This window comes from Melozone crissalis, unplaced genomic scaffold, assembly GCF_028551555.1.
Source record: "Melozone crissalis strain CALT ecotype California unplaced genomic scaffold, PUWL_Pcris_2 ptg000023l_1, whole genome shotgun sequence".
Classification (NCBI taxonomy): Eukaryota; Metazoa; Chordata; class Aves; order Passeriformes; family Passerellidae; genus Melozone; species Melozone crissalis.
The window spans coordinates 10,179,894-10,324,072 of NW_026535801.1; the positions used below are offsets into that span (position 1 = coordinate 10,179,894).

At 39.3% G+C, this 144,179-nt stretch overlaps 2 protein-coding genes across 3 annotated transcripts in view; both read right to left on the bottom strand.

Moving 5' to 3' along the window:
* Positions 1 to 19,026: 19,026 nt before the first annotated feature.
* On the bottom strand, positions 19,027 to 83,378 carry CALCRL (calcitonin receptor like receptor). The gene is made up of 13 exons (XM_054278369.1): positions 83,078 to 83,378; positions 50,258 to 50,357; positions 49,084 to 49,228; positions 47,497 to 47,607; positions 46,481 to 46,593; positions 44,326 to 44,417; positions 39,208 to 39,334; positions 37,678 to 37,831; positions 36,410 to 36,470; positions 36,232 to 36,298; positions 29,083 to 29,301; positions 28,685 to 28,726; positions 19,027 to 22,842 (listed from the first exon to the last, which is right to left on the bottom strand). Exons 2-13 carry the CDS (start codon positions 50,306 to 50,308, stop codon positions 22,621 to 22,623), a joined length of 1,404 nt encoding a protein of 467 aa, XP_054134344.1. The 5' UTR covers positions 50,309 to 50,357; positions 83,078 to 83,378; the 3' UTR covers positions 19,027 to 22,620.
* Positions 83,379 to 88,633: 5,255 nt separating this feature from the next.
* Positions 88,634 to 144,179, bottom strand: part of TFPI (tissue factor pathway inhibitor) — a 56,877-nt gene continuing 1,331 nt past the window's right edge. The window contains exons 1-9 of one of the 2 annotated variants that reach the window (XM_054278219.1): positions 122,735 to 122,804; positions 113,029 to 113,148; positions 105,495 to 105,695; positions 100,282 to 100,320; positions 96,865 to 97,053; positions 95,624 to 95,782; positions 95,055 to 95,147; positions 89,375 to 89,557; positions 88,634 to 89,020 (exon numbers count right to left, since the gene is read on the bottom strand). In XM_054278219.1, the coding sequence (XP_054134194.1) occupies positions 88,908 to 89,020; positions 89,375 to 89,557; positions 95,055 to 95,147; positions 95,624 to 95,782; positions 96,865 to 97,053; positions 100,282 to 100,320; positions 105,495 to 105,695; positions 113,029 to 113,143 (1,092 nt within the window). In that variant the 5' untranslated portion in view covers positions 113,144 to 113,148; positions 122,735 to 122,804 and the 3' untranslated portion in view covers positions 88,634 to 88,907. Of the gene's footprint in view, positions 89,021 to 89,374; positions 89,558 to 95,054; positions 95,148 to 95,623; positions 95,783 to 96,864; positions 97,054 to 100,281; positions 100,321 to 105,494; positions 105,696 to 113,028; positions 113,149 to 122,734; positions 122,805 to 144,179 lie in introns of those variants that run through there. The other variant, XM_054278218.1, reaches the window with a different exon arrangement.

Below are 144,179 nucleotides of genomic sequence, written 5' to 3' on the forward strand. Positions count from 1 at the left end.
ATAAATTTGTTGCTCAACTCAACAGAAGGTGTATAGAATGGTGAACAGTACAATCTGTAGAAATGGGGGTTGAAGCAGAACTTTCTTTACTTAGTACAGTAACTGTGACAAAAGCTGGAGCTTGCACATTATGCATTCCCAGACATGTCCCTGAGCTATCTTTAATGAATGCTCTTCTCATTAATTTAAATGCTGCCAACATGCAGCTAGCAATAAGATAATTGAAGAAGTTCTTAATTTAGAAGCAGGCTCTCTGGTTATTCCACACGAAGTAGCAGAGCTATAAATTGTTAAATTCAAGGCAGAGATATGAATTTTCAGAGATGCATTTAACAGCACTGGGGAGAGGGGGTAGGGAAAGAAAAGAGAAATGCTCACTGCTCTTTAAAGGAGGAAAGTGACAACGGGTTTGAAGGACTATAAATTTATTTTCCTAAGATCTACTGTCTTCCAGCAGAGACCTCATCTTTATGGTAATTAAAGCTTTTGGGGCAGGAGCTCTCCTTTTGTTTTGTCCTTGCACAGCAGTAAGGGGAACAAAGTTCTGGAGCAATAAATTGAGGGGCCACAGTAATTCACTAGGAAGAACATTGGGGAGACTATAACATGAATGCAGGTAATACATCATTTCAAGAACATTGTGGCAAAGGAGAAAAATTCCTTCTTTCTTCTGCTGGTTAATTCAGGAACTTTTCATATTTGTTACTAGGACACCTGCCACCCAAAACTTGGCTTTGTGCAGAGGGTTACCACTCTTCTCATTCATTTGAACAGTTTCCCTGGATTCAGTCCTGAGCTTGCTGTAAGTTACCCCTAATTTCCATTTTAGCAGATATTGAGAGTGACCCAGCATTGTAAAGCAGCTCATGTTGAAATATTTTTTTCTAAAAACTTTCAGATGGAGGGAAGTTCAGAGGCTTTAATGTGAAACCAAAAAACCAGTCTGCTTCCTTGCTGGGGATTGCTCCAAAGCATTACGAACTGAAGATTAGAACTTCTACCTCTATGGAAGGTGAATTTAGCTGGCTTTGCTTTTGTGGCATTTATGTCTATCTTGTAGAGAAATTATTGAATTTGAAATATTTTGAAATATTTTAGCAGATTATTTTATCACTAATTCTTCTTTAGAATCTTTAATTCTTTAGAAGAATAAGTATGTGAACATGTAACATCTGATAATGAATTTCTACCTCTGTACATTAAAATCAACAGGGTAGTGACCTCTTTAAAAATGTTTAAAATGAGAACAACTCTGGATTTTCTTTGGTTTTAAAACAATAGAAATCCCCATACTTCTGTAATTTGTTTTTCTAATAAACCAGGAAAAATAGTTCAATTTAAATATTGTTTGATGTAAAATAACTGAATTTCAGCAAATCTGGCTTCTAGCCTGGCTTTGTATGACCATATTTGTCTAATACAAATGATGCAAAATTTTATATTGTACTGGAACTACATTTTTAATTGTATAGTTCTTTGTGTCTAAGAAAAAATTCAAAATTAAAAAAAAAATTGAAAAAGTCATACTTAATATCATTAGTTTAATATCCAAGTGTAACAAGCCTATGGATAATAAACTGATATTTTAAGGTACTGGAATATGTAAGGAAGCTCTTACCCTGGCCATGTGTACCTAAATCTGTTTCAGAATGTTCTGGTTTTTCTTTAGGAGTCTGCTTTCTCAGCTGCTGCCTGAACACTGTGTGTGCAGGTGGGTACAGTTCTGACCATTTAAATACAGCTCAAAAGATTTTCTTACAATGTGAGGGTAAGGAATAGGAGAGAGATTTTTCTGTGCTCTTTATTGCTACTGCCATGAAACAATCTACTTCAAACACCCTTCTGGCCATCCCTCATGGTGCTGGCTGGCACTGAGAGGAGAAGTCATCCTGTGGCAGCAGGAATTCCACTCAGTGCTTGGCTGGAGGCTTGGTTGTGGAGAAAAGGAGGTGTGGAACGAGTTTTTCAATAGGTAACAGGAGGGAGAAGACAATCGGGGTGTTAAAGCTGAGTCCTTGGTGTGCTGGCTGGTTTGAAGAGGGAAGATGTGGGACACCTCTTTGAAAAACAGATGTAAAGACTATTTTGCAAACCACTGTCTGTGGTTTGAGCCAGGGTGCTGCCAGTTAAGAGCTCTCCCTCCTGCCTGCCCACTTAGCAGAAATTAGACCACAGTAGGAATCTATTTGCAGTAGTTGGATTTTGATGAAGTTGCGTATGTTCAATTTCTCCCATGTTCCATCAGCTCCTTCTCAAAGATATTTTCTCTGTTATTTAAGAAGAGATGTTTTCATTCTTTAGGATTATTCACTGAAAACTTACATTAATTTATAAGACTTGAAAATGATAAAAATAAAACCTCAGAGTTCAAGTCTGCTGTTCCAGGTTAGATTAATCTCATACATATATATATATATATATATATATACACACATCAACCTAATATGAGTAGGAATCACCTGTGAAATTTTTGCTCTCCTTCTTTTTCTTATTTTTAAAAAATTCTCTTGTTTTCAGTAGAATATAAATGCCATTAAATTTTATAATTTTGTCTTGGAGATTCTTTGAAAAGTCTCCACAACTCATGCAGAGGAGCATTGAGCTGCTGCTGTAAAAGTTAAAGAACTGGAGAAATCACAACAGCCATAGAATTCCCAGTCATTTTGATGAATGGTTCAGAGGAAATATTTGTGATTATAATTCAAGACCAGAGTGATTAATTCTCAGATTTTTTTGAGATAATATTGTTAGCAATTTTCTCATTCTGGTGCGTCAAAATGTCTGACAATGGGCAACATAAACAGGAATACAAGAAATAACCAACCCACTGTATGTTTTTTGGGTGTATTCGAGAGCACAACTCCTGACCAACTGTCCAAAATCTCTTGTTTTCCACTGGGGTTTTTCTAAACAAGATCCTTGGAGCCCCACAACAGCTTTCTTCTCTCTTCTTCCGGCATTTGATGCCACTTTCATCAGCTACTCCAACACTCAGGTTCCTCATCTGAGTCCTGTTCTCTCCAAATCTATAGTAACTATTTAAATACTAAATAACACATTTATTAATGAGTTACATGCCTTGGTGGCAGTGCATGAGATGCTGTAATTATTTGCTGTACCTTACTTCTTCTTTCCCTTACTTTTTATTAATTGGATCAACTAAGATTATAAATTATTCTTTTATTCCTCTCAGGAAAAATAAATTGATCTGTGGAAAGTGTTGCTTAATAAATACTCAGGAGAATCAGTAAAAAGATTTTTTTTCCCCTAAGAATTCTATGTTGGACAGTTTTGAGTTTCCAAAAACATAAGTATCATCTGGTTCCTGGAAAAAATCTTGCAAATTTCTTCTTCAGCAAACAGACAAAGTTTGCGCAAAATAAAAACACTTTTGACAAAGAGAAATGAGTCCCAAAGTTAAATTCCAATATTTGAGAAGTGCATATTTTTAATACAACAATTCTGCCGTGAAAGCAAGTGGTGAAATTGGAGTTTAGAAATCATGGTGTTTTTCATAGCATTCCTGACTTCCCTTTTACTTTACAGCTGGCTTCCAGTTGATTTAGTATTTCACATCAATCATATTTCTAAATGAATTCTGAAGAAGAACTTGGGAATTGTCAGATGATGGAAGATCAGTCTTGATCATAAATAAAATTACATTTTCCTCTTTAAGTAGGATAGCAAATAAAAATTCACCTTGACTTTTGTTCAGTTAGACCTATGGCTAGGGAACAATTCACCTAAAGTCCTTAAAAATCTGTGACTCAGTTGCTAAAAAGTCCATCTAAGAAACCCTACTGGCTTTTGTCAAAAAATGGGCTGAGAACTTTATATGGTGCATAAAGCCCTATTTTTCTGTGGGATAAATTGGTGAGTTTCCCATAGTCACTAAGAGCTCATGAATGTTCAGCAGGTTCCTGCCCAAGGTTACAGCAAGGGAGAGACTTTTCAAACATTGCTCAGAGCTATGTGTGCATTCTTGGTGATCCTTTGACAGAAACACTTAATGCTTATTTTGGGTCTCATTACATATTGAGCAGTACATATATTTAGAATTAAATTATTTGGAATCCCTATGTAAATTTAACAAGGTTAATGTAAGGCACTAACTCTGGCCTTTCACAGGTTGGTTGGTAAAATCCTCTGATCAGTACCTTTGATCCAAACCTTTTAAAGACACTTCCCTGAACATTCCAAAGCAATCTATTTTTGCTCTACACCAAAGAAGGTATTTTGGTGTGTTTCATGTCCTGGTGCTTATACACACTGTGATCATTTCTGCCACAAACTGTATTTCCACTAACTGTGACAGAAATGTGCAATTTATGCTGTGATACATCCTCATTCAGGGTGTTCCATCAAGAAATCCAATTGCTGATGGTTGAGCATCCTAACTGAGAAGAGCTTTTTCTCTCTCCCCAGCACTCAGTGCTGTTGCTTTGTGCTGCTGCGGGGCTCCAAGGCTCTGTGCTGGCTGGTTTTTATTTATTTCCTTTTTTTTTAAGAGAGGAGGTGTTTGGGGGAAGTTTGTTTTCTGTTCAAAGTGTAAACCCTTCAGTGTAGCAGCAGTGCCTCTCCGGATTGCTCCCGCAGTTAGTCCTGATCCGTTATGTAGTTTTGAACATTGCAGAGTAAAAAGAAATCATCATATTAAATAATCTACTTATTTAAGCACCAATTATCACTCTTAAGGTGGAGTTTTGTGTGAGAGTTCAGTCTGAGTGAAAAAAGATGGAACAATGAAAAGCACATCATCTCTTACTGCAGCCAAATATTTGTAAACTGAAGTTGCTGAGAGTGTAAGTGGTAACAGTCATCTTGCAAACAGATGGGACAGTCCTGTGTTTGTGAACTTTTGCCCCAGGAAGAAAGAGGGTAAAGGAAAGAGGAGAAAGTACAAGAAATGCTTAGTAATTATTGCTTATTGCACAGTATTACCTTGCAATGATTATTTTGCTCGGGCATATGTATATAATATTCATGGAAATAGTTTCAGAGTAATTCAGATATCACATGTAGGTGTAATTTTGAAAATTGCCACTGGAGGTTTGTATCATTTTTGGGTTAGTTCCTTTTTCTTAGTCACAGTACACAGTGTGACAGAGTGGCCACTAGACTATTAATGATGTCATAGATTAAATTGCATTCTATAAACAGAAATTCACACTCTGTACTTTCAACTAAATGGAAAAATCATTTAAAATTTGCCATAAAGAGTCTGCACTTTGTATATGTTAAAATTTACTTTGCAGTCTTAGTAAATTAAATTCATAGGGTTTGTGAAGGTGTCTTAGAGTGGTCTGAAATTTAGATGAGAAGGTAATGAATTCAAGGGTAATCATTTTTCTGTGCAGTGATGTTAAGTGCTCATCAACTTTAAAGCATGAACTGGGTTGCAGAATATTTTATCTTTTGATGGTTTAGAATTCCCTGTGCACCTTGGCTGCCATTAATGAAGGATGTTGGTTTTCATTGATAGGGTTTTTTTACGTTTTTATATTTATATCCCACTGTTTCATACACAATGAAATCATTAAGACTTCCACATGCGGTTAGGAAGGAAATTCTTTCTACAGAGGTTTGTACATGAAATCTGTTGGTGGGTTTGTTCATTCCCTTATGCTCTCTGAAATATGCTTTATTACTTTGCAGCACCCTAACAGGGTCATCCTCTCTCTAAAACTCCATTGACACCATTCCCCAACCACTGCAAGCTGCCCACAGGCTTTCACCATAACCCCTGAGACACGGCCAGCACAAGGCAGCTAGCTGGGGATGACCTGAAATTAGTGCTAGAGGCTGAGACACTTCCACATTCAAATTCTCCAGCTTCCAGCACCAAGCTGGCCAGGTCCAGGATATAGCCCATGAAGAAGCTGGGAACAGCTTTCCATCCTTCAAAGTAATCACCAAAAGTAAGTGCTATTTTAGGATAAGGCTTAACTAACTTTGGATGCTGCTGCCTCTTTCAGAGTTCAGTTTCCAATACCAAACTCAGTGCCTATGTTTGTTTCCATGCACAGTATGATACCAGGTCCACTATACCAAATAACATGAATATTTTAGGTTTTCCAAGAGCTTTATGCCTAAGATTTTTTATGTTAGTGAAACTAGCTCCTTCAAGGAATATCAGTTTTTTAGTTCTGCTTGTTTAGTGTTTAGTTCTACTAAAACACTTGTTTAGTAGGGAATAATTAGTATAAAAACTGTTGAGTCAAAATCATTTAGGGGCTTTGGTGACCAATGACCCCTAGTTGTTTTCACTGCAGCCTTATGCCATGGAGAGGCCCCTCTCATGTTTGTATTTTCATTAACAAAGCCCCACATTTACACTGTGAAGATTTCCAGCATTGCATATTGCAATGAGAATTAAATATGTTGTTACTGTACTGTCTCAAACACACACAGCCCCTCCATGGAACATTCTGCTCATGTGGATACCCTTTTCAAAAACTTCATAGCAAAGTCTGGTCATTTGTTCAACAAAGGTAAGTTTAAAGAAGTTTAATTTGTGTAATCAGGCTCAGACTTTGTGCCAAAGGGTCTCAGGTAACCAGTGAAACGTGTTCAGAAGGAAAGGGCCAAGAGGTTGGGAGGTTTGGTAAAGAACATTTGCAAAGCTTATTATTTCTACTCTAGAATTCATAAATTCCAGCAGCACAAAAGTTGTCAGTTTAAGGGTGTCCCCAATAAAGGATAGACAACTTTTAAGCATTAGATTAACTATCAGTCTTAATTGTGTAGCTAAGAACTCTAATAGGAAGAAACAGAACAATTTCTAGTCAGCAGAACTTCTGAGAAAGTTTTCAAGCTTGTTGCTCTAAATTAAATGAGTATTTTTCAAACGCAACCAAATGTTCTGAATTAAGGTCAGAACATTGAAAAAGTAGTAACTAGAAAAGTGGAACAAAGAAAGCTGCTTTCTGTGGCTTGGTTTCTTATAGAAGACAAAGCACTGATTACAAAGGGTCCTTGACATGGTGGCAGGACATGAAAGAACTGCATTGAGGACTGGAGCTACTTTCAATAACACAGCTGGAATGACTTTAATAGAACTCTCAAAAAAGCTTTTTGGGATATTTGGAACTTGCATGTTCTCTTCATTTAAGGTATATTAAAAGTTTGTGCAAATACATTCAGCACTACTTAGCCTTATAGTCTATAGATAGCATAACAGAACTCTTTAATTTCCATGGGAATATTCTTATGCTTATTTCATTGTGAGTTTCGATGAAAGTTTGTGGTTTTGGGGGTTTTCAGATATATACATGTGGTTTAAAGCATTTTTAATGAAAATACAGTGTAAAAGCTGCTCATGTGAGCACTTGATTCTGGGAAAGAAAATAAAAACAAAGGTTGAGTTAAAGATAGTGTTAAGATCTTTGACAGTGGTTTCTTGTAAATGACTTTACCTTTTGGAATGTAGAAATACGAATACTACAAGAAATTCATAATGGTTTTATTGGGCTGGTACATATTGTTCGGAAGTACATAGCATAGGTTGGCTTAGTATAATACTGCACCAGTTGTGACTGGCCATGACTGGGTTATTCAAGCTCTCTCATTCATTTCAGCCAATTAGTTTGGCTGCTTATCAGGAAGTGACTTCAGTAAGGAAGCACAGTAATTCAATTATCAAGCACTCCTTTTCTTACCCTTCCAAGAAAATGCATATGAACTCAATGTAAGAAAAACATTTATTTGCAGCTTCTTGTCTGTGATAACTCATCATGTTACATGCAGCATGATTCACCCCAGAATGCTTATCTGTCATGGAGGGTGGGAGGAGGAGAAGGAAAAATTCTACCACCACCTAAAATAAATCATTGCCTTGTAGGCAGTGAGAGCATTTCCAGGAGGAATAGCTGAGTTATCTGTTTGGAGGAAATTCCTTCAGCTCCTGGGCCTTGCACCTTTTGTTCCTGATCACCTTGAGACAAGCAATTAGAAAATCTCCACCTTGGGAACCGTTTTGCCCTCAGGGCAGCTCCTGCTCCTTGTGAAAACTCAATTTGGATTCGTGAAATTGTAACGTGTCCTCTGAATATTGTTGTTAATACATTTTAAGAAACTGAAATAATGATGAGGATTGAAGAGTGTTCAGAGCATTTCACAGTCACTGGTCAAAGTTCACACTCAGTGAGAAGGAAAAAAGTAATATAAAGACTAAATTCACAACATTGCACAACAGGCAACAGAATTATCACTCCTAAGAGAAAACCTATCTTTGTAGAAAACTTCAGATGTCTGTGAGCTGAGCCTAGAACTCCTGTGTCCACAGCTGGACATTGATCATTCTGGGCAGAAATACAGAGAAACAAGAATGGGCACTTAGCTGTAGCAGAGAACAAATTTATCCAAAGGGCTGTGTTGTATGAACAGACTCAAAATAATTAAATAAGGAAGAAAGGGAAGATTTTCCCTTCTTTAAAAACAGGATTTGAAATATGCTATGTCAGATATTTTTCCAACAGCTGGTGTTTTTCTGTACCAATTTAAAGAACCAGGCAGAATACCAACTTGTGGCCCTTTGGACTCTCTCTTGCAGCCGCCTGTGATTTGCCAACTTCTCCACTTCAGACACATTTGCCCTGTGTTCAGCACCATGAGAGTGTGGGGATTTATTCAGGAACCTGAAAGAGGAAACAGATCATCGCAGAGGCTCAGGGCAACATTGGAAAGAAACAGGAATGTCACCACATAGTGTGGGTTCTCTGCTTGCTTTTTTTACCTCTGTTGGGGTCAGGATTGAAGGCACTCGAGATAATGGTTCCTGTTCAGACTCAGGTTTTTATTGCTTCTTATCAGTGTCACAGCCTCACAGCCCTGAGTTCTAGAGTCTTTCATTAGCAAGGCACAAAAAAGCCTATCTCTTGTTACAAGGTCTTTTAAGGTTAAATTTTCCAATTAAGAAATGACACCTAAATTATTTTCCCTTTTAACCCAGTAACTGATCACTTGAAGCCTACAATGCAGACTTTTCTGTCCAATTACAAAATATCACCCAAACCCATTAAGAAGAAGGAAGAAGGTGAACAAGGCAAAGAAGAACAACCTGTCTCCACCCTAAAACCTCCATCTTGCTTCATACTTATTTCTATATTCTAAAACCCCTAACTCTAAGTTTTCCACCCTATGATATTACACACTTCTAACCAACTACACACCCAGAATCCTAGTGCTATCAATCAATTTTGGAAACCCTCTCTACAGCCCCAGGTCAAATGCAGTGCTCTCCTGTGAGTCTGCACCCCTCAGCACAGAAAGCCCGAAATTCTCAGCATCCAGGGTTCTAACATGTACCTAAAGGATAATGGAATTGGGGCTACTGAATATCAGGATCTGGGGAGCACGCAGATTTCTGAGTGTGCAGATTTGAAGATTTCTGAGTGTGCAGGTTTCTGAGCATGCAGATTTGTGAGCGTGCAGATGCCTGAGTGTGCAGATTTGTGAACATGTACATGTGTGAGCATGCAGATTTGCAGATTTCTGAGCGTGCAGATTTCTGAGTGTGGAGATTTCTAAGTGTGCAGATTTGCAGATTTCTGAGCATGTAGATTTGCAGATTTGTGAGTGTGCAAATTTGCAGATGTCTGAGCGTGCAGATTTGCGAGTGTGCAGATTTCAGATTTCTGAGCATGCATGTTTCTCAGCATGCAGATTTCTCTACATGCAGACTTGCAGATTTCTCAGCATGCAGGTTTGCAGATTCCTCAGCACACAGATCTCCCAGCACACAGATTTGTGGCGGGTCCCAGCGGTGTCGCTGCCCGGCTGCCGGCGCAGCAGTTCCCTTGGAAGGGAGCCCTGGTGGAGGTTTGTGCCCAAGGGAGCTGCATGAATCAGCAATCTGCCACTGCTGCTTTGGAGGGATGAGAGCTGGGCCGAGCTCCTGGTGAGCAGGCTGAGTGGTTTTGTTGCTGGGACAACGGGGGTAAACTTCAGCTGTGTGCAGACCTTTCCAAGGAGAGTACTGGCACAGTCCAGCTGGGAGCAGAACTGGACTCGTGCAGCTTGTGCATCACAGACACGAACAAATCTTAGTGCTGTTGTGATCGGATGGAGAAAAATATTTGTAATCTAATTAGGTTGGGCTGGGGGAAAGAAAGTCTGGAGTCATGAACAGGCCACATTGTTTGAAATTGTCTGAAAAGACAAAAAAAATTCTTTTGCAAAAATTATCTTGACAAATTCCTCTCATTTCCAAGAGCAGACAGATGAGTGTTTTAGATATAAAGCATGACTCACAAATTGAATATAAACCTGGAATGTTTTAAGGATTTCAATGTACTGACTAAAAGGACAAAGCCCAAAGCATCTCTCTGCTTTGAGTGACATCAGAAAACATGAAAAAACCCTGCAGCTTTCTTATTCTGCCCCAAATATGAATGCCATGTTAAGGATTTTTTAAAAGTCTAGGGTTATTGTTCAAGGTAAGAAGATACAAAATAACATGAAAGATATTAAGTCATTGTGCTGTTATCTCTTGAAGGGTATTTCAGCTGACAGAGGGCAAGTTTAGATTCGATATCAGAGCTGACTCAACACTGCTGTTCCAGGCTGCTCCTAAAGCTCCAAGAGGCTGCTGGAAGGGAGGGCAGGGAGCAGCTCCAGGCAGAGCCTCTGGAAGCTGAAGGAGGCAGCTGGAGTTTGTGTCAGAGCAGATCTGAGTTCTAGACAGGACTGTGTTGGTATCAGGGAGGGCCACAGTGCAAGGCAGGGATATGAAAACTGGGATCTGCACCAGTAATTGGTGGTTTAATCCACTGTGCTTGGAATGATGCTATGTGTTAACAAAAGGAAAATGTTAGGGATGAATAAACCCTATATATATAGGTCTAAATGACATATGGCATATATTGGGCTAAATGACAAAAGACAAGAGAGAAAAGATTATGATAAATTTTGGCATTTCAGAGTTTTGCTTTTCATATTCTATATTTTGGATGTAGAAAATATTTTGATTTGCTGTTCTGTATTTTATCATAGCCTTTTAAAAATAATGAACCTTTTCCTTACAAAAGAATTTCTTAATGAAAAATTTCAACTTGTTGTAAAAGTAAACCATTCTTTCCTTCACTATTTCCTTAATATTTGGAAACTATAATTCTGTAAAGAACTTTAAAAAAAGGTAGTTTATTGATTTTCCTAGAAGGGAGTTTAGTTACTGTATTTCATGGTGGAAATGGAGTTTAGTCTGTAGCATTTGTTTTATTGCCAATACCTGTGCTTTTGTGCATTTGCAAAATACACATTCACCCACTCAGATTTTGAGCAACAGTTATTGAAGGCTTATAAGCTTCCTGTAGCACCTTTTTATTTTTCATTCTTTCAAGATATCTTCAGTGTCCTTGCCTAGAAAAATTATATTTGTGACTCTTTGCTGAATGGTGGGCCATACCACATATGAAGGCATGTTGCAAGTGGACAAGAACAGTAACTTTTAACACAAAATTATTAAACAAAGACCTAATACTAGAAGATGCTGATTCAAAATATGCCCTGGCCTGCTGGAGAGCTTTGTTTGACTTCCCCTACTCATGGTTTGCTACTCATGGGACAACTGTGCTTGGACATCTGCCAAGATGTAGATATTCCAGAAAAAAAATACTTCATGGTTTAAAATATTTTCTTCCAACAGAAATAAAGCAATTTAAGTAAAAAACCCCACAAACCTATTTTTATTCTGGAGGAAGAGTGTTTTCAATGGGAGTCGCTAGTCTGGAATAGCTATTGTGCTAAACTGCCAGGGTATGAAGGGAGCACTTGCTGATGGGTACTGCTACAGATTTAAATAAACCAAAACATTAAAAATTATATTAGCTGTTGAAAAGGACATCTTGGCTCTTAGAACAGAGCCAAGATAGACTCAAAGGAGGCAAGATAGCTAAATAAACTAAATATTTCAACAATAAAAGAGCAGAATATGTTTGGCCCTGTTCAGATTCACAGGAGAGGTGAAGGTCTCAAAGAGCTTTTCTCTTGCAGATGTTCCTGTATTGCTTACAAGAAACAAGAGAATAATCCAGTGTCAGCTAAAAAAGGACCCCTGAACAAGTTTATTTCCAGGATGGCTGGGTGCTCAGAGACCTGCACTGAACTGACAGGCAAAAATGGCTCTTGCCATGAGAGCTCAGCTCCTGCTCTCTGAGCTCTGGTAGGGCACATGCAGCTCCGCAAGGCTGAGTGGCTCTGGACCTCACAGCTCCTTGGGAGTGCAGCCTTCAGAGGCACTCACATTCATCTGCAAGTGAATACACTCTGAGCTACAGAGTGCTGTGATTTTACTGACACATCCTTGGAGAGGCTAAAATATTGTCATTTCCTATTAAGAAAGGGAGCTTGCAAAAATATAGTGACAAGATTAAAGCAAATGGGGAGAAGCAGAATTCTTTTTTGCTAAATTTTCTGTCATCACTAAAATGAGAACATGTTGTTCTCACCATGCATTTGTTAGTGAGAGGATCTTCCTGTTCTCAATTTTTAAACAGTTACTTACACTTCACATGAGGAAAAGTCTGTTGGGCCTTTCTCTGCATTCAAAAGAACATATTAGGTGATATTTCATGTATCTTTAGTATGTCCTTTGAGCTTTCTTGTTTGAAAAATGGAGTATGAAAATGATGATGCAGAAATACCTGCCAGCATCCTCCTTTAAATTTAAACATCTCTTATGCAAGGAAGTGTAATTTTGGACCTGCAATTATCACACAGTGCAGATAATGCACTGGTCAAAATCACACTGGGTCTAGAAAAGGAGATTCACTGCAATACCCTGATGATGGTGGCAATGAGGCAGCAGTGATAAAAACCCTTTAATCTTACCAACAATGGAACCCAATTTTGCCAGGTACCCCTCTGTTCTCTCCTATTGTGCCCTGAAGCCAGATGTACATTTAATGATTTCAGTACATCACATCTTTCAGTTCATTGTGGGCCTGAGAACATAACACAAAAGGCCAGGAAAAGGTAATAATTTCAGTATCAGTTTTCTGAAGGCACCATTAACTTGTTTCTTTCATTGTGTATTTTAATGTACTTCAGGGCATATTTTCTCCCTTTGTTGTAATTCACATTCTCCTGTAGATGTCAATTATTTGAGACTTGAAGAAAATTTTGATTCTCTAAGTGTATCTTGCTAAACACACAGCATGTCCATCAGAGTGCACAGCTACCTTGCCCTTGATTAGAGGACACACCCCTATCAGGAGTTTTAAAACCTGATGTTTTTCCTACCTGTAGGTGATAATGCACTTTCAGAGGCTGCTTCAAATAAGTGCTGTAAAAGAAATGTGTAGGACTTCAGCAAAGATAGCACAGAGGCCATGCAGGAGAGTTAGAATGAACAGGGAGTCAGCTGGTCAAATGCAAAATGAGTTGGAAAAACCACAGATTCTAACTCATTTTACATTTGACCAGCTGACTTCACACGTGGTTGTTAAAAAGAACAGTAAATTTTTTCTTCCCAGTGGTTGTTAAGGAGTTGGTGAATGGAACATGACAGAAAGTTGTTCCATGGGCAGACTGCATGGATGCTGCTGGTTTGTGAAAATGACAACAGTGCTAGTTCAAGGAGTGGGTGGAAGCAAGCAGGGAAAACTTGCTTCTTAAGTTTTATTTATTTAATGGTGCACACCCACCTGTATTTAACCCAAAATCACACTAGTCCTCTATAAGTTAGTTAGTTGCAGTTCAGAGGGAACCACTACTAGGCTAATCATTCTATAGATTGTTGCTTTCAGATGCAACCAAGGGAGACTTTATTAAGAAAGAATTTTCAATCTTTAAAAATGTCATGGTTAGTTCAGGACTGTCAGGATGGTCTGGATGTCTTATCCAAACTGCTCCACTTAAGTCTATGGGAATTTTCCTATCTAGCCTAGACAAAAGAGATAGTATTTAATTCTACACTAAATACCTCTGACAGTGAGTATTGCTTTAACAGAAATAAGAATGCTTTGTCTTGGCACTCGTTGAAAACTGGGCTGGATGGCTAAGGAATTCATCATGTAGAATCTCTGTAGATAAGGCCAGATGATATCATGTTGTGCATAAAAGAAGGGAAATTAAAAAAAGAGAAGGCAAAAGAGATATGTGGAGTTGCTACCCCTTCCTTTCTGCTAAGTGGGTTGTGTCCACTGCTGCTAATGGAGGAAGCCCCAGGCTCCCTATTAATTTATTTTTTTTTCTCTCATCAGCATGTCTGTGTTTGGAAAACCAGTGGGGAGTGTCTGCAAATAGATGGGTGTGCAATTTTTTTTTATTCTAAATTGCAATTAGGACAGAAGACTGTTTTTGGAATTCTTCAATCAGAGACAGTACCTTTCTGTACAAGCATCTGTTTTATTCACTTTCTCTTTGGTTTATGCTTTTTTTGGTCGGTTTATTTGTTTTGTTTTTGTAACACTGCTCTACATAAGCTCTGCATACTGATGTTGTCTCTGGTCAGATCACAGAATGTTCTGAGCTGGAAGGGGACCCACAAGGACCAATGGGTCCAACTCCAAAGGGAGTGGTCTGTCCAGGGATTGAGCCCATGACCTTGGTGTTATTTGCTCTCAGTGTGCTCTGTATTTCAGTAATTCTATGCTTTATTTATTTTATGCTTCTGCTGGATTGGGAATAGGATAAATTCCTAGATTTGTCTGGCTTTTAATTTGCAGCCATCACTGCATTAGGAACTGTTGGGGATTCCTGTTCCCATCATTGTTTCAACAGCACCAAAAGGCATAAACAGGGAGTGCTTGAGGAGAAAGTCAGAGATTCCACAGCTCAGCAGGGAGAGTCCAGCCAGAAGCCAGCTCTGTGCATTCTTCCTTGCAGGAAGGAGCAATTCCAGTTATTCCCAGTGCCAGAACAGCTTTGCCTGGGAAATGAGAGGGGTTAAGGCTCTCTGGGGCTGCACTTCCTTCATCCCTGTGCCATGAAACTCAGGGAGTGCTGGTGTCTGCCCCCCTGCACTGCTCCTGCACAGCTGGCAAAGGATGCTGGGCTGGAGCAGTTTCCATCTCCAGTTTCCATCTTTGGGGATGGCTGGTGGAAAGCAAAGCATCTTGCAGAGCACAGATTACTGCTGGGGCCTGGCCTTTGGTGAATACTAAGAAATGGGAGGAAGATTTTATTGGAAATAATAAAAATCATGCTAGTGCTGGAGAAATATTGAGACCTGAGGTGATGGGACAGACAGTAAGGTGTAAAACTCAAAATATTTTTCTGGATTTTAAATAGGAAGTATATTTTACCACTTTAAATGCTTGTACTTCTAAAAAAACCCACTTTACGTGGCTTAAAAGATAAAATCTTTTTCCATTATATAATGAAAACATAATTATATAATGAAAACATAATTATAAGTAGTGCTGTTGTTGTCTGCAACAAAAACACATTTAGAGAGTTTTGCTACTAGCATGTTTCTATTTTTGCTTTCAATATTTTCATTATTTCTGTGAAAGCTTCCTGATTGAACCTTCTTCTCTCAGAATTTTTTACACATGAATTGCAGATCATTCTAATAAGCTATTTAATTACAGCTAGAGAAGCCTATTTAGAGCACTCCTGACTGTTAGAAACAAGTCCATGTGGGGAAAAATAAGAGGTAATTAGCTGTACATGAAAAATAGCTGCTGTCATTTTCCACTGACAGAGGGAAAGGAAAACAATTTCTGCACCTCATAGCAAATGCACACTTGGACTGGAAAGGAGCGTTTGGCTCAGAGTCCATACCTTGAATTTATCTGAAATTTAACTAGTTTTTACTACAGATATTTGCTATGAAAATTTTGAAAGCCTTGATATTCTAACTTTCTAAATTCTTGTAGCAAGTCCATTATCATCTGGATAAAGAGTATCCCAGTTATATTAAATGGAGATGCTTTTGTAAGAGGGTTGGGAATGAACAACAAGGCACTGTCACTGCAGTGTGGTCTAACCCATGGAATAGTATATATATAAATAATAAACTAGTAAAAATAAATAGTGAAAAAAATTAGTAAAATAATATAAATAAATAAATAAATAATAAACTTGAGGAATCTTCAGGTCATCTCAGACTGAGAACTCTTGCTGTGAATTTTCTTCTTGCAGATCCTAAAGTATCTCTGGTGGCTGAATGCCTGCAGGCTCTGGAAGCAAACCCTGGAGTAAGGAAATTCTTACTGCCCAATCATCTGCCCATAGTAAGGAAATCATCTGAGTAAGGAAATCATCTGCCCAAACTGTGCCAGAAGGAGCCAGTGCTTGAGGACAGCTGCTGGAGTGCAGTTGGCATCCCAGGATGGGAGTTCCTGGGGAGGAACAGGAGCAGGTCAGGTGTGGGCCCTGCTCTGTGGCTGCAGACCCCTCCAGGACACCAGGCCAAATGCACTTTGGAAATCTCAACTAAATGCGCAGTTTCTGGCTCCTGGCTCCTGTTCAAGGTTAGCTAAGGAAAATGCGTTTGTGTATTTGTGTTTCTAGCTCTTCTCTGACGTTTCAGGTCTACATCCAGGGGAGTGTAAGGGATAAAGTCATTATAATTTCTCTAAGTCTATAAATATGTGGTTTGAAAGGTAGCAATGCTCTGCTTTGAAAACTTTTTGTACCACATTAAAAAAAAATAGGCACAGAACAGTTTACTCTGCTTTTTGTCCCCTTTAATTCCCTCATATCTAGCAATGTTTTTTTATCATCATCATGTTTATTGTGTTAACTCTGTGATAGCTATTACTGTTTAGTGCAATTTATTTTTGTGTAGCATCTAAATATTGTTCCCTACTAATTCAGTATTTTGTTTTCTTAAATATTTATTTGCAGAGGCAGTGGAGATACAGTGGGCTGTGACAAAATAGAACAGCTGTCTGTGGACTTCACTGTGTCAGACACCACCACTTCACAGTGACCCCTGTCAAATGCATGGAGAACCTTTGGGAGGAGTTTCTCTGCTACAGGCAAACGTTTGTCACCTTTCATTTGCAAATATCAAGGTAAGGAACCAAGCAAATACATGGATACTTGTGTTCAAGCCTGTTTTCTCCTTTGATAATTTGTGCATGGCTTATGATTATGTGTTTGCTGTACAGCTCTGGGATTCCCTGCTGGACTCTGCCCCAAGCACTGGCCAAGGGCCCACTGGCTGCAAACCAGTTCTCTGCATAGAAGGGTTTGCTCCTGGCTCCTTCACAGGGAGAACTCAGTTTAGATTGCCTGAATCCACCAATAAAACTTGGATTCACCACACAGCTCCAGCACCTCTGGGCACTTTTCCCCTTGTGGCAATTTTTCATCTTGATACTGATTGTGAAATCTGAATTTCCAAGAAAGATCGTTCATCTTAAGTCAGGAATTAACAAGAGTGTGCAAGCACTTTTCAGAAAACGGGCTCTGATTTTTTTTTGTATTTGTAGTTAAGCTTCAAAGGAATTAGCAATAATCATATGATCTTTTCTCTTTGTAAGAGATTTTGTTTAGAGTGGTGAATCTTGTTGAGGGGAAGAAAACTTTGAAGTAGTCATTAGAAGTAGTGGCTGAAAATGTATTTAATATTTAGGGGGCAGTGATAAAACTCAGTTTAATTTAAAAAGAATCTTGTATTTCATTTGCCTCAAATGAAGCATGAACTCCATGTAGATAAATTGGAGTTGTTAATTCAGGGAGTATGGTTTAAAAGACGTTAAAGAGCTCCAGCTGTAGGGTGATTGATAGATAATTGTAATTATAAACAGGGGTCTGTCACTGCTGCACTTGCAGTCAGACACATTTTGGACTGGATTTCTGGTTCAAAATGAATTTTGTATTTTCTTGGCACATGGATGTTCAGAGTCAGATCATTTTCAAAAGCTAAAACTTTGGTTTAGAACTGTGACTTTAATGGTGACTGTCACAACAAGAACATGCAAGAACATACACTATTGGAGTTATTGGAATATTTTCAAATGCCCTAATCTTTGTCTCTTGCAGAGAGTGGAACGGGATTCTGTGCCAATATTGATGGAATACTGGTAAACTTGTTTCAATTACTGTGAGGCTACTTGTTTATAAGGACACATAGTCTTCTAAAATTATATAGAAAGTGTAAGGATCACAGTTTAGTCTGAGGGGGTTAGGATGCTGGGTTTCATTTTGCTTTTTAATTGCTATTGGCAACCTGCATATACTGCATTGGAAAATGCTACTGCAACTGTCATTTATGTTCCTACATTTATGTTTCTACTGCCATGTGAGTTACAATAGAATTGTTGTAAGGAGCAGCTTTTGGATTTGGGGAATTGGATTTTCTTTTTCTCTACAGTTAGTTGCATAACAGTACATAATAATTGTTAAATGGACCAGTTTTGACTCTGTACCTACAGAGAATCAGTAAGTGGGAATATTGGTAAAGAACTGAGGGAACAGACATAACTTAGAGTCTGTAACAATTTCCACTGCCTGACATTTGGTCCCAGGAACTGGAGATCAAAAAAACCTACCTGCAGTTACAGGTTGCTGTTTAGAAGTCATGAAGAGAGGCAGGATATTGTGCATTTTTTGGATGGGTATTGGCACACTTTAAATAGGGATAACAGGCAGACAGCAGTATTAACACACAGTATTTAAGATCCCCTGGTGTTGTTAAATATTCCTTGGGTTTTTTATTTGAGCTCAGGTTTGCTTATCTACTTCCTCCTCAATGGAGGGGATGAAGAAGACAGATACACCCAATTTAGTCTCTGCTGTTAGTTCCTGATGAAACAGACATGTTGGCTTAAGGTAAGTATTAACATCTTTTTATTAAAAGGTGGATTCAGAAGACAAGAAGTAGGGATATTAAACTTTCAGGTAAATAATTTTATGTCCAGTCATCTTATATTATCTGTACAAACTTCCTCCAGAAATTCAGTACTCTAGTATTCAATATAAGTATTGAAAAACACTTAAAACCAGAATTATTGTTAGTAACACTATGTAATTACTTTTTCCCTGGGTTAGTATTTAGCCAGCACAGAGTTAAGACATCTGTGAAAGCCAATTTAGATCAGCTTTGTTATATTACAGCACAAGAGAGATGAATAAATTGAGTAATATTTTATTGATCAGAAACAATACTTTTCTCAGCAATTAAAATGCATGATTCATATGAACAAAGTGAAAATGAAACAACCAAAAAAATAACTTCACATTTTTTCCATTTTCTTCTTAGTGTAAGCAATAAATACAATGCCATAGCTTCTATTAATCTTATTTACATAGTACAATAAATGAATGTTGCCTGGTTGCCAGCCCAAATGTTTCTTGACATCAAAAGAAGTACATGTTGCAGCATTTCTACAGCCAAATACTCTTGTAGATCACCACCATGAAAAACTGAATAACATAAATGCCAACATGAAAAAACCAACTGAGGGACCCTGCAATGCAGCCATTTATTAATTGAAGACAGTAGCATTAAAAATAGACATTTTCTCTCATTGAATAATAACATGCTGGTGTTACAGATAAAAAATATAAGACAACTATTGCTGTAGCCCCTGTAGATTGATACAATAAATCCTCAGTAAATAAAAAAAAAAGAAACAGCAAATAACAGGTAATAAACAAATAATAATCTGCATGTTCAAAGGAATCTCACAGCTCCACCAAAAGAGAGTTTACTTCCATCCCAGAGAAGACAGCTATGGACTACAACATTCTGTAAAGTAGAAGAGAGCCATGAGAAATCAGCATAAAAATTTGATTTTAACTTACAGTGACAGAAAAACATTTTAAGAATCAGACTCTTCTCTTAGCTATGTAGAAACTGAAAAAAGGTGAGGTAGGAAGACAAAATAAGGAATTGGTATTTTCCAATGTAAATGAGAAAACAGATTATCTAACCTCAGCAGGAGAGGGGAAATACAGCTCTGCTATACCATGCAACCCTTCACAGCCAGAAAGATTTTCTTGCACATCCAGCTGGCTGTGTTTCTTTTCCAAAGTGAAGATGGAGAGGTGTGTGCCTAGAAGGAAGCTGTGATTGTCCACCTAGAATTAGGGTAATTTCCAAATAAAAACAATTTTCCCTCCTAAATTATAATTACACATTTCTCTAATAGAAATATATATTAAATGACAAAATCTGTAGTCTGTTAAATTTGAACTGTCTCTCTGAGATTGAAGCTTAATTAAAGTCTAATACTGTATCACACTCTAAACCAACATCTATGTGTTAATTGCAGCAACAATCCACCAGGTACCATGAAATAATTGTCTAATAATGTGCCATAAATGGTTTACAGCACATTTAAATGGACAGACACCTGTCTGGGCTTTGAGTCTCAGTGGTACCTTCAGATTGTGCAAAGGGAACTCAAGACAGATTTATACCAGCTGATGATCTGGTCCCACAAATGTAAAGCTGCTACACTGGAGCAGGGATTCTCTGCACCACTGATATCTTCAGAACATGGCACAAATGTTAAGTAACACTACAATGATCAGCAAGCAGAGTTGTAAATAACCTCTAGTCATGTTGTAGTCATGTTGTAGCAGACATTGTTACTGTCAGTCTTAACAGTTAAGAGACTGTGACATCTGATTGCCAGATCTCACACTACTCTACACAATCCAACAGATTCTTCAAATCATCCCCATCAACTGACCAGACAGCCCTGCAGTAAAGGAGAAACCTTCATTTGTGCATTCTAGCTGAAATTCTATATTGTGAAACGATATCATCAATAAAACACTTCCTATGTTCAATCTCCAGACAAAAGAACTGTAAAAAAAACCTAAAGAAAGGTGCAAGTGGTAGGACCTTGCCACGTCCTCCTAATGTTTTCTTTGTAAGTACAAAGTATTAAACACTTTATGAAGTCACAAAGTAATAAACACTGACAATTACCTTGACACTACTGAAGCATAGAGAAAAGTTACTGACAAAAATGTTTAAATGTCAAAGTCAAGGTGGCTTGTATACAATAATTTTGTATGCAAAATTATTTCAAACTGGTCTCAGAAAGAACTGTCTTCCAATTTTTTGACTGGACTACATGCATCAGAAATATGCTCATTAGCAAAATAGTCTGTTACAGTTTCAGCATCTACTTTTTCTTCTGCCTAATTTTGGTTTTTCAAGTAGACTTATCTGCAAATGAAATGTATAAAATTTTTCCTTACATTTTTAATTTTCAGTGAACTCACCTCGTTTCATGCCCTCATTCTTGAGCATTTTTGTCATTTCACTTAACAAAACTACTATTCCTTTAAAGCATAAAGATTTAAGAAAAATATAAGTTTCTATAAAGATACATTTTCTCAAGACCTTCCTGACAACCTCCTAGTTTTCAGTGAGACCTTTATGCACCAGTAGAACCAAATAAACACCATATAAAGTACTGTTCTTAGCTAATTAACTGAGACAGAGTTTCAGATTCAACCAATCCAAAATAATATTGAAATTCTCAATCCATAAAGTTCTGAACCTTTGTAATACAAAACTTATACTGGATTTTCCAGATATTGAGAATAACTAACATTAGTTTGCTTGGTTAGTCTGAGTCTTATACTGGCTTTAAAGATAGTATAACCTTTGTTATGTGCACTGTGCTCAGTCTTGCACGCTCACCTCAGACAGCAGAAACAGCTACAAAATTAACCAAAACTTTGCCCCAAGAATGAAGGAATAAGTTATCAAGCATATGGCCAGGGAAATACATAAAAGTAAAATCAGAACAATGCCACAAGGAATTCTGTACATGATCTTCTCCAGTTGAGTAAATTCCTTAAGCACACAGTGAAGTTCCACCAGCTGCAGGTACTACGAGTGTCTGGAGGGACTTACAGTGACTCAGGTTACTCCTTGCTCTGGCAGTGAGGCCTCATCAGTATTGTCTTTGTTAAATCCAGAAGAAACTTCCATACAATGCAGGAGAAGGAGACACTTCTGAATATCCTGAAATAGCTTCAATAAAATTGCTCAAATCTTGGTGCAAGATAGTACATTGCAGTACAGAAGTACATGAAGGCTCACACTGGAAGTGGTGTCTCTGTGCTTGGTGTAAAACAGTGGGAAGAAAACAAACTGGCCAAACCAAAGCAAAACATCAATCTCTTTAACCAAAACAGCAGTATCTATCTTTGAATCTGTTACCTCAGACTACCTGTCAGGATTTTTGACAGCCAAATGAATACTGGACCAAAAAAAGAACCTGGAAAACTTCTTGTTATTGCACCTACTTAAACCATTTTGCTTTGTTCTATTTTAGGTTGAATTAAGACAACAGAGTACGGTATTTACACTCTAATATTCTATAGGCAAAAGAAGTGGCTTCAACACAGCACAGTCTTATACAAACTTCCAAGAAAATAAGAAATCCTTCATTGATTCCCTTTGTACAAAAATTTGCCAACTTTGTCTACACAGTAGAAACTGAAGAGGCAAAGTTTGTATCCTTGTATAAATGCACATACATACATAGATATACATGCACAGATGTCCATACTGTATAGATACACAAACACAAACAGCAGTATATATGCACGTGTGTATATACACACACACACATACACACGAGAAACGTGTCGGTTTAGGAGAAGAACATACCCCAAGGTAGCTGAGATCTTCTGGCCATGAAGTCACTGGATCAGCTGTGGATTGGCACAAGGAATGGGGCAGGGGGCAGCCCCTCAGCCATAGAGCTTCTCAGTCTTGAGAGCCACGCTGTCCATGTCGTGGTAGCCCTTGCCGTTGAGGTGCTCGCCAGTGCAGTCGTGGCTGTAGCCGTAGCCCTGCACGTCGCTGATGGTGGACACGGTGTAGGAGGCCGTGCGCATGGCGTCCGAGTGGCTGAAGCTGTGCTCAAACTGGATCTTGTACTGGTTCCAGTGCCTCCTCAGCACTGCCTGCACCTGTGCCCCCAGAGAAAGCAAAATGCACGTAAACCACGGCTCAGGGGCTTCATTGTTTGTCTCTTCATTCTGTGTCTCAGCAAATGGGGCAGCACGGCTCAGAAATCCTGGGCAAGGATACCCACCTACAGGCCATTTAGCACTTGAGACTAAAAGTTCTGAATTCTGAATTGTTCACCACTTAGCATCATTTTTCAGCAAATTTGGTGTGAAGTAATGGCACTTTACAATTGTAGTGCACTAGCTGCTCAGGAAAAGCACAGGTTACAGGAGGAACAGCAGCCACGCAATTTTCTGCATCCTCCCCTGTGAACTGCCGTCCAGTGTAGGACAGATCAGAAACAGAGGTGAAAAAGCTAATTTCTGTTCATCCTTATTTTCAAAAGGCTACATCCTCAGCATTTGTAAATCCATTCACTCTCAAAAAACCATAATTTACTGTAATCATTACATGATTTTAGCACAAGTCAGTCTTTTGGTCTTTTGGCACAAGTCATTAAATGATTTTGGCACAACTCAGTCTTTCCCAATTTCTGGCCATACCTCAAGCAAATGACAAGAAGGACAAATTCCTGAACTCCACATTTCTAGCAGAGTTAAAAATAAAGCTGATAAAATAGCTGAAGGCCCCAGTGGTTTACATGTCTGCACTGAAAGGATGTGATGTTTGTCATGGCCTTCCTCCCCTCCAATATGGTTAAACACCTGTGCAGAGTGGAGCCATGAAGTGTCACATTCATGAAATTCCCACAGAATTAGTCTTTCAGGGCAGATGCCAAGTGGGGAATGCTAACAATGGTAATAGCTCCTGTTGTTGCTTTTTCAAACATTTTTCTACTTTAACAAAAACTGCCTACAGGTCATGAATATTTAATTTCCTTTTCATCCAAACTTTGTACAGAAAGCAGTCCTATCTGCTAGCCAGTGAACAGTGACTGCCCCAGTTAATTGTTTATATTATGGGTAAATATTTTTAGGATTTTCCATATGTCTTCAGGGTTTATGTTTGCTTTCCATTTCCCTCACACAATGGTTCCTTTTGTCTAATTTTACTCTGGCTTTAATCATGAAAAATAAAAATAAATACAAGAAAAGGGATGTAGTTTTTAGACTTCCTGCAGTCTGGTATCAGAAACCTCTGTTTAAAGGAGAACTTTGTATTTCTCAAATCCTTCACAAGGAAATGTTAGAGTAAGGAAAGAAGTATCAAGCAAGTAACATAGATTAGCATTTTAGGGCAAAGGAAGTGCTTTCTTACGGTTCACAAAAACTTTCTAATCCACTCTAAACATCTAAACACAAATCTTCAAACACTGAGAAATCATCTTAATAATTTTGAGTTTCAGAACTTACTGATTTTCACATAAAAATTGTGCACTTCTTCAGAGCCTAAAGGGTGAGTCCTTGATTCAGCATAGGAAGTTTTTGATTAATCATTATATGCATTGCATGGAACCATAGAATTGAGCAAATACAGAACCTTAAGTCTTTGCACAATTTGAATCCAACTCCTGTAATCTATCATAAAGCCAAGACAAGGAGCATTTTCAAAATTCCAGCTTTTCCAAGAGGGAAGCTTGGAATTTAGTTTGGAATCAATCAATCTGTGTTCATCACTAAGCTATGTGATATTTGTTCTCCTTTCACAGTCAGTTATTTCAATAAGCTCAGAGTTTGAACGTAGACACACATGCAAAAAATTACACATTGAGCAATTTTCACTTTAGACAAGACAGGCTGGAGGTGGGGAAAATGCCAGCAACTGGAACTAAATGGCTTAACAAGGTCAAAAAAGTCTCTTGGCAGAGCTGGGAGATTAACTAGGCTTGCCAAATTACACACTCCACTCCTCTCCTCTCCCACACTTCTCCTGGTTCCTTCAGTAACAATTGTCCATCTTATTTTTGCTTGTTAATAGCATTTGTTAACCAATCCTAATGGATTCCATAGCTCCTGAGAGCCACCAGCATCCCTGCAACACAAGTGTCTTGGGGCTAGTGCCAAGGAAAAGCAGTCCAGCTGCTCCATGCCAGGGACAGAGCTATAAAAGGGTTTCCTGCATGGGCAAAGAGCATTTCCTCCCTGCCTGCCCCAGTGCCCATCACGCTCTCTCCATGACTGAGCCACTATTCCTGGCATTCTTCCCAAAGCCTCTGCATAACTGCTGAATCAGGACTGCACCCCTGTCCTGCTGTGTGTCTCTTCTTGGAGGGTTTTATATCCTTTCATCTGTTGTGAGTGGCTTTCAGTCTTCTCTAACTTTGCAATCATTTATAGAAAAAGATGGGAAAACTCAATTACACTCTGTTTAACAATGTGTGTCTGCCCACAAAGTGAAATCAGAACTTTCACCACTTTCTCCTCAGCTTTGAGCAGTGGCATGAAGCTGTAAATTCAGCTCAGGAAGGGCAGAACTTTGTAACTTTGTTACAAGAAAGTATATTAAGGAAGGCATTGAATGAAAAAATATTATGATAATATAATTTTGTTTCTCAGTCATTAACAGAGACGCTGGTCCCAGCTGGAAGACCCTTTCATTCTTTCTCACCTTATAACTTAATAATGGCTGGATTTGATGAGTTTGCAGGAAGGACTCCTTCCAGTCAGCCCTATAACACTGGTAGCTTGATGTTGGATATCAGACAAATTAAACAGCTCAGTAGCCAACCAGGAGGAAAAAAACAAAACAAACCAAACCACAAAACAGCCTCATCTATCTCATCTATTGTACAACAGATTGTATAACCTTGCAAACCTGAGACTATGATATTCATGGCAACATTTCTGTGGAGCAGCGAAATGAAGGGAAAAAAGCAAGCAAACCCCTCAAGGCTTACACAGATCAAATAGGTCCTTACAGCACCTGCTATAAAAATTTCAACAGGAATCTTCCTACTGGTTTATCAGAGATCTGGGACGAGCTTCTGCTCTGAGCACAGCCTGTATGAGCCCAAAAGCCACTCCAGGCCGTCTGAAGCTGGCAAACCTGATGTGTTGAGAGCATCTCACTCTGTGAGCAGACTGGCTGTGAGTGTCCTTGGGGAAGCCCTGCCACAGAGCATCCAAGCTGAAGGGCTTGCACATCCACCCTGGCTGGAGGAGCTCTGTGGCCAGCAGCTGCAGTGCCTGCAAGAACTGGATTTGACAGGCCACCCCTGGCTGCTCAGCTCAGCAAACTGGAGCTGTTCCTTGGCTGCAGTCAGCAGCACATACCAGCTATTTTTCTTACACTTCTTAATTCATCTTCACTGAAGTTCTATCTCAGCAGATCACTTTCTTTCACTTTTTAGCCAGAAGTGTCTTGCTCGAACAGGATTTGGCTCCCGGTATCTGGTACACACTAAAATGTACAGTAACAGGCTAAGACTTAGAAAGAAACTAGTGCTTTTAGCAATTTTTAATTGCTAATACCCCCAGCCTGCAGCCTCACTTGCTGAGGCTGGAACCTTTTAGGAGAAAAAGGAAAGACATTTTTTCTGTGCTGGGCATTTTTCCCTACCTACATTCTCCCTCTTTGCATTTCTTTACTGATACAGTTGTTTATAAAGCACTAAGTTCTTTCTTGAGCAAGGTGTACTGAAAATAATTTTAAAAAAGCAAATAGTGGTCACTGAAGCACTGAACCCAGAAGTGGTTTAAAAAGGATAAATTTCCACTCTCTAGAGAGCAAATACAGACATCTATGTTTAACTAAGTCAAGGTCTATGGTCTAAAAATTGAACTCCTAAATTAATAAATGTTAAAATACCTACATCCTCCTTTAAATATTATTCTGCCAGTAGATATTCAAGCAGTGATTCACTTATTAGCAGGAGTTGTGGAAGAGCTCATCTTTTACCACTGATGAGCCCATGGTGAATTAAGGCCATGACTCAGGTTTGGTTTTTCTTACACAGCAGAAAAGGATATGTTAAAAAATATGAGTTTGCAACAATGAAATATTAACAGCTACAGGAATAGATTCCAAAAACAATCATAATTTAAAATTAAAAACAGCCCTGGAAGAGGCACAAGGATGAAGACAGAACTGAGCAGTGGACAATATTTTTTCATAAAAACTGCAGAAATTTCAAAGTTTTCCACCCCTCCTCCTTAATTTTCTGCTGGAGCAGAAAAAATTGATTTTTTTTCAAAATACCTGTTTTTAGAAGGCATTCTGAGCTATACTATGGCATTGTGAAGGCATCCTGAGCTTTCTGCTCTGTAGAAGGGAAAAAGTGTGTGAAATGACATTGCAGAGTGAGGGTAAGTGATCAGATCCAATCCAGAACACTTAATGATGTTCTTGTTTGGAAATAAATGCAGGAGTAGACACTTGAACCTGCATCAATTCTATGGTAAAATCAGATCAAGGCCCCTCCCCCAGACAAAGCTTATCTTCATCTTTTCTGGCCTCTTGGCAAAAAAAAAAAACCAGTTAGACTCATGGTTAGACTCATGCATTTGGGTGGGGAGACACACAACAAAGACACACAAATAAACCTTCAAAGCCCATGGTAGTTTCATTGCAATTCTGTCAGCTTTGGACTTGGGAAGAGAAGGAGGGCCAATCTACACTAGTCAATTCTAGTATTAATGAAATATTTACCTTTGAGTAAAAATTACTGCCCAATAACACTACAGAAACACACTGACACAGTTTTAGATAAAAAAACCCTAAGGGTTCAGTCTGAGGAAAACATCTGGTTACTCCCAACTTTCTGCTTACAGCCTACACTGTAACCACACTAAATGTAGAACAAATGAGCAAACAGATGTGTAGGAATAACTATAGCATTGTAATTGTTCCTCTGCCAAAAGCGCTGGCAAATTACCAGTTAGTTTTTTGGTGGGGGTAGTTCTGTTCCTTTGTTTTGGGGTTGCTGGGATTTTTTTCTGCAAGAAATATCTGAAATTGTTAATGTTGCTCTATTTTTTTAGCCTTCCTACTACTTTGATCTCTGACACTAAGCCTCTGAAAGTGTACTGAAACTCTCTACAGCCTGGGGCAAGAGTTTCCACATGAAAGTCACCCTGTGCACTCCAGGGACCTCGAGCTAGCCAAGATAACAGTAAAGCTTGTTAGCTTCAACAGGATCAATACCATCTATTGCTGACACCTGGCACAATACTCTAATGTCAGAATGAGGTCTGTCCTTGGAACTGGCTGATCATGGTGCCTTAAACATGCACTTGTGACCCACACAAATTCCTGCCCTAAGTGCACCAAGCTGTTAAGGTCTGACTGTTGGAATGCTGCTTTTCACTTGTGCTAAAAAACACTTTTCCAAACCTCAGCCTAAAATTCTCCCAGAGAGCCTCATAAAACAGTCCCAGACTCATAGAAGGAGTTTGGTTGGAAGAGACCTTAATGACCATCCAATTCCAGCCCCCTGTCGTGGGGTACAGCCATAGCCCAGCCCAGCAACACCTGTGCAGTGTGGTCCTGCTCCTGCTACAGAGGGACCGAGCAGTGATTCTCCAGGATAACATCTTGTAGAGCTTCCAACACAGACTAAAAAACCTTCTGGGTGTTGAACTGCTTTTCAGTGTTATGAAATTTATCTGGACTTTATAGCAAAGTGACAACTCTCTTCAATTTCTTAATCAAGACAAATGTGTATAGCTCAGCACCCAAGAATCAGTCCTAACACACTTAATGGTGCCATGAATGATCCCACAGTCCTTTCCAAGCTCTGCTTTTGGCATCCTGATACTTTGTTTCTTCTTTTAATTTAGACAAATTTAGACATAAAATTAAAAAAGAAAAAATTACTACCTCCTTAATTTATATGCTTTTGCTGAAAAAAAAGTGAATAAAAGAGAAAAATAATTAAAGATATAGTAAAAGTTGTTACTCTACCTCGCCATTGAAGAAGCAGAAAATTGTAGCCACCAGTAGACCCTGTAAAATAAAACCAAAGATTCTGCTTTAATTCATATGCATATGGGCTATTTCAGGTAATTAAAGGTTTCTGATAAAATTCAGATATAGATAGCAGAGAAAATGCAGGACAAATCTAAACATGAAGAACTATTTCTAAAAACAGATCACTAAAAACATGGGGCCGTCTTTCTGCCATGACATTTCCTTCCTTTGAAAACTGCAAGGCAAATCGATGAAAATCCAGCGTACTGAGAAATCAAAGACTACTGGATGAAGACTTTTAAAAACTGCAAAAACATGACCATTTCTATTTTATTTGCTTGCCATGCCAGCTGCTCTGAGCTGAGGGAGGCAGGGCTGGGTGCTGTCCCCACCTGGTAGTGCATGAGGATGTGCATGACGTAGTCGTACACCTCCTCTGCGATCCTGCCCTCGGGCCGCCACGGGAACAGCACAAACTCGATGCCAAGGAGAGGGACAAGAATCAGGGTGGCTCTCACTGCCTTCATGTACAGGTTGGACTCAGCCTTGTGGGTGTCTTTCAGCTTGGTTATGAGAACACGAACGATGTTCAGCAGGAAGAAAAGGTTCACCTGTCGGAAAAGGAAATGACACTGAGAAAGAGGTCTGGAAAAGAATCCCACACAGACTTGTGAGACTGGAAACCAGACAACACAAACTCACACTGCTTGTATAATCACCCTGGGATTACACAAGAGATATCAGAGAAACATCTTTGATAATACCTTAAAGTAACTGAGATGTGGCTCTAACTTCCAGTATCCATACCCATTCCTCAAACTCTCTAAGCAAAGTACCTGCCAGTGGTAACAACCCACACACCTTTCTCTCTGCTGCCAGTAACAGTGCATGGGTAAAGGATTGATTCTTTTCTAGCTGGTCAAGAGAGAGGAAGATGCTTTTCCCTCCTTGCATTTAAATATGGTTCTTCAAAAAGCTAATTTTTATTTTTCAAGCATGAATTTGGTAAACTTATAAAGAAGGCAAAATCAGAATAATAATTTAAAAATCACCAAAATGCTGCTACAAGGAGCTGTATACTCCTCTGGACAAACAGTAGATTTGGCATTCTTACAGTAGCCAATGGTTGGATCTTTTATACTTTCAGCAGAGATGCCAATGGGGCAAGCACTGAGATGATGCTCTATGTCATTCCATTGCACTACTGAAATTGTTTATTTCCATAGTTACTAAGGCTTTCTTTTGATAGAAATGGTATATCTCTGGTTTTTTTCCAGGTTTGACCAGGAAAAAGAATCCCAAACTGTCATTGTGAGCAAGCACAAAACTGATACACAGGTATGTGTATGGATACACACACACAGAGGTATGGGTATGGATACACACACACAGGTATGTGTATGGATACACACACACGGGTATGGGTATGGATACACACACAGGGATGTGTATGGATACACACACACAGGGATGTGTATGGATACACACACACACAGGTATGTGTATGGATACACACACACAGGTATGTGTATGGATACACACACACACAGGGATGTGTATGGATACACACACACACAGGTATGTGTATGGATACACACACACGGGTATGGGTATGGATACACACACAGGGATGTGTATGGATACACACACACACAGGGATGGGCATGGATACACACACACATGGGTATGTGTATGGATACACACACACACAGGGATGTGTATGGATACACACACACACGGGTATGGGTATGGATACACACACACACGGGTATGGGTATGGATACACACACACACGGGTATGGGTATGGATACACACACACGGGTATGGGTATGGATACACACACAGGGATGTGTATGGATACACACACACACAGGGATGGGCATGGATACACACACACATGGGTATGTGTATGGATACACACACACACAGGGATGTGTATGGATACACACACACACGGGTATGTGTATGGATACACACACAGGGATGTGTATGGATACACACACACACAGGGATGGGCATGGATACACACACACATGGGTATGTGTATGGATACACACACAGGGATGTGTATGGATACACACACACACAGGGATGGGCATGGATACACACACACATGGGTATGTGTATGGATACACACACACACAGGGATGTGTATGGATACACACACACACGGGTATGTGTATGGATACACACACACACGGGTATGGGTATGGATACACACACAGGGATGTGTATGGATACACACACACACAGGGATGTGTATGGATACACACACACACGGGTATGTGTATGGATACACACACACGGGTATGTGTATGGATACACACACACACGGGTATGTGTATAGATACACACACACGGGGATGTGTATGGATACACACACACAGGGATGTGCATGGATACACACACACACAGGGATGTGCATGGATACACACACACAGGGATGTGCATGGATACACACACACAGGTATGTGCATGGATACACACACACACAGGTATGTGCATGGATACACACACACACAGGGATGTGCATGGATACACACACACACAGGGATGTGCATGGATACACACACACAGGGATGTGTATGGATACACACACACACAGGGATGTGCATGGATACACACACACACAGGGATGTGTAAGGATACACACACACACAGGGATGTGCATGGATACACACACACAGGTATGTGCATGGATACACACACACACAGGGATGTGCATGGATACACACACACAGGGATGTGTATGGATACACACAAACCCCCCAGGGATGAGGAAGCAGAGCCCCAGCAGCCCTGGGGATGATCCCAGCCCACCCTCACCTCCTGTGCAGCCCCTGGTGGGAGCTGCAGGCCGATGAGACCCTGGGAGCTCAGGCAGTCCCTGCCCTTATCCCAGCCCCTGGTGGGAGCTGCAGGCCGATGAGACCCTGGGAGCTCAGCCAGTCCCAGCCCTTGTCCCAGGCACAGACAGGACAGAGGTGCTCTGGGGAGCTGCTATGGAAGGGACAGAGGCTCTGCTCCCATCTCTGCCTCCACAGGATTGTCTGCCCTTGCCAACAGCTAGAGACAAAAGGGGGGTAAGGGAAGAATCTGGCAGACAGACAGACAAATCCCTTCTAAAATACATCAGAATTTCTGGTCTAGGAGGAATTCTCTGTCTTGCTGTAGCACAAGTGCAAGCAGGGAAGGCATTTCAGACTCTGGCTGTCACGCTCCACAGCCCTGGCAGAATTCTTTCTGTCAGTTCAGGCTTTCAGGATAAATAGCTGTGTGCTATTATAGCAACATGGTCCTTTACAGATATGGGATGTTATTTATATTCTACTTACATGCTATTTAAATAACTCTAACAGGAAGCTGTTTTACATAGGAAACTACTGCATGAAGTTCTCCTGGAAGCCTCCAGATACCTTTAAGCTTTGTTTAAACAGCCAAGGTCTTCTGACTCTTTCTCGAGGGATTTATTTGGATTTTATGTAGCCTACGATCCCTATCCAACTTCCTATAGTACGTGCAGACAATGAGTCCTTCCTCCATTTCTAAATTTAATCCTTCTCAAATCTACTTGTTCAAAATTAACACATCTCAAACACTGAGTTTTCTGTCCTCTCATGTTTTGGTAGCGTGGCCAATTCCTATTACACTGTCCTTAAGTGCTAGCTGAAGATGAAAGCTGCAGCAGCCAGGCATAAATTGCAGTACCCAATGAACTGGTTCTTTACAATAAGCACAGATTTTTTTCTATTTGTTTCACCCACCAAAACCAAAATGACAGAATTAAGCATGCAAAGATTTTGTAAATAGCAAAAAGAGAGGAGGCAAAGCAGAGGGCAGAGCTGAGCAGAACAGGATGAGTGTCAGTACAAGTATGCAGCACCAATTTTTGATGAATATCTCTTCTGTCAGAAAATAAGAGTGAGCTCGGGATGAACTGAATTTTTAATTAAAGTGATGAAAGCAGGTCCTGGTTTTAAGTAAGGTGCTGAGTAGATTTTTACATTTAAGCAAAAGTAGGGCAGTGGAACTCCTTGCATGCACATTATCATCAAATTGACTGTGATGGTTTGGAAAAGCCCAAAGGAGCTCTGTTGTGCTATCTGCACAATGAACACAGAGTGAAATAGCAACAGCTCCACAGTGACCTGAAAATTGAACAAGGCAACTGAGCAAAAATAGAAACAAAGGCAGATAAGGCAATCCTAGACACAAAAAAATGTGTTGGTGCCTATACTGGAAACTCAGGAACATTTAGAGTCTGGCTTGAGAGTGGCAGTGAAACTGAAGCCGAGTTCCTAAGTCAATAGGGGCTGCAGTTTTTGAATTAAACTCTTCTCATGTCCCTGATATTTCTACTTTTCTCCATGTTGAGTTTGCACTAAGTAGTATAGTAATCCTTTTAGTTTAAATTCTGTTTCAATTCTTCCTTAGGATGATATAAACAGGCCATTCTTACTCGAGGCACTCAGATATTTTTAGATATGATTTGATAGCCACTGTCTGGTTTTTAGTACAGTTCTTCAGCTCCATTTCTTTGCCTGCTTGGACACAACTAAGCATTCAACTTCTAAACTCCCAAGCCTGGCACCAAGTTGAGCTTAAAGTCATTAAACACAAGGACATAAAAGACAGGGGAGCACCTGAGCTTCATTCTAGCACACCTTCACTCAGAACTTGCATCTGTAGAGGTCTGTCAGACTGCAACACCAACAAATAACATTATTGCAGGGAGAAAGGAACATCCCTGTGACAATATTTATATAAAAAATGGCATAGCTAAGTAATCCAGTGGTACCCAAACAAAGAAAACCACAAGAGCACTGGCACATCTGAAGTCTACATGAAATCACTACTGCTTTCACTGAAGTGCAAACCAATTCCTTTTCCCTCCCCCCTTGATTTTGATCAATATTTGTCTAGCATGCAAACTAAGATCACCCTCTGCTGTCTCATTCCCACTCTGTTTCTTTAATTGTGAGTGCTTAGGCAGACAGTTGTAATTTAATGGTCAGTTGAAGACAATTCCAATCAAAGTGCAACCTATGTCTGCTCCTGTTTCTTTGGCAGAAGAACTGACCACAGTTACGTAACAACAGGGGCCATAAAAGCAGCGTTGTTTTTAACTTTATGTAATTGTAGGATTTTCAGTGGTGTACAAGAGTTAAATTCCCATTGGTTTCTGCCAATTCTCCCTGGCACCCACTTGACAGTCCCCTTCATGTTCTTTGAGATCTGCTCCTGCAAATAGAAACAGTGTCTTCCCCCTCGTTATCTAATTTGCAGTTTAATGTTGTTGCTTAAATGTCTACTAAAGCAGGTCATGCTTAGTAAAGTGTGGAAATCGTATCTGGCAAGCAAGCTGCTTAACCAAATGAGGGTTCTGTTCACAAAGCCTAAACACATGCATTTAATCTAACATCTTTAGCCCTGCCTTGTCTTTTCTGAATTGAAACAAAAAAAAAATCTTTTTTTTTGCCTCCAGAAAGAAAAACAACTCCTTTAAAGTACTTTCACATTACAGGCAAGATGCACAGTTTAATCTGTTATTCCTAGATGATTTTCAAATAAATTTACTCATTGTACTGAGGCAAGAAATATACAAGAGAAACACTTTTACTTTGGTCATGAAAAATATATGAATATCAGGTGAACAAAGTTGTAAATTGCAAAGAGGATGGACAAAGACCCTGCCCAGACCAACCCCACAGAGATGATTACTATGCCTCCATTAAATCAAAGAACATTCTGAATGTGGCCTTGAATAGAAACAAGACTTGGTCATTTGGGATGGATCTGGAGCATTTGAATCCCACAGGAGTCTGGCCACTTGCAGTGTGATTTTATGGAGGCCACTGCTTAGAAAGAGAAAAAAATGACCTTATATCCTAAAATGAGGCCACTTCATGGAAGATAGTACAGTCTTACAGTTTTTACACAAATTTTTACATTGCTATTTAAAGCAAATTCTAATACTAATTATTGTTCAGCTTGAAAGAGTTTTACTTAAGTGATATATCTGTAAAGAGACACCAGAACAATGAAAGTAACAACCCACAAAAAAAACCCCAATACTTTTCTGTGAAAATAGGGTTTCATCTCCTGTGTAAAGCAGAGAGAATAAAAACTGAAAGGATTTAGAACTGAGTTTAAGTTTACAGATTAGAGCATAGCAGATCTGTACATGAACAGATACAGCAGACCTGTCTGACAGGGCAAGAGATTACCAGCAATAATTCACACCCCATGGGTCACAGCTCTCCATGACTTCTTGGGCATTGCTCTGGCTGCCCACACACAGGGGCTCAGGTCTGTCATGGTATCACAGTCTTAAAAATTTAAGTTCACTAGTTAATTTCACTGTGAATGAAAAAGGGATTCACAAGAATCCCAGGATTTATGCAATGGTCTTCTGAGAGAGTCCTCCATGCCCTGAATGCCCTCCACAGGTATTCATTAACAAGTTAACAGAAGGGCAAAGTGTAGATCAGAAAGTGGAATTATTTCCATAAAGTTAGGAAATTCCATAAAGGTTTTTATTCCTATCAACTTCTTTTTGTGAACTGAAAAGTGGGGAGCAAAGTCAGCAGCCATGGACCCAACAGTTTGGCCAGATCAGCTTGAGGTTTCTGCTTCAATGAAACAAATGACTGTCAGACACAGTCAGGGGCTAATCACATATGGAATGCTTCTATGCTAATTATGTTAATTATGATAGTTGTTTAAGTGCACATCTATTTCTATTTAGCAACAATCCACTGCCTGAATTCCACGGGGTAAATCCAGTCCTAGTGCAACTGACATACAAGATTGATTTTTATGCAGTAATGTCCTCAGTTACTCACCCAGAATTTCATTTAGCAGTGAACACTGAATAGAGCTGGCACTGACTTGGGGTGTCAGACAGAACACCGTGCTCTAAGATTTCCTGAGCACTCCAGAAACAGAGGAGCTGCAATACCCCAGTGGCCAAAGCAGAGAGTGGTAAATTAGTGTCAGAACAGGGCCAGTCACAGGTACTGGCAGAACCATTTGCACTGGTTCTCTCACAATCACCTGCTGTGATTTCTCTCCATCCCATATTCCCACCCACAGCCAGTCCTGGCACCCAAACCCCCTCTCCCTGAACCCCAGACAGTCTGGTGGCTGCTTGGCCACGGCTCAGTGACACAGTGAGGCTCCTAGCAGGGACCACCTGGCAATTAGTCTGGCCAGGAGAGGCATTCTCAGCTCAAGGAAGGATTTTAAATTCCCCTCAAGTACTCCAGGTAAGGTTTAGTCCTTCTTTGTCTCTAACATTTGAGTGGAATAATAATCAACACTGCAAACCCTGAGCTTCTCCAACGACCAGAAGCACAGATCCTCAATAAGGCCAAGACTTCTTGTATCTTGTGTGTCTGAAGCACCTACTGGGTGAAGCAGCAGACTCACAAGTGACAGTGACCTATAAATGTTGGCTTAAGGTTCTTACCTTTGTAAGCCCATCAAGAGCAGCCAGAAAAAAACCAAGAAAACAAAATATTATTTGAAAAATGCTTACCAAGAGAGCAGCACAAATAGGGCCATGGATGATGTAAAGCAGATGAGTGTCAGAGCTGATCCAACAGCTACAGAAAACAAACAGGAAAAGAAAAAAAAAAGGTATTTATTAGCTTTGTTGGATTTTTTTACCTTAAAGAAAATATAAAAGTTTTGCAAAGCAAGCTGAAGCTACTTACTTGTCATTATAATATAAGCTTCTTGCAACAGCATGTATGCAGGCAGGGATCAGTGGAAAACCTGTGGAGAAAAAAGCCAGCATTTTCTTCATTAGTAAAACCTGGTTAATACCTAAGCAAACTTGCATATTTTGTAGGAATCTTCTGTATTTTCATCTCACCCAAACTATATACCTGCAGAGAAAATAAACTAACATGGACCAATTTAAACTTTCTTTCCTTAGATTTCTTTCTGAGGGCTGTGTGAAACCTTATTCCCACTGACTTGCCAAGAAATCCACAGCAACAAGCAGCAAAGGCAAATCAACTTTTTAGAATACAAGTTATCTTCATTAACAGAGGCTTTTCAGGCTGCAATCTGCAGTTCCAGCAATAGGAAGGTAATATTAAAATGCTGGTTGCATTAATGAGCAAAGCTTCAATAGTGTGGCCAGTGGAGAGCATGTTCTCACTGGTATGAGGACAAAGTAACAACACCTTGCTGAATTAAAAAAAAAACAACAAAAAACTTTGAAATTAGACTCAGAAAATTAAGCCAAATGAAAAAAAAATTGAAAAGAATAAGCAAATTAGTCATCTGGGGCACTGGAGCCTCTGGAGGTGCCTGATCTTCAGGAGCTGCTGAGCACCTGTGGGCTCCCAGCTGTGCCTGCAGTGGGGCAGTGACCCAGGTACCCATCACACTGAGCTGGGTGTGCCAGAGCAGGGAGGCTGCCAGAGCCTTCACTTTCACTTTGTGAACAAGCCCTTGTGCATTATCTGAGGTGAGTGGGCTTGGCTTGTTGGTTTTGATACTGATACTACTCGAGATGTCCAGTTACTGCTATTCTGTGTTTGCTTAGTGAACAATACAGGTCAAATGGAAGTGCTGGAAAAATAAATCCTCAGCCATCTCCAACTCAGTCCTGACCCTCCACCCTCGGCATGGCGAGACTTCTCTGAAAACAAACATTCACTCCTGAATAAACATCTTTGAGGTGAGGAACAATGAATAATTACTTCTTAAGGTCTTTTTTATATAGGAGACTATTTTCTCTATACAAAGGAGGAGTCACTTCCTGACTCCAGAGATGCATAATCTCTTTCTCTCAGCAGAGGTACACACAACTTCCTACATTAATATTTCTAAGCTTGTTAAAACACTCCAGACAAAGAATTGGGGTGTGCCATGGTCACTCAAAGCTACAGCTCAGAGAGGCAAAGGTAGGGGTGTTTGAGGGAGGAAGAGGCTGCATTGACCTGAAAATGCACAAGGTGAAAGCACATACCCCAGCCAAGAAGGTAATACCACATCAAGTGCTGCTTCTCAGCAAAAACAGCCACCACAATCAGTGTGTGCAGGTAAATGCCTTCGCACAGCATCCAAAAGTAGTTGCAACCCATCAGGTACAGGTAGATGAACTGTGACACTTTGCAACTAACCTGCAGGGAAAAAGAAACAGGGTATAACATAAATTTATAATTTGCAGAAATCTCACAGTTTTATTTGCAAAGTGGAAAAAAATATCACTGGAAATAATGTATATTCTGCTTTTTAATACAATTACATATTTATTTACTTTTTAAAATAGAATTTTCTTCACATTACAATCCCCTACTTTGTGGTGACATAAAACTAATAACTGAGTCTGGATTTTTATTATTCAAACACGAGGACCCTGAGATCCTCCAGTGTGACAGAATGCTGCTATGATATTTTGCCTTATTGCAAACCTTACCACACTTAACCATTCCAAATCTTTAAATTATCTGATAATAACTCCACAAGAAATGTACTTTGATGTGGGTAATCCCCTCTCAGTTTTACCCATCACAACATATAACTACCTCAGAGAACAATTCATGTTTTTGAAATGCTTGCAATACTTCCAGTTTTAACCTACTCATAACTGCACATAGGGACTGAGAGCTCACAGTAGGTTCGGGAGAAGCCTGGCATTTATTATTTGTATTTAGCTTCATTCAAAATATACTCTACAGTTCAAATGCTATAAATATAATTTATTGGGAAGTATGTGAGGTTGTGAACAAGGAGCAATAGCTAACTTGCAGATTTGGTCACGTTAAAACATTTTTTCCCCTCCTTCCAATACTGCTGCCTGTTTGATTGTTCTATTTCTGCCACTTGGCTTAAAACAAACCAAACCCCAATATTGTTTTACCATTTTCTGCTACCTAACTCACTTGATGATGATTATTAGCAGCTATCTCAGGTATGTTTTCCAGCACATTGATGACTGCTTCTACAGGAGAAAAGGAAATCATCTTTTTACTCAATTCAACTTCTGCAGTGTTTAACCTAACTTCAGAATTAAGATTTATCTTCCATGTCTAAAAAACAATAAAGCCAGAGCTAGGGATTTGTTTGTTTATGTACTTCATCTTTAGAATATTGTGTTGCAAAAATATAAATTTTTCTTAGTTTAACTGAAAATGGCCATGCTAAAGCCATAAGAAATTAGAAGACAGATCCAAAATGTCTTTCAAAACCTTTTTTCCTGCCCTTCCTTGGTGAATTCAGCTGTCAGCCTCCCTGAACCTTATACTCTCACAATAAAGCACAGCCATGTAGAATAGATGCAGCTGTTTCAGGGCAAAAACCACTCTGTGGAGCTGGGAAGAGGCATCCAGTGAGCTCAGTCCCACTTTTACCATTTCACAGCCTGGAGAGTGCAGCGTGCCAGGCACTGTGAGACATCCGCAGAGAGCATTCCATCAGCTTGCACTCCCACCTCTGCTGCAGCACTCTCTGAGCCACTCACCTACAAACACACACACTCTGCCAGACTTTCACTTACTGGGTTGGTTGCAACTAATTCCTGGTTGTTGGCAACGGCCGTCAGTGAAATTATTGTTACAACAGAGTTGCAAACAAAAGAGAAAAACAGATTTTTATGCAGGGTAATCCTTTGGCAGCTCAAGCTCCTGGAAAAGAGAAACAAGAACAAATGAGTACATGGGAGGACAGCTATGTGTACTTGGGGACAACTCTGACATTTGTAAATGTTAGAGCTCTTGATTTTACTAACAAGTCCTACACCAACACTTTCTTCATGTCCAGAGCAAATTTAATACAGCAAAGGGAAGAAAGAAAGTACATTTAGATCCAATATGCTTATAGTGTCCAGCTGAAAACTATTTAAATGCTGATAATAATTTTCAGAAGATTTACTTTTCTTTTGGTTAGTACCTGAAGAATTTCCCAATTACCTATCACACCTGTGTTTGATGAAGCTGTCTTACCCTGTTTCCATTTACCCAAATCAGACCTTTCATATCCTTTTCTTCTCTTTTCTTCAGCCCAAAGCTAGAGAATTATCTAAATAAGCAAAGTAATGCAAATCTCCCCCTGACTTTTGTGTATAACTAAGTTATAAACAATTTATAGGACATAATTATAAAATCCCTAGAGAACTGCATTTAATTGTGTTAATTTCTAAAATTTGCTTTTAATCTTGCAATAAAATTAAAGAGAGAGTATCTTTGGAAGATAAAACAAACAAACAAAAAAAACCAAACAGAAATTCAACTACATCAAAGAACGTTGAACTTAGGTGCAGCAACTTTCTGTTTTTCTGTCATTCTAGATGAAGCAGGAATAACTTAGTGTAATCAAGGAGGAGGGACTGCTTCTCATTCAAGTTTTTCAGTGAACTCCTGGGTTGCTTCAGAGACAGCACTGAGTTGCTGCAGAGTCCCCACACCTGCCTGTCCCCAGGTAATGGCCAGAGAGATGGAGTGCAGCTGATTGACCCTTGGGAATGACCAACTGGGGGAGAAAATCTACCACTTACACACGTGCCACTGAGAGAAATCAGAAACACATTCAAAAGGGCAGCAGGGGACATGTCTAAACTGTCACTCAAGGGAAAAAAAAAAAAGTTTTCTGGCCTCTTCAAATAGCATGCCTGGAAGAAAAGATAAAGGAGGGACATCGGTGATTTGTTTTAATTTGAGAGGATAGAAGGGACACCTTTATATTTTTTCAAAGAAATGCAGATATGGAATCTTCACAAAGGCTGGAGGAGTACATTGAAAACTGCTGACAGATGAAACAACAACCAAGGTGGCCCAAAGAAAAAAGAGGACAGCCCCACAAGCCTGGCCATAGGGCAGCCTTGGCTGCATCCTTTGCAGCTCTCACAAGGGCGGGGTACAAAGCACCCACAGATCCCTGCACTGAGCTCACAGTACTCACTGCCCTGAGACACTTCAAGCCCATGGCACTAAAAACAGGGCAAGGAAAAGGAAACCCCTCTCTAACCAGTGCTGCCATTTAACAGGGACCTACAGGAAACTTTGGTTGCCACGTGTCATTTGGCTGAAGAAAACACAAAAGAAAAAGTTTCAAAATATGGAAAACAGGATTGCATATGAGTTTGAGGAAAAATATATTCCATTAGGCTCTTTAAGATTTTATTTGAGTCTTGTTTTAATACCCCAAAAGGATAAAATTTAATTATTATAACATACAGGGTCTTACATTCTTTGCAAATGTATTTTTCTATGGTTTTTTTCCTCCCCTGTATGTTTTATATATGAAAAGAGAGACAATGCTAGATTGCAGCGAAGGGCTTTGTGTAAACAAGTCCTGAACAGCTCTGGAATTCTGTCTGCTTATTGTTAAGACTCAAGGCTCAGGCGAGGAAGAGCACGTACAGCTAATGGGGCCATCGCTCCGGGTCATCCCGCAGCTGTTCCTGTTGAATATTCAAACACACCCATCCACACCCACCTCCACCCATGCATGAAAGGACTGAGAGGATCACCGGACAAGAAACAGAAAGCAAGACTGATGACATTTAAAAACTAAGACTGTTTTTGGTAATAAAAAGATTTTTCCTAAGCTTCCCCACCCTCTCTCTTCTGTTATCCTTCCTATAGTCCTTTATTCTCACTGTTTATCTTAATGACATAATATCCTTTAATCACTTAATTCTCATGTTTATGATCTAAGTACATTTGAATGACCAACACCTCAATTAAACCTCAAATAAAGAGAGACTTCCTACTATATTATTTATTTCCCTTCTTTTTTTGTTTTTTTTGACTCCTGTATATCTCGGGAATCAGGGAACAATTAATTTCTCCAAAAGGAAAAAGGGTGACATTTTCAAAAGCCCCAAAGTGGGTTTGAGATCTAAGTTTTTACGGTATTTCAATACTGCAAAACTCAACCAGTGAGATCCACATAAGCACCTTGGGGAATGATCTGTTCAGATGACATTAACTGAGTGATTTAGGTAGCTCTGTCTCCATAACAATCCAATAATCAGTGCTTTGCCCACTCTCTCTTTCTTTAACACACTGCTGCTCTTCTGCGTGAATGCTCTCATGGGATTTGATGTGACACTTGATCAACAACTCCATTGTTTCAGGTGGGTTTGTTTGTTAGGTTTTTTTTGTCTGCTTTGATTTTGAGGTGGGGGCACCTTTGAAACTGCAGCTCCCCTTTATCCTAAATCACTGCTTTTTAAAGTATTCTCTTGCCTCATTTTTCATTCTTTATGGCAACCATGCAATTATTTTGACATTTGCATCACGTGCATGATCTCGAGTATGCTACAGAATGACAAAGCAGAGACACTGCAAGGAGTTACTTTTATGTCTCATAGATGAGTTTTCAGAGATGTTCAGAGTTCCAAGCTATGACCCATCTCATTCTGTTAAACTAAGAACTCCAATGCACTTGGGGAACACAAGTCACAAGCTGGACAAGTATTTCCAAGGAGAAAATTTTATGAAGAAAAAACAAAACCTAAAACGCAGAAAAATTTTAGTCCTAAAAAATAATTCGAATCCCAAACAGTTGATATTTCCTTTGAGGAAAAGTTCCAAATTCCTAGTCAGATCTAAAGATATCCTAATGATCAGAAATCCAGAAAATGTTGTCTGGAAACTGTCAGTTGACTTACAGATTAAATGTTTTGGAAATGACAAATTCAAAGACACCCCCCACAATAGAAAAAAAAAGTCCACCTGTTAAAGCTATGAATAATTATCCAAGTCTTAGCTGATACATAATACATCCTGGTATTAATCTAGATCCTTAAATACCCTTCTGCTACTAAAAATACTTTAGAGGAACTGTACATCCCAAGAGAACAGCTTGCAGAGGACTTTCTTCAGCTTCCTTTGAATTTTGTAATTTCCTTTTATATCCCAACATAACCACAGTCTAGAAAATGTGGTTTGTGGGTCTGGATTCATTCCCTGTGGTTCCCTGAGGAAGGATGATCCTGCTCCCAGAGAAGAAAATCCCTGGATGGCGAGACAAACACGACACAGGATGGCAGCACAGCAGATCACCTGCTTTAGCAGTAAGTGCCACAAGCAAAGATGAAATTACCTTGGTTTTCATATTATGGTACAGAAAAATCATGCTTGACTCTCTGTGAACTTATAAAATCATCTCCTACTCCAATTCCTTTTCTTTTCCCATGTGTTAAAGTATTTTTCCTGTCACATTAGAGATTTAGTCTGCTAAACTTTGTGACATTTATTGCAACAGTACTGTCCATTTTTATGCAAAATCAAAGTTCTTATGATGACTCAGAGCCATTTCACACATTGAGTTTGTGGAAGGAAAGTGAATTTGGAAAGAAGTGTTGTTTTTATAAATCATACAAAAGAAATTGATTGAAAACCAATTATATGTGTTTTCCTCATGAAACAAGATCAGAAAAACCTGAAATGCCATCTTGAATAGTGGATTTTCAAAGGAAAGGCTACAAAGTTGAAACCCTCCTGTTTGTGGGGGATTTGCAGGAATGCTGTGGAAGCCTGGGGAAATAATGCACAGCTAAAGTGGGAGTGCTGCTTTCAGACAGACTAAAAAGAACTTTTTTCTTTTTAATCAGCTATCAGCTGCCTTCACCTAATCAAAGCCCACAGCATGAGAAGAGCAGCATCCAGGGGCACTGGCAGTCCCTGCTATTGCTATTTAAATGTCAGGAGGAAATGGAGGGAGGCAGCAGGGGCAGGGGAGTGTGAGGAGCAGATGTGCAGTGCCAAGGAGAAGGTGTTTATGAAATGATTAAAGCAGGCTGACAAGGGCAGCCTGCTCTGGCCACAGCAGCAGCTGGCACAGGGAACAACTCGTCTTTCTCAGCTCTGCCCATGTGGCAACACTCCTGGGTTCACCTTTCCACCAGGCCTCAGCAGCTTCTTAAAGGAAGAAGAAAAGAAAAGGAATCTTTCACGGGGAAGCAAAGAAAGTTCACTAAATATGAAGTAATAAGACTAATTTTAAAAGGCCTGTGTATTGTAATATGAGCTGTTGGGACAATGGTGACACACTGCTCAAACTTCCTTTCAAGAAGGTGACATAATTGTTAATCAGCAGATGACAAGCCTGTCATGCACAATACTATGAATCAAAAAATGGGATTATTCTTATTATTTCAATTTCTACTGTAGCTCTTAGCCTTACTTCCCTTACAGTTGCCATGTTTTGTGAGTACCACTTTGGAATGTTACTGTACCTATCAAATGTCATCACTATTTTGGTTTCCACTGGCTCTTTAGTCCAGTTGATGCTTGGCATAACACAGAATCATAGAACATCCGGACTTGGAAGAGACCCACAAGGATCACTGTGTCCAATTCCCAGTATCATACTGTCATTTATCACTAAAAAAATCCAGACATCACAAACCCAAAATGAACAAACCTTTTCCCATTTCCTATTTTCAATATATTCTACAGGTTTTGGGTTGCAGGCTTTTGATTTTAGATTTCTGAGAAAAGAAACCTGCACTTTTGTTACAATATAAAGTCCAATGGCAAACCTATATCCTGGCTTTCTTCACCTTCCTGCTCCATCTAATTTTATTTGGATGGCTGGTGTTCCAAAGCACTGAAACCAGGATTGTGGCAACCACTGGGATTTGATGAAGGATTTTAAATGTACTTACTTAAAATAAAAGAATATGCCAAGAGAAATCAGAAGTGATACAATTGAAAGTCCATGTCCGATGATGGCCAAGTAATACAAGTTCAGAGCAGTCTGCAAGACAAAAACAAAGCCAAGTGATTCAGACAGAGCTACTGCTGATAAAGCACATATTTATACATCTCTTCTTGCAATGAAAGTGACTGTAGTACTAATAAGGACAAAAAAAACAAAACAAAACCATTTCAGGTAATGATGGAACAAGTCTTTTCTCAGCATCTTCAAAGTGAGCTATGATTATGGTACTGGAAATTCAGTTTTTATTGAGCATTTCAGGAAGGGCATGAAAAAAATTGACAATAACTCAAAACCGGTGAAGACTATTATGTTAAATAGTCATAATTATGTTTCAATATTATGTTATGTTAAATAAGCCTGCTACCAATTATGGAATTATGAAACTCTGGATAGGTAAAAAAGGTTAAAAAAAGGGGACTAGTGATTTAATATTTGGAATATGTTCATGTTATCATTCAGTCTTGTAGCTAATATATTAATTTACTAATAAGATTTATCAGAAAGTAGCAAACCTTTACTTTTAGTCATGGAATCTGTCTTGCAAAAAACCCTTACTGCACTAAATGTAAGGGTATAATTTGGCACATAAGGAAAGGAAGATTTTCAGGTTGAACTTTATCTCACACAATAAAGCACAACTATTTGGGTTCCATAGGGAGAGTCAGAGCACATCCAAATGCTAACACACTGCAAACTCTGTGTATCCCCTGAACTTATCATTCCAAGTTAGAACAGAGTAATTGCACCTTGCTACATATACTGACTTTTGAGATTAAAAAAATGATAAAACGATTACAAGTAAAACTTTAGGAAGGTTGTAAGATGACACAAGGGTAACTCTTGAATATGCGCTAGAAATTTTCAAATTAAATTTATTTTTTTTTAAATGAGATAGCTTCCTTTAAAAAATAAACCAAACATCAATGCAATAGGTATAAATGGAATTTATTGTGAAATTCAGAAAGTGAGCAATTTGTGAGCGATTAAAATTGAGCGTTACCCCAAAATGCTAAAATTTGAGATGTGCAAATGACAACAGCCATTCTAGGACAGGTCCATATCCTGTACCACCCCCTCACTCAGTGGCCAACCTAGGCAGAGGTGCATTTTAAGGATTTAGAGATTGCCCCACACTTTAGAACAGGCACAAGAGTGTGGCACGGCAGGGAGCCCTGCTGAGGGCAGTAAAAATGAGAATTAACAAAGCACAACAGCCCCAGTTACTGCGCAGTGTCCCACCCACCTTCCAGGCACAGTGAGGAGATCATGCTGCTGCTGAGCAAAACAACACACAACTGCAGCAAGGCTGTCCTTGGAGCTGTTATTCCATACAGTGGAATATTCAGATTTGTGACACAGTTGAAATATGCTGGCAAAACAGCCTGAGGGGAACCACCTCACTATTCATAAAGAGGGATTGTCATAGATCTGCTCCTTTCTGAATAGTATCCTCCATTCCCAGCACAATATTAGCAAGAACCAATGAATTATTGTAATTCTGCCAATAGAATTAAACTGCCATTACCAAAATCAAAGTCTCATGATTTGAGAAAAAGCAATAATAAAGTGCCTTATCCTCTGTAACCATCTTTTGTCCAATATGGTTTTTAGGTAAGTACCCTAAGGCATTCAAGAGCAATGGTGCAGGCAGTTAGAAACTATTACAGGTCAGATTTTTTGACACAGTCTGCTATTACTGAGCCCTTTAACATGAGGTCCAAACCAACTTACAGCCTGTCCTGGTCTGTGGTTTGTATTCCTGGCTCTTGGGAATTCACAGTTTCAATTCACTGCTTCTTCCCATGACTGAATATTTCATAAACATAAGGAATATTAATGGACATAGAGTTGGGGAGCAGGGCAAAATACGAAGTTTTGCCCATTGTATTCTCACATATCACAAAGTAACTCTAAGAGGTCATTTAGAAATTTAGTTTTGCTTTTTCTAAATTCTTTAATGGATGGACATGTTCAAGATAAACTGAAATCTATAGAAATAGCATTCATATACAGACCCCCTACTTTTGATATATAGAAACTGGTAAAAATTCTCAGGTCAGTTTCTTGACAAGGGTACCATGCACTCATTCCTGTCCTACCTTCACTTTTTCATGAGTATAGCTATTGCACTGGGTGTAGTTTGTCCAGGTCCTGTTGCTTTCTGGGTGTCTGAACCAATTCCCATTTGGATCACAGATCTTCGTAACTTTTTCTGCAATCAAAGTTGACGGAATGAAAAACAAAAGAAGAAAAGTGAAAGAAAAACACAACAGTCAGCACTGAAATTCTCTTTCCTGAAGCATTTAATAAAGATTGGCAAACACATGACAGCTTTATTAATATGACTAGAGAGACTTTGCTTGTTACTATGAATTCTGAGAAACTTGAGGCCGTTGCTTTTGCTTGGCAAGGGCGAGCGATGATGTGATTCTCCTTAAGAAAACAAATAGATTTTCCCTCTCCAGTCCATTAAGTATCAAAATACATTGAACTAACTGTTAGAGAACTACCAGATGAAGAGACAAGAATATTTAAATGGCTTGCTTAACATCCAAGATGGAAACTGAACTAACTAACATCCTACCACTATAAATTAGTATTGGACAGGCAGGAAAACATAAATAGCAAAACTGCTCAAAGAACCAAACTGGAAAATTGCTGGAAATGCAATGATTTGTATCATCAAATAGGCATGAAAAGACCCTGGGAAATACAAAGAAATCCATGACATTTTCCACATGCTCACAAAGCTTAGCCCATAGAAACAGGAAATGATTCAAAGTGGGAGAAACTCTTTGTTAACTTCAATTGAGGTAAAGGAGTAAGTCATATTTCTTCTTGTCTGTCAGAAATGCTCATCTCTAAGAAGAAAAAAGTGTGATCTAACTTCAATTCCTACTGCTAATCTACAGAGTCCCTCAGGAACACAGCTCAGAAAAGAAAATAAGTAACCTGTCAGTTTTCTATGAGATAAAAGGAAAATGCAAATAACAAATCTTGAGTTTCTGAAATCCTGGAGCACTAATGACTTGAGTGAGGCAAACAAGAGACAGCAAGCCCCCAGACTCTGATTTCAGTGAGAAATACATTGATGTAGAAGTCCATGCACTCATACCTGATGGGTTGAAATCCTGAAAGTAGTCAGGACAGCGCTGCACCGACACGGTTCCGGCAGCAACGTCACTCCAGCACAACCAGCCATCCCAGGTCCTGTTGCAGTAAGGACCTGCAAACAGAGAGAGACCTGGGAATCAAATATCTCCTGCTTCAGAATGGTCTTTCAAAGGTAAGGTGTAGGATTGGGTAAGGTAGGTTTGCAGCAATGGAGGAAAAAAGAGAAAAGATTTGGCAGTGGCTGATTAAAACTCCACTTAACAGAGATAGCAGTTCCTTATACATACATTTCTTTGAATACATTTCAAAATCTTCTCTTCTTCACTTTGAAATGGCCTACATCTACAACTGGCAAACCTCAGATCTAGAACATGGTGGGCAAAACCCCCTAAACTGATTCATACTCAATAATGTACCAAGAGCCTCACTCTTTCAAAGACTGCTTTACTGAATTTATTTCTATTTTGGATGTACACCAAGCCTGTACATGTGTTGGCTTGTTCATAGAAAACACGGAAGCCAGGAGAAAGGCTGGCTGGGAGGCAGCCCCAGGTGCTCTGCCTCAGGCTGGGCTGAGCCTGCAGCAGCCACTGTGGACAAACACTTCCCTAAGTGCCCCAGGAGCAGGAAATCCAGTGTCCCTGTTCCAATGCCTCACTGCTCACATACATTTCAACATCTAAGTAAACCTCTTTGAGAATGAGCTGGCATTTTACAAACAGCTTCCTTCCCAAAAGTCAATGACACAGTCATTCTGTGTGCCTCCCTACAAATTTCAAGATGTTTTATTATTTATGAAGAGCTTCAGTTTTCTTTTAAAGGCTGATTAATGTCCCCATCTCAAAGGCTGCAGCTCTCAAATGTCCTGTCATTCCTCCTCATGTGAAGATTTTCCAATTTGTGCATCTCCTTCTGAAGCTGTGAGGCCCCTTATGCTGTGGGCATGAGCTTACACTGCCATGTCTGTATCCAGTCCTGACCTCCAGGCACTCGGCTCCTCCAAAGAATCATTTCAGAGGAGAAAAATCTCTTTGTAGAAGACCACAATTTCACCTTTCCTTGCCTCAAAAGCCACTCAGCATTTCCAGAAGCTTCCAAATGAATACAGCAGCAGGTGGGGTGGCTGAGGTCAGCTCTGAGTGACTTATCAGGAAAAGCAGTAATGACACCAGCACAACCCTCAGAGCAGGGAAACTGTGTGGAGTAAGATACTTACAATTTTTAAAGGCAGATGTGACCAGGCAGACACAGATATAAAAAGAGCATGAAATGAAATGAAATAAGGTGGTAAGATTAATTAGTCATGATTTTTTAATGTAGATATGTACTTATATTAACATTTTCTTATTTCATCAGAAAGAAAAGCTTTGTGTTGTATCTGAAGTGGTGCTATAGGCAGATAGCATAACATATTACTTCATGCATCCCAAAGTGATGTTCATAAAAGAACTGGGAAAATAATGTTACAACCTAAAAAAAAAGAATTGCTAGCAAGATAAGAAATTAATATAACTACAGGACCCTGAATTACTGTAATAATATCTGTTGACAACTTATTAGTAAAACCTCATGAGAAAGCAATCTCTACCTTCTTTCTTGTGAATAGGGTCTTGCATGATCTTCTGGTAGCATTCATACTGTGCTGTCATGATTTTATTCCGTGTAACACTCAGCTGGGCGAAGTCCATTGAGGAGTTCTGCTGTCCCTCAGCAGGAGAAGCAGTGGCAAAGAACTAAGAGGAAAAGCACTTCTTTTAGCAAAGCACAAGTACAAGCTCCAACATACACTTTTTCAACATCTATCTTTTCAAATATTGTACACTAAATATTATTTTACTGAAAGAGAGTGATCTTTCAATCTTATTACTGACAATATGATTTTATGTTTTTCTGGTAATTCTTACTACTGAATCTTGATAAACATCTCCTGAATGAGCATAGGGTAGGAACACTTGGCAAGATTTGTAAATAAGAATGACATAGAAAGAAGAGCATGCATAGAAAGCATTGATACAGTCAGAAGCATATGAACAGCTTTAGTAAAACCCAGTGAAATATCGCTACATTTAATCTAAAAGACATTTCAGTCAGGCCAAAAGTGATCCTTTACAAAAAATGATCTTCCATATATTTTTTGCACTGAAGCATTTAGCTTGTTCAGAGCTATTTGGTTTCTCTGTAGTCAGGTGAACCATAAAGTCAATCCTCAGAATAGAGAATGTTATTCAAAAGACAAGACATCCACTTTGATAGTTATTAAAATTAAAAAAAAATCTTTAAAAAATTGATCTTGACCATAACTTGAACTTTTTAAGTGCATTTTTAATAGTAATTAAGTATTTTATGGGAAGTTACTAAGCTTCACAGAAAAACAAAGCTGCAGACTGAAATACAGTACCACTGCTGTACAAGGGATGAAATTACAATTTCTGAAAAAATTGAATAATACAATGTCTCTGAATCTCAGTTAGTTTTCTCCTCCTCCTCTTCTGGAGTCTGCAGGGTACTGCCTCCTCTGTAAGCTGTCCACTGCTACTGTTCTGAGCCAGCAGAGAATATGCTGGATTCAGCACAGGTAAAAACTACATCTGTTCCTTTGCCAAAGGAATTTAACAGATAACAGAAGATAAAATTCCTGTTGTGCAGGAGCTACATCTGAACACAAGATTAGCTCTTTCTGTGCTTCCATATTAATAATTTCTATGGTACCCTCTACAGGGTTGTTAAAGCTTGAAATGATTTTAAAAATTCATAAGACTCACCACAGTAACCAATGAGAAGAGCAGCAAAAATGTGATCCAGATTTTTGTCATTTTTAGATCTGGTGCAGTCAATCTTATGTTATAGCTGAATGAACTCAAACTGCAATAGGAGAAAAAAGGAAAGAAATTTAGGAATTAATGAAAGCCAACACTGATAAAAGAGTTTTACATTTTATTTCTGAACTAGAACAGATTGATGGAGGTGCTCTCCACTTCTATTCATGCACAGTGATGCCATGTGAAATACACAGGGATGCACCACAACAAGGCACTCAGTTCCTCAGTGCCTCAACCAACACCTTCAGAGGGTTTGTGCCCTGCTACCAACCCCAGAGCAAACAGGCCCAGACACAAACTGCACTCTGGCCATCTCTGCCTTTGGGAGCCCACAGCAAACTGCACGTCAGCTCCCTCAAATACACTCGGACTTTCAAGCACACACATTTGTTTCCCATTTTCTTCAGAGCTCCTGATATTTAATTTTGCCATTTCTGGAATAACTGATGTAGTGAGAAGCCACTTCATCCTGAACTTCCAGCCTTGCAAGGATGATAGCAGCAATGCAAGAATTCATTGTGAGCTGTAAAATAGTTTCTGTATCTGCAGAAGATGTAGTTTATCTGTCATTGGAAGAAAACACAAATACCCAAGCCAGGTATGACCACCCTACACTGCAGACTCTTCTTGGAATTGATTCTTGAAGTGAAAATTTCACCCAAAGCATAAAATAGACACAATTATTTATGAAGCACGTAGACCATCTATTCAGTGTAACCCTGCCAAGACTACTGCCTCAAGAGGAAGGGAAATGTCAAGGAGTTTTGCCTTTTAATATTTCAGTGTCCTTGTCTTTTAATATTTCAGTGTCCTGAAGTATCCTGAGAAGATCACAAAGCTGAGCCTGGAACTGAGAAAAGGCCTTTTCTGATTGCATTTTGGCAAAAGAGCTCTGCACACTCAGTTTAGTTATTATGACTACACCACATTTCAAAAATCCAAGTATCTCACTGCAAGAGCATTAATGAAGCTATTCTCAGCTAAAATAAAAGCAATAGCATGTGCATGACCTTAGGTCCCTGGTACAAATGAATTCACTCCACCTCTCAGAATGTGATTTAAGACACAATCCTTGCACACCCAAAGTCCTGACCCAGCCCAGAGAGCTCCCTGCCAGAGCATCCAGAGGGCAGTGGGTGCTGTGCCACACACAGACCTGCACCCTGGCCACGCCACATCCCCCTCACAGCACCCCTGCTCTGGCTCTGCAAGTTCTCCCTTCCAGCAGTGATGTGCTGTGAGAGAATGGGGGAGGACAAACAACTGGCTGTACACTGGCAGGCAGACATTATGGCACAAAAAGCTCATTTCACCCCTGTCCCAGTCACAAAAAGCAAACATTCAACATCAAACTCTTCCGCTTTTACGCTGAGACTGGGTCCTCCTAATACAACTACAGTACAATAAACAGCTTCTTGCAGGACCTTCAAACTACTAAATATGAAATCGCTGCTGTTTATTGCACAGCCTGCTGCAAAGACAAGAAACGTGCTGTAAAATCAGCTGTGCCTGTTTAACCCAGACTGAAGTTGTATCCACAATCTCCCTTCTATTTTTACCAGTGGCATGCAATCCTGGCACACTGCTGCAAATTACACAGGTGAGACTCTGAAATTCAAATCTGAAGGATCTTAAAACACTTAGAGGAAGACCAATTAGCATATATGAAACATATTCTTGGTTTGAGCTACTAATTGCCTGGAAAATCCACATGATAAGAACTAAAGTGAATAGATAATTTTAAAGACCTTGATCTGCTAGCTAAAGAAAAATTTAAATATCTTCGTGCAGTGACTAAGGCTTGACTAAAACCAGATATCTAAAATATATCTAAATTAACAGAAGGGCAATAGGAGCTCAATTCTGCATGAAAACTGGGGGCAAGTGTGATTAATTCAAACTTATCACATGTTTTATTCATTTACAGCTGTGTCTGTTTTCCTAGGGGAAAAAACCCTGACCTTCTAAGGAAATTGGAATTAATAACTTACTGTAAAATAATTCACCAATATTTTCTCTCCCAAGTATGACAAAGCACATCTGTGCAGGGTTAACCCACAAAATGATGCACACGGGACAAGCCAAGAGATGAACCACAAGTAGAAAATAACAATAATAATTTAGTGTATGTTTTCTATACATGTATAGAAAAACAAGAGTTCAAAATAATTTTCTCTACAATAGTTCCAAAAATCTTTATGCTAAAACAAATGTTGGATGAAAAATTTAAAATGCATGTTTGTATATTGCTCTCACTTAGCCTTGCTTATTTTAATTTATCTAGAAGATACAACATCATATAAACAAAGGCAGAAATAATCTGCTTTGATTCAGAGTCCAAGTTTATTTCTGTTTCACAATATCAAAAGTCATCTCTTAGCTCAGTTCCTTTAATGGTCCAAGTCTTTTCATACCTAGCAGACATTTCCCATCAACTGCTCCAGTATCTGCTGCTAAATTATTAACTCTTCCCAGGAGATAAAATGTCAAGTCAAGCCTATAATGCACTCTATGCTTTCCACTCATTTCTCTCAGTTGCTAACATATAGAGAGAAAAAAAATCCCCAACCACTGCTCTTTTCTAGACATCACTGCTTATGGAATTAATTACAGAATGCAGGATGAAGGTCATTCAGATGCCTGTTTGAACTGCAGGAAAGCATTTCTTGCATCACTACGTGAATTCATTCACTCAACATTTATTCCAGTTAGTCTGAACAAGACCCTTCCAAGGAAAATTAAGAACTTTCTTAGGGATGGACAGCAATATATTCCATTGACTGAGGCAGCCAGCCAGTGCTGCTAAGAAAGTCAGGCTGCTTTTATTAATCATCTGCTCTGATGAGACACAAACCAAAACTAATTCTCTGCAAGTTCTTTCCCTCTCAGAGCTGGGAGGTATTAGACACACAAGAAATTAATAGTGAAAAGAGACCATTCATAGGTTTCCTCACATAATGGTGCTTCCCAAGTTGTTCTGCTGTTGTAAATCTGAAAAGTCCACCATGGGGCAGAGAAAAGAACTCTGGATTGAGATTAACCTGAGTGTCTTGAATGAATCCCTCAACTCCACCCAGTGACAGTGGGAATCTGCACAAAAGCCAGTAGGGCTGGGATTTATAAGGCAGATATTGACTGAAACTGAGTCTGGCAGTCCCCTGGCTGAAGTATTTTCCCACTAAAAGGCAACATCAGAGAGAAAAGAATAGGGAATTGTAACGGTAAATCAGATCTTCCAGATCTTTGAAATATCATTTTTATTTGTGGTGCATATTCATGCATTTAGTGAAGACTGGGATAACTTAAAGCAAAACAACAACAAAAAAGGAGCTGCCGGTAATGATACTGCCAAGGCCTAGGTTGTGTTTGTCACTGATAGCAGTGACACCTACTGCAGAATGAGGAATTAAAAAGGAACTGCACGCTGGACTTAGCCAAAATAGTCACTGGTATGGCTTTAACAGATGTTCCCATTTCTCTTCCTCCTGCTTTCTCTACAGAGCCATCCTGCCTCATCAGCTGTTTCTACTTATAACTTTTCCCCATCCTCCCAGGAGTAAGTGGCACCCTTGCTGAGCTCCTGACATTTCCCCTTTCAACCATACAGTAAAAGGGTTAAAAAAAGCAGTCATTAAAAAGAAAAAAAAAATCATTTTTTTGAACTTGAAAACCACATTTTGTAAAAAACAAAAAACACAGGCGCCTTCCACCTCAAGCAGTTCTCAAATCTGACTTCAAGGGAGAAGGGAGTGGGACAGGAGGGAGAGCCTACTTATGTCATTCCAGGCCCATCCATAAATGCCCAAACATTTTTCACTAATTGGTAATTCTTTAATGTGCCCAGAAACCAACAACATAACCATTCCCAAAGACAACAAAGAGAAAACCACAAAACTTGTGCAGTGTAAATTATTTACCTTGCAGTGTGCTGTAACCCTGTAACACTGGACTTGAACATGTTTGCATACAAATATATGCAAGATATATAACCTTCATCTGAAAATGGGGTCAGAATGGGTATTTTTTTGGCACTTTGCTACTTCTGGATCTTTTTGGAGGGAGGCAAATACAACTTGAAGTATTTAAAACCTCAGGCAGTGTTTGGTTGTTTCAGCCCAACATAAAGGCAAAAACAAGTTGGAAAACACTTTTCAAAGTGTCCCTAATTTGAATTTCTGTTCAAACTGCACTGGCAATAAAAAAACTCCCCCAAACCAACAAAACTAGTAGCCTCAAATGGAATTCCAGATAGAGCCTCCACATATTCACTCACACAAACTTTCTGGGAAATACTTCTCTGACTAAAAGGGCTTCACAAGCGGGCAGCACCAGCCAAGCAGTAACACACACCAGATCCGCTGAGTCCTGGAGATGGGCTGCAAAATCTCCACACTTACATTACAGAACAATGCAAGGCAGTTTGGAAATCTTCCTATTTGGGTAATCTGCCTTTTTTCTGAGGGAATCACTTCTGCCAGGATTTGAACAAACTGCTGAATGGTATCCCATAATTGCTCACAGCTGTATGTGTGGGAAATACTCCATTCTCCTGATAATTACGGAGCTTTAAAGTAAAGGTAAATAAAATACAACATTCTCCCACATAAAACACAAACATTCTCTCTCTACCTTTCTTTCCTGGAGTTTCTCCTAGGAAGAAGTTGTGGCACAATGGCATTTACCGTTTCTTGGGGATTAAAAGAAATAAAGAGACACAGAGGCATATCCCAATTTATCCCTGAGTTATTCTGCAGCACCTTCCATGTGCAGGTGGCAGTTCAGCTCAGCAGGAGAAAGTCCTCACTGTTTGACTCCTGGGCCATGTGCTGGGCTCATGGTGCAGGTCTGTGCAAGAAGGAAATTTGGACTGGCTCACTGGGATGTTCCACATCTTGCATTCTCTTTATTAGCACACTTTTTGCTTTTGCATCACTCTGGCTGCATGTCAGAGGCCTCACAGAGACTGCAGAACCATCTGCATATGAGATTACACAGATTAAATTACTCCTGGGTGCTTCTTCCCATGAATAGCTTTTGGCAACCATTCAGATACGTTTTGTCACCTGCACCCAACAGAAATTACTAGCAGTAATTGGCAACCCTCGTGGCCAGTTCCAATAACACCTAAAGTTGCAAGAACCTATGACTGTGATAGTGGTGCTAGTTTTCCTCTATTTTCTGACACTTCTTTTGAGCAGTTCACAGGTAAGGATGACATTGCAAGTTATTCTGAGGAGGTCCAGTTAAAATCCAAACCAACAAAAAAACCTGAGCAAAAAGTGCCACCACAACAAAGCTCTCCAAATAAGATTTTGGAGGAGGGAATGTCTACAAGGTTCTTTCCCTGGCATATTCTGCAATCCCTGCCTTTGGTCAACATTAGTCCTCTCCACATAGCAGACTGCAGAGCAGATTTTTTGTGGTTTTATCCATCACACCAATTTTGGCTCTTTAAAACAGTATTTCCCTGATAAAAACAGTAAGAGTATTTCCTCCTTGATTTTACACTGAAAAGTCTTCTCTTGGCCCTTGTGCTTTCCATTCCACCCCTATAAATTATGAAGGCTCTGTCTCTCCTTGTCCAAAATTATGAACTTCCTACTGACTTTGGGACACATGAATCCAGGAGTAGAGATGGTGCACTTCCATGTGGAAGAATGGCCAGGATCACTGAGGGTCACAGTTACAAGCCAGCAGGGTATCTAACCCTGCCAAAGAGATGCAGCACAGGAAATTTAAAAATATTGATGCAAAGTAAAATTATTTGTGTCTCCTGAGAAACTAGTTGTTAAAGGAAGGCAAGAGAGGTTCTGGCAAAATAAAATCTTTACCAAGAGACTGCTGGGGCTTTGCTGTCAAGAGACGCAACTGTGATTTCCAGCAGTTCATAGCTCCTAATGCCTCCAGTTTCCAGTGCTTTTGACTAGTATTGTGTAAGCACACAGTTATCTTTATTTTACAAGCTTAACCCTTTCCACCCCATAGCCCTAACCCAGCTGTATCTTGTGCCTAAAATCCATCAGCATAGCCACACACATGCTGCCAGGCAGAACTCGCCATGTTCACTTCAGAGCTCTGGGAGCCACAGCACTGAAACTCCAGAGCAATCACTCAAACACAAAGCAACTTTAAAGGGAGGCTGCTCTGCTGAATGGAGTTATCTGTAAAAATCCACTACCAAACATCCCAGAAACAGCTATTAACAGAAAGGAAGGTGCTGGCAGAATAGTGAATGACCAAATTATAATAGCTGATGGATCAAGGTGATTTAGTTTTGGCACTTCCCTTTTAAAAATTTTTAAAACTGTATTTTATTCCTGTTACAGTAATTTTAAAAATGGGTTTGAAATATATCCAAGTAAACTTCCCTGAAATTTTACTTCTTTCAAAACCACTGCTTTGAGGTGGCATGGATGTTCCAATTGACATGCTATTTTAAATAAAAGGGAATAGCTCATTAGTTCTTTTCCACGGATTTCATGCCATTAACAAGTTGGAGAGCTCCCACCTTGTTACTAGGTATGTAAGTGTAGTAATCTAGATATGTTTATATATATGGATGATGCTCTTAGCCATAGGATTTAATTTTAGGTAGTCCTGGCAGCAGCAGCGAGATGCACTCAATGAGCCTCGTGGTCCCCTTCAACATCAGAAATCCTACAATATATGTGAAAAACACAGTATAGTTCTCCAAGGAAAATCTCTCCCCCTTCAAGCAAAATTATTTCTGTTTTGAATTAAAGCAAAGGCAGTATGAATTTATGAATTCATCAGACAGACCTTAGGGCTTGTGGAACAGCCCTGGTTGAGATGCTGCAGTGGGGTTTTTCCCAGCCACTGCTGTTTGAGAGCTGCAGAGCCTGCTGCTGCTCTGTGTGCCCCTTTCGGGCAGTGCCTTTTTTATCTGAATGACTCTGCTTGATGCTGTTTACCAAGTAATGACCCAAAAGGGATCCAAAGGTTCCTTTGTGAAAATGTTTACGACATGAAGGAATTTTCTCAACTGGCTGAGTTCTAAAAGATTTTTTGTTATTTCTTCATTGACACATGCTAATTTTACAAGAACACTATTGCCACAGTTCAAAGACTTTTCTCAAGGTCAGAACAAGGCAATGGGAAAATGGGCTAAGCAAAATGTACCAGGACTTTTGTTTTTTTCTGTTTGCCACTCGGGCTTTTTCTCATTGGCCCCAGCCCAGTTTGGCAGCTGAGCACATCCTATGAAATTCACAGGTTTTACACCAGTTTCCTTTGGGTTCACATTGAGAATCTAAATGTGAATTCAGAAAATTTAGAATTTAAAAGTGTGAATATTTATGCACAAATATATTATCACTCAGTTCTAAGTAAAGCGATAAAGTTTCAAAATACAATTTTTAAATTAAATATTTAATTTTCAGGTGGACTGTGGCACAGCAGCAGCTCAGAGCAGGATGGGGAGGGAGCAGGTGGCCAGGAAAGGGAACTGCTTTTGCCAGGATAAACAAAGTGCTGGTGCAGCCAATGCATCAGAATCGGTGTCCAGCTTTGGGTTCACCTTTGGTCAATGACTTGACCAGAACTGAGGAACAAAATGTAGCAATAAACTCTTCATGGAAATGTCAGAAGCACCATAGTCTTCTAATTTTGTGTTGTAATTTGTTGCACTTCTTTCTTTTACTTAAAACCCCCAAACAACAACAACCAAACAAAACCCCAAAACGCAGGACAGAGAACTAAAATATCCCCAAGGCAGCTTTCCCTGGCAATGATTTTATTTTGGCTAAGGATGAAATTTCAGATGGAAAGTTCATGCCAAATATTTAAATTTTCTCTCATTAGATATTTCTGATGCATTTACTAGTCCAAAAAACTTCAGGTAAATTTAAGACAACTTTAGAAAAATTCAGTTTGGTGTACTTATTTAAAACTAAATAAACCACCAAAGCCTTACTTCAAAGCCTTTACCAGGTCAACCTAAGTCACCACAGTTCAGAACATTTCCTCTTAAATTTAAAATTTCACATGCCAGAAGTCAAAAGTGCAAGCTCTGGAATATTTCACCCTTTCAATATTAGACAATACATGTTATACTGTGCTAAATTATCAAAGCTTCTAATCCACCCTGTAGAAAAGCCAAGAACAAGCAGCAGCCAAAACCAAACTTTGGAGTTCTAGCGGTGTGCAGCTTGCCTCCTTTGCTTTAATTACATACAGATATTCCCCATCTTTCCTGTCTTTGTATAACTAAAATGGCAATTTAACAGCAAATGGTTTAAGCTGGGCTCACACAGGCTGTGAAGGAGGCTGTGAGACTCCAGAAAGTTAAACCAGAGGTAGTAAATCTCAACAGTATGGAAGGGAATTACCTTCTGTATCCTTTTCTATGCCCACATATTGGTATATGCACCTGCTGAACTCCACACAGAGGAGGGCAAAGGCTTGGAAATTACCTCTAAGGGCAGAAATGATGGATGCATATCCCCAAAGGGCAGGCTAAGAATACCACAACAATAACAAAGCTTTTCTCTTTACATTTAGAACCAGAGCCTTCTTTTTTATCATATATACAGGGAGATATTGCTCTTTCTCCTCACAGACTAACTGCAGAAAACCATGCTAAGGCAGCCATAAAGTAGGCAGTGACAGAAGGTTTTCCCATCCTCTGCCCACATTTCCTTCTGAGATATTGCTAAAGCAAATGGCATTTTGCATTAACATTATTTTCTGTCAATCTGAGTTAACATTAGCTTTGCCAAACTGAGGAAAGTATTACCCATGGTTATTTCTAAGTATTCTAAATGGGAATTACCTTCAGCTCCATCCACACGCACAGGAATATCAACTTAAGCAAAACTCTGACACGGGCAAAGCATCTGGGAGAAAGAAACACTTTGCTAGAGATGTTGTCAGTTTAAAAGTCAATTACAGGATCAGGGCAACTAACTAACCAGCTTAACAAAATTAGATCCATAAAACAGATGCAAACTGCTACCCTGTGGCTGCAGTAACCCCTCTCAGTATTTGCCCAAAGCATTCCTCATTCTGATCTGGACACAGAGGGCAAAAAATAACTGGCACCAGTATAAATAAACTTGAGACTCAGCTTGTTTTGCTACATACAATCCCCCAAAGGGCACTTATGACTGTTTGGACGGGCAATGCCATTTTCAACCACCTAGAACATATTTGAGTGTTGATCTTTATGAACTATCATTGTCAATGTGCACTTACTTTTAAAAGAGTAATTTCTTTTTTGCCTGAGCTCAGTCTTTTAGTCTAAGTAGAAATCTTTAGCACTAAGTATAAATCTTTAGCACTAACTGAAATAATACATTTCTATATCTTTTCAGAAATACCACTTTGGTAAAATTTCTTCCACCTGAAATTGCATATAATCCTTACCTGAAAATAGGAAGCTAAGCCTTTTCTAATTTTCAAATTTCTGCAGCAATTGCATCTTGAAGCCTTAATTCACATTTTGAAACACCAGAGAGCAACCACGCTGAAAACTGGACAGGCACAAGTCTATATACTTCAGCTGACACCCTGTTCCATTTCCATGCTGTGAACAGAGAAGGGATTCTGTGCCACTGAAACCATCCTGCTTGCAGAGCTTCTGCTGCAGTGAAAAGTTTGAACTAGCAGGAGCAGAGGCTGGGGGAGCTGAAAATTCGTCTGGCACAATCTGACAGCCAAAGAAACACATCTGGGGGTCAGCACACCCTCCCTGCCATGCCTGGAGCCAGGGCAGTGCCACATCCCTCACTTGTGCTGGCTCTGTGTGCCTGGCTCTCCTCAGGCACATCCCATCTGCACCCCACACTATCACAGAAATCCCTGTGCTCCCTGCCAGGCAGAGCTCCACAGACAGTGCCAGCTGCAATCTGTAGGAAGCAGAGTGAATGTTTCCATGAATTCAGTCGAAGATCATATGCTCAGGGTGTGGCCGTGGGAAAGACCAGTGTATCTTACACACGGTCCCTGAAGTGCAATTAGTGTTCCTTTAATTGCAAACAGACTTTTCCATATCCTTTTGCAGCATTCCGCCCTCTCTTACCTGAATGAAAACCAAAATAAAATGCTGCGGATGTTAAAAATGGTACATAAATCAGACACAAAAATCTCTGCCTTGATAAACTGGAGTCTCACTTGGACAAGAATATCAAGTGTAATAAAACATTACAAGTTTATAATAGTTTGTAATAAAACATTACTATTAAGGCACTATAGCTACAGCAGAGGAATGTGCATCAAGCACAGTTATTCTAGTCATGAATTGCATACAAATTTTATTTGCACATAAATATTTACATTTAAGGACATTTTCTCCCCTCCAGATGTAATAATAACAATAATATAAAAGGCAGGAAATGTAATGGAAAAATCTTGGTTTTGAGCTTGTCAAAATTGCAAGCAAATGAAAATTTTCCCTGCAAGCACGGAAAATATTATATGGCTTTTAATAGGTGCCCATATTTTCTGCATAATCACATCCTGCATTTATTTTCCTTGAGAAAAATAAACCTCACAGAAGCCTCAGACTGATTTCACACTCCAGAAAAAAAATCCTTGGCAGAAACAAAGTGCATGGAATTTGATGGGAAGCTTTTATAAGGATGTCTACCCAAATTAAGTTAAAAAAGAATCATTTTAGTCTGTACTTGAACAGAGCAGATCCTGCCATTCTTAAGTCAGTGTCTCAGATATCAGCGCAGAACTCTCAGGCATTAATTTGGCTTTGATGCACAGCTGGGACATCAAACTTGCAGGCATTACTTCCCTCAGACTGAGGTACCAAAATCACTGAGAAATGTACTTGGTGTACATTTTTAATTTTTTTCCTATATTCTTTAACATAATAAGACACCTCAAAGGCTCATCCATTTAATGCACCTGCAGAAACTCCAGACTTGCACCCCTCAAGTGTGACCCTCTCAAAGCTGTATTTGTGCATCCTGTCTCACAGAGCATGTGAAAATTCAAATTCATCTTGCTGAGAAATTCTGCTCACAGCTGCTTGCTTGGCAGAGATCTGGCTGGGGAGGGAAGGGACAGAGGGAGGGAGGAGGCAGAGACAATTTTCCAAGCAATGGGGAAAAACAGTTCAGAACTTTCATCATCAATGGCCTTGACACTGCTGGAGCCAACGGAAACAGCATCGCCCGAGCGAGGGAACCATGCACAAATAAAACATCTCCTGCATTTATTTCTATCATGGCAGCTTATGCCAAGCTTCCTTTGGTGAAATCCAGATTTCTCCTGCATTGGCTTCCTCCTGCTGTTGATAGAGCAGGATATTTGCTGAAACAGGCAGGTGATGAATGAGATATTTTGAATTAATCGGCATTTATGCTGGAGAGAGAATGGTGTTCTCTTCTGAAGCTCTAAAAACAACTGGCTGTGTTTTAGGAGATAAGACACACGATTTCTCTACTGAATTCTAAGTGTATGGAAGTCTTGCTGGCAGATGAATTCCCTAACAGGTACATCTCTTACTGACCCTGTCAGTGATTTTATGGAAGCAAAAATGCCTGGCAATTGATACAGGCCTACACCACACCAAGAACAGGTAGCATTTCATGAGGTAACTTCTCATTGCCATAATTCCTCCAGGATTCCAAAAGAAATACAAATTTGCAGGAATAAAGCCTGGTTGGTTTCCTCCCCAACCAGTAAACACATTTCTCTTTCTCAAGAGAGCATTAGAAAACAAGCACTGCACAAGTCTATTTGGTTAACACTCGGTGATGAGTGTAGGGTACAGAAATCATGAAATAATTTTTATTCTTGCTGTTCCCTTGTGATATCCCAAGCCTTTACTGACTCTGCAGAGCCAAATACTCCCTGAATATCCAAAACTAGTGGCATTTTACTGATGGCATTAGTTATTCCAGATATCATATAAATGTTTTATAGAGCAGGAAGAAAAGTACTTTTAGTTTTGTCTAAGCCAAGAATGGATTAGATAAAAACCCTGATCAAGAAGGACCCTGAAAACTTTATGCGTATTTGGGTTTTCTACTCTAAAAGACATAATTTCCCAAATATTAATTAAGATGCTGAGATATCAGAAAGCACCATTTGCAACCACCAGAATGAGTAAAATCCACACTCATTGCCTCCAGACAACTTCTATCTTTGTAATCATTGTTGATCCTCAGGCTGCTTAATTACTTCACAAAGCTTTGGAGAACAGAAGGAGATTTTTGATGAGTGTTTTTAAGGAACAGAAAAATTTAAATCTGGAGTGGCCAGAGATCCAGACCTGAGATCCAGAGACCCAGAGATCTGAACTCTGAACCCCACTTGGCTGGTGATCTCTGAGGGTCAGACATTACATGAAATACGAGATCTGTTGGGAATCAGACTACCAAACTGATGGGAAGTTCAGGCTAATCCAAATGTAGAAGCCAAGTCAGCTACTGAAAATACATAATGCTACCAATGTAGAATCATTACCCTGTGAAGAAAATGGCTTCAATTCTAGCAAGAAAATCATAAAAAATAGCCCTTCAATGCTGTTTCTCCTGTAAGGTCAAAGAGAAGCACCAAAAAAGAATATAAAAGAAAGACAAGAACAAGAGAATTAAAGAAAATGATCCTAAATCAAAGAGCTGAGAGTCAGTTGATATATTCAGTGAGGGCTCTGTGAAAGAATTCTTAAGGCATGTGTGGCACTTACAGACATATCTGTTGTGGGTGGCATTTTAACCAGCTTCATGTCTGACAGACAGTCTGTGGAATATAAATAAATTTCAGCTTCTAATACTGATATAATTTTCATTCTCTGTAGGAGTGAATACCAGTATGAAGTACAGTGTGTTTAGGATCAGTCCACTTGGATTTACAGTTTTTGAGAAGAACTGACAGTTTTGAAGGCCATAAGTAATAAAACTTTTAATGTGCTGGAGGAAAAAAAAAAGACAAAAAGAAAGGAATTTAAGCGATTTGCCCACCACCATTTTGCACATTGTGTCACAGCTGAGGTTTAAATATCCATTCAGCAATTAGCAATGGATTTATCATTCATTTCTGTTGGGATTGTCATCAGAAGGACTGCAAATAGAGAGTAAATTCCTTGGGTTAAGAGAAAACCCAGAGAAATGTAAAGTCAGGAAAATATAAACCAATTTTTCTGCTAATAAATTATGAGTCCTTTATCATCTACACCAGTTTTTCACCTGGAGCTGTGAAGCACTGTCTCTGAGAAGCAAACTGATACAGCTTCCCATCATGTTCCACCTGCAATTCCAACTCCCAGCTGTAAACTGGAGATTACCTACTTGGTGTAATGAAACTCCAGTGCCACCTCCCACTGAGTAACAGTCCCCTGCAATAGATAGGATTTGATAAAGGTGGCTGGAATGTCTGATTCTGGTAATCTGCTAATCAGCCGCATCTGATTGTCCTGATTCCTTCATTACTCCCATAAAACCTAAGAAGAATTGGAAATCTCTTTAAACATAACCACAAAGCAATCACAGCTCTGAAGCAGGCCATCCTGACAGGGGACAAGAATGTTAAGGAAGGACAGGAACCATGAGAAAATTGCTTTTCATGGAATGTATTCCTACACAAAACTCTGAAAAACACTACAATGTAAAATAGAATACAACTCACCTTAAAATAGCATGTGTAATATGTTAGTGCTATTTATCCATTTAACACCACAGCACGTTCAAAGTCCAGCACTTGATAATTACCACTATTGAGGATCAATTTAAAAATCTGCAGACATCAGAGTCAAGCCTTCACTTAGATTTTGAAACACTCAAACTAAAAGTGATTTTGAACAACTCTATGGCCCTTTCAGTTGGGGAAATTTATACACAGTGTTCAAAGTACACCAAGGAATTCTCAAATCTCTGCACTCCAAACAAAACAAAGGGACTGAATGGGTGTTAACTTCGGAAGTTAACTTGAGCTTCTTAAGTCCCAGCACCATCAACTATTTTGCTCTCCAAAAAATACCCCAGAGACACCCACAACACATGCTGCTGCAGTGGAAATGGACCTGCCCAGCTAATCAGGATCATCTTTTTATTTTTAATTGACCTTTTACAATAGCAAAAGGTGATCAACACATGCAAATATTGCAGAGAGCACAAAACCATTAGAGATAAACCTCTGTCTCTCATTTTTCTTGCTCAAATCTGCAGGTGGGGTGTTTGAGACCAAAAGATTCTCTACTACAGCCTCCATTTACACCATGGTTGCACTCAGTCGTAGCTGCACACATTTGCCAGTGCTGCTCCTCACCTGTGTGGGTCAGGAGACAGATCAAGACCAAAGGCTAAAGTCCCTGCCTGTCACAGAGCTCCCTGTGCCCTCTGAGATGCCCTGAGGGTGTCAGAGACACTTGCTAAACCTGGCCCTGATGGCGGCCAGGCCTGGTGGGCTTCCCAGGAAGCAGCAGGTGCCTGAGTGCGGGATCATCCCATCCCACCCAAACATGCAACACTACAAACCCTTCCCCTACAAACAGCTGAGCTGAAGGAACAGGAATAATAATCATAATTTTTTTAAAAAGAGCCCCTCCTAACCAAACCCATACAAAAAAAAAAAATCAAATTTAAGATTTAATAAAGAATTAAAACAACCACACTGCATGTTTGCATTCTGTTCAGTTTCGCTGAAGTCACTGAGTCATTACACGCCCAGAGCAGAACCAAACAAGTCAGAACCAAAGTTCCTGAGGAAAGGGGGTCACACACACTGGGCCACCCCCAAGGGCTGCAAATAAAGGGCACCTTGCTAAGTACAGCTCTTAGAGAAACCCCAGCAAGAGCCAGGAGAGCAGGATAAAAATTTTTGGTGATCTCCCACCACAGAGCTGACAGCTCCCCTCAGCAGGGCTGTAAGGATCTGGAACACAACTGGAGCAGTTTTGCAGTGACTGCAGAGCCCCAGCCCCAGGACAGATGAGCCCTGGGGCCTGCCCTTGCTCTGTCCTGTTTACACAGCTCCTTTCTGCAGGAAACAGCTCCTCCCAGGTTGGAGGGACCAAAAGAGTCAAGTGATCTTGAGAGGAGGTGGAGGAAAGGGTGGTATTCCTTCCCATCAAAGATCATTTTTTACTTAAGTATCATTCCCTGTTGAGCTTAGACTCTTGTTTCTGAGGCTGTAATTGACAGTGATGGGCTTTGCCAAGCAGCCCTAAAAACAGCAGCTCTGAAGGTATAACCTTACAAAAACAGTACCCTTCTCTGCTTCCCAAGGGAGCTCAAAGAAATGTATCTTTGTAGAGACAATATTTGGCAAAGAGATTGATATACTCAAGGGGAAATGCTATTCTGCACTGAAATAAGACCAAGCTGTAAATCCAAATAGTCCCTTGAAAAATTAGTAAGTGCTCTCAAGTGTTTCACCACATCTGGAAGAGCTGAAAAACTCAAACAGAACAGCCACTAAAAATAAATAAATAGATAAATAAATAAAATGGATGCACATTGCTCTGTGACGTCTAAGTTTTGCTCAAGGTCTCTTCCATGGTGAGTGTTCAGCTGGAAGTTAAGGGCCCAGGAGATTTTTGTGAAAGCAGAAAGGGATACCCTGAGTCACAGGCACCAGCCCAGCAATGCAGCTTCCACCAGCCAGGACTGTGTGGATTGTGTCAGGAGCTTCCCTCATTACTGCCCTGTGTGCCCATGGAGTCTTCTTATAATTCCACTTTTGCTATCAAAACTGTTCTATTTATGGAAGATTACTACACTTTAAGTAATAGGTTCCTACTCTATAAAAATCAAACGATGACTTTTAATTACTTCTTATTTCTCAATATACTCAGGTAGCGAGCTTTGAAAGGTACACTGTGTAATTCTAATACATTTAGTGGGAAAAACAATTTTCACAATTTAAGCTGTGGAAACTCTATTTTTAACTTCACTTTCATTTGTATTTGACCTCTGACTAGTGTAACTTGAAATTTTCTTTATGACAATCTGTTCTAGGCTTCGAGGCAAAAAAAAAATTCTAAACCCAAAACAAAACAAGACAAAAACCTCACCCAGCTTGTATTAAACTCAGACCTATGCATGTCCTGCTGTTTTCTACCATGAAATAGCTGAAATGCATTTCTCTCAGCAACATCCCCTGTCCTGCAGGACTGTGACAGAGTGGAGACGATCACCGTGGGACTGCATTGGTTTCCTGGCAGAAGTGGTTATGACGTACTTGCTGCTCCATCCTAAGGTTTGTCAGCATTCCTTGTCCCAGCTGGATCTGCACCCCAGAGGGACAACTGAGGAATTACTGCAGTGTCTGAGCTGTGGGCTTCAGAATTAGCTGCATTTATGTCCAAGGGATGAAATGCTTCAGTAACTTCTGCGTTATTGCACGTTACTTCCTATTTGTACTCAAGCTCATCAAAGTAAGGAAGCAGAACTGCCTAAATTATAAAACTCTAAAATTTATGAAGGCAAATCTTTACACTCTTAAGACAAAGACACGTATGGAAGACATTTATGTCCCACACAACAGTTAAAGAGCTACTAACTCTTTAAAACGGTGAAATTCTCGAAGTTCTCTCATTTTTGGTACACCTGGCAGTTAATTTGAATTAAAGTCTTTTAATTTAGCTGCAGAGACAGACTTGTTGAGACAACTACAAATGTGAGTCTTCACAGATTTATCATTCTCCCTGGGCTATTCTCACAGCTTGACGGCACACTGGGAACTGACTGCCCCATGCCATTTCTGCAGAGTTACTGCCCTGAAGTGCCTCCTGGCTTGTCAGCCCTCCCTGCCCAGAAGAAGCCTGGGTGTGATCCTGGCTCTTCCCTGATAAGCTTCTTCATTGCAGAAACTGTGATTTTATTTCATTTATTCTTTCCATACTTCATTGGCCTTTGCACTATCATCAGGCAAAACACAGTCACTGAAGGGTGACTAACTTATTGAGGGCATCAAAAATTATTAAAATGCACAATGCTTGATGGCGACATTATTAATCCAATATTTTGTAGATGAAGGAAGAAGAAAAATTCGAGTAGGTGGACAGTATTGATCCTGCCCTAATAACCCAGATGTTCAAAGTGCCTTTGTGCACAGTTCCTCACCATTCCTGGAGAAGTGAAGCTGTACTCTTAGCAAATGCTTAGGGGGCAGATCAGAATTTTGTCACTCTGACAAAATTTTGTCACTTTGACAAAATCTGACTCCGTTTGAGCCACAAGTTCAGTAAAACAAAAAAGAAAGTTAGGGAGTTGTTGTTGATCAAAGCTCCAAACAAAACACAAGCATGCCTTCCTTTCTGTGCTAATTCTAGGAGCAGAAGGAAGTCAACACAATTAATGGCTGATAATTATAAAAATACTGTGTTACTTTATATAGTGCAGCATATAGCTTTCATAAACACTGAAGATGTTACATTCAACTCCTTTCAGTCAAGTCTGGATAATATTATATACTATCTTGTTAGCTAAATATGTAGTTAGATTAAAGATATGTGAGTCTCAAAGTACTACATAGTTCCCAAGACCATTAGGGAGAAATTATTTTTTCTGTAAACATGTAATTGAAAAATAAATTCAATTTCTTAAGGTGCCATATACATTTTTTTTTCCATTTCAGGAAGCACCATGAACAGGGTATATACAGAAATCAAAAGGAGGATACGAAAGCTCACTGGTCTATATGTGATTCAAGATGGGAAATCCTATGTCCTGAGAAAAAAGGTTCCAATTAAATTACACCTGTGAAACAACACTAAGTATTCTAAAATAAATGAAAAGCATGAATTGCATTACAATATAAAAATATAATATCCTGACCTCTGAAATATTCTGATCCCTGAAAACAACATGTCACTGCTAACAAATCAAAAACATCTGTTTCCACAACATTAATTGGTCTTAAGAGCAATTTGTTGTGGAGACAAATTCTGAAAAACTTAAGAATAAAAAAAATCATCAGGATGGGACAGAAGGCAACAGTGGGGAAAAGATTTCAATCCCAGTATCTGGAAACAAACTGGCACATTATCTTCAGCTCATTGGAAACCTGCAGCTGCAAGGTACAAATATGCACAGGACATGGTATGAATGTAGAGCATGATCATACACTGACCCCTTGGAACTATTCAAGCCTGAACGTTTCTGGCCCTTATGTTATAAAAGTTACCTAATAACCACTTAAAATTTGTAAAAGCTAAACTACTTACTCAGTTATGTGCAATAGCCAGGAGCCAACTCACAAATTAGGAGAAAAGGAAAACAAAATCAAGTTCATCAGCAAATACAACCACCTTTGACTTGAGACCAGATTATTAGTAGCAAGTCCTCTCTGACCTGACTTATTTTGGAGACACGTGGTTTCCATGTGTTGTTTCTACTGTTGCAGATCTGCATATTGGGACATAAAAATTCTGCACAAATTTATAGTAGGTGGAGTGAGATGGTGCTGAGGGCTGGTGCCCAAAGACTGGGAATGGATGAACAAATTCAGCTCTTCAAATATGAAGCTGCTATCAAATAAATATCTGGATAAACCAAGTAGCCTTCTGTATATTTAATGTTCTTCCAAGCCCCATCATATTGTGAACAGAGTGCAGAGAGGCACAATAATTTATCTAATAAGAGCAATTTGAAACTAAGCTTATGAATATTTGCTGAATTAAGGCTGATAATAAGGTTCTAGTACAGGTCTCAGTGCAAAAACACTTATCAGTTTACCAAGAGCTGGATTTTCTCCCTCAGAAGTGAATATATGAATATATTATATTGTTAACATTTCTTCATGAGCCACTGCAACAGCATGTAGGAGCTAGAAAACTACATTTTTCCCCAGAAAAACACCTGTAAGTAAATAATGATGAATTCTAAAAGAGCACCCTAAACCGTTCTGCAGCCACAAGTTATGCTGGCCAATGCTTTTCCCCCCTCACATTCATCACATAGATAAAGGTTTCCTCCTAAAAGGCTAATTAATTTAAATTTATCAGATTATCAAACTTTATTTAAGGGTAATATGGATGCTAATAAAGAAATACAATTTAGACCACACATATCTTATTAGTTTACCTATTACAGACCACAGGAACCATAAATAGGAGTCACTACTGGAAAACATCTATTTGTCCACACAGGTAATGTGTGGCAAATGTGTTTTTCTTTGAGTGATTATGTTTACTGATTTATATCAGTGAAAAATGACAAACATTTCCAGTGAGCTCAATCCCACTTCCCTGAGAAGAAAACAAAACCAAGGAGCAGCACCAGCTGCTTGGCAGGGCTGTGCTGGAATGAAAACATGGTCTCAGGGCGCTCTTGCTCAGGCCACGGAATTAATTACTGGTGAGTAATTAACTCAGCCACAGCACTAACAGTTGCTTCACCTTGCCCAGCAAAGAGCCTGCTTTGCTCGTGGTGCTCACTGCCTCCACACAGAGATTCCCAGAATTAGCTCTGCATGCACTGCACATCTTGAGCAACATTAGAACTGAGGAGGGGACCCTGTCAGACTATGAAATATGTACATCTAGAAAGGATTGGTGGACAAGGAAAATCTGATATACTGCTAGCATAAAACTCTGTACTATATCTACCTGAAACTAAGCAATAAACTCAATTTTATCTAATAATACCCACCCATTAATTCGAGTGTATTTTCATTAGCGATCCAGTTCTAATTAGAAAATTAGTATGAACCATTCTATAGTTCATTCTGCAAAACTTCAATCACCCTCCAATTTAACAGACTCTTGTTCATAAGATTACACTTGTTTATAAGAGAATGGAAAATGATAAATCTGAATTTAAAAAAACCCAACAAAAACATTAACAAGGGAAGGGGACAAAGAAACAAGCTAAAATTACACAAAAGTCCTTTTAGACAAAGTGACAAAGGAAGAATAGCAACCAAAAAAAAAAAAAAATTCAACCCAAAAGCCAAAAAAGAAAACCAACGAAACCACACACCCAACAAAGCCACACCACATCAAAGAAAGTCAACCACAAGCTCCGCTGTAACTGTGTGATTGTGTAGATTTCTACACTTCCTTGGATAATGTTCCAGATTTGTTGGAAATCTGGACAGGGCTCTCATGAGAACAGGCTTTCTGATGATATTTTAGATACTCCCAGGTTATGAGCCTGCCAGAAGAAACGCAAGAGCAGCCTTTTTCCATAGTAGTTTTGTACTTGGATTCCAACTGCGGCAAAAGAGGAGGAACTGCAGAGATGTGTAAACTTAGACATGGATCGGTCACAAAACTTTCCATTTTCCTGACCAGGGCACAATATGGTACAGCCTGAATTTTGGGAAAGACTCAAGAGCACTCTGATTTAATTCAACTCACTTCAGCCATTTCCAGTTTTGGAAAAAGCTTTAATTGGTGCTGCTTAAAACAAATGCCTGACAGGAGTCACAGCACTATTCAGTTTGTTACCAAATGGTTTTCTAATGAAGAGCAAGGATTCCTGTGCTGAGCACTGTGCTGTGAGCTGAACAGGAAGGATTCCTGCAGCTTACAGATATGGCTGGTAAATAAAACAGGATGTTGCAAAGGTTACCTTCCTCACACAAAACAAGGAAAATATTGAAGCAGTTGGAAGACTGAGAAAAGGGATCTTCCATCGGCAACAACAATAACACGCTCACTACATTTTGGAGGGGGGAAAAAAAGCAATGTAACAACTGATTTTCTGTTACTCCTCAAGGCTGGCAACAAAACTAGAGGCAGTTTCATTCCTGAAAACAATGACATAACCACAACTTCCACACGTGTATCTTGCACTTCTTTGCAAGAGATGCAACTTAGACAGAGGTGTTGTGAAAACCATGCTCTCATGTAGTCAAGACAAAATAAGCTAAAAAGTCTTCTGGGAGAGGAGATTCCTAGCTCAAACACCTTTGGTGTTATTGACATAGGTTTGCCTTTATGCTTTGTTTTATTACAACATATACACTCTGGTTTTATGGGGAGAGAACAGTAAGTTCCTCCAGAGGGTTGCAGAAAAGTGGAAATCCTTTATCTAGACATTTGTGGATACAGACAGCTTTGGAAAACCCAAGACTCTTAGAACATAGGGAAAGGAATGAAGACACATTTGGTTATTACACAGATATTCTGGCAGATGAAGAGTCAATAGATCTGAGGAACACGAAGCAGAATGAAAATAATTACTTCCATCTCTTGGGGCATTTACCTTTTCAGCTGGGAATAAAGGTCTAGATAATCTAAATTCCCAGGAGCAGCACTGGTTTGTCTTCGCAAGCTCAGGTTCAGCAAAGTGGGGCAGGAAGGGCAGCTGAATCTCTTCAAACAGAGAAGTTGCCAGATAAGTTGGTGCCCTTCCTGTTGAGCCAAAAGGGCCCCAAACACACAGAATCCATATGACCCATGACATCATCAAACACTGGAAGCTGTTAACCAAATGCCCAGTGTCAGGAAACAACCATCTGTCTGTGACAAACTGAGGTCTTCCCTCTCTCTGGGACTGTAAACAATTTATTTTCTATCAAAGTTTGCTTACAACCTTTCTCTCTCTTCTCTCATCAAAAGAAGCATCTTCAGCAGTTACTTGCAGGTTTCCCTTCTGGAAACCCAAAAGAAATTGGTTTTAACCTGCTTTGTGATTACCTTACTGGAATGATATTTACCAAAAAAACTAGTGCTCTTTGAACTGGTCACCCTCTAGGAAAACTGATGTAAAAAATCATCACCTGTAATCCTTTTGTCATGCTCAATGCTCTGAGTATTTAAATGTTTGCTTAAAAAAGTTACCAGTGGATTCTGGAAATCCACATGTATTGTAGATTTGTAGCTTGGAGCTTTTAAAGTTCAATAAAACTGCTTGCCTTCATCCACATAAGATCATGTGGTGTTTTAGGAGGAACATCTTAACTATTGTTCTGCAGTTGAGACAGAAATACTGTTGATTGGCATTAATTTGTTTCTTTAGTTTCTTTATTTCTACACTAAGCAGTGCACATGGCCCTTCTTATACCAAGTGATACATCTTGTTTTTTAAATAGATACAAGTAACATTAGTAAATAACTACTGAGCACCCTCTGTATCTCACCTTTCAATAGCAGGAGTGCTGTGCACCCAATGTACAAGAAATTTTCAACATCGCATACTTACTCTTCAATATTTCCTGCTCATCCCTAGTTCTTCCCTCTGCATTTTTAACTGCTTATAAAGGGTTTGCAAACCTTTGTGTGGCATTCACATGCTCTGAACACGACACCTTTGCCCAGGGCTTTTTCTCCTGGGAAGCTGAAACACAACGAGAGGTCTCAGAGAAAAGGAAAACAATTCTTATCTCATTTGCTTCTCCTGTGTTTTGCTCATGCCGAATGTGTTTGGAGATTGTTTACCCAAAGGTGATTGCCTGACTGGAGTCCAGTGGGAGTTGTTTTGGCTCATTGGCCAATTGGAGCTAAGTTGTGTCAGGACTCTGGAAAAAGTCACCAGTTTTCAATTATTATCTTTTTAGCATTCAGTAAGTATCTTTTCTGTATTCTGTAGTATAGTATAGTATACTTTAATATCATATAGTAAACTTTAATATCATAGAGTATACTTTAATATCATAGAGTATAATAAAGTAATAAATTAGCCTTCTGAGAACACGGAGTCAGATGCATCCTTCTCTTCCCCCATTGGGGTTGCCTGCATTTACAATACCTTTGGCCTTGCTTTGTGCTCTGAGCATCATCCACACTAAGATGCAGACTTTGTCTCACTAAGATGCAGACTTTGTCAGCGTGCTCCTTGTAACCTGAAGTGTTTTGTAGGATTGAAGACTCAAAAGGAGTCAGAGAGCTGAGGAAAAACGATTGGTCTCTAACGAGTCATCTGTCAAAGTGGACAAAAGCTGTTCAGCTTAGAAGAGCTTTCAAGGAGCAGCATTGTTTCCAGTGTCCCCCAGTGTCACCTCGTGTCCGTGGACATGTCCCCTGTTCCCCTGCAGGAAGGTGCCTGCCGCGGCCGGCTCGCGTGCAAAGGCGCAGCCACAGCCACGCCGGGGGATCCTCGGCTGCCAGACTTCCCCTCTCGGCCCTGCTAACCTCAGCCCTGACCTGCAGTACCCTCGGTTTTCCATTCCTCAGCCTCTCTTACGCAAATATAGCCCAGGACTCCAAATTGGGCTGTGTTTATTCCAGGAACACAAAGACAACCGTTTTCACAGCTAAGAAAGTGACGCGTCTTGATAAATAATTGAGACTTTTCATACAATGCAGTTTTCATCAGCATCCCAAATCCCTGTGGACTGGTTTCTAGTCTATTTTACTAATTCCTGGATCTCTATGCCAAATTCATGTCTTCTCAAGTTTGTCTGAATCCCCTCTTGCTTAAGCTCCTTATTTAACATTAGCTGGAAACCTTCTCCAATGTTTCCAACTGCGCCCATTAGCAGGTGTCTTTCAGGCAGAAAGTTAATTCAACTGCACACAGAAACAGCCCACAATTGTTGCTTCAACAAGGTGCTATTTTTCATCTTTGCCTTTTAAATAAAACTGAACTGATTTGGTTTTCAAGTGCTGCAAACCATGGAAAATATCCTATATGTCAAAAAGCGCCGCTGCAAATAAGCTGCTTTCTTTTCAAAATTCAAAAGCAACATGTTTTTCTTTTAAATGATCTACCTAAGTTTTCCAGTACAACAGCCCCATCACAAGATTCTGTGATTTCATTTTGCTAAGTACCTTAAGGCTAATTTGCAGTTTGATGGTGAAAAACTTCCTTTTGTCTTCACTTTTTCAATGATGATAAATAGTTACCCCATACTTTAAAATTCCATACATTTATCATAAATATTGAAAAGCAGCTTTCCACAGAGCTATTAGAAAAAAAACTTCATTTCATCAAATTGACCTTTGCTAGAAAATGAGCAGTTCATAGCTTTACCACACCAATTAATAACAGGGTGCTGACAAATAAAACAAGCTGGTAAATATGAATCTTGTTCATAACAAGATTGCACAAGAAAATATACTGCAATGACCCTGTCTGAACATCCTGTAATAGCCCATTGTTCCTCTCTATTACTGTCATTCAGCAGATTTTTTAATAGCGGATGCGTGGCAGCGCAGGAACCAAGGCAACGTGGGACTGCATGTGCACGAATCCTGCCCATCCTGGAGGTGAGGAGACAGCCCTGGCACTCCTGAGCTGCTCACTGCATGTGGAGATCTGCACAACAACCCCACATCACTGCAGAACTCAAATGAGACAAATAAAAATATTCAGCTGGAAGTGCCCGAATGGTTTGTGAACTGAGGAGAGAGCAGAATCCTTTTACCTGTCAAGGGTAAATTACAGGAACAACAGGAATTAATAGTGGAAAAATCATAAATTCTGAGAGATCGTGGACTCATTTAGACAATACATGGTGGAAGAAACAGGAGGTGTCCTGTTCCATAGATGAAGAGGAAAGGTGGTAATAAAGATCTTCCAAGTGTGACAGCTGGGTATCTCACCTGCTCTCTGTGTGAGGAAAGATAACTGAGCACTGCAGTTACTGACACCTTAACTAGACCACGGACTGAAACCCAGCATCTGGTTTTGCTGTCTAATTAAAACACTGAATAGACAACTGATTTCATAACCATTCTGTGAATTCATGTCACAGACAAGCAGTGGTTTCTCACCAGTTACAGGAATCCTGCTGTTTATCAAATTCTGACTGGCCACAGGACACCTGATTGAGCCTTGTCCCTGCAGTGAGAGTTATGCTAAAGGCAACATTCCATTTACTGATTTCTTCAGTTCACTACAGGAACAACATTTTAAAGATTAGACATTTTTTTTCCTTTGTGCATTTGTTATTCCTTCCATCACTTTGTTTTCCTTGCTACCAGGCTTCATTGTTTTACTGTTAATTAGTACTCAAGGAAGGAGGAGTTGGACAACGTCCTGCTTAAAATCTGTAAATGTTTAGAAATATAAAAGCTCAGAATTCTGTGAAACACAAGGGATAAAGAAATTGTAAAAATAAAACAAAACAAAACAAACCTCTGGCTTAACAATTTCCACATTCCTGCATGGTGTAAAGCTATTTTTGAACACTTTGGTTTGGCACACGTGCATTCCCTGAGGAAGCTGAGTTATCACCCATAACTCTGTCATGCCAGTTTGTCCTCATTGGACAATATAAACTTCTCTTTCTTTGCCTAGGCTGACTAAGAAAGGGTTTTGGTCCCTAAAATCTGCTTTGAACCAGGGCTCTTTTGGTGCTGTGCACCCTGGAGGTGGCAGCAGCCCCTGCCATGCTCCGGTGCCCCAGTGCCCCCACAAAGACAGCACAAGTATTCTGCCAGCCTTCCAACAAACCCTGAATTACTGCCATGTCCTTCACTGGGCTGTAATGTGACTCTAGGAAAAGCTTAGCATGTCAGCAGACTATTTTATATCCCTGCAGCCCTAAATAAAAAGTGTCCAGTTAAACTACATTGTCTGAATTCTCCCCCTGGATTGCATGCACAGTTTTCAGAAGAGGGATCTTCTGTAAAGAAAGAGTTCTACTTGTGCAAGCTCTCCTGAAATAACTGAGGGAGAAAAGGGAGAAGAAAACCCAGGCCCAGCAGCTATGCCAGTGGATCATGCTGAAAGGTTAAAAACATCTGAGTTATTTTCCTAGCTATTTTCTAAATGCTGACAGAGCACATCCAGCACACAGGGTTGGGGGAACAAAAGGCTCTGAAAGGACCATGCTGTGACTTCCATCATCAACCCAATAATGACACTTTAAAGAGTTGAAGATGGACCAAGATCACCTCCTTTAGTCAGAAATTAAGAATTTCCAGAATGAAAAACTAAAAATAATTTTAAATTAATACAACTGTACTCCAGACAGAATTGTTTGAGCTTCCAATTGTAACCACTACTCCTGTTTTAGATAAAACCTACACTGTGATAGCAAATAAATATGAAACAAAAATCTGTTTTCACTGGTGTGTCATCTGTGGCAATGTTAATTGCACTTAGGACATAACACACAAAAAATTACATCTGATACAATCTTTCACACCTTCCCTAGGGAAAAACGATGGAGGGTGAGATCCTTAGGTTCTGTAGGACAAGGAGAAGACTGCAACAGCAGAGTTTAACTTGATGGGAATTCTTACTCTTATTTGCATATTGCTTTCTAAAGTTCTTCTTTTCTAGGACTATAATTTCCCATTTGTTTTCAGCAGAAAGGCTTTCATTTCCTGACACACACACACAATTAACAGATTAAAACCATTTTTTTAAATCCCTCTTTACCCACTTCTTCTAAAACTGGAGAGGAAAAAGAAACAAAAATCCACCAAAAAACCAAACCAAAACAAAGGAAAAACACAAACCCTCCCACGCAAGCCCCACACTGGGCTGGCACGAACATAACCACAAGAAAGGCAGCAGCTCAGCTCAGTGTTTAAGTGCCTCCTTAGCATGTGCTTTTTTCCCAGCTGCTGCCAGCCACACACAAACCCAGCGCAGCCCCGGTGGCCCTCCGTGCATTTTAATGCAATAAACAACACATTTAATAAAGAATGAAGAATGTGCAGTGGTAGCCACGCAGAGAGGGCTTGAATAGCGCTCAGGAAAGAGCCTTAATTTGGCTTTCCTGAGCTCGCTGGAGGTAACTTTCTGCCCAGAACACAGTGAGTCAATGCTGAAGAGGTTCCCCATTGCGAGGTTACGGTACAAGGAAGATGGCTCTGAAGTTCAACAGGGTCATTTATGGAAAGGGCTCCCACCCCCACCTTCCCCTTCCAAGAAACTGGACGTGTGAAGACAGACATTTCTCTGAGAGGAAGGATAAGGCAGAGGTTAATTTCATCTGCATGAGGCAGCATAGGATAAGCTGTTGGAAATACTGTCAAGCCACGTTCTTAATGCCTGGCAAAGTGACTCACTCAGAGTCATCACAGGAAAGGAAGTTGAATAGAATCAAAAACGGAACAGGATGGGGGCTTAAACAGGAGAAAGAAGTGAGAGAAAGGAAACTGGATTGTTTAAAGTAGGCTGAGGTTACAAGTTCTGGAATGAGATTATTTTTAAAATACACATATAAAAGATAGATCTGTAAAAATATATACGCATATATAAAACTACATAAATGTATGCATGTATTTATGAAAAAAGCTTCTTTCCATTTAAAGAGAGACCTGTATTTGTGGATTGCCTTCGAAAGATGCCTGCTGAGGTACTTGTTTCTGTTTAAAGTGGAATTAACATGGTCTGGGAAATAAACAACAATCCCCTCTAGAAACCCACACATTTTTAACGATCACATTCCTATTCCACACGATATGAAACTCTCAGAATATGGAGCTCCACACTCACGTAAAAATCCACCACAATGCAACATCACTTCATCATTCCCTAAAGAAACACTAAGCAATAAATACAAAGCAATAAATGAGTCTTTTTTTTCCCCACACCAAAACATTCAACATTGACTTTTACTTGAAACTCTGTGACACAGGGCAAAGTTTCTCTTCTCCAAACTTTTTTACTGTGGAAGTTTGGATTATCAGCCACCTCACATATCAATTTCAGGTAAGTCAAACACAAACAGTGTGCAGACTGTCCCACAATGTAAGTCACTTGCAGAAGCACCTCCTTGACTTCATCACAACTGAAAACACATCACTCATGCAAGAGAACGTTCACCAACAAAAAGAGCAATTTTGGTCCCCAAAGAAGATGATAAAAACATTTTTATAATATCATCAAGGCAATATTGAACTGAGTCACAGCTCTTTATGTTTCAGCCACGTCACCTGTGGGTACAAGTTCTGTCTGTCCTTTTTCATGTTCAAGGGGACACACAGAAAGATGAATAGACACATTAAATCATATAACTCAAAAAAACCAAAGTTCACACTTAAGGAGGCATGCCTGGTCAAAAAATTGTTCTGGAAAAAACATATTAGAATAAATATTTCTAAATTCTTAAAAAGATTATCTCTGTTTGTGTAATATTTCTTATTTAATCCCCAGAGTGACACCTGCTGGATTTCACTAACTGAAACTAAAGGGCAGATATTGCCATTATACAGAATATTTCAGGATAATAACAGCAAAAACGTGCCATTTTAGCAATAAAAGGCTGCAGAGTAGAATACTTTCCCTCCATTTAGGGTACTAAATAAACACATGGATGCAACCACAGAAAAAGGAAGTAGAGTGTCTAAAAGTCTTACTCATTCCTGAAAAGTAAGTCTTTAAACTTCTATCTAGGAAGGATCCTAGGACATAACACTTGGTGAAAAATTATATTAATTTCTGAAAATACTGATATGGAAAAAATACTTTTAAATCCTAAAACAAATTAGTTCTGGTAGCAAAAACGTTCTCAGTACATCCTTTGTTTTACTTTAATGAAACTCTAAAACTCTACCAGAATTTCTAGTACTGGGATAATAGAAAATTTATGAAAACTGACTGGCAAGATTTTATCACTGCAATGGGGGAGGAAGAAAGAAAGGAGAAAATCTAAATGGTAATTCAAAGAGTGAGGCTTTGTGCCCATCCACACATTCAAGACAGTCCAGTTTTCAAGCTGATAATATCAAAAAATAGGTGGAAAAGATGATGAAGTTTTTAGGAACCTAAGATATTCAGGCTAAACATTCAGTAAACAGTGTGTGAGTTAGGTGTAGGTGTTTTCAACACAGTAATCAAAAGAAAAAAATACTAATTTCTTTGGTCGGCTCTTTATTCATGGTATTACAGGGGAAGTCAGACTGGTATGAGCTTCATTAAACAAATTCATCACCAATTTTTGGGGGATATTTCTCCAAATGTAGCCTGTATGTCCCAGACATAAAACCAAAAATGCAACATTGTTTTCTTTTCTAAAATCCAGTCAGAATGGTCAGCTACAACTTAAAAATGGCCAAAACTGCTAGAAGAGGCTTGAGTGTCACTTAGGATATACTAAAATGCAACAGCCTCAGACAAACATGCAAATTTACCACAAGAGTCTGATTTCTTTCCTTGAAGGAAGAACATGGCTTTTCTCAAGGAAAGTTTTTTTGGTGCATTAGAACGAGTTAAGTGCATTTCAAATGCATGTTTCCAAAGAAAAGCAACTCAAAATAGATGACTTTAGGACAGCATATACTGCAGAAATGATTGAAAGTGTTTGCACAGAGCTAGGGCAGAAAAAGGATGACTTTGCTGGGAAAATGTAAACAGTATAAACAAACTTGGGAGACTGAAGCATGAGAGACAACTGTTAAAACTTTAAAAATGTGAAAGTTTAGCCTTTCAGCTCTGCCCAGATTCTAAAATAGAAAAAAAAGTGTAGCTAAAGAGAAACGGTCTCATGGAACCCAATTTCATAAGATCTTCTATTTTACCACACTGGCTTGTGGAATTCTCCATTAAGGCAACAGGTAAGAAAAAGGCTGTTTTCTGCTGCTCTTTGTGAAAGTTTTTTACACTGAAAACATCAGAACTGCTAACGTGAATACAAAAAGTAAAAACAACAGGTTGTGTCCACATACAGAAAGCTTTCTCTGTTGTGTTTCAAACATTAGATGTATGCAAGTCAGAATATTATCACGTGTGATTCCCAGTTCTCCAAACAAAGGATAAGGTCTAGAGTTAATTTCCTTTGAAAGTTTCTTTGTAAATTTAGATTCTCTCTTTAATTGCTACATTGCAATAATAGAAGTCAGCTTGAAATGGACCTGCATGCATTGTATATACAAATATTATACCAAAAATGTTATTATATGTCTAATACACATAAACACATATAAAACCACACTTATTTTACTGCCTAAAAGTTATTTGTTAGCCAGCTCACATGTGTTTTTATGGTAGCAATGTTCATTCCTTCCTCGACACAGCAGTACCGAGGATATAGTTAATTCCAGAGCTCTGACAATTTGCTACACCAAACACTAAAAATACTTCCCAGGGACAGAGCAGTTCCACGAGCAAGTGAAGGCTGTTTTCAATAAGTTTTCAATAAGCTTGGCTGAGGAAACTGCTGCACATGGACTCAGTGACAGAGCTCTGCAGAGCAGAGGTGGCCGGGGCACGGAGGTGAGGTAAATGCTGTGTGCGTGTGTGTTTGTGCCACAGGGGTGGCAGCTGCAGCACTGAAGGGATTTTGGTACCAAGTCAAGAACATCGTAAACACGTTGGCAACAGATAGGAACGGCTTCTAAAGGAGAAATCTTGCTTTGTTTTCCTAACTGTGGACTTGGACTTTCCTCAATGGCTTTAATAGATAGCTTATGCCCAGCATTTACTACAGCAGTGACTAGATATGCTTCTTTTAAATGTCACTGAATACATGGTATTATTAAAAACATATCAGTATAAAACATATAATTTCCTCCAAATGACCATGGTCCCATTTTAATTGAATGACTGCCTCGCTTCATGGACTTCTGTGGGTCCAACCCTATCCAGCTCCTGCACAAGCCAGGAATGTTACTGGAGAAAGATGATTGCCTCAAATGCACAGAATACAGCAGCAATTTAGAAATTATATAGGTGTCAGAGGAAATCTTTTAGTGTGCTTTCCCCCCTCAGTTCTTAATTCCATCCTGGTCTATAATCTGAACAGCAATTCCCAGCTAGCCCATGGAACAATCCTGTATAAGTACCTTTAGTGATCCAGGTAAGGCATTTGGTCACCCAGTGAGACACATGCAGATCTGTTTTCCAACTGATAGCATGCATGATCTGTTTTTCAGATCATATTTTTCAACAGAAGTACTCAAAAATTACACAAAGTACCAAAAAAAACCAGCTGCCAACAGACAGCAGAATGTGAGTGCCTGGATGGATGACCATCTATGTATAATTCCTTCAAAAGAAAAACACCCACATTTAGGAATGTCTTGCCCTTTGACAGTCGGTGGAAAAGTTCCCACTGGCTCTCAGTGGGCCAGGATTTCAACAGTTGTGCTCTAGCAAGAAAAGCCTATTCAAAGGGACAAGTGCTCCACCTCTTAACACGGAGAAAGACCGCAACTGATCAGAAATTGCAGTAACATTTGAAGTTGAAAGGACACACATAGTGCAATTCTTGGACCTGAAATCTATTAGATAGCCAGGTACTTGGTTTTGTCCAGTGAAAAGTTCAGTCACACTGTTTTATACCAATGCTCTGCCTGTCTCTGCTTTAACCTGCAAACAATGTAGATTCTGCCACCCAGCCTGCAAACACGCACAAGTCTGCCACATCCTCTGTGGGCACACACACCTCAACCTACACCTGCTGCTTGTGAAGAACAATAAATGAGAATCTAAACCATTTAGCTGGTGTACTTCTAAACACAGTTGTTCCCACTGCACTGATCATTAAAACAACATAAGCCCCTTTTATGTGAAGTGCCATCTCCATTGACTTAGAGTCTCCAAGGGCCTTTTGCCAAAACTTTTGATTTGATTTCCAAAGTTGGATAAAGGCTTTGGGATTGCTTCTATATGCAGTGAAATAGATGAGAGTTTAAGCAAACTAGAGAAGAAAACACCATGATAATACAAATTATTATTCCTAATTAAAAATTTCAGGCAGTACCACAGCATGTGTACTTTAAAACACATCTGTTTTCAGATGTGGTCTTATATTGATCTAGACCTAGAGTGCCTCCTTCCAATGCAGCGAGAGGAGCTCAGATTCAGAGCACATCCCTGAACAGGTTTCAGCTGTTAGAAGCATTATCAGTGCAAGGGAAGACAAGATCCCCAGCAGGCACAGCAAGACTGGGAAAACTGCATTGGCACAGTTGTAAGAGCAGCAAAGTCCATCCCCAAGGTACCTGGCATAAGTTCATTAAGGCAAAGAGAAAAAAACCTCAGTTATTTTTATAATTATTTAATTCTTTTCCCTTATAAACCGCATGGATAACTGAAGGACTCATTGTAGATCAAATCCAGGTGTGAATTATAGCCTAACAAGATTTATTTTCCTGGGTCTATGGCTCCACTGCTTACCCACACGAGTGAATGACTAGAATTGGCAATCCCAGCACTGCAACCGCGTTTGTAAAAGCAGAGGGTATCACATCTGTTTTGGAAAGCTTGAGGAGCGGCGAGGCTTTAAACTGCCTATCAAGTGAAGGCACGGAATCACACACTTGTCACCGTTCAGTGGTTTCTCGAGGAAAGGAAAAGTGGGCAATCAGCTGTCAATAAATCAGCTCGGTGTTCGCGGTTAAAAACCTCAAACAGCAACACGCCGGCACGCGTACAGGCTTCAGAGCAACCCAACTTTTCCTCAAGCAAGCAGAAAGCCCAAACAAAACAGTAGCTTTATCTTTTAAGCTGTGTAATTACAACACAAATCCTAATTATGAAACAACTCAAGTACGACCTCTTTCTGATACTGTAAGTTTAGAGAAATACTCAGAGTAAGCAAACCTACACCACTTTATCACCTAATTCAGCCTCTATTGAAGGAGCTGCAGTTGTGTTGAATTAGTCTTAAGGACCCTTTCCAAGCCAATGAGCCTCTAATTCCCTCCAGACGCAAAGACAGAAATTTGGTTAGTTAACATTGGAGGTTTCAGCAGAATGCTTACAGCGCTGCTTTGGGCATTCTATCTATCTATCTATCTATCTATCTATCTATCTATCTATCTATGCATAGACGATAACAAAACCAGACATAAAATCAGCTCAACACCTCGCTCGCTAAAAATAAAGGAAGGTTTTCCTCGCAGCCCGTGTCGGCGCAGATTCCGCATCCCACGCCGAGGTTGAAAAGCCAGATCACACACACAGACACACATAGACACACACAGACACACACACGCGTGGCTCCCGCTGCGCTCGGGCGGCACCGAGGGCGAAGAAACAATGAAACCGCACTCACCAGCCGGGCTCCTGCTGCCAGAGCGCTTCCAGATACAGCTGTGCGGAGCTGTCTCGGATAAAGCTGTGCGGAGCTCTCTCAGTGTGCGGATCTGTCTCAGATAAAGCTGTGCGGAGCAGTCTCAGTGTGCGGAGCTGTCTCAGACAAAGCTCTCCCAGTGCCTCCCTATCCAGCGGAGAGCGAGCCCGGTGCGTGTATTCCCGAGCGGGGCTGGGTCCGTCCGTCCCGGCGGAGCCGCGGGAGCGCCGGGAGCGTGTCCGAGGGCAGCGCGGAGCGGCGGCGGCAGCAGCCCAACATCAGAGCTTCCTGTTACATCACCGACCCCGCCTGCGGCCGCCCCGAGCTGCTGTTCTCTCCCAATGGCATGTCCCGGGGAAGCCGGGCTCCCGTGGCATCCCGGCCCCGCCGCTGCCATCTGCTCCCGCCCGCTGCCCGCACCTGGCCCGGCGCGGCTCCGCTCGCAGAACGCTCGCTGCTCTGCGGGTAAGGAAGAGACCACGGGACCTGTCCTTTCGCGTATCGAGCCTCTGACATTCGTCCTCCTCGTCCAGCTAGACCCGTAGAAACAGATTAGTTTCGACCTTTATTCAAAGGGTACTCGAGAGCTGCTTTCCTCCTCAGTGAGACTGACCTGACCCAGCTCCTCTGCCAGCGGCTGCATGACACTCCATACGCTAAGGGCTGAAAAGCTCTGCACAGAAATACCTTTATTCCTCAGCTGCAAAGGTCAGATTCAAATTTTCACTTACAAGCAGGTGCATAATTCACAGTGCCATTATTTTTTTTCTTGGGTACAAAACAATGTATTAAAGAAATAAGTCTTTGAAGTGTCAAGAGTAGTGAAAAAAAGCAACAGGAACATTGTTACTGCTGATCTCTATGCTATCTTTTTCTAAACACTGGTGATTTGAAAGAACAAGTTTGAATGGTTTGGAAACTGCCATGAGAGAGGACAAAACAAAATGAATAGCAGTCTTTTTACAAGAAGGACTTTCTTTCTTGAAAGACTTTCTTTCTTGAAAGAATATTCAAAGAATATTGTACCAGAAACTAAAAATGTTTTTGTACAATCAATTCCCAGTACTATGGACCAAATCTGTGCCCTCTAAACCAATAACGAGTTACTGTATGCACAGGACAACACTATGATGAGCAAATGGGGGGTTCATGGAGCATCAAACTCAAATTATATGAACACCTGTAACACCAGTACTCCTGAGGGCACCCCACAAAAGCCTCCCAAAAGTCACATTGTGACAAGGATTTATCAAAATTATACCATTAAATTTGCTCATAAACCAACATAAAATATTTTGCCTGTTTCTTGCCACTTGTCACTTATCCACTTTTTTTTTTGTTTTCGTTACTAGCAGCATCATTTGTAGAACACACTGTGAGCTGGGCATTGAAAACATTTTCCTGAAGAAGGAAAAAAACAAGAAATGCAAAGGTAAGGGGGGAAACCCCCATAAAATAAACAAAAAACTTCAAACAAAACCCAGCCCCAATGCAGGGTCAGGAAAAATTGGAAGAGGGAAAAGAGGGCCAGGAATACTTTAAATCCAAATGGCCCCTAGACAATACAGTTTGTGACATCCCACTCCAGGGTTACCAAAAAAGCAGACTTGGATAGTCATTTGGCACATGAGCTTCTAGCATCTCTCATCAACAGGAGTTTTATAATCAGTGAAAAACTAGGGACTGGCACTTTAAGCCTCTAGGCAGTGTAAACACATACAAACTGGGGATTAGCTGTGATTCTGAACAGTGGTGGAAATTAACTTCTCTAAAAGAAGTGGTGTCATCTCAGGTACAGGAGCTTCAGCAGGAGTGATCCTGGTAGCATTGCTTTAGACTAATTTGGTCTAGGTTGTAGATTGTAACAAGGTACATTGCCCACTCTAGTTTAGAGAGTAATCCATGTATCCCAGCCAAGCTCACATCTCCAAGACAGGCACCTGAATTAGCTAGACACGTTTTACACAGGCCATGTTTGATTTGGCTGGTCCAAGTCAGTGGAGTTTTGTGTGAGCGTTTTTGTGGATTTTTTTTTTCACTTGGTTGCTTGCTCTGGGGAGTTTTGGAGTTTATTTTTACAAAGTTTTATATTCTACTGATTTAGGTAACATTAAAACTTACCTACTCATACCCTACAGATACCTGAGACCCCTCAGCTGGTGCACTTTGCACTCCTGAGCGCGGTGCCTCCCCTGCATCTCCCCATCCCCTGGCTGCGAGGAGCGTAAATCACACCCTACAGGCTGCCCTGCGCACCGACAGCGAAGGAGGGAGCAGTTCAAATATGCAAAGCCACCTGCACTGGGACCAAAGGAAGGCTTAAAAGCGAGAAAAGAGGGTAAATCCAGGGAATTCCTCCTTTTCCATCAGAGCCAGCCCGCCCGGCGCTCGCCGCGCCGCCAGCGCCCTCTCGCGGCCACTCGCGGCATAAACGCAGGCGCGGAAGGGGCCCACGCGGATTTATCCCCTTAATTAATGCAGGAATTAATTAATGCAGGAATTAATTAATTCAGAAATTAATTACCCTGTGTAAACACCCCTAACCACACGCGTACAACTCTGCTTTTACCTGAACCTCGCTCTTTCTTTGGGGAAACACTGAAACAACCGGTTAGGAAACGTAACCCTTAGGTCCCCCTTCGCTAAGTTTCAGAAGGCAGAAGCTAAAAAGATGGAGTCTTGCTCAAAATGTCAATAAAAAACTATCAGCTTTGAGAGAATAAGTGGATTGGAGTTGCAGGGAGAAATGCTGGCTCAAGTGAGGCAGGAGGAAGAAAATAAAATGAAGCAGGATGTAGAAAATAAAAAGGAAAGAAAGGAGGACATACCAGTAAAAATGTGAGGAAAAAAAGAATGAAGAAAAGTACTCTAAATTATTTCTCAAAGATATTTTGTTTTACCATTTGTGTGGATTAAGGGCACATACCAAGTTATTGCAGGTCAGATGATATATGGAAACTCAACAAAACCTCTGTGAAACTGCTTCAGCTTGTTGGCTGTTTTCAGACAGCTTGGGAGAAATTTCACAGCACTCTGCATTTCCCCTCCAAAGCAACTGGAGAAAATTCTGGAATGAAATGACTGGATGAATGGACTCTAGTCAAGTGGAACTGTACAGTCACTCTAACAACTTAGCACAGCCTCATGTTCTGACTGGTTCAGCATTCTGGCACCTGGTCCATACCTTTTCTTGTGCTGTGCCTCAATTCTGCCCCTGCTCATCCTTTAGCTGTCTTTGGGAAATGCATAGATCTTTTTTTCTTATTCTTGGATTTGACAGTTCTGCAGCTATGGAAAGTGCAGGAGCAAAAGGAAGTGAATGAAGCAAAAGGGCACAAAAGAAACTTCTTGTTATGTTGAAGATCATATCACACTGCAGTTTGGACTTTTTACGGGAAAAAAATAGCTCTATGTCCTGTAGAGCTAAACAAAACCAGAAACAGCTGGATGGCTGGTGTGGTGGCCAAACTGAGTGCACACACAGCTGAGAGCAGCCTGCACTCTCTGATCAAATCCTGATTATAATCAGGTTTCTACAGTCTGTGACACTGCAGCCTTGATTCTCATTGCACTAAGCAACAAGCCTGACAGATGAATCACTGAGAAATGTTTTCTTAGTCAGTTGAAACAGAGCAACTCTTGAGATGCTAGCAGTACAAATTCCCTTGTGTCTCAACAGTGACACAACAGAGACCTCACTGGAGCCCTTTATTGCTGTTATTACAGAGTGTACTACAGCAGCACAAGAAATTTCTTCAGTGCAATGTGAGTGGGGTAGGAGAGGATGGGAGAGTACCTGTCAGTCCTGTCCTAGCTACAGCAGCCCTGGAGGAGCCTCACAGTCCTGGAGAAACTGATCCCTCTCAGGGAGGAGACCCTGTCAGTTTGCAGTAGAGCTCAGCAAGAAGGAAACTTATAAAATGGAGAGCAGCCACAGAGCCAGGATTCTCCTGGGACAGAAAGGATGATTTTTTCCCTGGATCTTTTTTCCCATGTGGGTTTTGTAGGTGTTGAGTCCAGGCAGCCAGGGACAAGTTGATGGAACAAGAGGGAGCCTGAAGGAGAGACACTGTCATGAAATGACACAGGAATCACAAGACAATCTGCACACAAACCCATCTTTTCTCTCCTATCCTTCTATATCTACTGTCTCATTTCAAAACATTCTGTTTTAGAAAGTTCATCAATCTAGCTTGTAATCTCATCAATCTCACAAAGTTTACAAATCCTTTTCCATGTTCTTGGGTGGGATGGCTTAATGATTTCCCTTGTCTTTTACGTGTAATCCCTAAATGTTTTAGTTTAATGCAGTCACTTCAGCTCTGCCTCCCTTTGAGGTACATCATGTAAGCTAGAAATTATGTAAGTTGTAATACAGTAAACCCATGTTTACAGCTGAGAGTGGAAGATCAGATATTTTACTGGCTTGACCATGAGATGCAGACAAGGGGAGGTGCAGACATTTGTGCCCTCACCTGCATCCCTGGCCAGGCAGACACAAGCAGGGTAACCATGGCATGAGGGCAAATCCTGACCCAAATATGCCTAAATCCACTGTCCCTGGGGAGGCCACACGACCTGCTGTGCTCAGGCAGGTGCCATGGGACGAGTGGGGAGGTGTGGGAGCAGTTTAATCCATGGGTTCTACACTTATCTGCAGGGAGGGATTCCAGCTGCTCTGAGTACTTCCCCTACTGCTCTGCTCTGGTGCAGGGCACCCACACCTGCACACTCCACTCCTGGGGCAGGAAGGGCAGCGAAACCTGGAGAGAAAGGGCAGAGTCAGGAACCAGAACAGGAAGACAGCAAATTGAAACTGAAACCAGGGGACTAAATGTGCCAAATCAATTCTGTGGAGTTTATATGTTCCCTGGCAGAACTGCACTTTATTTATGGGGTTATTGCAGTGGTAGTCTGTGGTGCTCATACATTTTACATGACAAGGCTCTACAAAGGCTCTCTGCTGTGCATTCCTGTTCCTTGAGAATCTTTCAAACCAGAATTAATGCATCCTAGATTGAAAGAGCCATGAAAGGACTTAAGCACCAGGAAAGAGATTTGGATAAAATTTCAGTAGAAAAAAAATCTGATTTTACTTATCCCCTCCGTTCTAGTATTTAGAATGCCTAAATTTTTAACAATTTCAGCAGTAAAGCTTAGCCATGAGTCCGGATCAGTAACAAGGATAAAAATCAATGACCACAACACATACAATTTTAAATCTTTCCAAAAATTTGCCACTCTGCTTTATACCTTTACAGCTTTAACACTTCCTTTATGGATTTTTGTGGGTTAATTCTGATTTCATATTCATTTTACAGTACTGTAATTATATGCATTTCAATGGAGTTAAATCTAGGCCTGCACAACCTAAAATAAATCTGGTTAAAACAAATCCAGTACCTATTTACTTTTTTATAGCAATACACCTGTCTTTTAATTGATGACTGAAACAATCATGTTTGACTAGTGATTATTCTTTCACAAATATTGTGCTTTCTTTAGTACAAAAATAGAATTCAAAAAGAATAAGGTAAGAAATTAAATCTGAATTTTCTCTTCATTTTAACCGTTCAATGCCACCGTTTATTGTCCTGCTGCAGCTCTGACAATTATATACAAGCAAACAGCAATTAAAAAACCTTTAGCAAAGTAAGAGGTAATGTTTATTAACATAGTTGAGGAATACATAAAAAAATATAAGCAGCTTAGTAATATATAATCAAAATAATCAGTAAATATATTTTGATGGTGTACACTGAAGGTTTTCATTCACAGGTGAAGAGCGGTTTACATCACATTTCCATAAAAATCAAAGTTGCATTGCTTCAGGCATGATTTCCAGGTCCAGGGCCTTTACTGGCTGTTTCTTTCTTTTTTTCTTGATTCTTATTAATCTTCTTTCACCTATTTTCTTATTGAATCCTAAAGGTAAAATTAACAAAGTAACATTAGAAGACATCCAAGATTATCAGAAATAAGAGACAAGGCTTGTTTCAATTAATCTTAAAAAAAAAAAAGAACATTGTCTTACCTAAAATCTTCATGCGCCTGACCAATGCCAAGTTGTGTTATTGCTGTTCCTTTACACTGCACTTACTGTCCCTCCTTCTCTCTCTAGCTCTGTACCTCTCCTGATTTCCATCCTCACTTTCCTGAGACTTCCAGCTGTTACATTTGATCAGTCCAATCCTCGCTACCAAAAGTGGCAAGAGAACGTTTTGACCCGCGCAATATTTACCTCTGAGCCATAGCCGGGGGCAGTAGCACTTCCCATACCTTTCCTGCAGATCCTCAAACACGACTTCCTGGAGACGAAATTATTCTCGTTCCCACCACAGCCGCTGTAGCTGAATGGGCGACACCTTCCAGTGGAGAAGTTGTAGAAAAATCTCAATTCTTTGGCTCTGCAAAGCCCTCTGTCCATGGGGGTCATGCACAAGGAAGGGATAGCAGGGGGTTCTGGAAGTGCCAAGAAAAACAAGGTGAGACAACACTGCAGCAATTCAGTTTTATGCCAATATTATTTGAAATTTTTGCTGGCAAATTTAATTCTGCTCTCTTGAAAATCCAAGATACTTGGCATAAGCATCTTTTATGGTTACAAAAAAAAAAAAAAAAATTGCACAGTAAAATGCCATCCTGTCTTTGGATTACCAGCAGGAGCTTACCTGAAAGCTGTACCTTTACTTGTGTTGTTAGTGATAAAATTGCCATTTCTGCCATAGGAGAGATTGAGGCATTTCAAGTGAAGCATTTGTAGAAAGTGACGTGAAATAAATTAAATGTGGACAGCTTTAAAAATGTGGTAAATATTTCTAATAGTTAACAGAGCGAATCACTGCTAGACATTCTGAAATCAAGGAGAAGGTAAAAGTACCCAGCATTTCCAATGTAAGATGCAATACCTCAGTGCTGAGTTTGTTGAATACTACAGAAAACTTGACCTAAGTAACAGGGTCTGTCAGCAGCCATTGAGCAGTTATAAAACACTAGCTTGCAACTTGCAGAATAAAAAAAGCACTGAATGTGAAGAGCAAGTGCACAAATGAAAGGAGATGCTGGTGTGTTAGTGCTGCTGGCAGGATTTTACCATTCCAAGGAGAGGCTGCTGGTTTGCTCCTTCAGGGGGCTGCAAGTGAGAACTGAAACACTGGAGGATGAACCTGGGGTAGCCAAAGGACCTGGGCACTGGAACAAGTTCAAGAAGCAAGTCCATGCCAGAATTCCCAAACCTGGAAGAGCTCCATCATCTATCAGCCCAGAGTGACTAATAAACAAAATAGGAACTGGTAAAATTGCTGCACAGGCTGCAAGAAGCTGAATGGGAGCCATTATGGGAGCAGTTATGTGGAACCCAAAAGAGCACCATTTTTCCTCAGGAAGCAGCAGAACTGGGTACATAAATTCAATAAATGAATGCATAAATGCAAATGTGAAGCCGATCAGATGGAACTCTTGAAGATACAAAGTCGCACAGAAGGAGTTCAGCGGAAAAACAAAGTTAAAATTTGAGGAAATCATTTGGGTTACTGCAAAGCTGAAGACATCCTGTGGTCACAAAAGTGGGAAGCAGATGAGCTGCTGAAAGCAAGAAGTTATGCATTAAAACCTGGACAAAGCAGGAGGCTGAAAAATATTCAAAAAGCCCATACTGCGTCTTAGGTGTCTGACATATGGTACAGCTGCTAAAAAAAAAGGTTTATCTGAAATGTGAAATAGCTGAACAGTTGTGGTGAAAAAGTATGAAAAATGGCTGGGATATAGAATGGTGTGTTAGCAACCTCATATTAAAAAAAAAAATTCTGAACTTTAGAAACCGAGTAATGAGTTGCTTTTTTGAGATAGACTAAGTTAGTTTCAAGTTACAAAATGAGAACCTCTTAACTTCTTTTCATAATTGGAAGACCAAATTTCACTCTGGGTCCAGAGTACAAGCCCACAATGTGATAAAATCTCTATTAAACCTACTGTTTTTTTATAATGAAGATGGTAGTTAAATTAACTAAAGCAATGCTTTTGGCACTGCTCTGAGAACTCTTGAGCCTGGAACTAATTTCATCTCTCTCTCTAGCTGGAGAGGAGGGTAGTTCCCAAAGCATATGTTCAGCATGGCTTGCCTATTTAAACCTGCTAATTTCTGAGCCTACAAAGAACAGAGCAGAAAGGCTTGCCAGTGAGCAAAGGGCCAGACAGCACAGGCTTGTTAATTATAACAGAGAATTCAAATACCCACTTTGTAATGCAAATTACTTATCTGCCATGTAGAATTCGCCAGGGAGTCCACAGTCCCCTCAGGAAGGAGTTCCCAACAATGACTGCAAGATTTGGGGGAACCATGGAGCCAGTGATGAGGTAACAAGGACTGCCTGTGTATGCACAGTGCACCAGAGAGCCAGGTGCTATTCAGAATCCCTCTCGTATTATTCCCAAAAATTATGTTATTCCTTGCCCCTATCATTGTCAGATAAATGCCTAAAATACCAAACACTGTTCCTTGTTTATCTTCAAAACACCTGCATGTTCTTCACTCACAGAAGCAACCAGCCCATGAAGAAAACCTCTTAATTTTGCCACCTGGGGACATGTTTTCCCAAAAAAATCAGTATTTTAAAATAAAAACTAAATAACTTATCATAATTTCCTCTATCATGAAGATCATAAAATTTATCCTGAATTTTTTTGAATGTATTGATTACTGAAATACTTGACTTCAGGTAATCAAAGAAGAAAACATTCCCTGTATCATGCCCAGTGTGTCTATTGGCAGGACAATGTGAAGGCCTGTGAGGCAGTGTGTAAACAGTGTCACCAGGACATTACAGCAGGTGAGTTGTCTCTGTTCACCTCCAGTTCCTCAAGGTGTATTTATGGATGTGATGGAACAGAAAATTGAGCTGTTATGCCTATTCTTGAGTTTCTCTCCCAAATGTTTCTATTTTAAAACCCTATTTTTCTGAGAGTTGTTGAAAAGTTTTCTCTCCTGCATTTTTATGAAGAAAAAAAGAAAATGAAAGAAGCAAAAGTCCCACGAGCCACAAAACCACATAAAAAAGAAGAGGTACACATTGTACAGCTTAAGATTCCATTCCTATAATACAGCCCTTTCTTGAATCCCATCCCCCTGAGGTATAAACAGATGACATGATCATAATTTCTGAAAAATCAGAGATTAATCAATCTCAGAATCTCTGAAATATGCACATCTAGATAAAGACTCACATTTATCAGAGAGAACCCCAACCTTGTGTGACAATGGACTGCTAATAATGATTGACACTAGAAAACAAGTTTGAAATTATCTTGGGAGGAAAGGAAATGCAGTGAACGCTATTCCTCCCGAGACACCAGTGTGTGACATTCATGAAGCTTCAGGTTTATTGCCAGATTTTCAATATGTGCAGACTTCAGCTCCTCATTTCTGGTTGCAGCAAAGCGAAAATAAAAGAATCTTCAAGTGGACAGGCTATTACAAAAATAATGAGTCAGCTGCACTTGACGGTAATCCACAGGTATAAATTGGTGCAAATCCATTAAAGCAAATAGAACTGTGCCAATTTATATCAGCAAAAGATGACCCTGACTCTGTACTCACAGGACCTGCATCCTTGTGCTATTCCAAATTCGCTGAGCTGAAAGTTGACTTTTGATCCTGTCTCCCACTCAAATCTCCCAAATCAAATGTAGGTATAGTGCTTGCAATTTTCTACCATAGATCACATAAAATGAGAGCTTTGATTCTTAGCCTCACTCTCTCTTAGTTTGCACAGAGTAAAAGTTATTATAGATGTTTCAGCAGAGTGAGACCAGAACAATCTTCAATCTCTGCAGAAAGTTCATTGCTGAGAGTGCTAGAAGCTTCATGTCTATATCCATGGTTTGCTTTATTTGGCCATTTATTTATAGAACAGTTTATTCTTCTGAAAATCAACAACTATATTGTCAATCTAAAAAACCTGATATTGTTACAGAGTTACACATACCAATTTTTTTTTTTTTTCTTAAAATCAAGATGAAATAGCTTGTCAATTGTAAGGTGAGGTATTCTATAAGACACAACTCCTTGTAATTTTTTTAAGTGTAAATTAACTAAATTACATTTAATTTTTTAATGTTCTTTGAAAAAGATATTTAGCCAGGCCAATATACATAGCAAATAGATATTACAATGGCAGATCAATTTGCCTATGCTTGAGGAGATGGACATCAGCCACTCCATCGCAAACAGTTCACCCAAATTCTTGTCCCTCACAGAAAGCTACAGACAGTTACCCTGCACGTTTGTGTGACCTGTCTCTGCCTTGGAGCTTCACTTTATAGCTGCACCTCCAGAAAGAGCAGCAATGGAGACAATGTTCTCCAGGTCTCTGTGGAGAAATCAGCGGTCAGCTTTGGCCTTCCCCTCTAGTGGGATTGCCAAAATCACCTGATTTTAGCCCATTCCAGCAGCCTGAAGGGTACCAGCTGATAAACAGAACAGGAGGCTGCATGAGGCAGACAAGGGCAAGACAAAGGTCACACAGTTAGGAAGAACCTGTTGGATCTTCAGACTTTCCATGGAAATTTCCTGGTCCTTCCACAGCTGCGCTTCTCACCCAACCCATCTGCTACACTGACTCTTTGTTCCATCAATCTTCAGTTTTCTTTCTCTTACTCTCAAAGTCTGCTGTGCAGGAAAATTCCCTGTTGCTGACACAATCAAAATCCCTTCCATTTCCTCTGAGAAAACATAGTGAAGCATGTTCCTTTCCTGGCATAGGTTAGCTGTTTGGAGGATTATTCATACTATGACTAAAAACTTTCAGGGAATGTGCTTGCCCCTTAATGCCCCTAGACTTATTAGCAGACCTTATGTAATTCACAGTTTTCAGTAAAATAGGCTGCCAAAAGCTTTACTATTTTATATTCATTCATTTAAATTACAGAGTGCATTGATGCTTTGCATGTGGCAAACAACACAACTGTACAGAAACTTACATCAAACCAGCAGTGCTTGTAGATTACAGTGTAGGCAAAAACCAGGGTGCAGCACACACTCATGCTTTATTGGACACTCCATTCTAAGCAAAGAGCACAGGAATGCCACCTACACACCTGTTATCTTACAGAACATAGAAAATGCAAAAACCTTAGCGAGTCTCTACGTCATAACTCAGTCCTCAAAAGTGCAAGCAAGTGCAAAAGCAAAAAACCAACATAAATACTTGGTGAGAATGCTCAGGCTCTTTCCAACTGTTGGTTGCTTCCTCTTGCACAACTGTGGATCATAAAAATGACACACTTCAAATTCAATCACCCTGCACAGTGTGAGCAAGCAGCAGCCACCTACAGTGGACAGTGTCCAGCTGCTGGTACTGTCAAAGCTTATCTCTCCTCAGTAAAAGGTCCAGAGTCCCACCTGCATTATAATACATAGTGCAAAAATACCTTGGAGAGACATTTTAAATTAATTAAATTAAAATTAATTAAAGCATCTTAAATTAATTCATACTCATTGTGATTATACTCAACCCAAAAGTGAGTTTATACGGTCACAGTAAAAATAAATACATTTTGGTATTAAATATGTTATACTATGCTATGTTCTAAAATCCAAATGTCCTTCTTTTTTTTTAATGGATGAAAGGAATTTAAATCAATTCCTTATTAGGAATTCCTCACAAAAATATTAATTTAGACTGAAAGAATTATGCAGCACTGCTTTTGCTCTTTGTATTATACAGGTCTTTAGGAAGTGCACACTTTTTAGAGAGAGTGGTCAGTCTTCCACTTGCTGATATTTATGAAAGATCCATAAGTTGTGACATATTCTTTTGCTTTGGCTTTCTCTGCTTATCAAATCCTTTGGCAAAGATCAAAACCCATTCTTTAGTCTCAGGAATGTTATAAAATGGGTTGAAATGGAAATGCAATCCATATAAAAGACTGAGAGCTAAGAACTGCAAAAGCTAATTCTTACCAAAAAAAATGGGGAACTGGTTGGGCTCCTCCTTTGGGGAACTGCCGTTCAGGGTGTTGGACTCCTCATTTGGAGCAGCTGGCAGTGAATTACCTAAAAGAAAAAGATAGAGACAGTGGGTGTGAAAGAGTCAAGGGTGGCATATGTAGACACATCCAAGCTCTGGCAATCAGCTGTGATTGGTACCTGCGGGCCCTGCTCAAACCCACTGCTGATGCCAGTTGCCAAGCAACATCTCTAAGGCCCAAAGGCTCAGGAAACTCAGGCTGCTGAAACAACTCTGCAATGAGTTCCTTTTTCTTCCTTAATTTTACTGACGTAAAATTTAGGTTGTGCACAGCTTGGTAAGGTTATTTTTATATTGCCAGCAGACATCCTAACCTTTGCAATTGTAATCCTTTTGCAAAATAAGTATTACTGGCAGGAAAGTGGCTCTGAACTACTTTTAAGGTTAATGACTTCCCTGTGCTCAGATATTTCCAGTGACATACAAATAAATGGGGAAAAATCAGTGGATAAACCAAGGAGCATCAAAGGCTTGATTCTAAACAGCAAAAACAAATTCTTACCAAAAATCCCAGGAGACTGGCTGGGTGCTTGTGCTGGGGAGCTGCTGTTCACACTGCTGGGATGCTCTGCTGCTGGGGAGCTGCTGTTCGCACTGCTGGGATGCTCTGCTGCTGGGGAACTGCTGTTCACAGGGCTGGGATGCTCTTCAGCTGTAACAGCTGGCAATAAATTTGTTAAATTTAAAAAAAAAGAAGCGAAAACTGCTAAGAAAAAACAAACAAAAATCGGTAACGATTCAATAGATCAAAAAATACAAAGCTTTAATCTATTTAGACCATGGCAACCCTCTCTTCTTGGATGTTAATGCACATTTACATGAAGGTGTCATTTTAGACTAACATCGTGAAAAAGAATATTCTGCAGCTTTTAGTCTATAAGGTAAAAGTGGAATCACAGCCCAGGAAGAAATGCTTCAGCAAAAGTAGGGAAAATCCACATGGCTCTATATTTATAATTAAAAAAAACCAATCTTTAGAAAGAAATATAGTGGGTCTTTTCTACTCTAAGTGTGAATAAACTTGAGTTCCCCTTGCCAAAATGACAGCTTATGAAACAGTGCTGGAAAAAGGCCCACTAGAGACAAGCAGGATAAAAAGATCTGGAGGCCCTTGGTGGGAAAATGCGTTCCCATTATGAATAAAATGAGGCGCTTGGTGAAGGGAGAGGAGCTCTGAAGGTCACTGTATGTCCTGATGTAGAACAATTCATTGGAATGAGCAGGACAAGGAGGCAAATGACTGATCTGTGGTCAGTCTGAGTGGCTTTGGTAGCCTAAGCTGCACAGCCAAGTCATTCCCAAGGGACACAGGTGTTACAGGAATCTTTGGTGGGAAGCTAGCAATACACAGTGAGTTAAAAATTCCTATATGGGCATCTGATGTCTCTCACAAGACTTGGTTTGAAAGTAGTATATGCAGACCTATGTGTTAACAATATACACAAGTGTTTAATGGTATTATACAGCCAAACAAATGGCAGATTTTAGGTTAGCTGTCATGAGAAAAGTAAAAATGTAGGAGTCATGTAACATTCCTTAAATTGTACCCATGAATCTTTTACTCCATACTTTACATTTTGGTACTTTCATTTAAAAATATGAATAATTACTGTAAATTTCATATATAAATTACTGCCACCTCAGGGCACCCTAAATTGCCTTTTTTCCATGCAAACTACCTTCAAAACACACCAGTTTTTTATACAAGAGTAAAATGAAGAGTGATTAAAAGCATCAACTCACAGTTGTCTTCGCAGGTATTCTGGCACTCCTCCAAAGTCCTGAAGTTGTTCTGGTTTCCTAGGCACCCACCATACTTGAATTTCTCACACAATTTTGTCTCTTTGTTGTAGAAGTACCTGGTAAAATACCCTCGGCAGACCCCGGGCTCTTGGGCGTGGAAGCAGAAGTCAGGCTGTCCTAGAAACAATGCTGAATGATGAACAGGGTGAGAGAATAAAAGAACTAAAATGCATCCCAAGACAACAGCAGATCTGCAGGAAGTTTATAAAACAAACCTGTGACTTAGGGCTAAAGGCCAACTATAAAATAACTACTGTTTTTTTGTTTGTTTTTGTTCTAGATTTAATTATAATAATATTTAATTGAATAATTAGATGAATAAACTGTTAAATGCACTAAATGTTATAATAATTAGTAAATACAATTATAACTATATTGTATCATAATATATTATTTAATTATAGTAATTATTTATTTTATTCTATATTTAATTATTTATATTTACACTGGAACATTATAGGGGTATTTATTGCTCTGTTTAAGCAGCCACTAAATTACATCTTGAAAAATGTCATCTAATGAGTCGTTTAAAATTCCAAAACATAGAGGTTTTTAGTTGAAAATTAGTTTTTACTCTGATTTTAAAGGAGACCTGAACCTCAGCTGGATCACTCACACTTAAGTATACATCCTTGTAAGTAAAGTTTCTCTCATTGTTAACACAAAGCAATGCTCAAACAGAAGAAAAAAGGAAGGAGTTTTAAAATAGAATAGAAAAAATATCTAGCAGTGCAGTTTATCCTTGTAAAAGAATACCAGAAACAGGGAGACAGAGCAGCTATCCTACAATATTTCAGTCCCAGCTCTGAGTTTGCAATCAGTAACTACAATATCAACCAAGGAAAAGTTAACAAATAAATATTGCATAATTTGACTGAATATCACAGCATGATATCACATCTTTTGGCAGGGAAGAAAAACACACAGCCATATGACAATCCCCAAAAGTCAACTCCTCTCCATATTCAGTTTTTTTCTTAAAATAGTATGCTTAAAATCGTGGTAACAATACAGAAATATATGCAGAGGAATTCTCAGATTCTTGATAATAGTTTTTTTGAAATATGATTCTTGTCTGAGCTCACTTGCTGAGAAAAGTCGACTTAACATCATATAAGAAAATACTAGCAGGTGCAAAGACCTTCCTTAGATGTGAAAATGCACAAAATATTGAGACTAAAATGGTGTGCAGCCAGCTGTCATTAATATATATATATATATATATATATATATATATATATATATATATATATATAAAATTACTTTGAAATTCCTAGCATTTTAGAAGTAGGTTATCAACTTGCAAAGAAGTTATTCCTATAACACGTATTTTAGGTAGGCACATGTTCAAATTCATTGCTAGAACAAGATGATTTTTAAAGGCTACTGATGCACATGTGCAATTTATACAAAATATTATAATAGCTCATAACGAGTGTTGTTCTAAGAATTAATTGGCAATATATTGCATTTCAATTTTTTTAATACTTCATGAACAGCAAAAAATAATTTTCAGAGATCACATGCAAAATTAAATCACTAAAATATTCTTGAATAAAGCAACCAAATCAACTGTTTTTAGCATTCCTGAATGGCTTAATTTTGATTCTTCCTTACAAATGTCATTTTCTGCCAGTGAGTGTAATCCACAGTTCAGGTGCTTCACCTGACTCACTACACAGAGGCAGCACCTGTTGATGTGCACAGATTCAGAAAGCTAAGCCCACAGAGATAAATAAATTTGAGAAATATGTGCAAGGGATGTGCTGTGCTCCCAGCTGGAAACAGAGGTGAGGCAGGTGCCTAGACAGGGAGCAGCACCAGGAGTATCTGTTCCATCTCCTAGGAGCTCACAGACAAGAGGAACTACAGAAAAAATTCTCTCATCCAAAATTGCACAATACTGTGAAATAACACAAAGGGATTAATAGATAGGTATCAATTGAAAAAGGAAGGCAGGTAAAAATAAGAGTGTGCAAAGTAGGCTACAGGATTATGACAGATTCTTAAAAAAAGATGTCTTTAATTTAGAATAGTCTTATATTAGAATGGTTCTTGCAAATGAAATTAAGTCCAAATTAGATGAGCTCATAGCTAACTTTTATAGCCACTTTTGAAGAAAGAGTTCATGAAGGCAATAATCCTAATCACACAAACCAGTACTCCACTTCTAAATGCCACATCTTTCTCTAAAGGCTCAATATTCAAAACTTCATTAGTGGAAGCAATGGTACATGTGCAATAATGCTGATGATAGCTATGGGCTGAATTTTACAGGATGTGTTCTCATTTGTCATTAAAAGCAGGGAATTAGGGTCAGCCCTTAAAGGAAGTAGAGACAAAGTCTGGAGGATATGTGGAAAATCAACCTTAGTAGCTTCCACATATAATCATGACTTTTTGTAACACATTAAGAATAGAAAAGACAGTAGAAAACAGGAAAAGAAAACCATCATCTCATATGAAAATATTCCAAATACCATTCGGTAAAGATAGGTGATTTGATTACAGTCTATTTCAAAATGTATGAGCAAACGTTTGCTTTTCTGCAAGTTGATAAGTGCACACCCATTCAGGGATGCAGGAGAGAAAGCAGAAAAAGAGGTGCTGACTTGTGAAAAAGTGTACTCAAGTCTGTGTTTGTGGAGCTCTGGCTGCCCACAGTGGTGAGTCTCCAGCGTGCAAAGGGGAAGGGTACAGTAAGTTTTCACAAGCTCTACTCTGAGTGTTAAAGTGAATTATTCTTGTTAGGAACATCAGTTTTCTCAACAGACCAACAGTGTTCCAGTAAGGGTCTCCCAATACTTTAGCACTGGCTATTTTGGAAGTCCGGGGTATCAGGAATTTAAAGTTCTGTCAAAAGTCTGTCCCTTCAGGAATGGATAGCTTGCTCCCTTGTTTGATTTGCAATTAGGGCATCTGCCCTAACCTCTGGTAGCTTCTCCACAAACAATGCTTAAAGAGTTCTGTTTCAGAGCAATTTTTCCCCTACTTTTAGAAAAGTAAAAAGCCATTAGTACAAAGCATTTAGCTTGTTCTCAAAATACATGATAAGAGCTCCCCGTCGTGGCTAATTATACCATGCTTGAATCTGTGCTGAGTTCCTCTTTTTATAGAAAAAAGAGAAATGATGTATTTGTTTTGTGGAGAAGAGAGTGCAGCTACCATCTTCAGTGACCACAACTGTCCTCAAATTCTTTGATGAAGACAGAAGAAGATTCAGTCTAAGAACCAATTTTAAACTGACATTGCTGTTTTTGTTAGAAGACAAATTATGTATTGGTCTGAGTTAACAAAAGAAGAAAATACATTCCTTATTGTGTAGAGAATCTTAAATTGTGATGTAAATATAACTACCTTTCTTATTTTTTGCTAATGCCATCTTCTGAGGAAATTCTGCAAGACAAATAAAAATAAAAGTATTTAGCAAAAGCAGACATGTCAAGTCTCACCTGTGATACCAGTGTGTTTAGCAATGAGAAGCAAGAAAACAGAATTTCTTCCTTTTCTTTTTCCTCTTTATTTGGGAAGTAGTACAAAAGCTCATTGTGGAGAACTGAAGTATCAATTCCCTTGTATAGGAAGACCTGCTGTATTGGAAACTTGTCAGCATAGCAAGTACTGAAATCAAATTATGCCAATTTAGAATTGAACAGGGAAATTGCCCTTCTTGCTACTGCATCCAGGGTCCTACATCATGCCATCTCACTCCTCAAAAGAGGAATAATTAGCAGACTAAGAACTTGACTGCTGTAGCTACTAATACTGCTCATACTGTGGAGCTGGCTGAGGGAGACAGCAGGACTTCCCTCATCCTACCCAATTCCCTCTGCTCTGCCATCTAGGGCCTGAGTGAAGATTTCCTCATGCAGTTAATGATATTAATTGACTGCAACTGGCCAAGTATTTCAGATATCTCAGCGGGCTGTAGATGGAGATTTTGTCTCCATGGTTCTCTCCACGCACAATCTGCAGCAAAGTCGTTATTGTCATTCTTAATGCAGGAGCCTGGGTTTTATCATATCAGCTCGAGAAAGTGGGTATCTTAATTCAACCCCAAATTCCTTTTTAGAGATGGAAAACAAACCTGCTCCTCGTAGGAGACCGTCTAATCATAAAACTGCAAAGGAGTCCAAGGGCAGAGCAGCCCCTGCAATGTCTGAGAAAGGCCAACAATATTTTGACAGCTGAGAGAAAGGTGGCCAGCAGCTTCTGGACTCTGCCTTAGTCACCTTATTTGCATTGCTTCATAATTCTTGTTTTGTACTTTACTGCCCTTTTGGATCCTAATTCTATCCTAGTTGTCTCTGGAAACATGCTGATGTTATATTTTCAAAGCAGATCTATTGGGTAGAAATTCTGTCATGACACATTTTTCCTTCCACCTCTGGGACAATGCAGCTGTTACCCTTTAAAAAATATGAAAGGCATGGCACGCACTTCAGAGTGATGTAGCATTTCTTTGAACAGGTTTCCAGCTTTTCTTATTACTAGGAGGCTTGGCCCTCAGCATTTAAACCCATGACCTAAACACGGACACGCACGTCAGGCCGTTCCACTAATCTCACTCAGCTGTCCCCTTCGGGGCAAAATCAGCAATCATACTTTGGCATGTGATCTCCACTCTTCTGGCAGAGAAAAGGAAAATTTCATTGTGAGTTTATACAGGCCTAGAATATCTTAATCCTAGTACCATGTCAACAGGGTTTTTGCTTCTGGTTTCAGTCAAAAATCCAAATCCACATCTGAGTTGGTTTCTTTTCTGTAAACAAAGTGTATTTCTTAGCAGATCCACTCTAAATAATAGACATTAGAATTGCCATCATGACAAGAGCCATTTATCAGAGCAGGTATTTTCATAGTAGCAAGCTTAAGTAGCCTAAAATTTATATTCATGGCCTTGAAAATTAAGGTCTTTGTGCGAGTGGTGACATTTGAGATTATATCCAGTAAACGATGACACCCATAGGCAAATTCCCCTTAGAAAGTACTTTTTCATTCCCTGAAGTTATGAGCACTGGGCACAAGGAACAAAAAATACAGCTCATTTCTAGGAAGCCTGATTCAGAAGTACTCATCTTGAATCTGAGCATTGTCTTGGAGAGCCTTAGAGTGGCCAGCCTGCAGCTGGGCTCTCTCAACTCTGTTGTACTGACATCAATCAGTTTTGTCTGGTGGCTTATTGATTCCAAAGTGTTAACAAGTTATCCTGATCTGGTAAGTCCTTCATGTTGGCTCATTTATTCTTGCAGTTGTGCTCAATATTGAAAATCAAAAACTTTGACTGATCGCATTATTTATTGTGAATTTTTGCATATATTAGATAGCTGCCCTTGAGCTTATTTTTATCAATACTGTCCTCATTTCTACAGTCACTAAATAGTGATCTCCTACAGTAATAAATACTGGAAATGTAAGTAAGATGAATACAACTATATACTACAATACTGCACAGATTGAGTTAGAGTTAATAAAAATTCACAGAATTATACAGGGTTTTGTTGCATTATGTTAGCAAAAGGGATTAATGTAAGGGTTTACTTTGCTTTATGCCTGATGGTCTGCAGCACACTGCATGTAACACTAAATAATTTTATCTGCTCTTATCCACTCAGAGAATACAGAGATCATGAGCCTTTGTTTCTCCTCTTCCTCCAAGCAGATCCAGCTCTTGGAGAGTCTTGGATCACTGTTAGTCTTACACAGAAAAATGTATGGGCTGAGTATAAAGATGGGGACACTAAGCCACTTCTCATTTTTAATAACTTCCAGTTTTATACTATAGAGTTATGCCAAATACATGACAGTACAGGACTTGGTGTAGAAGATCTGTTCCAGATCCAACAGGTGTGTCAGAATCAAAGTAACACTGGGTCCCTTCCAACTCAACTTATTCTGTGAAAACAGCAGCATCAGATGGAAGAAATAATGTGATAAACCTTCACTCATGACACCTGATTATGACTTTTGGACACTTAATTCCAAATTCGGCATCTATCAGCCCAGCCTTTTCTCTTTTATTCCTCTGTCTTAGCCTTTAAACTGAAATTGAGGACAAGCACTCCAAATTTCCTGTGGCAGGAAGTGCCAAGTTTTGGATGAGATTCTGGCAGGTGCAAATAACCCCACTGCAAGCATGGTAAAGATGCTGTGGGTCCTGCTGAAAGCCCAAACCAAACACTAGCTGGAAACCACCAAGAGCCAGCCTGGTGTCAAAGAGCAGCTAATTCACATCCTAGACTCCAGGCCTTTCTGAAACTGAGTGCTATTCAAGGAAACAATAATTTTCAATTTTTTATCGTGAAAGACTTTACTTTTTAAACTTGGTGGAGTCATAACTAGAAACAGATTCGTGATCTGTAATGAATTCCTTCTTTCTTTGATTTTCTGCCCAGAAATGAGATCTGCTCCCATACAATAGTCTGTAAGGAAGATTTTAAAACCTATTACTTGAATTCTATCTTACTTTGGTATTTTTTTTAAACTCGGGTATGATGAATCAAAAACACAAATAGTATAGTCTGGAGAAGAAACAGTATTGTAAACAGCTTTTATCCTTGCCAATTGCTAAAATACCAAATACAGATAATTGAGCAGCAAAATAGTAATCTGAACTTCTGGAAGTATCTGAGACTTCAACATAAAAAGAAATTCATTAGGTTCTTTCCAGCCACTTCAGGAAGATTTTACTTAAGATCCAATTCAGATCCAAGTAGGACAGAGGTTCCTGAATTTTGTGTGTGCTTGCATTTAGGGAAAAATGTTTTTCATGTCAACCCTTTTTCTTTTTTTTTTTTTTTCATTTGAAATGATAGGTTATATTATTTAGTATTCAAAGAATTGTTATTTCCACATACCTCTTTCTTGATGGGATGCCATTTTAGTAATTAATATTATTTTAATATCATCACCACTGTGTTTACCCATGTATTGCACCTGAAAATAGAGCAAGGCTATGACTGACCCTTCCCACTTATTCCCTGGAGCACCTCTGGTCTCTGAGACTTATTAGTAGGATCTGTCCAGAAACCATCAAAAGGTAAGTTTCCAATTAATCCTTAGAGTAAAATGCACTGGAAAATTGTCATCCCCTTAAAAAATGGAGTAAGATTTTTGACTTTGACCTGTTCTTAGTGAAACTCTGTAGTGTTTTGGTTTTTTTTTTCCCATTCTGATAGAGAGAGCTTTATAAGCATACAGTTATTCAAAAGCAAAACTTAACTAAACAGAAATTATGGTTGCACCAGCAGATCAGAAAAATAGATCTGAAAGGTAAATAATATCTTGAGTTAATATGTGGTGAGTAAATAAAATGTGTGAAGTCTCCTCTTGGGAAAGACCAAAGGCATCGAGGCCAGGGATGCTTTCAAGGTATATGGAAATGGTGTACTAACATTTGTAGATTGATAAAATTAGAGGCATTAAAACTAACAAACACTCTTGAAATACTACTTTGGGTAATGTGCAACCAGGTCCAGCCATTATTGTAACACTGCAGTGGGAGATAGATACTTGCTTTGAGATTTCTAAATAAATTTAGCAACAAGATGCAGAGTAATTCTGATCAGGAAATACAGACGTGCTAAAAAACAGACAATGTAACAGATTTAAAGCCTGATATAAACACTATATAAACATAAATTCTGGAAAGGATGGAAAAAATAGGTAAGAGACATTTACATTTGTTGCCAGACAAAACCTGAAGCTTTAAATTACCTTGTCACCTATGCAGTCAGCTTTGGTCAGAAAACCCAAATAGGAGGTTCTGAAATCAATTTTCTAATCTGAAATTTCTTGGAAGTATTTTTTGTAACCTATAAGAACTTGCTGTGCTTGCAAGTGGTCTGTGCTAGTCCTAGAACATACAAGTCGTCTAATTTTCATCCAGTTGTGTGAGGAATGCGTACAATGCTGAAAATCTTAATTACAAGGATGAATTTTAATAGCAAAACCAGCATTCACAATACCCTTGGTGCATATTGTGCTGTGTATCATATGTTAGGTCTCATTTTCTTTTTTCCAATGATTAACTGAGGAGGTTTCAATAAACAAAGTTGAAAAATAGCCATAACTGGCATTTTTAATGAGAATCATCTTCTACTGTAGCAGTAATTATGCTGAAGCAGAGAAGATGGCCAAAATTTTAGGCAACTTCTATCAGCTTCTCAAGTAAAGGAAAACTTGGGTTCAAAACTTGGGTTAGACACTCTGAAAGCAATAAAGAACCTGTTTGCTACCCAACAGCTTAGCCCAGCCTCAAAATCAATTTCTCTTAAGAACTCATCCAAAACAAGGTTCTAGCTAGAAAATAAGATTCCTTGCATTGGTGCCTCTATTCCACAGGTACACTACAAAACCTACCTGTCTTTCCACACCCTGAATGTCTGCTTGTACCACATAAAATAATTCAGATGACTACAACCTACTTGGGAACATAACTAGAGGAGTGGTATTTCTGTCATAATAGGAACTGAGGAGGGCTTCTACTTCCCAAATTCAAGTGGTTTGTGAATGAGAAATAACAGCTGGAAATGAAGGCTTGGTAGGAGGGTGAGAGAATGGGTACTGGCCTTTTGGCACACACTTCTCCTGGCATTCCTCCAGCGTCAGGAAGTTGTTCTCATTGCCATGGCATCCACCATACTCAAACACCTCGCACTTGCGGCTCTTGATGCTGAAGAAATATCGGATGTGGATGGCTTTGCACGGGCCCTCGTCTGCTTTCATGGCACAGAAGGAGTGCACCAGCTTCAGTGGAGGCAAACCAGCACCTGGAGCACAGAGGAGAAGCAGAATATCTGAGTTAGTTTGCTGCACACTGCATGGTGTAACTCCCAGATGAGGCTGCTTGTTGTGCTCTGCTAGGGAGGCACTGCACAACATCCGCCTGCAGAGCTTCCAGCACACTGAACAGATGTCAAAAACATCATCTGCATTGGAACACAGATTCCACTCGATCAATTCAAACGTGTGGCTTCAATTTTCCACCAAAACAGCTCACAGTATAAACTTCAACTCCTCATCACAAACCTCTAAACAGTCATGGAGCGTGCCTGAGTCACAGGAGCTGGGGTGCAACGCTGAATAACAAAAACACACAAAGACACAAAGACCACCAGGGCAGAAAGGTTTCCTTGGGCTCTCTTCCATGCACTGCTCTCTGAGAACTTGGCTCGGAAAGGAGCTGCCAGGGAGCAGCGTGGGATGGCCAGAGGCCTGCAGAGGGCATCCCTCTCCTGTCAGATGGCACTTCTCTGGGACACAAACCCTGCTGGCACCACTGACAGGCACTGGACTCCTTTTCCTTTCATCCCGCCGTTCTCGCATTACAGCTTTCAACAGCAAACAACTAGAAAGCCAAGGCAAAACGCTTTCAAATTGTGTCATTTCTGTCTCTCAATATATATTAGGTCAGGGAGTGTTCCATATAAATTTTCATAGGCATTGTGAAGAACACTACCAAAGTTTCACCTTGTCAATGTCTATAAAGAAATTCTGACCAACAATGCAGTTCCTGATACTGTTCCCTTACAAATATATGGTTTACTACATTTTTTTTTTGCTTTTTTCTGTTTTGCTTTTCCAAGACAGTATTTTATCCTAGAGGGTTTTGAAAGCTCTGCAGAGCTTTGTGGGCTTGCCATAGGAGCCAGAACAGACCTAAGGTTCTTCATTCATTCTCCTACAGCTAATTAGAACATTGACATCTCCAAACATACATGCAAACATATCTGTCTGTGCTCTTTGCAGTGGACCAGGAAGGAGAAAAAAACAAGGAAGAGGAGAAGAGTTTACATGACCGCATAATCATTACAGATTCCTACTATTACTAGTTTAAGTTTCCAGTGTTAATTAAAAGAATCCACAAAAATCAGGCTTATGACATGGTGAAAAGGGAACTTGTGTACTTACTACCCAGCTGCTCTGTGGATATCTAATTTTAGCATCTAGAATTGACCTTATTATACAATTCTTGAATTAAATTCTAAGAGCTGAGATAAATCCTCAGAAGTACTGAGGTTTTATGGAAGTTTACTTATTTTATTCCATTTGATTATAGCTATCAAACTTACAGAAAAGAAACAAATTTCAGCACTAAAATCTTTTCAAGAATAGCATTTAAGTCCTTGAAAAACGAACAACCTCTATTACGTGACTACTACCAGCAGAACAATCATAACACACAATCAAATTTTCCAAAAGTAGACCATTTGGTGTTAAAATACATATAAAAAGGACTAATTAAAAATTCTATTGAAATATTCAGTCCCCAAAATGGTTTGTGACTTATGCCATATTGGTGAAAATACATTTTCGGATTTTGAAGCTGGGTATATAAATTTGAAAATATTATTCAAGACCGTACAATAGGAAATATTGATGAAATAAAATTAATAATTATAAGAGATGTTAGATTTGGTAAACTTGCTGTCAAGCTCAGCTTGCCAAACAAGATTCCAGAATTCATTAGCTGGGTCTTCCTGAGCTCACAAAGATTTGGTATTTAGAAGTCACGATAAATGCCAAGTTGGACTTCAAAGGTTCTGAAGTTCTCCAAAATGCTTGGGAATCCTTTGGATGGGATTTTAAAATTCTCAGCTTAAAAAGATGAGAGGATCCTGCATTGCAAAATGAAATTTTGGATTTCCCCTGCTCAGTACCAGGGAAAAAAATGCCTTCAAAACACCAAAGTTTTCAGTAAGTTATGAACTCACTCCTGAAATGTTAAAATCAAACACTCAGAGCTCCACAGAAACCAGTCCAACTCAGATGTGGCCAGGGTGAGGGCTGGCAGCTGGTTTATGAACACGTCATTTTCTTGGCACCCAGAAATGAGATCCCCTCTGTGACCCCTGCCAGTGACCCAGTTCAGTCTACAAGAGGTTGTGAAAACTGACCAGGTTTCCTAACCACCGAAATTTCAGACACACAGTTATGTCAGCTCATTTTCTTGCTGCATTGCACCACCCCAGTGTGGTGGGCTGTCCAAACAAAAACAGCATGCAGGCATTGTTGCAAAACTACACCAAGGGGATGAACAAATGGCTTAGCAGAGTTCATCCTGGGAACTTCCTGCTCTCCGCTCCTAGCCCACTTCCCACCAGACCCATGGAGCAAAATCATTGTTTTGGTTACCTCCTAAGGCCTTTCCCCTGCAGTCACAGGGATGCTGCTAACCACTGTCAGATGTCCTGACATCTGCTGAGAACATAATGACTAACTGTGTCACACTTCTTGGCAATCACTCAGTTTCCTAGGAATGCTAGAAAGCTGCCATAGTTTGAGTAAAATCTGTACCCTGTCAAAGCCCCAGGGGCCAAACCCTCCAAGTCCAAACAGTAACCAAGTGACTCTGAAGAAAGAGCTCTCCAAGGGATTGGTCGGAACTGAATCATTCTTCTGTCTGGAAACAGTGAAAGAATTCTTCCCCATTATTTTACACCTGGGAGCACTTAACTCACACAGATGATATAAAATTAGCTTTCCTTCTCAGATTAGAGCAGCAGATGAGAAGGCAAGCGGGAGTGTTTGCCCACAGACACATATCTGCCTGTACTTGTTTCACTTGTGGAATATACCTTGACAAAATTAATTCTTAGTATAAGGACTCATCCTCTGCTCTTGAACACTGGGACAAAGTGTTATTACATTTTAGGTGTTAAAGGCATAGGATATGACATTTAGTGAAGATGTCTGTCAGGAAAGTCAGGGAAAATTCCTCAGCAGAAACAGAGGAAGATAACACTTGAATGAATGTTAATGGAGTTTCTCATCCAAGTGAAGTAAAATTCCAAGCAATCTTAAGCAGTCAGTTCTAGGATTTCACTACTCTCCTTGTAAGACAGCCCTTTATTTTGTAATATGCTGCCTAAATATTCTTCATTATATACTAAATAATTTTTACTTCATGCATAGACAAAATAATTTAAACCCATATATATACACATGTGGTAAATCAGTTTCAACTTTCCAATTCACCATCTGTGTCTTGCAATTCAAGGCTGCTGCAGGAGAGAAGGTTTTTTCCTATACTCTCCAGCTTGATTTTGGGCTCTCCAAGTTCAGTGGCTTCCCTGGCTGCTTGAAGCCTTGGTGGTGCAGCAGCTGCCCTGCACTCACAGCATCAGCTCAGTAGCCCAAACCTCTGCCTATTCTCTTTTAATTGGAAGATTTTATCTCCTCTTAATTATCTCCATGCTAAATAAACTCCTTTCTTCTCATCTTTTTGTTGGCCTTGCTTTCTAATCCTCTCATAACTCTTGTTTGGATGATTCCTATTGGTCTGGATTCCTGGTAAAATGTGCTGCTGAGAGTTGAATATAATCCCCTACCTGACACATTACTAGTGGAAATAGAGTGGAATAATTATCCTTTGTTTCTTTCCTAAATCCAACACAAAATAACTTGCCTTTTGACATTGATTTTAATACTAATCACTTTAACATTGAATTAATTTTGTAATGCACTGTAACTTCCATTGACTTATAGCAAATAGAACCTTGTTACACAGGTGCTTCAACATTAATATTCCATCTTGTATTTATGATTGCATTAATTCTCCTTAAGTATAGCGCATTGCATGCGTAATTTTCAAAAAATAATTTAGGCTCCCATGTTAGATCTAGTTCTGTTGGATATTTATTACTCATCCAATTTAGACACGTGGTCCAAATATATAAAGAATTACGGTATAATTGTAGGACTGTACTAGCCTAGACCAAGACGTTTTGTTATAACTACATTAAATAATGATTACAGCTGATGTTCACTGTCACACAGAAGTTATTATTTCCCATACTAAAACTGGAAAAAACCCAGCAAAATGTCTTCTCCCTTTTTTTAAACGTTTTAATGTAATGGCTCCCTTGCATGAGCTGCGTGAGCCCTAAACACCCATTGCTCTGTTTAACAGTCCCTGCACTCCCCAGTCTGTGTTAAGACCCAAAGTAAAGCCCATGAAATGGCTAGACAATGAGAATGAGCTCCTTGCAGGTATTTTTTGTCATTCCTTTCTTCCTCCAATCCTTCATCCTTCCTGCTTTTTGCCGCTGTCAAACAAGATGGGGCCAGAGCTGTTCCTGTATACAGCACAGCCATTCCCATCTTTTTTGTCACTCTCACAGCAACTTTTGCCACTCAAGGGGACACCACTCCTGATTTCAGTGCAGCCATTTCACCGAGAGAGCTCCAAAAAGCTGCAGCCAGCCCTGATGCTCACCTGAGCACAGGTGATCCAGGCAAGGCTCTGCTATCACTTCACTAGAAAGCAGGGCAGTGCTACAAAAGCAGTAGTGAATGATGCCTCTAATCCTCTTACATTAGTACCAGTGAAAACAATACCTTTCCTCTGGATGTAGGCATAACAAAAGACTCTAATTTGGATTTCAGACTCTTGTGGATAATCTGCAGGGCTGCTTGATAAAAAGACTTCCCTGTAATTAGGAAAATGAACTGATTTCTATACTGCACCTGAAGCACAATAAATATGAAAGGTAAGCGTTATGGAGGAGCTGCTTTGCAGAACAGAGAGAGAGATATGAATTGGGAGAATAAGGATCACAAGTACTTCTGAATTTTTATGTAAAAATACTTTGTTTTAGTTTGCTTAGGTTATGTGTTCTTAACTTTATAAGAATTTCCATGGTAATCCTTAATTATAAAGATATGCTGTCATCTTTCCAGCCTTCCTTGGCAATGTCTCCCTTTGATAAGTGGTATCAATACTAAGCACCTTGTCACTAATGAATAGCTGTTTCTTTTCTCTCCATCTTTGCCAGTTTGACAGCTTCCCACCCACACACTGTTCAGTGCTCTTCCTACCCTGTGTTTCCTACATTTTATTATAGGCAGGCACATTTATTCTTGGCAAGCTTTCACATATGAATAAAAAGCACATTCAATTTGTGAGTCATTTTCTTCAGGCTTTGGAACATCAGCTATAGTGCTGCCTACCACATAAGGGATTGATGAACAATATGCATAGCCTGGTTATTTTTATACCTTTCATTTTTGTTATTACACTTATCTATTGATGGAAAAAATGACAGATTTTGCTGGAAGAGAACAAATTAAAAATATTTTTATTACATTGGGCTTGACCCTGCAATCTTGATTATTACTGCGATTAAAATAGACAAAAGCCCACTTCTTAAATTCACAAAGGACTTATACTCAATGTGATCCAGAAGTATGACATTAAAAACAATGGATGCACAGAATTAATTTTATCCTTTAATACCTGAAATTTATGGAACGCTGGGGTAAAATGTCATTGCTTTATAATAATCTAACATCAAAAACAAACGTTATCAATGATTTTGCAGCCCACAAAATTTCGACATGTAAAGTCTGAGTCCAGAAGTTAAATCTTGAGAAACCACAAATAAAATTTTAATTAACAACAATCTAAATATTTAGTGAAAACAGTACAGCAAAAGCTTTTTTATTATAAACACTACAACTGAGTCCTCAGTAGTCACAAAAACAGGATCCTAGTTTAATATCTAAGCCTCACATCTGATGGGTTTTTACTTCAGAATTAAAGCCAGAAGTTATTGTTTCTCTTGCTGAATCAGTTAGTGGTCACATAATCCTAAGTAACCAGTTGCAAAATAACCATTTAAAAAATAATCCCCAGTAAAATGACTATTTAATTTCCTTGAGATTATTTACTTATTTTCTTTTGTAAACAAAGAAAATAGAGGAAAAAAAATTAAGCCATCAGATTTCTTGTTATGGTGACAAAATGTGCAAGCTGGTTTGGCCTTCATGACCTGCAAGCTTGGCTAAGAATTTATACAGCACTAAGAGCTGTGGGGCAAAGATAAATGTGGCTTTGCCCTCAAACAAAAAGGGCATTTTTGTACTTCAGAGTTTAAAAGAAGCAAGTTTGTTCTGCATGAACCAGTCTTTACTACACAGCCATTCTAGTCATACACTTCACCTGGAACAGCACATACATTAAATTGTAGTGACGAATTGTGACACGGTCCTATCTTAGTATAGCCATGACTGTGCACAACTACTATTTCTGGCTCAAAGTACACTGCTGCAAAAGTCTGATAGAGAGAAATAATCTGGATGGAAATAGGACAAAAAATAGCAAAAAAGGTTCCCCTTAGCTTCACTTTCATTTGCGCTTCAAAATCAGACTTATCAAACAAAAGCATCCACTCCAGAATCCTCTGCAGCTTAGAGAAGTGATCACAATTTCAAGTCACTTCCTCAAAGGAAAAAGGAATATTTTAGTGTGGCCCCAGCAGAGTATGTTTCCCTCATCTTTCTCAGAATTGTTTGGGAAGAAATTGAAATATCCTTCACAATGATATCCAGTCTAGAATTCTGCTAGATCTTCATTTCAGTGAAGTAAACAATGATCTTACCATGGTGAAAAATCAAGAACCTCCCCATTTCTAACAGTCACACTGCTTTTCTAGCAAAAATTTTCGACTGGTGAGTTTTCAGTCATAGAATTGTAGAATATCCAGAGTTGGAAGGCATTAACAAGGATCAAGTCCAACTCCTTTATTTATTCAGTGATATCAAATCCCTTGGGCAATACAAAGACCTTCGTTAAGGCCCAGGAAAACTACCAGGACAGTAATTGTATCATCTTTAAATCCAACTTTGCAAATTAACTGTGACTCAAGAGATCTGTGCATGGAACAGAGCAACATCAATCTACAATGGTATTAATCATATTTTTGCTTTTTCTATGTGAGGAAATAAAGCCTGAGTAACCAGCTCTATGTTTCCTTGCCTGAACGTTGAACTTTTCCATGCTGCTAAAGGAAAAGCTTTAAAGCAGAGCTTTAAAGGAATCATCTTGACATCTAACCCAGTGTTTGATTAGGATTAGATGTTCCAAAAAGCTTGGTAAACAGAAGCCCCAGCAGAAGGCAATTTTGCTAAAGCTTAATAGATAATTATAAGCATCCCTCCTAGTTAGACACCATTTTTAACTTAGTACCAATTTCAAACGTTTCCCACAAAAGTTCTCAAGTACAGAACTACATCTGTAGTGCACTTTAACATAGCGGGCATTGTTGTTTGAGTGTTTGGGTTTTGTTGGCTGAGTTTTAGGAGTTTTCTAGGATCTCTTACCCACAACATGCTCTTCTTTGCTGCCATCCAGCTCAGCAGTTGCATGCCCGGCGATACAGAAGAGCAGCAAGATCAAGGGTGAAGGTGAGGAACGTCCCTTCCTTCTTCCCTTCATTTCTCCTGTGTAACATAAAAGTGAGAATTGACAAACTCAGTCAGATTCCTTGAGCATTCTGCAAAAGTTAGTAGCCGGGCAGAGCACAGCCCTGTGGGCAGACAGACAAACTGGGAGCTTTGGAGATAATGTGAGCTCTTTTAGTCTAAACCTCTTGTCAGCACAATGAAACACAAGACAAGGATTGCAAGTCTCCTGTCCCAGCTCCAGTCCAGGTTAGAGGCACTGCTACTGCTTTCAATCTAAACCCCAGCTGAAATCACCTCCTGGAACACATCATGACAGAAAATATAACACTTGGTACTTTTAATGTCCTAATGCTAACTGCACAATTAGCGTGGCTTGCCAAGTCAAGTCGTTCCAAGTTTTACTCCATCTACAGAACCTAGATTCATTACCACAACATCTTCAAACAAATGTTTAATCATTTTATAATTAGCAAGCTCCCAAATTACTAAATACCATTTCAGAGGAATCAGTGAACTTTTTGCAGTACAGGCTTCAGTGCCTTAAGCAGGATTTTCTATCTTGTACATCTCTTAAATACTGAGAACTTCACCTCTGGACTTAAGTTCAGAGCTATTATTTTTCACTTTGAAGCAGTGCAATCATTGACAAAAGAAAAACACTTTTATTCCATGGCAGCTGTCATGCTGAGGTTGCTAAAGATGAGGTTATGCACGCACACATGAAATTAACTTCAGAAAACTTTTGCTTTAACTTTTTTAGAAACACATATTTTCCAACTAACTAAAAATTCCTTAAGGATCTCTGGATTTTAATTAGAAAATAGACCCAATGTCTTCTTTGTTACCAACAGATCAATTCCCTATTCATGATAGGGAATAGAAGGGAGTTCCCTACCCTCTTCTCTTAAAGTACAGTACTAAATTTCTTTTTGCTATGTTAATTAATATTAAGTAAATAAAACTTAAAATCTAAGGGCTAGGAAGTTTCTAACCTTCAGACACTCTTTGGTCTTGAGTGTTTTTGCTTACATGCCTGTGAAGACACCATGGTCTTCACCAAATCAGAGCCACAATTCTCATTTCTCTCTAGAAAACTTCGCAATTTTTTCCTCTGCATACTCAGTGTTTTCCCAGCTTGCAGCATATAATAAAAAGGAAATTAAGTCTTAAAAATAAATTTCTTGGTGAAATCATAAGCAGCACTAACTATTTAGGTAATTTTTTAACTTGATAGTGCCCTTTAGAAGGCTTCAGTATATAACGTAGGGAAAACTACTGAGAGTTCTTCCTTTTTGATTTTTTTTTTAATAATGGAATGAAAGTTTTGGTTTGAAAGGAATTTCTTTTTTAGCCAGAAAATATGACCATGGTAAATTCCACATCATAATGTGTTCTTGCCAAAACAAACAAAAAATTGCATGTCTTTGATTCCTTCTAGACTCAATTATTAAGCCTAACTTCCACAAGAACAAATTAAAAAGCCTTATCCACATACAGTTTGGCAAAACATTGTGCAAACTAATACAGATCTCATTTTGTGCTTTTAATCATGATTTTAAAATCTTTCCCCAAATACTATTCTTTAGCTCTGCAAACAGATTTGGAAATTATTGCTTTCTAGCAGAGATGGAACAACTTCTCTTGGATTAGAAACCAATGCACAAGTTTTGAAATATCCCTAAATGGAAAAAATGAGCAAGAGCTAGAGTATTTTTCAAAGAAATAGAAATAGCATCCTTTATCATAATTCTAACTGGAACTCCAGTTTTACAATCCTTTATATACAATGTTTTGTAATACAAAATAGACAGTAACTCTGTACATGGCAACCTGAAGTTGTCCAAGTCTGTCTTTGTGATTTGAGAGACGTCTGATTTGTGATGTTAGTTTGACATCAGCTGAAATTAAAATCAATCCACAACTAATAAAGATGATATGGAGAGAAACATTAATACAAAAAAATCAAAGAACTGCACAGACAATTAGCATTAAAATATAAAAAAATTGGTGATCATTTGACATTGTCTAGGCTCACTTAAAGCAAAAATACCATCAAATATTCAGATTGGATACTTAGATATAAAGAAATAACTTTCAAACTGCCTGGTTCCAGTGAAGTCACTGGAATAAAAAATTACAAAATACATTTATAGTTTTTGAATTACATGGGAAAGAGAAATTTCTAGCAAATTGTTTTCCTTAGAAGTAATCATTGGCGCAATTGTGGCTCTTCATAAAGGAACTTGCTAATTATCCACATGGATTAATTCCATGTTTGTCCCTGAGCCCTCATTTCTCATTCTCCATGCTTGAGTTTTTCGAAACATACCATCAAAACTCTCACTGGTTCAGCAAAACTCTATTTGAATTTGGGTTTTTATCACTAAAGGTGAAGCTTTGGTTCCTTCTTCCAGGAATCCACAGAGTATAGATTTAGATTGCAAAATTTAGTAATCGGTTTTTAGTGAGTTATCCCATATTCTCAAAAGCTTTTCCCCAAGAACACAGGCATTCAGGCAGAAATGGAAATGCCTAATAAGTTCCTATATTTTTTTTTCCATTTGGAAATAGAATTCTGTGTATCGTGCGCTTCCATCCAGCGCTGTCACTGTGTGTTTATGAGGACAAATTACTGCATTTGTACAGAGAACAAAACCCTTCCCAGGATACAGTGTTTCTATCCTTCCACTCAACTCCTACATTTCCCTTCAAAGGCAGGGTCAAAAGCGTGTCAAAAGCTGGGCATCCCCATGCTTGGGCCAGTTCCCAACGGGAACAATGCAGGCTGTGCAGCAGCATATCTGCCTTGCTGCAAGGCCTCCTGAGCAAACACAACCTCCTTCATCTTCCTGCTGCCCTTCCCAGGAGGTCACACAGTCCCAGAACATTGGGTCAGCTTTGGGTGGAGGTGGGATGAGTGGGGCGAAGGTTTTGGTCATAAAAGGCTTAAATCCTTCCGTAGTCTAATTATTTCTTATTATTCCTGAAGGAAGAATGAAATCCCAGATCAAAGCGTACTTGGCACTGGATTTTCAATTAAAACCCAAACCCTCTAGAAAAAGTCCAGGTTTTCTGACTGGATGTTCAGCTGTCCAGTAACAGAACTTTAAAGCTGTAAGCCTCTTATGATACTGGTATTTTTTTTTTAAGCACTCTGATATTTTTTTGGTTGTTGTTGTATTTGTACGGAGTGCAAAATTCAAAATACTTAAACTATGATATTTGGCTAGTAAAATGTCAAATGCACACAATGGTGAAAGACGGTGTGTCGTGAGAAAAATAGGAAATGTTTCAATTTTAAACAGGTCATGTTTAACTGTCTGATTATTTCAGCCACATTCTGAAAACTTCTGAGAGTAAATAAAGCCTTTTCCTTCAGAAGGATTCTAGGTTAGGACAGCTAGGCATCAGTCCAGCATTAATATTCTACATCATCATGTCATTAGTGTATACTTCATACAGACAATTCCTTAGGAACTGGCATTCTACTGCTCCCAAACTCCCTCACCTTTTAATGAGACATTTTATAACAGACAAGAATTTTATTTGGCAAAGGAGATCAAAGGTCTGTGGATAATAATTGGCACTGATTTATTTACTGATTTAATTAAACGCTTTCATTTAGTGCCATTAGCTTCCCTCAGGCTGAAACACAGGTACCCAAGGCAGACCACAAGCAGTCAAGGAAGCTCCCAGTAACAAATCCTCACTACCTGGCCTTATAGCCAAGACTTTTTCCTCCTGACACCCAAAACAAAAATAGAAGGAAGATCTCAAGATGTTTATTACCAAAACTAGAAAAGTATAAAACCCAGCATCTTGTTCATTGCAGCCTTTGGAGACAGGACTTTTTTTTTTTTTTTTTAATCACGCAGTCTCTTCAACACCAATTTCTGTAGTTCCCTGAATGTTTAGTCACAAACTTTTTTTTTTTTTTTCCAGTGTGGCATTTATCTCTAACATGCTAACTGGAAAAAGAAAAATAAAACTAGCATTTCCCATAGTAGCCAAAAAAAGACATCCTTAGAAAAAGGCCTAAAGTGACATTGCAATGATGGTAAAAGTGACTCATTCACACTGACAGCCCAGGAAACAAAAACACACACACACAAAAAGGCAGAGGATGTAATTAAATAGAGGAATTAATAGCAGAAGGTTGGATGTGCATGGCCAGAGGTCCATTTTAGCACAGCCGAAAATGAAGGATTACAAGGCCTAACTAGACAGGATTATAGCACTTCTGATATAAAAGCAGACCTTTTCAGTTCACTGCAGTTCAGAGGCATTGTGATATCTTTCTCTGCCTCCTAGGACTCGTGTGACACAGGTTTCATTAGTCTTATCTGCAGCATTGTCTCCCAGCTGGCAGAGTCAGTGTTCCCTTTAATATTACTTTATTACATGTGCTGGTCTGGAGCTGTTTTCTCATTCCCTCAGCTGTAAATATGAAGAGTGGAGTGAGCAGGAATTCCACCACCTCTGTTCTGATGGTGGCACCTGAGTCAGCGATGAGCTGTCAATTAAAGTGACTGCGACCAGAGCCTTGTGCTGGCACAGCAGCTTGATAAATTCAGGCAGTGCACTGTGAATCATGAGCATGCAAACATTACTGACTGAAAGCAAACCTATGGAAATCCCACTCCCATCTCAAATTATTTCCTTTTTTCTGTGCCCTGCTGTGGCAGCCTTCAGCCTGTGTCAGTCCTGGCACCAGGGACTCCATCTGCTTCCTCCAACAACTTCAAATTCCTTCTTATCATGAAAGAGAATTGCGGTTGGTTACCTACCTTTCACCATTTAGCATAATGCTTTGCTGCTGCACTATTCCAGTCTCTGAAATTACCTAGTGAGAACTGGAAAGTGAAGTGAAAACTGGGAACTATGGAGAAAATTTGGAAAAAGCTAATGTTTTTATTAGCTTTTATGCTAAAAAGATGTATAACCTGATGTCACTGATTCAGATTTAAATTCCCACCTTCCGTCTGGTTTTATGAAGGTTATAAATGCTGCTTTTCAAGAACACGTGATAAAATAATTGAAAGTAAAAACCTTGTCATATTTTAAAATGGAAATACAAAAAAATAAGTTAATTAATAAACCCACCACAAGAAGTCCCTTCTTTCTTATATGCCTGTGGATGTCTTGCTTTTTCATTTTCCTTGTTAGCTTCTTTCACTCTTGCTTTAAAACTGTTTTCCATTTTCCCAGCTTAGGTCCAGGGCCTATTTTTCCCTTCTGCTGGTGTGTTCACATCTGGCACTAAGTACATCTACCATCCTGTCTCCACTCACCTTCTGGTGTGACACAGCTCCAGACCCTAAACTCCTCCTCCCCTGAGTTCTCCTCCTTGCCTGGCTCAGTCAGGTGTCCCATCCATGGTACCCATGACCCAAGAGCAGGGAACTGGATATAATCAGCTAGAGCTGCAGTGACAGTAAGCCACGGCTGCAGAAGGCTCCAAACAATTTTCCTAACTCCCTCACCAAGCACCTGATGCAAGAGTCAAAGCAAATTACAACTTCTGAAATTAAGACTGATTTATTAAAATAACTGCACTTTTCACAGGACCACTGGGTCTGTCTGCAGCAAATCACATAACTATCTCATTTTCATGTTGATATAGCTTTCAACAGGGAAAAGAAATCTTTTGCACCTATCAAAATATTTTTACATGTGGAATAAAGTGAATAACTTGTTTACATAATTTCATAAATCTTAATAAACAAAAAACCCCACTACACTCAGGCCTGAACTGCTCAGACATAAACTACCCATTGGTAGCAAAAATATTGGCCATCTGATCTTATTTTCAAACAGGGAATGCTTTCAGTATCCTAATAAAAACCACTCCAGAGCACAGGATCCACTAGCAAAACAAACAAGCAGCAATATTAGTTACACCTAAGTGCTATAAAGTTTTTTTCCTAGCAGTTTGGACTGGAAAAGTCCAGCCCATGTGTTCAAGACTTAGCTGGGTTTATTGATAAACAGAAGTGAATTTAGATGTCAATTAACTTAGCACAACCTGCTTTTCTAGCGGGGAGAGAGGAATTTCAGCACTATATTATACATAGGTAATCCAGTGGTGTGTAATTTCCCATTTGCACGCGCTCAGGCGCTGAAAATTCCACAGGCAGGCACAGGAGGAAACTGCTGCCCCAGTGATGCCTCTTGTGACTGGCTTTGGTCACACCCATTCACCTTTTGTAACCTCACCATCACATCAATCACATTTTCACACATACAGAGGTTCAAAACACAAATTTCCCTGATCTGTCTGGCAAGTTGAGCTCACCTGGTCTGTCTTCCCAGCTGCAGTCACCACAGCCACTTTTCCTGCTGTGGATTTGTGATGGTCACAAAGGTTAGAAATGCTGAAACTGCCTTACGTGGGAATCGCCCAGGACTCAGACTGCCTCAGATTATCATCCTACAGCCACTTTAAACCAACATGAAATAACAATGCCATAGGAAAAAAGGATTGTATTCCCTTCATCTCCCACAGTGCCAGCTCCTCTGGACACAAAGCAAATGCCAATATTTTCTTGAAGTTCATAAAAACAACACCAATTGAGCACTTCCTTTACATAAAATCTGTACTTCTAACTTACTTGTTGCAACTACTCTTTTCAATGTAGCTACATTAAAATTAGTTCTCTTGGAATGCTTTGTTTTCTGAAGGAAGGTTCAATTTTCTGAAAGAAAATTGAACTTTCTTGTGATACTACTCATACCCTACAGCAAGCCTAGTTTTAATTTCTTACTAAACTGTAAATCTAATTACCTGATTCAGAGCTTGACTCAGTTATTCATCAGGGAAGGTGGCAGCAATACTAAAGATGAGAAATAAATATCTGTATTAACAGCACAGGAAGTAATTAAGAAACTGAACAGAGTTGTGAGAGAAAATGAAAAGGATTAAAATAAATCTATTTTGCTGTGAAGTAACTATGAGGGGAAAGGAATTATACAATTCTCCATATGGTTTTGCTTCATTCTGTCCCCATTGTAAAGTTAAACTGGTTTCATAAGACAAACAGAGAAGTGAGTAATTTGTCCCTGTTCTTAAAGACAGTTTTCTCTGGTTTCAGTGTGAAGAACAACTACAGATAGGTAAGAGCCCATCAGCCTCTCCTGATTCTCTAGAGGGAAAATGTGTGTTCAGAATGCAGCCCAAACAAACAACACCAGTAACTAATGGAATTTGACAGATTTTAAACACTTTGCTCAACAGTTGAGATATGACAGTCATGTAAAACTCAATGCTACTAAGTTCTACTAATATTCCTTTTTTTAATTTTGAATTTATTTTCTTTTTCCTATGCAAATGCTTTGAGTCCTTCTGGCAGACATTCTCAGAATGAACTGAATGACAACAAAATCATGAAAGTAAAAAAGCCCTTAAAGCAGATACCACCTTATTTTACAATGCAAGCTAAAATTACTGCCAGAATCACCTTTTTAAAGTAAATGTAGATATTAAAGCAATTTTCCAGAATGTGAAAGATTGTGTAATGATATTTTTTTCCCCAGAGGAGATTGGTTTTTTTCCACAAACAATCCTAATCCCACTGATATATCAGCGGGAAAAGTCTATGTTCTGTGCCCTAAAAGTGATCCAAGATGCACAGTATCAGAATAGCATAAAGAATATCAGTGTCCCCATGCAGGTGAACACCTGGGTAACCAGTGTCTACTTCTGTTTATGCACTTGGAAGAGTTATTTGAGAAACAGACAGTCCTTGCAGGTAGAACTGGAGCTGAGGAATTCTCCTTCTCTAACTGTGGATCTGGACACGTTCTGAGTCTGCTAGGATGCTCCTTCTTTTACACCCTTGCTTGTTTCTAAGATCACTTTTCCTCCTATTTATTGACATTTCCTCTTCCCAGAAAACTGCCTCCTTTTTAAATGCTGTCCCTCACTTCCCTTTAGATCTAAAATAGACACCAAAGAGTCAAAGTTTTACCACTGGGCTTTCAAAGTTACTCTCCAATGAGATTAGAGATAGATAAACTCAATGTCATTAAATTTCTATCTGTCCTGAGTCAGAAACATAAAACTCTAATTCAGCATTTAGAATATTACTAGATGAATAACAATTAAGTTTTCATGAGCAATATTAGTGGGCACTGCACTAAAAAGTTAATGCTCCTTAAATGTCACATAGCTACACCAGAGAGCTGAAATGCTTTAAAATCCAAAAATTACAAACTTGGTAATGTACAATGGGAGGACAAACACACAGATTACTGAAAGGCAATTTAAAGGGCACTCTGTGACCCTCTGGCATAAAAGTCATAAAATTTTCAAATAAATGGATTCATCAAGCAATTGGCCCCATGGCTGCTTTTTAATGAACCATTTCACTTGGGGCATTATCTGACAGGAGAAAAGGCCAGAGCAGGATGTGCTTTAATCACCTTTACCTCCTCAGCACTGTTCTGCGTACACTACCTCAAAAGTAAACTTGATCATAATTCTGAAATTCAGCTTAAAGAATAATTCAGAGGAATCTGTCATGGATACAGATACTTGCTGCCTTCGCAGACAGTAATAAATGTCTCCCAGTGAAATTAAATCATGGGCAGAAGGTTCCAAAGGGCAAAGGCTGACAGCTTTGCCCAAGTAGGTGCCTGGCAATTCCTCCAGCACGCCCTTGCTGTCCCTATCTGCACTGACAGCTGCATTTCCTGTGTCTGCCCATAAGACACTCAGGAAGGAAGGTTTATATCTTTACATGTTTCCCATGACACTTTCATGGCTAATTCCTGGAGCACTGAGTCAGACTGACCATCCATACACTCCTCCCCCCAAACAAATTGCTGTTTTTCTCCCTACCTCTAATTTCCCATTGTTATGGGCTTTTTCTTCATTAAAATTGCATTTTTTAAAAACATATTAGCCAATTATAGCAATATTTCAAAATACAGGCTAGAATCACTTCTTTGTTTTACAAAGTTACTAAAAATGAAGTTTACATCAATTGTTCTAAGTAAAATATTACAGAAGTCACCAAAAACATTCTGGTTTTTTGGAGTGCAGAATGTGTTTGTTATACTGAAACAACTGGACGACTCATTCACTAGTTTCTGGTACATTTCAAATATACAGTGAGTGAAATTGGCTTCTGTCTTAACAGCTTAATTTGATTCTCCTAAAATCTTCCTGTTCTTCTCAAAACATGAATTGCTTCAGAAGTTAGTTGCCTCAGGCTGATTTGAAACAGCCTGGCAGACCACTCTGCTTGAATCGAGCCTCTCTTGCATCCACTGTAAAAAAGCAAGAGCTTTTCTTCAAACTCCAGCTATTGATCAGAATTAACTTATTCAGCTTTAAGACAGCTTCCTTTCCAAGAACTGATTTAGAGCTTAAAGTACCTGAGACTGAGATTATGGCAACCAAATGTTAGTTGTATTAATCGTGCAAGTATATTCATTGTCCTGCTGTTTCAAATCTGCAGAGGAAAAGAAGTCTCTCCCTTTTTGCAGCACTCTGCTGGACTTTGAATCTAAACATCTGACTACTGCACGTAACGAAAAGCCACCAGCCGAGACTGCTTTCGGCAGCTAAAGGGAAAAGAATTACTCCGTTAAAACCGAAAGTCTGTTGCAAAGTACTCACCCAACTCCTAGCAACAGCTCTTGAAGAAAGAGGGAATTCCTGAATCAGAGCTGAGTGTGATCCTCCCCTAGCGATCCGCGTCGGAGGGGTGTGGTGTGGGGCTGCACAGGGAGGGCTGCGAGCTGATATCTGCCTGTCGGGCATGGATTGCTGAGCTGCCGCAGCTCGGTGTGGAGCCGGCTCCGGCAGCACGCAGCGATCCCCGGGGAGGAGCGGCGGGAATGCTCCCTCTGGGGAGCTCCGTCTGCCCGGGGCTGGGGGCGCTGCTGCCAAACACCACGGGCTGGAGTGAGATGCGCCTTGACAGAGTGAGGGGCTGTGGGATGGTTCAGTCGCTGTCCCTGGCAGGCAGGCTCTGGCATGGCCCGTGAGGATGCCCTGTTACTCCCTGCGAGTTTAAGGGATGCGGTGTGATGCTGTGTTTTCTCTTTTTAAACAAAGCCACGCTGCTCACCCGGCTGTCTGGAGCTGCTTACAAAAGTTATTCTGCCTGCAGCTACAACATCCCATCTATTTAAACATCACACCAGTACGTGCTAAAACTCGAGTTTTAGGGTCATTAGAGTACCATGGCTGATGATAGGGATGGGGAGACCCCCAGAGACCTTCTAAGTTATGCATATAGAGACACACATCCAGAATATCAGCCTTGGGCACACAGGATGGGAATTTCCCAGTAAGAGAGACAGAAATAGCAGCTGAAGCACAATAACCTACACAGTCAGTAGCTGTAACTCATTGTAATTATTTCTAGGCAAAGACAAACAGGTAGTCAAATCACTTTCATTGAAGGCTATGGTCAGCTGTTCATCACCATCCTGAAACAGACTGGCAGTTTGTCCTGGCCAGTTAATGGATTAACTATCTCTGACACAAACAGAAGGGCTCTTGACAGCTCCTTAGATCTCCTGGCCGTTGTTCCTGACTGTAAAAATGTCTGTAATACTTTTCAGGGTACAGCCAGTGGTCAGCTGAGTCTACTTACTATTAACTGGGTCAATAATCAGATGGATTAACTGTCCTGAAATGGAGTAGAAGCACTCCCAAAGTAAAGGGACAGTTCAAATGCTGGGGCCAGGTTCTACCCTGCAGTTACTAATTACCAGCTCAGATAAAGCAAGAGGCAAGGCAGCTGCAGAGGTCAGTGAGAAGGAAATGGGCACTCTGTCATTTGTGTCACAGCACAGCAAATGAAAATCATTGTGTTAAGAATTAGTGTCTATCAGTGCTATCCATAAATCTATTTGAGGGTCACAAGAAAGACAGTCCAAAGCAGATGCACTAAAATTACACCATGACTTAAAGAAATGTCTGTACATTTACAACAGAAACAAAACAGAAACTCAATAGATTTCAAAAAATGTACATACTTCTCCACTTGATAATGCACCTAGATGGATGAACAAGAATCTGTGTGGATTGTTTCAAACCTGTTCTACTCTACAAGAAATTGGCAAAGAAAGTTTCTTTAGTTTTAGTTGTACTGGATGCTGAATGGTCTGAAATTACAAGTTCATGCAAATTTATTTTGAATCTAAGGACTGAGCCTGGCCATAAATTCAAGTGGATTTTTTGTTGCAGTTTTTATGAGGTTTTTTTTTTTTTTAGTGAACACACACAAAAAAGAATTTGCATAGTTTGTGTCAATGTGTTCACATCAGTCTTTTTCTCACAAGACCTTACTCAGGTAACTCAAAGGAATTCTGAAAGATGTAGTCCACATAGACATGAAAAAATAAAAGGGAAAAGCTACTATTTAAAACACATTTGACATCTTATTTTCAAATAAGGGGAGAAAAACATGTAAAGAAAAGTACTTTAAAGAATATATAAGAAAAATGAAACCCTTATCTTGAATAAAAGTAAACTAAGAAATCTTTGGTAAATTATAAAATGGGATGAGAGTAAAAACACCACCATGTGCTTGAGGAACACACACGCAAAAGAAAAATTCAAAAAAAGCTATTTCATTTTCAGATAAGCAGTTTTGCTTTCTATTCTGTTGATGCCTCTCCAGCTCCCACACGCAGTCCTCCTAATTTAGTTGCCAGGGATTAATTTAGTTGTCCTCCTAATTTAGTTTGTATTACAACTACAACATAAAAGGCTTCAGTTGAAACTGGAATCAGACATTGAAGATGAAAACAAAACTGATTTGACCCTTTAGTGTGATGAGAGAATTCCATTCAGCTCTGACCTGGCCTAGACAATCATACTAATCCCTGGAGCCTGCTGATAACTCTTGTCTGTCACAGTGGAAAACGTCTCTACCTGAGGAGGTACCAATTAGCAGATACATTCAATAGTGCAGCTAGAGTAAACGAAAGCAGCGGTGCCATGAAAAATATTGTTTCTATATACTTGCACTACTCAGTACTTGGCTCTGAAGAGTTCAAAGCTGAGGTGATTAGAATTTAGTCTTCTGAAAGTGCATAGAATTATTCCAAACAAGTTGGGAGATGAGGGAATTAGAAAAGGAAGGTCTGTGTAAGAGGTCAGCATCATTACAAGCCTGATGAACAAACAAACACTGCTTAAAAAGGCACACTGCCAGCTACCCTCTGACCACAGAAAAATCCCTTTACTCCATGATGTCAGCTGGGAGCTCTCACAGTGAAGCTGCTTCTGGTGACAGCCTCACTTTTTCCAAGAGCCAGAGCAGGAGACAATGTGCAATGCCAGGAAACCCCTAGCCTGGAGCTCTGCCTTGACTGCTGGCCTGCACAAGGTAGGCAAGGATGACAATACTAATGGTGAAAGTCTTTGCATCTGCAAAATGCTTCCAACCCAAGGGTTAGAAACCCCTCTCTCTTCCTTGAGACACAGCAGTGGCTTCAGGCCACGTTCTCCACCATATCTCTGTATTACACAGCCTACATTTCCACCACAGGGTGGCAAGCTGGTTTTACACTGACAACACTCTTAGTGCCAGCAGGACAGCAGGAAATGGAAGGTAAAAGTTAATAACTACCCTAAAATCTGCGGAGGAGTGGGACAGGGTCACTGTCCCTGCAATGTCTGTTATCAGTTTGGGTTGGTGCTCATGCTGACTGAGAGGGATGGAGGGAAAGACAGTGATCCACAAATTCAGATTTTCCTAACCTGTACATTTTTATTTGTATATAGTGCATGGGGTTTTAGGAGAATAAGTTACACTCCACCATAGCCCTAGGTATATGCTGTTCAGAAATTAAAATTATGCACAAATATCCACTCTTGTAATTGTTTTACTGTACCAGAACAGAGATAAAGCAACACAAAATTATAAGTTTTGTTTGTTCATGTATAATAAAATTAATATTTTAAGCTCTTTCATTTCTGAAACCAGATTCAGTATGTCACACAGTTGGGAAAACACAAAGGCTTACATAAGCTGTTCCTCAAACAGCTGTTCCTCGGTGAGGGTGTGACATTGCTCCAGCTTTAACAACACAAAGTCTGTGATGTCTTGTTGCCCTCTAGCGATGCCATTTGATTTTCCCGCTGCTTAGGTCTCAGAGCTGAGAGCTGTCTGTCTCCTGCCTCCAACAAACTGAGTCATAATTTAATACTCCTACTGGTGCTAGGAGCTGGGATAGCACGGGCATTTCTGAATCCTCATAAGGATAAAGAATCCTTATCAATCTGGCAGGAGATCCACCACCAGCACAGCTGGCTCAGCCCAGTGAGCCTAAAAGTGAGAGCTAAGATGTGGCAGTCACTGTCACCACAGCCACACAAAATCCTAGCTAGGTTCCAAAAGAGGCACATAGAGAAGGAGAGGAACATAGCTTTATTTCCTTTCAGTGTGTTTTACAAATGGCTCTATTACTGGTTTATACTTTTTCCATTATAGTGTCTTTGTAGTATTAAATATTTCAATGCTGACTAAAAACACGTGAATGGAAGTGAAAGTGAAAGACCTTGCTTAGTGAAAGCAAGATCAGAATGCAGCAGCTGTCACTTGAAGAGCTGTCTCTCTGATGCACTCCTCTCTCCCCTCTTATTGTTTCTTTCCTGTAACACACTGATCTTATTTAAAAACCATGGCTATCTCAAGGGTTTTCTAATGACTGAAACTGAAATGAACATAAAAGGTCACTATTTTTCCTGAAAGCAGAACACTGAGATAGCACAATGTGGCAACTCCAAAAATGTAGGCTTTGTTTCTGTCCTCACTCCAAACTAGCGATGGCTAAGTAACACATACCATTACTAATGGAAATGTAGTATTTAAACATCTTTAAAAATATTTTAAACATCTAAATATTTAAACATTTTTAAAAGGGAGAATCTTCAACACTTGACATCCAAATTTATTTTTGCTGGGGTTTTTTCTTGGGCTTTTATGCTTTGAAAGTCAAATTTTTAACAGGGGTATCAAAGGTAAGTTGGGTAAGTGGACTATCCTAATGTGTTTTTTTTCTTCAGGGGTGAGAAGAGGAAAGGAACTGAGTGATGGGTGAGAGGAAAGTGATTATCAGATCAAATTCTTACTAGGTGAAAATCTTCCCAAGCTGAGCTACCCAGCCTGTTTGAGCAGCAGCAAGGAAAACATTCAGCATCTGCCTTTCTGATTCCTAAGCCCAGCTGTGCAATTGGCTCTCTTGAAATTAAACTTCTGCTTTGACCAGCAGAAGTACAGAGGTTCTGCAGTCAGCTGGTGCTGTTGTTCTTTTTCCTGAAAGAAATTGAGCTTATAAAATTTTCCCTCTATCAAATCCACAGCTTAAAAAAAAAAGGGTCTGGCCTTCTATTAGGCAGAACACTTTGTCTTCTTGTATCCTATAGAAACCCAGTATTAGCATACCACCAGAATATAACATTCTCTATGCTGATACCAGATGAAGCAGGGGTTAAATACCCAGCATAATTAATAATCTGAGTATCCTAAAACAAGCAAGGAGAAGCAATGCAACCCTAAGGATTTAATTTCTCTTATTTTCCTTCTTGCCAGAGGACAGATGTGAGAAACTTTCCCCTTTCTTGTTTCCATCTGGGCAGTTGTTTCCCTTGTAATTATTTTAATTCATTTTTCTGTGCATTTATTTTTGCTTATGACCTTCTATAACTCATATACTTTTTTTTTTTTTAACTCATCAGTTTCTTAAGAGTAAAATATGGGCAGCTTGGAACATGCTTTGAAGTTGAAATCCTAAAAAATTAGTTCCCATTACTACCTTTTTTAAATGCCCAGAGATAAGCTACTTCTGTAGTTCAATTACAGGAATCAAAGTACAGCAGATACCATGTGACATTTGGAATAACGTGGAGATTTCAAGACTCATATCCAATAAAATAAAATTGTATAACTCAGGAAGTAGGAGGTCAGGTCAGAATCAAATGCCACTCATTTTTAGAGCCAGCAGCTTTATGAAGTGTGAATTTCATTAAACCTCACAATATCTTCAACCAAAACAGAGAAAGGGATGTCTTATGTAAAAGGACAGTGAGCATTTTATTACCTTCCCTACAAAAGGCAGGCTTCTTTTTTCTTTTTGGTCTTTTTGTTTCATTAATTTGAAAAATTGAAAGAACTTTCCATCATACAGCTGCATTTAGATCTGAGATAGATCTTATCTGCAGCAAAATAGAGTAAAAGTATTACCTACTGAATTCTGTTAAATAATAAAAAAGGGGGTGTGTGTAGACTCATGGAACAAATTGCCTCACTGGATAAAGCATTTGTTTTAAAATAATATATTCCTTGTTTGGCTCAGCAAATATCTATTTCTGAAACAGATATGGATTCATTCAATACATCATTTTTCTTGATTACCTGTCATGCTGTTCATTCTCCCATGGCATTTCTAATTATTCTCTTAATGAGCCCAGTGCTGCACTAAAGATCTTAGCAAACAAACATCCCTTTCCATCCATGTCCTTTAGTGCTCATTCCAAACTCAGCCTGAGCCCAGGACTGGCTGCCTCAGTCACTGGATGTCACTGTTGCAGCACTGAGAGCTTTGGTGTTCTGTATGGAAACAGCCAGCAACTACACTTTTATTTATTCCTTCTTTATTATTATGGGTTTGCATTCCTGTTCAGGCTGCAGTCAGTGTGAGTTTTATCACAAGTTAAATATTTATAAATATTCAGGCCTGAGGATAATTTCTGCTTTCAGGGGAAAATATTCCATTAAAGTTTTAAAACTCTTTCCTTTTTAATTTGTGGGCCCATTTTTATTTCCACTGCTCTGATGAGAGATTTATTTCTGAATACCTTTTTATGCATGCATAGTATACATATTCCTGCCATTACTTATATATATACACCCACACCATATCAGAATAATATACTTATTTATGAATACATATGCACATATGAAATTGATAGAGTATTTCCTTAATCATTCAAAAATAGTTTCTGGTAGGTTCACATAAGCTGTAAATTTAAATGATTGACTATTGCAATATCTAAAATATCTATCTCTTGCTTTAACAAAACTGAGACAAGGCTAAACAGTGCAAGAAACACAACTCAACATGCTCAGAATATTGAAAATTGACTAATTTAAGCATGCATATAAGCAGGTTACATTGTCAGAGGTTCCTTACATGGTTTTTTCCCACCCCCCTTGAAATGTATTCTAGCAGCACCAAAATCATCAATTAGAAGTATATTCTAATTTAGTATTATTAGTATTACAATATTATTTAGCTGTTTTCAACTTTTGGTTAAATGGAACAAATTGCAATTAAATGGAGTGCACTTTTAGATAGAAAACCACAAAAAAAGCAGAACTTCCCACTCATTGGACTTTCTGCTGATTTCTCAGAAAGCTGTGAGCACGCCTGTGTTTCATCTTGGCATAGGATGAATAGAAATGAAGGTAATTTTCTTTTCAGAGGAGGTGACTGTGAGGCACTAGCCACAGTTGCTCCTCCAGACTGCACCCAGGCCACCTCGTGTGTCATTTTGGGTTTTGCACCGTGCCAGTTTCCCCAGGCTGAGCCTTCCCCCGCGGTGTGGCTGCTGAATAAATCAGGTGCAGGAGGTGCACAAGCCGTGCCATAAGGAGCAGCAGCAGGAGTCCCACAGAACATTTTCAGAGAAGTGTTTTAAGGGTTTGGTTAAGTGAAGGAGGTGGCAAATGAGGACACCACCACGTGCTGCCAGCTCTGGGGAGCCTGAGCAGCATTTCCTAGCAGGCAGAGCTGGACCCAGCCCCAGCTGCCCCAGGGCCAGACCTGCTTCCTTCTGCTCCCACAGCCCACTGTGGGGACCCTGGAGCCTCCCAGCACCCCTGCCCCACTTGTCACTTCTGCTCCATCATCCCCTGCCTGCTCATGCTCCACACACAGGAAGGCAACCCAGGCACACAAGCAGGAAACCTGTTTTCCCATCTGCTAAAATCCAAAATAAAGCATTATCATCAACTACTGTGATAAAGACCTGCCCTTCCTGAGGCTGGCTGGCCCAGACCACTGACTTGCAGTCTTCCATTTGGAGAGGAAAAAGCTTCTCTAGGAATTAGAGAGACAGCAAAGTCCTTTGGGTGGTGAAAAACACCACCCAAACATTGCCTCTTATCAGTTGCTATCCAGTATCTAAGACAGCATCTCTAAGCAAAACAAACATTTCAAGTGTGCTCAGAAGAAGTCATTAGACAGCTAAACCCAGCCACTTGTTCCTGGGAGAGTGACTGCAGTGCACATGCTCACCAGGGAGCAGCTATTTACACAGTGCTGGCTGATGGTTTTCTTAGTTTTATAGATGGGGCAACTAAGAGATGTTTTGAAAGATTTTATTCCATTATCAGTCTCGATGAAGACAAAGACATAAGAGATGTAAATTCAATGCCATTCTATCAGAAGCTAACTTATTTCTTTGGTTATAATACTTGATAAAATGTTTTTAGCCTATTAGCTTTTGCCACACAATGCTGCTATTAGTAAATAATAGCATAAATAATTTACTTCCTAAATCAACACACCTTATCTCAATATTTACATTCAAATACTCAAAACTGCATAAACTTCCTATCAAGTTCCAAAATTTCTTTACAAATCCATTTCTCACAGCTTACAACTCTCAGAACAATTGTCTGCCCTTTATCAAGTTCCTGCCTTCCAAGAAACTGGAAACAATTTTTGTTTCACAGATGACAGAGCAGTAATCCATCTTCAGCAAAGCTTATGTTGCCTAGCAGTCAGAAAAAGATTTCTATTCTTTTAGTATTACTTTTTGGGTAATAGCAGGTAAGTAATAAATAATGAGATTAGACACGTGGTTGAAGACTAAACACCAGATTGCACTTGAAAAAAAGGGAGAAGTACTGGATTAGAAATTAATGAAAAAAAAAATCTTGTTTGAAGTCCAAAACTCATCAATCAAGAGAAGGCTGTGCCAAACATGGAATACTCTGTACATTGTGGTACTGAAACTCATGACATGGTAAAAGTTGTGTGTCACAGGTCCTGTCAGACTGCTCCAGGTGGGAAAGCCCTTTCCAACTCGTTAGCAAGAGCCACCTTAGATGGCTGATATCCATCAAATTAGTCAGTGGTAAAATAATTTCCTCCTTTCTTCAGGAGCAAAATTATTGCAAGGAAGAAGTTGGATTCAAAACACCTCTCCCATGCAACTGTTTCACAGCAAATACACCAAACAACAACAAACCAAAACAGATCTTTGGCAAGATGACCTCCCTCAGGAGATAGAAAATGGAACATAATGCCTTCCACAGGAGTTTTCTATTTTGCTTTCAAAACAAAGAGTAAACATCCAGAATGCTGAGCAGCCAAAGCCTCCCAAGTGTGTGCCTAACTCTAAACACAGCTCTGGAATAAGGCAGTGCTTTTGAAAGGAGGAGAGCACAACAGGTTGCTGCAGAGGAATTTCCTGATGCTGCATTCTCGTCTCATGCAGCAAGCTCAGAAGTGCTGCTCCTCTCAGTGAGTGGATGAATGAAGCAATTTAAACTGTATCCACAGCAGAGCTCCCACAGAAATGAGCTAATGATGGCTCTCATGCTGGGTTTACTCAGAGAGCTACCAGAGGATAAGTCAGAAAGGAACCTGAGAAGTCTGGAGGACTGAGAACAACGCAATGATCCTGGTTGGGTCAGTCACTACAAAGAAGCCCAGTATTCAAGGTGTTTCCTGGGTGCTAAGTGCATCCTTAGTAAAGCAGAGTTTAACAGGACTGTTCAGAATGCTTACAAAGGTTGTATTCACAACATATGGAAAACTGTGTAGCTCCTGTGGGAAAATCCAAACAGTTCTAGTAAAATCCTGATTTGCTGAGTGGCAAATTTTTAACTGGCAAGAATCTCTCACTGCAATATTCTCATCATCTCTCCTGAATTAGCCTGTTTTAATAAGAAAACAGGCAGCGAAGGAGGATTTAGCATAAATCTTGTGTGCTATTGGTAAAAGAAGATTAAGAATTACTCAATATTTTTCTTTGATCTGCTGCAATCTATTTCTAGCACTATACAAACCTCCACTAGATTCTGGCAGAAGCCTGTCAGCCCATTTGATTACTTTCCAGCCTGGGAGATAGTTGGGGTGATATTTTTTGCTTGCTTACACCACAGGGTAAGAAAATTTGCCCAGAGCTAAGACACTAATACACACACCCTGCTCTAATGCACAGATAACTCTTCTAGAAGACAGATATAAATTTATTTGACAGATAACCCTCACAAAACAAGCTACAATTGCTGGCACTTGTGTTTCAAAGAAGTTTTTAAAACAAGCTACTTGCAGTAAATCAAACACAGAAACAGTTTCTTCTCAATAGCTAAATACTAGCTGAATACAGATTTTTTTACAATCAGAGTGCTGTGTTGGAACGCATTCAATTAGATGCTTAAATATTCCCCCCAATAGATTTTATTCCTCCAATTCTATTTTAAAAAATTGTTGCTTTTTGGAGAAATAGCTGCTATATAGATACAAGGCGTTCATGGGGGCTTTTCATCCTATCAAGACATTCACATATAATTTGACCAAATTAATTTTTTCCTTTAAACGCTTTGTAATAGTAATAGCAACAACAAAAGTAATAAATAGAAGCAGCACCTTACTTTGATGCTAGATGCAAAAGAAAGCATGCAATTAATAGATGGATTGAAATATTTCCAATTTTAAATATTTTGAGGAACATCTACAGTGGGTAGATCTACAGTAGGTAGATCGTTCCTCTGCCACCCTGCAGTTCTGGAATGCAGTGGCATAGATTCCAGCCAGGAATGGAAACTAAGACAAGAACTATAGATGCAGAAAGACAGATTATGATTACCAGCTTCCTTTAAAAGGGCTCTGTTCATTCAGTTATTCCTTCCAGGTATATTTTACAATGAGCTGTAATAGCACACAGAGTGTTTCCTATTTGGCCAGGCCAGAGGATGCCAAGTTTTGAGGTGAAATCATTTCACAAGTGTGACAAATGGCAAACTTCTCTCTTATTTTTGTGTCATTACTACTGAACTGACAAAAATAGGAGTATGAAAGCTTTGTAAGCAAGAGAGGCTTGAAGAGATTACAGACCCAGACTAGGGTTGGAATTGTTTATACCCCAAAATGCAAGGAGAAACTGAAGTTTTTGAGGACTTGTTCCACAGAATATGAAGTCATACATAAACGGGCAAAAATATTTTTAGATTTCAGGGTGTTTATTAGTTTCTATTACTGTACTGCAGGGAACAGAGGATAGGGTCAAAAATAACAAGAGAGCAAAATTGAGTGTTTTTCATAGTTATAAGTTCCTCATGAGAAAAAAAAATAAAAGAAATTATTCATGAGAACATATACTATTATAATTAACCATTTCCAACATAGGCATCTTGGAATTTACTATACAATTCTCTTTCTTACACAATGGCCATTGATTAAATTAGTGCTATCAATCAGGATACAAATTTGGGCTTTTTTTCTTTGGGTTTGTGTGCTTTAGTTTGCTTTTTTTCATATTATGTCAACATTTTAGAAATAAATGAAGAACACAGGCATTATCACTGTTTTGTTCCATTTAAAACAGAAATATCTCATGGGTTTCTGATCTTTGTTTTTTGGATACAAACTGTAGTCAGGTGGACAGGCCAGCTGGAAAACAGAAGGAAAAGAAAAAATAGAAAGCTTTAATTGCTCCAAACAAGAGACATTTATTTAAAGATGAATCCCTGTGGTGGTTTTGTAAGTATTTCTGGGGGGAAAAAAAAATCATGCTAAAATATGTCTTCCCTCAGTAAAAAAAAAAAAGATTCTGAAACTAAAGTTCTTTTTGCAAAACACAGATGATGCACATAATTGAAAGACGGTTCTTTGATTTTTAAAGAGCATACTCATTTTTCTGACCAAAATATCATTCCCAACTATCAATGCTTTTCTCACAAGAGACAGCAGAAAATTTTTAACCCAAATAGCTGTATGAATAATGAACTACCCATTCTTTCTGCTTATGAAATTAAGGAGTGCTGATTAATCAATTAATGATCTATTGTCAAGACTTGGCATGTCTCTAGGGTGTATCAAGGCTAAGGTGGTTGAAACACCAAACATGGAAAGAGTTTCTTGGTGACTTGTTACTGCTCTTTAGTGGAAATGGTTAAACTTAGCAATATTCCATTAGATTGCTTGCTGCTGATTTCTCAGGCTCATTTGTGACTGAGGTGCAGTGTTTACTGCTATTAAAGAGGGAAGATGGCATTTCTTCCTTTGCTGCGTCCAACTCCTTGTGTCTGTGAAATGCAAGGAAGTTCCTTCAGCTCTGCAGTAACCAGCAGGGCTGGTTATAAACCAAGCCTGGAGCTCTCCCCAGCTCACAGATGGACCTTGATGTTTTATACCAATGCCTGGGATGTACCTGCAAAGATCCCATTCACTTTTCATTTCAAAACCACCTTGAAAACAGCCAGCCTGCTCAGTGTAGCATTATCAGCCCCAATACAATCTACACATCTGAGGTTAAACAGTGCAATATGTTTCTGGATGAAAATAGGATTGGTGATTTGTTTACCCACTGTGTGATATGTGAAGATTGTTTTGTTCAAATGCTTGGATTTTCTAAAATATAAGGATTCAAACAAACAAAAAACAAACTCATAAAAACACCCCTCAACAAATAAAACTTCATAACATCAACTGCCAACTGTTTTTCCCACTTATAGGTGGCACAGAAAATATTCTCTGTATGTGGTACCAAGCAATGGCTGTGGGGAAAAAGGTCAGTCCTCCACTGAATATGTTTTTGTACAGTAAAGAACCACACTAATTCTCTGGTATTACAGTGGCTACTTGTGAGAATATCTCTTCTCCTCCAAAATAAGCAAACTTGAAACAAAGTGGAAAGCTGAATAATTGCCACCTCACAGCTGGAGATACTCCAACATCCTCTGGCACATCTGCAAGTGTTTGGCTCTGGCAGATTGTGGAAGCCCACAGCTCAGAAAAGCAGTTTAACCACTAGAGGAGGAGGCAGGATTCCCAAGGGTGGTCACTGCATGGCCACCATGTGATGCATTACATTTCCATTTCTTCACTTGCTTTTTCTATACTTTCTTGGAATAACACATTAATTGAATTACAGAGGTGTTTCAGTAACCTGGACCATACAGAAACCTGTGAGGTTCAACTTCTCTGTGCACAAGGGGTTCCTATTAATGTCAAAGCCTAAAGTATGCAGAAGCTCTAACCAGGATTTAAAACACTCTTTTTTTTTTTCTTTTTTTGTGGGATGACACAAATAACACAAAACCTGATAAGAAACGATGCTTTACTTATTGCTGTTGGTATAAGCTTTAAGGCCTTGAAAACAAAAACCAGAAACTGAAAAATGGGTATCTTAGCAGACCTGAGTAGCAAAGAACTCAGATTTCCTCTGCTTGGAGTTCTGGAGCACTCAAAAATGTATTGACTGCTTCAAAGAGCTTCCCAGTGGAACTTCTGTATCTCTTTGGAAATACAACAGTTACTCCTTTGGTCAATACCACCACAAAATTACATAAACATTTATCTCACAGTCCTAAATTTGTCTCTGCATTAGTGTTGTTGTTATTATTATTATTCGTTATTAAAGTCATTGCAATAAAGTTAATGTTTTTTACACAGAGCAGTTTCCTCTCTGAACAAATGCTTCTGATTATGAAGACTTCATCTTTGGAATCTGCCACAAGAAAACATGAAGCACACGTCATGACTAATTACAAAAGGATGTCAGATTATAATTCACGGCTCTTTAAAGCACACACAAACACACAAAGCCCCCTCATATGGAACATCCACTCGGTCAATCACTCAAACCACTTCAAAAGAAGAAAATAATTTCTTAGTCTAACAATAGTGAATCCTACTGTACAGAATAAAAGATGGGATTTTTCAGCATATTTTTAGTTAAATTCATCTTCCAAATGATTATTTCAATCCAAGACAACAGAAAGAAAACTGTAAATGAATGGTGCATCTAATGGAGGTACAAGCCCTTTTTGTCTTGCAGGATCATTCCACAGGTCACCTCTCAATTTGCCTGCACATCTGGTAGCTGACAAAGGCTTTATTGTTCCAATTGAAGAGAGAAACCTCTTGATAGAATGACCTTTTACTAACTGTTCATACCCACGGTTTTGGATCTACAGGAGATGAGGAAATAAATACCTGAATTAAGGAATCTTTTTTATTTTGTATGAGATGCTCTGCTCATCCACGGCCACTGGATTGAAAGCAGAAAACCGGCCCCAAAATGTGTATGCAGGTGTATGGCATAATTTATTTTCTTAGGATACAAAAGAGCTAAAATATTTCAACCTATTTGCTACAAAAAAAAAGGTCAGTGATGGCTTGAATTCAAGCTACTTCCAACTCACTGCTGAAACATAAAAGGGGATCAAGGAACAAGTTTTCCTAGTTGCTAAGTGCTCAACCTCTTCCTGCCCAGTCACTGTAATTTTTGACTAGTTTTTCTTTTGTTTATTTGTTCAGGTTTCTAAGTCTAAGTCTGAGTTATAGACATAAAGATTGTCTGATACACAGAGTAAACTTCCAGAAAAGATACATCTCTATGGACAACCTAAGCAAAAAGAAATAGTGTAATTGAAAAAAAAAAAAAAAAACGGGTCTGCAGCAGTCTATTTTAAGAAGCAAAAAATTAAGTGAATCATTTAGTTAGAATCCATTTTAATTTCTTGATGTTTCCTTTTTTTTTTCTCAAAATGAGCTGTTTAAGCATTCCATGCTTCCAGGGATAGTGCAGGGGCTTTCAGAAACTGTGTATCAATTTAGGGCTTTTGAATTCCAGACCTAATTAAGATTAACTTCTGCAAGATAGAGTTATTTAACAAGCTATAGAACAAGTTATCCGGTCTGTTAATACAATATAAAGTTTTATAAGACAAAATAAATCAGAGAGAGAAAATAAGAAAAGAAAATAATCATTAATAAGAGGGTAAGTAGAAATTATAGCCTCTGAGGAATTAAGAAGTTAACCCTTCAAGCATTATCTGCTGCTGTGAAAGTACAGAACAGACCTATATTGCACAAACAGGATTTGAAAGTAAGAATTGTATCACAGGCTCTCAATCAGTGTGAAATATGCAAATTGAAGTCATTAATAAGCAATTTTAGGACATGATGTAGATGGAGCTGAGCCCAAAGCAAGGCAACTCAACTCTGCTGCTGTGCAGAGGGTGAGCCCTTGCACTGCTTTCAGCACCCTTGATTACAAACACCAATTTGATGGCCAAGGAGTGAAGTCACTTGGAGCCCCACAGCTCTCAAGCCAAGGAAGAAGGAGGCTCACAGTGATATAGTTCTGGAGAACTGCAGCACAGCTTCAGGAAACTTGCTTTTTCATTGGACCAGTATGTTATTCCTTTCCACAAGCTCCCCAAGGTTATAAAACACACATTCTGTTCCAGAAACACAGAGCAGAGAAGCAGGGCCATTTCCCCCAACTGGCTTTTCTTACAAAGCATGTTTGGAACAATGTGCTCACATTGCTGGCTGGATGTCAAGAACCACACTCTTCACACACAACCACACTATAAGGTAATTTCTTTTGCTGGATCTTTCATATAATGTAAATAAAAATACTGGAAACTTCAGTAGACATTACTTTTATGAAGCAAAGTCGGTGGTTCTTGCTTGTCACCATTAATGAGAGCAAACTCCTCTAATCACTGCTGTAGCAGCTTTGTTGGCCAAAACCAGCTTACTTCTCTCTGACCTTAAAATTGTGTGCGTTTTAATTGTTAGGCATTTCATTATAGATAACGAGCCCCAGTGACCCTCACAGAGTGATTAGACAAGCACCATTGCTTGCCATGATCTGAGGGAAGGGCAGACACTGACAAACCCTGCAGAAATAGAGCTAAAGCTCACTGAGAGAGAGTGTGAATTGTGGTAGTTTATGGCTCCTGAAGCACCAAAGCCATGAGGAGCTCCACAACAGAAAAATCATCTTTCAAGCCTTGCTCATGCCAAGGCATTAAAGCAGGAGCAGAGCAGAAGATTTCCTGCCCAAGGCTCCAACATTGCTCTTCCTCAGTGTTGGACTGCAGCCCAAGGTTTATAACCTAGGTCTGATCCTGCCCAGGCTCCTCACTGGGACCCTCCCCACTCCACCCACAGCAACATCTGCTCCTAACCAGGCACTAGAGGGTTTGAGCAAAAGGACTGCTTCTGGTTTGGGTTGCAGGAGTGTCACAGACTCTTTCTGGAAAATAACATCTTTTTAAACTGTTCTTGCAGAGATCACTTAACTTCTCGTTGTCGCTGTATCCATTAAAAATAAACAAAACCGCAACGAGCAAGGGCTGCCAATCCCTCTTTTAGATTTTTCAAGGTTTTATGTTTCTTCCTTTCTCCCTTGTCTCTTCAATACCTTACCAACTCAAAAGATCTTGTAGCAATATTTACAGCAGATTTTTTTTTTGTCCAAAAGCAAATATAAAGCACAACACAAGAACAGTGTCTGTACAATTGTAAAGATATCTGCAGAAACAAATGGCATCACTCACAGAAAGCTGCAGGAACAGCTATTATAACTAAATATCACTTGCTACAAAACACAAAGATCTGCCAGTGATGTTTCCTCATGTCATCTGCCACCAGTCCTGTTCACTGTCATAAAAGGGACAATTCCTTCTATGGTCCTGACAAATTCTCTTTCTATTCTCTATAGTGCTTGACTAGGAAGAACAAACACTTCTGTCCTCTTCTTTGCAACCATTAGGGACAGAGAATTAAAAAAAAACCACACAAAAAAACCCCACAAAACCTAACACAAGCCCTTTGTATAAGCTATATGTAAATTTAAAGATCTGCATAAAATATTAAAATTAAATTCAGCGGGCATTGGCATAATGGGACAATTTTCCTTCAGAGATCTCATGCATTTGTGACTTCTGGGATATTTTCTCTGAGAAAACCAGGCAACCTAACATCTCATATCTTCTCTTTTTCAAAAGGCCAGTAATTTTGCCCCTCTTGCCCAATTCGAAAACAAGAATCATTCCATGTAAAGAGACACTGGGTCCAAAAATGTACCAGGCACTTATAAATCTTAGCCATGTTTAAGTAAGTTAAATAACGAAGGCAGATTCTTTAGTTTTAATCAATAAAAACACTTCCTAAAGTACAGAAAACTCACCTATTTTGAGTGAAAATTTGACATTATTAAAAACCTTTAATTTTTCTCCCTGTCCCTTGTTACAGGAAGAGGCAAAGCCTGCAAAACTTGCACTGTTTGTGAAGACTGCATCTCATGAAGTTTCCTCTCATGCTCTCTGATCATGCAGTTTCATGCTAAATATTTCCTCAATAAAGCAAATTTATTGTTATATCTCATAGATATTACATAGAATGCTACTATATTTTTGAACCAAGGTGAAAGATGAAAAATGATTGTAAGAGCAGTTATGCAATTGTCACAAACAACCTCACTTTCAATTAATGCAGAATCCATTTGTGAATCCTGCCATGGATCTAAATAGATTTCCTTTAAATACCTATAGGTGGTGCTGAAATACAACTGTTCCTTAAAAAAAGCAACAATCACAAAGTCACTGTAGCACAGCTACCCACTAAAATGGGATTTACTCCTGGCTGTGCAGATTTACCTCAGGGAAACACAGCTGAATCACAGTTTGAGTGCATTACTGGTGTTTTCCTCAGGTACTTATCAGAACAGATTTCCCTCACATGGCCATGATGCCTTATAGCCAAGACTAGTGGCAAAAAAATGAGGCTATTTTTTTTTAATTGATGGAAATACCCAATAAAAACAACAGGGCCTGTGAACACATAGCTGTCCTGACCATGGCATAACTAGAAAGGAAAACAAACAAACATGTTTGGCCAAGAATTTCCCTTTCAGCTTGCACAGTTCACCCTGATAATAACAAATTTTGCCATTCAGTATAAATAATGACAATGAAGCTGCTAATAGTTGTCTGGGCATCAGCCCAGTTTGCTGAAATGAAGCAGAACTAACTGGCTTCTCCACAAACATATAATGGAAAAGAGCAAAATTTTTGCCAGGCATAATTAACATGTGGTAACATGATAATCAGCACCAGATGAATCCATACTTTCTGATCTCAAAAAATGCATGGTAATTCCACACTGGTGCTTATTAATAGAGAAACTGAAGTGCTAATGATTACAAACATAGTTTATGGCAGAAGTCATAGCTTGAGCCATTTCCTATAATGCTAAAACTGAATAATTTCCAAATTCTATTCAGCCTTGTAAAAGATGAGACAAGGTACAGTAATAAAATAAATTTAATATTTCTATATTTTTAAAAATATAAATAGTGCACAGTGAAAAAATGTGGCATCAAAAATTTGCATAAATAGTTAAATGCTTACAAAGTTTTTGAACAAAGGTTCATGTACATGACATAAAACAACTGAATGACAAAACATGAAAGTTAAGAGAGTACTTACTCCCTGAATACATCTCTGTCCATTTTAAAAGTCAAAACATGCAGAACACCAAACTTCCTCTCCATCTTGCACCATAAACTGCAAGTCACAGAAGTGTTTTTCCTCTGTTCATTATAAAAGTCACAAAACACAGCTATGCTCACCCCTCCAGTCTATCCCCTCAATTTTTCTCTCAACAAGAGGAAAAAACTAAGACCATACACTATGTTTCTAAAAGAATGGAAAAAATTTTAAAAGCAGTATGAAATTTGATATTTATTCTTGCGTTCCTCTAGTTGCCAATTTAAGCTACTTTCAGAAAACAAACAAAACCAGCTTGCATGGGAATTAGAGGTGTACATCACTACAAGATGAACATCACCCTTTCACCCAGCATGTTCTTTTGGTTAAGATGTAATCCATGTTTTCTTTCCCCCCTACCATCTTCCAGGCATTCCAGCTTCCTTGTGGCTAATTTAGAAGTTTAAACCCAATGTGAGATGATTTGGATGCAGTAAAGCAGTGCAGCACACACAGACAGGTTGAAAATAGGATTTGAAACCCACAGAGACCATGCTGCTGCTTCACAGCTAAGGCAGACTCTTGCTCTACACATACAAGGATATTCAGGCCTAGTTTTGAAATGGAAATATAAACAAATATTAATTTTTTTCCGGGCCATCTCACTGAAAAAAGTTGCAAGCCTGCATAGGATGAACAACTCAATGATTTCCTTTAGAAAATCCTTCCTTATATTCATCCACCTCTCCTCAGAATTCTTTTTGATTTGGAGGGCATAGTTAGTCTTAAATTTTGCTTCCTAATGTCTTCCCAGATTTCGGTAACATATCTTAGTAGGAAAAATTGGATTACAAATTGGTTGTAGTAGAGAAAAATAATTCTTGAGAAAAACAAGAGAAGCAACGTTTGCCATCTATTTTCTTATCTTTGGAAAACTTCTATAAACATAGAAAATTGATTTAAGTTGCTTAAAGAAGCTGCAAAAATGTGGAATTCCTTGGAAGATGAGTAGTTTTAATCTCCCCCAGCAAAAGGTAGATAGTATAAATCACACATTGTGGTTAATGTTTAAAGTTATACTTAATTATATCTCTGTTAAGTAGTTTGATTACACAGGGAGTATTTAAGCTAACATGAACAAGTCATTAAATTAGAAAAGGGAGCATTATTTGGCAACATTTTGATTAATTCAAGTTTTTAGGGAAAGGACGTCAAAATGTCCAAGTATAGGGCTACAGAATGCTCTGACACAGATCAACCATTCCATAGGCAGACACCAACACATCCAAATGCAGGCATTTGTAATGATGTATTTGTATTGGGATTGTGGCTCAATATTGTCCCTAGAATCAGAAAATCTAAGACAAAATTATTAAAAAATAAATAAATTCAAACCCCTACAGACTCAGAATTGCAGCTGTACTTGACAGGTTCATTTCACAACAGGCATGTTTCAAGGTTGCTCCCATTAAAGGTTTAGCAAAGTAATCTCAAGACCTGGTGGGTGGTGTGGTCATACCCACACACACAGGGTGAAAGATCCTCTAGCAGGGGAGTGGCCACTGGGTGATCTTTCTCTTTCAACCCAAACCATCCATGCCAGGCTGGAAACCTGGCTCAATTATGTATTTTATCAGTTTAGCAACAAGCCAATTCTGAGCTGGCAGCTACATTCCAAGTCCACCCTAAAAAGTGAAATGCCCAAACTCCTTATTTGGCCCATTCTGTGTACACAGTCTCTGACAGGGGACTACATTTTGTACCTCCAGATACATTTAGGTGGAAAAAGAAAACAGCTGGCACATTAATCTGAGAAGCTGAGGGAGAACAAGTCAGTAACTGCAACCAGATTTGAGCCATCAGCAGTGAAGTTGAAGCTTTATCTAAACTCTTGTTGTTTTTCATGTTATAAAAGATCCAGTGATCTCATTTGTGAAATTGTCACTGCCAACAGCTCAGGCAGGATTTTCCATTGACTCCTTGCTTTTTCAATGTCCTCTGAACCTGCCTGCAAGTGGCAGCAATGTGGGACTGTCACTTCCCTCGCCTGCCTTACTGCGCCTGGTTTCTCTTCCCTTGGGGAACAACCTGCCTTTTCCTTCTCCTAACAAGGCAATACATTTTCTTGAGGGGACACTGCATTTCACAGCTCAAATGCTCATCAGGTTAAAAACTCCCTGCCTCCCAAAGGTGGACATCCTCCTACATCTCCCAGCCTCCCACGCCCTGCTTTTTGCTGTTGTTTCCATGCACCCTGCTGTCCTCACTCAACTCACTGATCTCAGCAAAGATATTCAACAATCTTCTTCAAACAAAATGGAGAGGATCACATAGTGAGGCTCCAGCAGCATCACTTTCAGTTTCCTTATTTCACAGCACATCTAAATTCTCCATTTACTTTTAGTTAATTCTCAAATTTGCAAGCCCTCATCTGCCACTATAAAAACCTTTACAAACAAACACCTGTGGTTTAAATGCACTTGCAGCTGGAAATGACCAGCAAACCTGCCTCTCTCACCTTCTTTTCCCCCTTGCATAGTAACTACCTCAGTGGTTTTTGGAGGTTTTTTCTCCCTTATTGCTTTCAGAAATATCATGTAACTCTTCACTACCTTTTCTGCACACCCCCACACTCCAGAGTCACTACATGATTATGATCAGCAATAAAAACCTAAAACCTACTCCTCCCTTCAGCTCTCCTGCTACCCTGCCTACACATGGGCTGTTTATAGAAATCAGCTGCTCAGTCAAGGAATCTCTATCAGCTGGTACAGAAGCTGTCCAAACGTGACACAACCACCGTGTATTTATTTTAAAAAAAAACACATATTAACTAAGAGATATAGATGTTGTTCCATTTTTTTCCAAGTTCACACTATCTCACAATTTTATTCATGGCACGGGAGTTAAACTCTCATTACTCAGGCAGGGGAACACTAAACTGACTGCAAGAAAAACAGGCCACATTTCTAGGGGAGGCTGCTGAACAATGAATCCTCTTAAACCATATTCTACTAAGCCATTACAGAACAAAATAAGTACTGTCACGACAGAACAATTTTACCAAATTTAAAAATGGAATTTATTCATTAAGTTACAAGCTGGACAGTTTTCACTCCTATCCAATATGTTAATCTCAGATTGAAGTTTGAACTCATTCAAACCAACTTACTGGGCACAATCCTGCCTCTTAATGGCAAGGCAGCACAGAAGTAGAAGAAAGGCCAAAATTGAAATATTCATATTAATTATCATGGCATTATCTTAAAATACACATAAAATTCTGTTATCCAACTGTAACATACCTATTTTTCTTGAATAATGTAATTGCTGGTGAACAAATAACACTTTCCAATCCTCATATGCCCTTTCTCTGAAAAGCCTTGAAAAGGTTATTGTCACAAAAAGAACACCAAATCTAAGCAAGACAAAAAATGTAGCCAGATAAAAGTTGATGAAAAGCCTTTTTTTTTTCTTTCTGCTCTATAAATCCATGTTTTAATCAGTCTGGCCAACTTTGGTGCCTAATTCTGCAAAGCACTAGCATCCTAACTGAGTAAGATTCCATCAAGGGAG

Bases quoted from the DNA above. Each gene is read 5' to 3' on its own strand.
- CALCRL (XM_054278369.1), bottom strand. From the start codon at position 50,308: ATGACAAAAATCTGGATCACATTTTTGCTGCTCTTCTCATTGGTTACT. The intron at 44,418-46,480 runs GTAGGACAGGAA...TTTGTCTTGCAG, and splicing joins ATACTCATGAAAAAGTGAAG to ACTGCTCTGAACTTGTATTA. The intron at 28,727-29,082 runs GTGGGGACAGCA...TTTATTTTACAG, and splicing joins ACATCCTCATGCACTACCAG to GGTCTACTGGTGGCTACAAT.